Source organism: Pteronotus mesoamericanus, unplaced genomic scaffold (assembly GCF_021234165.1).
Source record: "Pteronotus mesoamericanus isolate MK-2021 breed Mesoamerican mustached bat unplaced genomic scaffold, CSHL_Meso_final contig_221, whole genome shotgun sequence".
Classification (NCBI taxonomy): Eukaryota; Metazoa; Chordata; class Mammalia; order Chiroptera; family Mormoopidae; genus Pteronotus; species Pteronotus mesoamericanus.
This window is the reverse complement of record NW_026555092.1, coordinates 140,832-262,727: the sequence shown is the minus strand read 5'-3', so window position 1 is coordinate 262,727 and position 121,896 is coordinate 140,832. Positions and strand designations below refer to the sequence as shown.

Sequence of the window (121,896 nt, the reverse complement as noted above, 5' to 3'; positions counted from 1 at the left end):
ATGACTCTATCACCTCTCTGGTATCAGTTTTAAATTTTTAGTTCTTTGCCCAGCCAGTTGGGATTAAAAGGGAACTAGTATTTCCCACAGGACTTTCCCACTAGTAAGTCCTTCAGTTAATACATACAAATTACTATCCTTTAGTTTCTGTCTGGTTTTCCGGACCAAAGTACGTGTATTAGAAGTTTGTGCTTCATCCAGAAGTCTTTTAAGTCCCTTATTTATCCTATTCCTTTCTTTTGTTATCCAAATTTAGAATGCTGATGTCATTCCAAATCTTTTTAACAACATTAGAACTTCCAATACTGAAATTAATGTGGTATTTATAAAGAAAGATGTTTACCTAGAGTGCTTTTTCCATATCTATGAGCCAGAAATATTAAAAGTATGTAATAAATATATATTAACATACAGGTGGAAATCTCCTTGTGATGCTTTGCATTTGCCTTTTTATTCTTTTTCTCTCTCCCAGCTGCAGCTGATGGAGGAGGAAGGAAGCAGGAACACTTGATCTTTTATTATTTCCTGAAATCCTTCCAAGTGAATCTTTGCAGATTAATTTTGTCCTTTGGGTAAAAATAAAACTGATATCCCAAGAGCCACTATAAAATGCTTGGTATCCAAACTTCTTAGGGTTTCTGTTTGGTATCTTGAAAAAATGCAATATATATTGTGTTACAGAAAGTTTTTCCCTGAATTTAATTTTTATGTTTAAGAATCTTAAACATAAAAAAACATTAAAGGAAAATCCCTACTGTTATCATTGAAACCATGGTTTCCTCCAAGACTGTCCGGGACTGAGTTTATTTCTAATATGAAGTAGGTCTTTTTGCCCCAGCTGGTGTGACTCAGTTGGTCGGGCGTGGCTGTGGTTCTGCAAACCCAAAAGGCTGCCAGTTCCATTGCAGGTTCGATTCCGGGTCAGGGCACATGCCTGGGTTGCAGATTTGGTCCATCCGATGGATGTTTCTGTCCTTCTGTTTCTCCCTCCCTTCCCCTCTCTCTAAAATAAAAAAAATCAAATTAAAAAAAGAAGTAGGTTTTTTCTTACTGAAAGTGCAGATTGATCATCAGCTACCAATTTATCCATCAGCGTTACACGGGTTACCAAAGCTCTTCCAAAACTTAGGAAATTCCATGGCTTCAGGATTTTCAAACCGTCTCCACGGTTCCTGAGAGATTTCTTTATCTAGGCGGACAGCGGCCCACAGGGCCTCGCGCCTGACGTCGTCCACCCAGCCCTCTGTTCCCGATGCACGCACACCTTTCCTCGAGGTAACCGCTTTCCCCTCTTAGATCTGGTATCCACACCGTTTTTTGTTTTGTTTTTTTAAAATAAAACTTAGACATTATGCCCTGTGAATAAAATCTTCCATTCTTTCTTTGCTAGTAGAAAAACGGGGAAAATGGAACCTAACGTGGCAAACTGGAAAAAACGATGCAAATACGTGCTGGGAACATTACTAACGCGGGTAACCCAAACAGAAAGGGGATGTGCGCGCGAAGAAAGGACCAGGGATCACAATAACGGCGGGAGGCGGCGTGGGTAGGAGAAAGCTTTGGAGACAGAGAAGCGCTCTAGTGTTACTATTACAGGTAGCCTCAGGCAGGGGGGCGGCGGGGAAGGCAGAGGCGGAAGACACAGTTCGGCCTCCTCTTCTCTTTATACGTCTGGGGGCGGGGCCATCACCTTCGCCGCGCAGAGTCTACTCCGCGGCACCGGCTTTGCCCCCTGAAACAAAGTGGCCAACTCACCTTTCCCGAGTATCCCGAAACCACAGGGCGCCCACCTTCCCGAACGACTCCCAGCGCGCAGGCGCGGAGGTGAAGGCGCCCCCGTCCTCCCTCGAAGCGCCGCGCCCCGCGCAGGCGCCGCGCCCCCAGACCCGTCCACGGCCGCGCCGCGCTGCCCGGGTGAGAGCAGGGGACACCTCCCCCCGCCTCGCGTGTTTTGGCCCGCGACTGCGTCGCGCAGTCTGACGCGACAGATTGCGTCACTTCCGCCCCCTCCCGGGAGGCGGCGCTGGGCCGGTGGCAATCCCCGGGAGGGAGCCGCAGGAGTACGACGGAAGATGGCGACGAGCGGCGGCGAAGAGGCGGCGGCAGCAGCGCCGGCGCCCGGGGACCCGGCGACGGGGCTGGACACGACCCCGGGCTGGGAGGTGGCTGTGCGGCCCCTGCTGTCCGCGTCCTATTCCGCTTTCGAGATGAAGGAGTTGCCGCAGCTGGTGGCCTCAGTCATCGAGAGGTACCGGGCGGCGGCCCCGGCGGGGCGGGCGTAGGGAGGGGGAGGGGAGGTTGTGCGGGATTGTCCGGACCCGCATCCGGGGCCGCCCTCCGCCGCTCGGGGACCCCCCGGCCCAGCGACGGCTTGGGGGCTCCCGGGCGCTGGCCGACCAGGGCTTGTCTGGGCGTCTTAATGTCAGCCCGTGTAAATCATCTGTGCCTCAGTTTCCCTCCCGAGCAAAACTTTGGAGGTCTCCCTTTCAGGAGGGCGTGGTCGGACCTGTTTGCGAGCGACTTAGAGATGCACCACGCTCTTAGGGGACTGTCCCCGGGGCTGCCCCCTGTGTTAAGGTCAAAGCGCTGATGAGTTTGCATTTCTCGCCGGCACTCGTGCCCCTAGCCTGGGCCGGCGCGGAGCCCGGGCTTTAAACTGGAGACCGACCGCATAATTTAATAACGGTCTCCCCGGGGTGCTGTGATCACTGGGGGCACGTGCTGTCCCTGTGACTGCCGCCACTAGTGACCATTGAGGACTCTCCTGGGGTTGCACTTATTGTATGTTTCCCCCGTAACGGTCTTTGATTAAAAACATTTACGTGTCTTAGTCTAAAAGGTCATTCCCCTCCACCCCCCAAAAGGCGTTCTCTTTCTCTCTCCATAAAATATCTTCGGAGTCTGTGACAGATGGGACTATTGGTTCGGTGTTACAGGGTTCCTTGCGTTTTTGTACAGGGATTCTCAGGTTGTGAGAGTTATGTTAATGGGAAGGCGGGGCTGGTCTCTTCCTGCCTTACGTTGCTCAGAACAATCTTTCATTAGTTTAATGGTAGGCTTGTCTTTGGAGCTGGTCTCACTTTCATTTTTCTAGCCAACCCTTCAGCAACCCCCTGCAGTTGCTGACTGGGTCATTTTGGCTTCCTGCCAACAGGGGTATGTCTAATTGTTATCCAGAAGGTTAGAAATTGCTGTTTATTGCTAAAGGAAAGCCCATGGTTTGGCATATGGTTTATTATAGTGCTTATTGTTAGGTTTGTGTTGCTTCAAATGCGGTGTTTTGTTTTTTTTTAATTATGGTTAAATGATAGTTGAGTCTGGTAACAGTTTTGGTCATAGCTAACTTTACAGGTGGATTTTTCTATCTAATTGTTAAGCCAAGAATGTTCTGAAGATATAAACAAATATCAAAGGTACTGCTCTTAAATTATGTAGCCACTTTTTAACTGTGTTAAGCATTTGGATTGGTGGTTTTTTTCCTGAATTATATTCATCATGTTATTTATAATGGACAGTGTTCCACTCTTTTTAGAACATTTGCTTTTCTGTTTTTGTGGACATGAGCATGTTGTAAGTCATTTTGGACACCCTCCCATGCATCCGATGTTCTGGGCCCATGCCTTTTAAAATGATAATAGTTGAGCAATTCCCTCCAATCTATAAAAGGAGCCAAAACCAAGTACATTAAACTAGGTTTGAATTTTGCCACATAAGTAATAGTGGTGCCTCTCCTATATCCTCTGTTAGCTTAGATAATCAGAGCTGCCTGTGTTTATGGACACTCAGAAGATCTCTCTTCATAGTGTAGAAAAGAGGTCCAAAGTAACAAACTTTTATTGGAAGGCAAGATCCTTGAAGTCTCTTTTCTGATTTTTGTGACTCAGTTAACTTTGAAAGGCTATTAGGTATCCTTGTCAGGGTCTAAGAGAAGAATGTGACCTTAAGAAAAATTTCCCAAAGAAACATCTTGGCTTACAAGTTCTTTGTAGTTAAAACATCTCAACATTATTAAATGTCCAGTCTGGTGTAGAGCAGAGGTTGGCACACTTTTTTTGTAAGGGGTCAGACAAGTAAATATTTACAAGCTACATAGTCTCTGTAGAGAGACTAGTCAGCTCAGCCATTGTGTGGGGAAAGCAACCCCATGTGATACATAAATGAATGGGCGTGGCTGTGTTCCAAAATCCTACTTGTGGACACTTCAATGTGGGTTTTATAAGAGATTTACATGTTTGAAATATTCTTCTTTTAATTTTTTCAGCCATTAAAAATTTTAAAGCCATTTAAAATTTTTCATTGAATATATTGGAATGATATTAATAAAATTGTATAGGTTTCAACTGTAGCCTTCTGTACTCCATCATCTGTATTGTGTTTTCACCACCCAAAATCAAGCCTCCTCCCATCCCCGTTTATTTTCCCGTTACCCTCTGTGTCTCCCCCCACCCCTTCTTCCCCCCTGGCTATCACCATACTGTTGTCTCTTTGCGTTTTGTTTTGTTTTTGCTTAATCCCTTCACCTTTTCCACCCAGCCTCCCAACCCCCTCCCCCTCTGTCAGCTGTCAGTCTGTTCTCGGTGTCTATGATTCTGTTTCTATTTTGTTTGTTAGTAGATTCCACAAAAAGCATTCTTAAATGCGGACTGTACAAACAGGTGACGGGCTGAATTTGGCCTGCAGGCCATAGTTTGTCAACCCCTGATTTGTAACACAAAAACTAGCACTGTGTTATCAGTATTGTGTTTCTCAAGTTTTATTTGCCTTTCAAGGAAAATGAATTGAGGGTGTCAGAACTGCGGAAGCATTTCTTACAGATCCAGCCGAGTGCAGGGCCAGACCAGAGCTGGCCGTGCAGGTGCCTCAGCTGCCATGTTCCTCCTCAGTGGCCACCTCCGTCTGGGCGGTCCCTGCGTTCCTGTCTGTTGTTAGTCTGCCATGCTTTTCTTCCTCTGCTTCCAGGGACCTTTGCTCCCTCTGCCGCCGCCATCTTCCCTCACTGCTTGCCTTTTGGATGTCCTAGTTCCACCAGGCGAACTCTCACGTTCTGTCTGGCATCCTGTTAACCCGCTGAAGTCCTTCTTTTTTGACTGGGGGGGTTGATGACAGATGTCTGAAGAGACTGCTTAGTGCTCTACCGTTATGTTTTCTATCGCTGTTCTTTGATATTTTCATAGTTGGAATTGACCTTTGGGTTAGAAGAAATGGTCGATTTAAAAAAACCCTTCAAAGCCTGTTAAGTTTGGCTTGGTAATCAACTGTGAAACAAAGGAAGAAGAGGTTGGCATGGATAACTTGGGAAGGTACTCTCAAAAGGGTCACTAGATTTTTAAAAGAAAAAGGAACCTGAGTTTTCTTAAAGGGGAGTTTGTTTCTGCTGCCTGTTGCTGGTATGTTTTTAAGAGTAAAGATTAAAAGTCTCTCAAGCACCATTACTTTTCCAGACCAGAAGTGGAGCCAGAACAAGCTTAATGGAGCACACACTCTGTGTGGAATTCAGTACTATAATTGCCGACCATAGCCTGATGTTTTAAGGGACTATGAAACACAGAGGTCCCCTCTTGACTCTGTGCAAGACACAGTGGTAAACATGGCTGTCACTGAGCAATTTGCCTGACTCTTGGTAGATTACACAGAAAAAATGTCCTCTTTCCCGGAGCCAGTCAGCCCTTCCTAGGCTGCGCCGGCGTCCGTAGTGATCAGCCTCTCTGAGTCCCTGTCTCCCAGTGTTTAGGGAGAATTTAGGCCAGAGAGACCCACCTGGGGAGGCAGAGGCTGTTACAGCAGCCTCATCAGATCATGCGCAGGCATTGCCTGAAAGTCCTGAAGGAGAGAAAGGGATGCACGAACACCATGGTCTTTTGAATTTATATGCTATATAGGACCTAAGTTTGTGATTGGTCTATAGGAGAAAAAAGCCTGCTAGCAAATAATAGAGTATCATTGTGAGATTAGTTCTGGTGCTAGTTGGTGTTTCCCTAACTGTACTAACTAGTTAGTGTTTCCCTAGCCATCCTCTGTCAGTGTCGCATTCACCACGGGTTTGTCAAGAGTGCGAGGGACCTCTCTGAAAGCTTTCAGGTCTTTGCTTGGTGTGTATTAAATGCTCGCGGACACACATCGGACGTTCAGTAAACGTACTCTACACTCATATGTTGGTACTCGTTGGCTTCAGAACTCATGAAACCCTGTGCTCGTCGCATTTTGACAAGCAAAAATATTTCAGCACTCCTTGCTCGCTCGGTACGCGTCGGTTTTGGCACTGGTCATGAGTTCAGGAACAAATTGACGAGTACTGAAGTACCACTGTGTTTTAAAATATAACTTATTAATGCACTCAGTATGCTTGTTTTGTGATGGTAGGTATCATGAATCAAGGCAGCATAATGGGTTTTATACTTGGGAGTTTATGATTCTGATGAGGTGAAAGAGGTCTGTGGAATTTCCACAGTTACCCCCAAAAAGATTTGACTTGTATCTTGTCTAAGAGGGAGAAATGAAGTGAATCCTTCATCTTTTATTTTGCCCTTTCGGATTTCTACCACTTCCTAAAAAAACTATGTATTTCCAGACCCTTCCAGTTCTTTTTCACTTACACGTCAAAGTGGATTTCTCTGATTTGGCTGCTTAGCTGCTGTTGCCCTTTGTCCTCTGCGTCACGTTCACTCCATACGGAGTACAAATGCCCTGTCTTCCCACAGCGTTTCAGACTCAGCGGAGCTGCTGGCGCAAAGTTAGAGAGGACAGATGGTTGAGGAAGACAGCCTGATTGCTCAGAGGAGGGAGAGGTTTCTTAAAGGATTTTTTATTTCTCTTTCTCTGTGTTATATTTGCCTTGGGTTTCTTTTTTCTTCTCCTTCCTACCTACCTTTTTGCCCTTTGTCCCTTCTTTCATGTCTTTGCATCCTCTGGTGTTTTCATCAGATTCTTGGGGAAGGAGGGTGGGGCCAGAAAGTGTGGCAGTGCATCTTTATTAGGTGACTCATAAGCACTTGTTTCTTTAAAACCAAGCGATAGCGTGTCGTCCTTGACCACATGTTTACTCCCTCCTTCACAGGTTTTTAAAACTAATTTCCCCAGGTTCATCCTTAGCTTGCCCTAAGCAAATGGCAAGCGGAGCTCAGGACTGCCCTCCCTCCCCCCCCCCACCCGCCACTGCCATGCTAAGTGTCCATCTTTCCCCAGAGTGCATTATGGTTTCTTTATTGGAAGCAAGGGGGGGTGGGGGGGGGTGTGGTGGTGGTGGTGGTGGTGTGTGTGTGTGTGTGTGTGTTGGAGCAAGGCAGTTTGTATGTGTGTGTGTGTGTGTGTGTGTGTTTCAGGCAGGAAGTAGGATTTGTAAGGTCACAACGGGGTGACATTGAAGCAGGCAGTTAAATGAGTTTATTCCTATATTTTGAATCTAGTTCACTCTCTGGCTGGGAATGAAAGCAACAGAGTAAGTTCCTCGTTTGGGTGGGCAGTTTTTCTCTTAGTCTTGGTAAACCCATTTAGCAGAAAAACATGGCTCTGAAGTTTTGAAATAAAGCTCAGTAAAATACATCAAACTATGGGGTGGAAAAACTTTAGAACAGTGAACAAGAAAGTGTAAGGATGGAAGTGAAGGAACAACTATGCAAATGTACTAGCAAAGGGGTTTAAGTAGGAATTTTTTTGCTGATTATGATATGACACTTATCAATGTGATGGTCATTGGACACTAATGCCATTTGGTTTAAAGGTTTTTGTTTCTTCCTTTTTGTTCATTTGACAAATAGGGAGAAATGATCATTGGTGGGTAGGAAGATCCTTGTACATCATAAGTGTTTCGTAAATATCTTGGTGAAGAAATTGGCCCAAGATGAGGAACTGATCTTTGATAAATCCCCACATAACCAACTGTTTGCAATGCCAGACTCTTAAGCACTGTTTTAGGTGATTCATCATTCATGTTGGCACCTTCTGAATGTTGAACTTGTCTTTTTGGCTCCTGTGTTGATTTGGCAAGTGGACACAGTCCTTAGTGTTTACATTTCCTTTCCTAGGCTGATACTTCTGGTTAGAGAATCAGCTCATTGAGGAAACTATGTAGCCACATTGCTCAGCCCTTTCCATTTAATAAGATACATTTTAGTCTTTTCATTGCCGCCTTGTGTGGTGGATTAGCACCTGATTGAAGACATAAATGTATTCAGCTTTTAGACCCAGTTGGGCTCCAGACTTTCACATGGAAGAGGGAGTTCTTCAGCCAAAGGTTGGAATGTGACTAAAAGTCACTGAATTTGTTGTGATCTAGCTGTATCCTACCAGGGAGAGGCGTAGGGTGGAGAACTCTAGTACCTAGTGACTTCTGGATTTTGGCACCAGTTAAATGATTTCTTCCCTTGAAACACGGATTGTTTTTAAGTTACTGCATTATGGGCTAGCCTTGTTTGGTCTTCAGAAGGGGTCGCAGTCATCTGCATTCCTACCAACAATATTTTAAGTGCTCTTGTCTACCCTTGTTGGCCAGCACATGGATTATTAGGTTTTGGTCTTTGCCAATTATAATACAGGACAAAATGGTATCCTCTTAATGTTTTTCCTTTAGCCTTTGCCATTCACTAAGCCAGATATTTTGGACAAATTACTTAATTTTAATTCTCTAAGCTTCACATTCTCAGTTTTGAATATCGGGATGATAATGGTGCTTTCCAAGTAGAGGTGCTACAAGGATTAAGTGAGATAATGCCTATACATGAATGGATAAGGTGTCTGGCATATAGTGAGCAGTAGGTAAATCTTGGCCAAATTATTTCCTTTGCAGTGAATCAGAAATCCTCCACCATGAGAAGCAGTATGAGCCGTTCTACTCGTCTTTTGTTGCACTTTCTACACACTATATTACAACAGTTTGCAGCCTCAGTAAGTATTCCACTCTTGTCACTCTCTTCTGAGGGCTTCTGAATAGGGGATTGTGTATCTTCCTGTTAGGGTGTCTGAACAAGTTGTTAATGAAGTCTGTATTTTAGCACTTTTGACCCATTCATCCAAGAGTGGGGACAATGGTCAGTGTGATAAGGCTCCAGGAGTTGTTTGTTTTTTTGTTTGTTTGTTTTTTACCTAGGCTAACTGGAAGGGATTTAAAAACTACTTCATTTGGACACCTGCTTCATAACCCATTAAGTTAACCTTCTTTGCCCTCTTAATCAAAAGTATTTTATTGATTTCATAAACGTAATTACAGGTCTCTTAATTTCTGGGGTGGTTGGGGGGATAGGTGGATACCAACCTGGGTTTAGCAGCCACAAACCAAGGCTCTATTTTTTATTTGGTTTTGGCAAGAAAGTGAACCCTCCTTTTGTGCGTCTGGTATGTGAAAATATTTCACTTTCAGTTCCCCACCTTTAATCTTTTTTCTAATCAAAAAGTCACCAAGCCCCTATTTTCCACTATCTGAATATTTGCATTTTCACATTTAAAAAAAATCTTATATAGTTCTGAAAAATTTTAATGATTTGTTTACTGAAATAGCTTCTAAGCAAGTAAAATGAAAGGAAGTTACAGGGTTGCTGAGTAATCTTTGTGTCCAATGCTGTTTATTATAGGCACTGGCTACTGGCGAAAGAATTACTTTTAGCTTGAAGAAACTTCTTGTAGGAAGCTCCTTGCAAAAAGGCATTTAGAATATATGGGGGAAAAGTAGTATATTCTAGTGGTTAAGGACGAGCACTCTAGAGCAGGACTTCCTGATGTTGACTCCAGGTGTGTGTGACTTGGGCAAGCCATGAAGTCTCTCTATGGTTATCTATTTAAAAAAACAAAAAAGAGAGAGCAGGTAACAGCCATACCAACCTCAAAGAATTGGTTTAAGGATTGAGTTAATATATTTGAACTTCTTGGTACTTAGGATGATCTATTTCTTATAATTAACTTAGTTTCTAGCAAATGTAAAGTAAATTGATTGGTAAGCAATTGACGGTTATCAGTGACAAAAAGCGTTTGTTTGCCCCTTTGGGTTGTTGGTTCTGAATAATTATTATCATGAAAATATTGAAAATGTTGGCTATATGGAGCTCAATATATATATTTTGTTTGATATATTGACTGTGAGGGTGAAGTGAGTTATAGACGTTTGAGGTTAAGAAAAGCTTATTACTTTCTCAGTTCCCCGGAACCAACTTCAGTCGGTGGCAGCAGCCTGTAAAGTCTTGATTGAGTTTTCACTCCTCCGTCTGGAGAACCCAGATGAGGCTTGCGCTGTGTCCCAGGTGAGAGTGATGGGTCTGTTTCTGAATCTTATTTTGAGGTGGGATTGTGGGAAGGTGGAGAAGGGGTGGGATAGAGCAGGCGTTGGCAAACTTGGTCTGTAGTGGGCCAGATAGTAAATCATTTGCTGCTGACCATGCAGTTCCTGTTGCAACACGCCGCTGCCTTTGTGGTGTGAAAGCCACAGACAGTACGTGAATGCATGCGCACAGCTGTGGCGCGGTGAACTTTATTTACAAACACAGGCAGGGGGCTGAATTGGCACTGTGGCTTTCCAGCCTCTGGTGAAGAGGGCTGCTAGGGGCTTTTACAGGGATTCTAGTTACATACCTGCAAGGCCAGGCAAGTAACACTAAGTGTGCTGGCTGAGATGGGCGCATGACTCAGCTCTGAAGGGGCCAATCACTGTTCGGCTCCAGCGTACTGTTGCCGCGCAGCCGCGGGGGCTCAAAGGCTCACTACTGTAACTTGTGGATTATTGAGAGATAAGAAATCTGGACTGCCATGTTTTAAAAAGTTAACATTATCTTCAAATTGAAAACCCAACAACATTGTGAGAAGAGTGAGACAAATCTGCAAGCCAGATATGGTCAGAGGACCATCAGCTTGTGATCTCTGCTTTAGTGTGTTTTCCTGAGATTGTAGTTCTTGGTAGGAGCCTGCATTTGGCCCTGTGCCAGTTAGAAGTCTCAAAAGAGTCGAATCTTCTGGAAGATGTACTTGAATCTGTTTTCTTTTCAGAAACACTTGATTCTCCTCATCAAGGGCCTGTGCACTGGCTGTAGCCGACTAGACAGAACAGAAATCATCACGTTTACAGCAATGATGAAATCGGCCAAACTGCCACAGACGGTGAAGACGCTCTCAGATGGTGATTGTTCTTTGCCAGACTTGGTTACTCGGCCGCGTCCCTGGCCCGCTTTTTCCAGTTCTGCTTCCTGGCTGTGCCCTCCTCACCCGTTTGCTTTTGTATTTCACAGTGGAAGATCAGAAAGAGCTCGCCTCACCAGTAAGCCCCGAGCTGAGGCAGAAGGAGGTGCAGATGAATTTTCTGAACCAGCTGACATCAGTTTTCAACCCTAGAACTATAGCGTCACCGTCCATAGGCCCACAGACTCCGGTGAGTTACTTCAGCCAAATGTCCTTGTTAAGGTGGCGATACTAGGAAAAAAATGAGGAACAAATACATTTTATGTTTGTCATGTAAAATGATGTATGTGCCTGTGGTAGGGAAAAATTGAAGAATACAAACCAAAATAAAAGTAAAACTCACTCTGTCTCTTTCTGTTCATAGTTATTACTACTTTGACAGCTATTTTCTAACAATTCTCATTGTAAATAAGCAGATTTAAAGACTATGTTCTCTGTAAAAGGTATCATTCTATAGTAGCTGTAGGAGATATGTATATATATATCTATCTATATATATATATATATTTTTTTTTTAAAGTGATATATTTCCCCCCTCCTTTTGGGAAAATAACTTGTATTTTCCCCAGCACTAGGGAGGAATCTCTCCTCATTAACTGAGGAGTCGGAAGAGTGTTCATGGAGCTGCTACGTAGGTTGGATAGTTGGTTCTGTTCTGAACTCCAGAGCAACAGTCAACAGATGATAGTATCATGATAGGCCTTTGGTGTCCTTTGTTTTTCTGCAGGTGGAAGGAGAAAATGATGAGCAGCCATCCACAGATCAAACCTCTGCTATCAAAACCAAGAATGTGTTCATAGCTCAAAATGTGGCTAGCCTTCAAGAGCTTGGTAAGACTCTTAGTTGTTGTCAGAAAGCTGGTTCCTCTGCTTTCAGAAATTCCTTACGTGGAAAAGAATCAAGCAATCAAAGAATCAGCAGACAGAAGCTCGTTTGTAAGGTTGAGCTTTTTCATTAATTCAGGTGGCTCAGAGAAGCTACTGCGTGTGTGTTTGAACCTGCCATATTTCCTACGCTACATCAATCGGTTTCAAGATGCAGTGCTGGCCAATTCCTTCTTCATAATGCCCGCGACAGTAGCAGATGCCACTGCTGTTCGTAATGGGTAAGGTGTTCCAGGGGACATATATTTTACATTAATGCTGTCCTCAAAGAGAGAGAAACTGGTTAGTTTTTATGGCGCGCCTACTTTCAGATTATAGAAGCAACCGATTCAAGGAGACACTTTTGTCATTTTCTCTGCTGCATTCCAGCTTTCATTCACTGGTGATCGATGTAACCATGGCATTGGATACCCTTTCGCTACCCGTGTTGGAACCTCTCAATCCTTCTCGTCTGCAAGATGTGACAGTCCTCAGCCTAAGTTGCCTATATGCAGGTGAGGAGTTAAAGTGTCTGATCTCATTTTCTCAGTCAAGCACAGATATACTTTCCAGAAACCATGAGATCCTTCTGGATACACTCTCCCCCTTTACCTTTACTTACTCCCTTCCCCCAAGAGTCATCTAATATCCTTTCTAGGTGAGATAAGAGCTCAATAGGAATCTTGTAAATTGTCCTGTTGTTGTTCAAGAACTGGCATTGTGTTATGAGCGTATTTAATTCCATAGTGTGTGCAGATAGTAAGTGTCTACTATATGAAAAGCAACATGCCAAGTGCAACTGGGATATAGAGGTGAATAATATGTAATCCCTGCCTTCAGGGAGCCTACACCTGAGCAGATGGACCGCATAGTAAAATATAAAACAGGAGGTGCCAAAGGCAGCAAGAGAAGCATAGTATATTAGGGGCACACAAAGAAGGGAGAGATTGAGTCTCGCTGTGGGAACAGGTTTGAGGAGGGCTTTATAGAACAGGTGGTATCTGTTTATATTGATAAATATGACAAGTGTTCTTCATGCTTCCACAAACCCCATTTCTAGTGAACATTCTTCCATGGAAGTGGGGCCTGACAGCTGGTGTTGACTCTTTTTAAAGTTATTGTCACTGTGACTTTTTAACCCCTGGTTTTAAATATCACAGTTCTGGGATGTCTTGGAACGTATAACAATTTCTGATGTTTACTTGGTTTTGTAAGTGAGGATTTGAACAGTCTTGGAAACCTGACCTTGGTTTCAGTAATTTCTTGGGTGCACCAAGAAATTACTGAAGTTGATCATGTTCCTGCATTCTTTGAACAGCTTATTTTGAACATCTCTGTTCAAATAGGAATCTGAAGATAAAGGCACTTTCCACTAGGGAAGGCAGTAGTCATGAAGGAACTGCCTTCTGTTGCTGTATCTTGTAGGGCAGGCAGGATTTTAGCTTGGCTAACACTAGGCAGAGGCAAAAGTAGAGCCAAAAGTATTCTAGGGTTTGGGGAATGTACTGGGGTAGGGGGGCGGTGTGTGTATGTGGATTAGTGAGTGTTGCAACTGCAGAGAAAGCAGGCCCCGGGAACAGAAGGCCTAGAAATGTGTTCTAAGTTTTTGGAGCCACATTCTGTAGACAGTAGAGACAATTAAAGATTTTGAAGTGTGGTGTGATCTGAGCTATATTTGAGGAGGAACATTCAAGCAGTAGTATGCAGGGTATTTTGGTGTGGGGAAATACTGGAGGCGTGGACGCGCTAATGGCAGGGCACGCCAATGGCTTGAGCTTAGAGCAGCCGCGATAAGAATAGAAAGCTAAGGGTGCATCACCATGTGCTCTCTCCAAGCCCATTTCCAGGGTTTGTTTCTTAGTCCTCTACCTTTGATCTTTGCATTTCTATTTCTATTTTTTTTTTAAGATTTTATTTATTTATTTTTAGAGAAGGGAAGGGACGGAGAAATAGAGGGAGAGAAACATCAATGTGTGGTTTTATCTCATACACCCGCTACTGGGGACCTGGTCCACAACCCAAGCATGTGCCCTGCACTGGGAATTGAACTGGTGACCCTTTGGTTCGCAGACTGGCACTTAATCCACTGAGCTACACCAACCAGAGCAGATTGTTGCAGTTTTAAATTTGGGGTTTAATAATTTCAATTTTCTGGGGGTTTCTTTTTTTTTAATGTAACATCTTTATTCTTTAAGATTTTATTTATTTTTTAGAGAGAAGGGAAGGGAGGGAGAAAGAGAGGGAGAGAAACATTGATGTGAGAGAGAAACATTGATAGGTTGCCCCCTGTATGTGCCCCAACTGGGGACCGAATCCACAGCCCAGGCATGTCCTGACCAGGAATGGAACCGGTGACCTTTCGCTTTGCAGGACAGTGCCCAGCCAACGGAGCCCCACCGGTCAGGGCATCACTCTTCAGTGAATTTTTTAAATATACATGGATCTCAGTGTATTTAGTCAATAAGGATTAAAGATTCCTTAAAAATTCTTAGTTGGGTTAAATATCGCAGATTTGGTTTGTTGTTGAAATTTGATCATTTGGGATTATATTTAACGAAAGAGATTTGTCCCTGATGTCTCTGAAAAAAACTAAATGTGGGATTTTTCCCATAATCTTAAAAAAGTGAAAAAAAATTAAAAGTATATTTTAAAATTAATAGATTTTATTTTTAAAGCAGTTTTAGGTTTAAAGAAAAATCGAGCAGATTTTTTACATTCCCCTCTCCCCATACACAGTTTCCATTATTAACATAGTGCATTAATATGAGACATTCGTTACAATTGACGAACCAATATTGATATGTTGTTATTAACTAAAGTTTAGATTAGGGTTCCTTCTTTGAGTTGTATAGTTGTGTGTATTTTGACAGATGCATAATGTTATGTATCCATGATCATTGTCTCACACAGAATAGTTTCACTGCCCCCAAAACCCTTCCTACTTCACCTGGTCGTGCCTAGTCCCTCTCCCCATCCCCAGTCTCTAGTAACCACTGATGTTTTTACTGTCTCCATACTTTTGCCTTTTCCAAAAGCTCATGCAGTTAAAATCAATCGCATAACATGTATTCTTTTCAGACTGGCTTTTTTTTTTTTTTTTTGGCACTAAGACTATGTGTTTACGTGTCCTCCCTATCTTTTTGTGGCTTGATAGCTCATCTCTTTTTATTGCTGAATAATATTCTTTGTCTATGAGCCACAGTTTGTTATTCATTCAACTTCTGAAGGATATCTTGATTGCTTCTATTTCTGGGCAGTTATGAATAAAGCTACAATAAATATTTGTGGGCAGGTTTTTGTGTGGACAGAAGTTTTCAGCTCATTTAGGTAAACACCTAAGAGTAAAATTGCTGGATCATATGGTGAGACTATGTTTAGTGTTATCCTCATGGAATTTACTTTCAGCAACAATAAAATCACTGAATTGCTCGTGAGTGGGTTGTGTTTTTGTTTCACAACAAGAGTTTTGGTGGACTCTTGGAATCATACCATGATTGGAATTGGTGCATCTTCTGTTTCAGGTGTGAGTGTGGCAACGTGTATGGCCATCCTTCACGTGGGTAGTGCTCAGCAGGTGCGGACAGGGTCCACGAGCTCCAAAGAAGACGACTATGAGAGTGATGCAGCTACGATTGTCCAGAAATGCGTAAGTCAAGCCTCTGGGGATGCGGGCGCCGTGGGTGTTCACACGAGGGAATCTGGGCAGTCACACTTTCCTCCCTGAGAGACGGCAGGGCTTGGCATGCTCGCCACTCCCCTCCCCCTGGGTAGCAGGCCTAGGAGGTAGCATTCAGTTGGTTTCTCTGGCAGATCGGTTGGCCCTGCAGAAAACACTGCCGTGTTGTGGTAGCTGTGGACCTTGTAAAAAGATGAGTCACTCAGTTAGTGTACATGTCTGAGGGCTTACTTACTATGTGTCAGTATACTTAGGGTAGAGACGTGCAATACACAAGGTAATTTCAGATAGTGATAGGTGTATAGGATGAGTAAGTGTGATAGAAAGCAGTCTGGGTGTGTCGCTTTAGATTGGGTGGAGGGAACTCCTCTGCAGTGCCATGAGGAGGGAGCTGAGCGAGAAGAGGGAGCCAGTGCCACGTGAGGATGAAGGGAAGTGTGATGATTGTGTCGTTGGAGAGTGACGAGGATATTTCAGTCTCGAAGCTAAATTAATTTAGGTAGGATTTAGCATTTATAATGAAATACGTCAGCTTGCTCAGATTTCCATGTGTGTTTGATATTGGACAGCTTGAAATCTATGACATGATTGGACAAGCAATCTGCAACTCTCGCCGGGCTGGTGGTGAGGTAAGAGGCGTGTCCCTGCTGCGTGCCGGTCTTGTAGCCTCTAAGATGTGCTCCTCTCTTGTAACCTGTAAGATATTTATGTTCATCTTTTCCTTGTGTGCCTTTTTCTTCTTCAATTACAGTTGCTATTCAATATTATGTTAATTTCGGGTGTCTCTTGTGCCTTTCTCAACAGCGTTATCAGAACTTCCAGTTGCTGGGTGCCTGGTGCTTGTTAAACAGCCTTTTCCTCATATTGAACCTCAGTCCTACTGCCTTGGCGGATAAGGGGAAAGAGAAGGATCCACTGGCCGCACTCCGAGTCCGAGACATCCTTTCTCGAACAAAAGAGGGCGTGGGCTCTCCTAAACTGGGGCCCGGAAAAGGGTGTGTGTCTCCCAGGTTGCCGCTCCTGCTTTGCTCTCCGTCCTGGCCATCGTCTGCTGATGGGGGCCAGCTTAGCTCTTCTCACCTCCACATCAGCAGAAAACTCACCCTCCGTACCCAGTTGAATTTAACAGCTAGATGATGATCATAGTCTACTAATCGCTATGTCATAGCTGTGTGACTGTGGATGAATCACTCATTTTTTTCAGTCTTGTTTCCTCATGTGTAAGAACGAGAAAATACTTGTGTAATATGTATTTTAGGGTTTTTATGAGGTTTAAATCAGGAAAAAAAATGCTTTTTCATAATGGGATGAGTTGATTTAGAGGTGATTACTCCGCTTGAGTGTTCACCTATAGAGTGAGGATTCTGTCAGGTTCTCCTGGCTTGCTTCCTCAAGCATTTGCTGCTGTTTTGATGAAATCTGGGCGTTAAGCCCTGCTTGCTAGGAAAGAAGTTAGAGATATGACTTCTGTGTAGTTCAAGGTTTTGTTTTCTTACTATGAACAGGCATTTCTAGATTTTATTTGTTCACTCAGTCCCAACCACGTAGTAGGCGCTTACTCAGACGTTGAGAATACAGCACAATCAAAACAACATCCTTGCCTTTATGGAGATTATTTTCTAACTGGAACAACAGTGAGCAAAGATACTAAGTTCATAATAGGTTATATGTGAGTGTTGTAAAGAAAAATAAGCCGAAGCAAAGGGCTAGAGAGTGACAGGGGCTGCTCTTTTAGCTAGAATGGTCAGGGAAGACCTCTGAAGAGGAGATGTGGAGAACATATATGAAGTGACAGTGAGCCGTGCAAATATTCGGTAGAATTGTGCAGGTTTTGAGGTAGAAGTATAATTGGCATTTTAGAGGCTCAACAAGTTCAGTATGGCTAGAGTGGAGAAATTGATGAGGGAGAGAGGTAGAAATTGAGGTCAGAGAGTTAGCCAGGGCCAAATCACCTAGGGCCAAGTGTAATCTGTAGGTGTAAGAGGCCTTCAACGGGGGAGTGGTATGATCTGACTTACTAGTGGTTTGCGAATGCAGCTCCTGTGTGGAGAACGGACCGCGCGGTCAGTAGGGAAGGAGGAGGCGGGGCACTCAGGAAGCTAGTGCGGCGCTCCAGACAAGAGAGGAAGCGGGGCCTGGGAGGCAGGTGGTGGCCGTCGAGGCAGAGAGGAGGTCAGCTTGGGATACGTTTTGAAGGCACAGTGGACGGGTTTGCTGATGGTTTGGATGTTGAGTGTGAAAAATATGACATCAAAATTGTTTTGGCATGAGAAAAACTGGGTTGTGTAATTTACTGAGCTAAGGAACACCAGCTTAGGAGTAGATTGGGGGGCAGGAAGGGGGCGAACCAAAGAATTGGATCTTGGCCGTGCTGAGTTTGAGGTGAATGTCAGACCTCTGTGTGAGGGGTTGAGCAGGGTACGTGAGTATAGAATTCAAGAAGGACATCAGTTCTGGACCTCATTCAACAGATTACTCACTGAGTAGCTTCTCCGTCCCCGGCTCTGTGTTAGTCTAGAATGCATGATGAACAAAAAGAAAAAATAGACATACTCCCAAGAGACGAAGTTGATACTCATCCAGATTTATGTCAAATTGTATGTAGAGTGTACTATAATAGTGCCATTTGACCTTGGTCAGAAAAGTTAAAGCCAGTTTCCCTGAGGAAGTGCTCTGGAACGGGCACTGGGCTGGTTCACAGTACAGGCGTGCACTGCACAACGTTTTGGGCAGCAACAGACTGCATATGAGATGGGGTATACCATGCAGCCTCGGTGTGTTGTAATTCCATCATCTACATTGATGTAAATATACTCTATAATGTTCCTACAGCAGTGAAATTGCATTACTCAGAACGTATCCCTGTTGTTAAGTGGCACATGACAGTAAATATTACACAAAGTGGAGAGAGGTTTGTTCCAGAGAGAACAGTAGTCTGTGATGTTTTGAGTTCATCCACACTCGGCATTGTGAAGAGAAATGGGGGAATGTCAAAAAAGAATCTATATTCTTAGATGTAGCAGTTACATTAAAAAAAATGACTTATTTCTAGAGATTTAAAAAGAGTACATGTACAAATTTATAAGCTATAAACTGTAAGGCTTAAACTGTAAGGAACAAAAGGCACCCAAATTGGTAAAATTCTACCAGATATTTTTTTGTGTATGTGTATAAAATATGTTTACAAAAATAGGATCGCTGTTATAAAATATTGTTGATGTCTTTTCAGTGAACAAACTATGTAAGTTTTTAATGGCTGACAGTATTCCACTATGTAAACACGCCATAGTTAGCTAATTATCTTAAGCTAATTATCTTATTAAACACTTAGGTAGGTTGTTCCAAGTTTCTTATTTTGATAAACTATGTTTTTTAAACCTTCTGAAACACCAATCTTTGTGAACTTGTTTAATTATCCCCTTGGCGTAAATTCCTAGGAGTATAATTGTCAGGACAAAGGGTGCACTTATTTAAAAATTTGAAATGTTTTGCCAGAAAACTCAAACGCCGCTCTGGTTTGTGTTCCCGCCAGCTGGGTGTGCATGCGCCCTGTGTCCCCAGTTCTCCTCGACAGTGGCTATCGCTAGTCTCCATGTTAGCTAGTGTTAGGAGTGAAAGATGTTATTATATTGCTCTTATTTGTGTATCTTTGGTTACTAGTGCGATTGTGGTCTTTTTTACACCTTTATAGCTCATTTTTGTTTCTTTCTTAAGCTGCCTATGTCCTTTGCCCCACTTTTCTATTTGATGTTTGTCCTTTTTTCTTATTGATTTACATTTTGATTATTGATTATGTTGATCAGCTCATTGCATATTAGATATACTATTTGTCATGTGGTCATTTGGACAGAAATAAGTTTTGTAGGAGTGGTAATTTTTAACTTTTACTTCTCAAAAGAATGACTTTTAAGGAATTCAGACACCATTTAAATGTCAGCATCATCACATGATCCAATTGCTTTGAAAGGATAGTTTCAGTTTTAAAATCCATGGATTTTGAAGCTTTTTCAGTCCTGAGGTTCTTAATGTCAAGCCTGTGGATCCTTAGGCAGTCCGTGGATGGGCTTCAGGCAGATTGCACACTTCTGAAATTACATGCAGACTCTGTACTTCCCCCCTCCCCCGGGAAAAGTTCTGTAGATTCTGAAAGGGGCCTAGGAACCCCCAGATGGCAAGATCCACTGTTTTTAAGGTTGCACTTTATTGTGAGTTATCTGAAGGTTTGTTTTTCCTTTTTCTTTGTGTAGGCATCAGGGATTTGGGGTGCTCTCCGTAATACTGGCTAACCACGCGGTCAAGCTGCTAACGTCCCTCTTTCAAGACCTGCAGGTGGAGGCTCTGCACAAGGTGAGGCGCGTGCGTTCGGAGAATCAGCACAGGGGTGGCGGGGCCCCCTTCTGGGTGAACTGCCTGAGTAGTCAGATCAGGTGGTTATGTCCTGGTGACTCACAACATCAGCTCTCCTTTGACGTTTACTTTCAGGGCTGGGAGACAGATGGTCCCCCCGCGGTCCTGAACATTATGGCCCAGAGCACCTCCATACAGCGGATCCAGCGGCTGATCGACTCTGTCCCGCTGACAAACTTGCTGCTGACGTTACTCTCAACCTCCTACAGAAAGGTGGGTGGGGTCATGCCATTGGCACTTGGTGAGATCTTATAGTAACTTCTCAAAATGAGTAAGACTGACTGAAAACTGTGATCTTTCTAATGCCAAATTTGTGGTAATGATTTTAAAGATGAGAGGAATTCTGAAATGATTCCAAACATTTGGAGCAGCCGTTGGCCAATAGCGTTGTGATATGCAGGGCTGCTCGGTGATTCGCGATGACTGCCGCGCTGGAGCAGAAACACGCAGGCCACCGTGGAACTCCTGTTTCAATTCTCGTCCCCATCTCTGGTTTTGGAGTGCTTTTGTAGGAAAAACCAATGAGAGTCCTCAAGGGAGCTATTAGGAGAGCTACTTCTCGGATTTAGGAAGAAAGAATAAGAAAAAACTTTTAAAGCGGTGAATGGGATGAGGTAGGAAGGTTCCCAAGTGGATATCATCAGCTTCCCTCCGCCCCGCCCCGCTGCTCGCCTAGGCATGTGTCCTGCAGCGTCAGAGGAAGGGCTCCATGAGCAGCGACGCCAGCGCCTCCACCGACTCCAACACCTACTACGAGGATGATTTCAGCAGCACAGAGGAGGACAGCAGCCAAGGTAGAGACCCCCCTTTGCTGTCTCCCAGCAGACAGGCTGCGGAATGCGGCCAGAAGTGCCCCAGCGGTGCCCCTGGGTTCTGACCTGCCCTTTTCTTCCCACTGCCTAGCCTGGAGTTTGACTTTATAAAGGGTACTCAAAGGTGACGTATTATTTAAGAGTAAGTCAAGCTGCTGAAGAGTGAATGATAAAAACTACTGTCAGCGAAGCCCAGATTGCTTTTCATTCCGTGTCCTCCAAAGTCAAAACACACCTCAGTTCATACTTCTTTTTGTGTTAACCCATTTTGTGAACTCTGCTCTGAGCTTTCCCACTGAAACTCAAAAGGTATGCGAGGTGTTTGCTTTGGCTCTCGTAGATGCGTGGCTTGGGGAGGCTCGGGGAGAGAAACTGCAGACTCTGTTGTCACGAACAGCAGGGTTAAACCTAGCGCTTCCTCCTGCCCGAGTTTGGTGAGAGACTGAACAATTATAAATACCTCAGATTCTTTATAATTGGGTGTTGTGTAGCAATGTACAGTACTGTAAAAGGTATGATTCTTAACTTGGGATTTACAATTGATAGGCAAGTAAAAAATTTGCTCTTGCAAATATTTGGTTTGCTGCCAGTAAAATAAAGTGACATTGTTTCTTTTCCTTTGTTGGACTCCTTTTAAAAAATGTCAGTTTACAACAAAGAAAAAAAACAGTTCTATCGAGGTCTAATTTATATAAAATAAAATGCTCCCATTTTACGTATACATTTAGATGTTTTAGAAAATGGTTTAAATTTTTCAGTTACAGTTGCTGTACAATATTATGTTAATTTCAGGTGTAAAACCATAGGTGAGTTCTGATAAATTTATGCAGTTGTGTAACTACGACTCAAGATATCCTTGTGTCCCTTTTGACTTTTCAAAAGCAGATGTACTAACATTTAAAGAAATGGGTTATGTCTGTTATTTCCCTCTTTCTCTGTTCAGACGATGACAGCGAGCCTATTTTGGGGCAATGGTTTGAAGAGACCATCTCCCCCAGTAAAGAGAAAGTGGCACCTCCGCCGCCTCCCCCGCCCCCTCCGCTGGAGAGCTCTCCGAGAGTTAAAAGCCCCAGCAAGCAGGCCCCTGGAGAGAAGGGCAACATTTTGGCCAGCCGCAAAGATCCTGAGTTGGTAAGAGTGGATTTCTGAGGCTTAGGGAAGGAGAAATGGGGAGAAAGGGTGTGAAAAGTAGGTCATTTAAACAAAAACATTTTCTAGGATAGATAACTAATATTTAAAGATTTTTTTCTTAGGACTTAAATGTATTGGTTATGCTTGACTAAATAACTTGTACTCTTGGTGTTGATTGCTCTGATTGAGGGTTGTTAGTTAACACAGTCTTTGAAGTTAGAGGTGAGTTTCAATGCTACTTTTCTCATGTACTGGCTTTGTGACTTTGGGCAAGAATCTAAACTTTTCCTAGCCTCAGTTATGTCTTTTATTGTGTGGAGTGATTGTACCTGCCTCTAAGAATGTTGTGAGGAATTAAAGAGCCCTTCTCATAGGTGTGGTACATGGTAAGTTCTTGCTACTGATCTTTGCAACTAGTGTTTATTGATGATGTACTCTGTGTAAGCCCCTGTTCTGAAGCTGTATCAGCAAACAAGTCAGATACAATCCTTGCTTTCACATAGCTTAATCTAGTCAAGAATCTGGATATTAAACATTTACATAGTAACTCAATTTAATTTTAATAGAGACATAAAGAGCTGGGAATTCTATAATAATACAGGCTTCAGAATTGAATTAATAATGCCCAAGAGCTGGACAAATATAGGACCTTAAAGGAGAAAAAAACGAGTCAGTCTATTTGGAAACCCGCTGTCTTCATGCTATACTTCGTGAAGTCTGTCGTCCTAAACTGGCATACCCCCTTGTGTAACCGATGGACTTACCCGGGAGGGGCTATCGTAATTAAACTTAGTCCTGCTGGAGGTGATTTAAAATCTGACTTTTAAAATCACTGTATTTATTGTATGAGGCCTATGGGCATATTTCACTTCCTGTTTGTATTCAGGATTTATAGGGGCCCTGGGCATCTGAACCCGATATCAGCTTTGTTTGTTTGTTTGTTTTTTAGTTCTTAGGTCTGGCTTCCAACATTTTGAACTTCATCACCTCTTCCATGCTGAACTCTCGGAACAATTTTATCCGAAACTACCTGAGTGTATCTCTTTCAGAACACCATATGGCTACCCTGGCCAGTATCATTAAGGAGGTGGACAAAGATGGACTCAAGGGTCAGTCGACAGGATATTTTTTCTCATGCAGTTTGGCTCTAGGCAGGGTGGTGTGATGTATTAAGGAGCTGCTTGAATAATTGGCTTTCCTGTTTGTCTCTAAGGGTCATCAGATGAAGAGTTTGCTGCTGCTCTCTATCATTTCAACCACTCTCTGGTAACCTCCGACCTTCAGTCGCCTACCCTGCAGGTTGGTGTGCAGTGCGGGCGGTCAGCCAAGAGCTCCCGCCGTCCGCTCCGCGCTCGGCAGGCTGCCGGGCGATGCAGCGTGTCATGGAGTCCCCACCCTGGAAAGGGTGCTGAGAGAATGTCCTAGAGTGACCCTCTGCTTTAATTAGGGTGATTTGAAGGGGAAGAAAATGTCATTCAGTGAACTTAAAAAGGAAAAACTACAAAAACAAACAACTCCTGATGAGTATCCTAGTAGAAAAATGGACAAAACAAACAAGTGGGCAATTTATTTAAAATATATATATATAAGTGCCCAACAAACATAAGAAATGTTCATCATGAGTAATCTAAGAAATACAGACCAAAAGATGTGTTTTAAAGGAATCATTAGAGGAGATAGATGCTCTCATATAGATTCCCGCTTGCAAACCCACCGCCAAAGTGAAGTCTAGAATCTTGTTTGTGGACTTCTAAGTCTTACGATTTTCCCTCCCTACTGAAGTAGCTGATGTCCTGAATTCTAAATCTGAAATTTCTCATTTCATTAATTTTTTTATATATATTTGCGTTTATAATTTTTAAATTAAAAAATTAGTGTTTTAGTTTTTATAGCAGATGACATCATGCTCTGTGCAATTGTTTCAGGCTTTTTTCACTTAATATTCAGTGCTACATTGCTAAGGCCCATCTGTATTTTTGCATCTTTTTGTAGCTCTTGTTTGGACTGCTATGTGATATTCTACTAGACGTCTTTGTGACCATACCAGTTTATCCATTTCCCCTCTTCTCCCACTCATGGGCCTTTGGGTTGTGTCAGGTTTAATCACAATTCCAGGTGTTGTTATGATCTTTCTTGTACTTCTCCTCTGTTCTCTTGGGACTCGAACTGGGGGTAGTGTTGACAGGTTTTGGAGTATGTGACCTTAAGCAGATAATGCCAAATTGCTCTTCTGAGTAGCTGTACCAAGTTTTACTCCACCAGCAGTGGGTCAGCAGTGGATTCCCATTCTCTCCCAACGTTTGCCAATGTTGTGTTTTTGTTGTAACTTTCTTATGTTCTAAGTTAGTGGTTCTCAATCTTTAACATACATAAGGATCCCTGGGGAATTAGCTAAAAATGCAGATTCCTAGTTACTGTGACACCCCCCTCCCTCAGTAGAATTTGGTAGATCTCCAATAATTTGCTTTACTGTTTTGAGCACTTTTTGTTACTCTTAAGATTCTTTCAGTGGATTCTCAGAATCAAGACACAATTCCAAGGGTTGTACTTGCCCCCACAGGGACAAAATCCAGGAAACTGTTTCAAGAGGTTAAAATTGATTCTCATAATCCCAACCTATTCAAGAAATTCTTAAACATTTTCTTTTGTTGTTGAAAAAGTAATGAAAGCTATTTCTACTTACCTACTGTTACATGAAAACATTTTAGGGGGCAGGAAAGGGAATATAAGTTGAGTAGAAAAGTTGTTGACGTATGTAAGATGAAGAGAAGGAAATGCTTCAGTTAGTATATGGCTGGCTGTCCTGCCAAAGTTACTGTTTCCTTGCCCAGATATGAGTTTATTTAGGGAAGTTTCAAAGTTCATAGACTTGATCTTTTCCTGCTTAAACTTGTTCAAATAATGGGGAACAAATATTTTTCTCTGGAGAATAGTTAAGATTCCTCTAATGATTTGTCCTATTAGTATCTTAAAAATAATTACAGACCTTGTGTGGACATGCAGCCTGGTTGCCCCTAGGTGCTGACGTCATGCAGAGGAAATCCTCAGACCTCCCTTTTCATTCCCTTTCCAGACATGGGGCTTGAAACCCTTCCCCCGGATTTCAGAGCTGTGATGGAGGAAAGTTCAGGACAGTCAGTGCCATCAAATGATCTGCTATTGGGTGCCCTACCGTGGAGGCTGTTCCTTTGGAGTAATGCCCGCAGCCGCGTTACCAGGCTGCCTGATTTAATGTTGCAGGACACACACAGTGTCCCCTCAGGGAGGCTAGTAAAATGCACCTCAGTCTGCGAAAGCAAACAGATGTAAGCTGCGCCTTAAAAGCTGTCTTCGGCTGTCAGGGAAATAAAGAACTATGGTTCTAGGTGAGATTAGCAGGCCTATTCCCTACTTAGAGAAGACATTGAAATCTACTGACTGAGGACTTTGAACCTCTTGGAAAGAGGACATTTTCCTGAGAGGCCGTGGGAGAAGACGTGCTTGGTTGGCATGGCCCCTCCGTTTTCTCAACTGTGTCTGATGAAGCAGTCTACTGGGGTGATGTGTGTCTCTTGAAGCCCAGTGTGAGAGCAGGCTTTGCCTGGTTTTCCAGTGGTGTTCCTGCTGCATTGGCCTGTGGTGATTAGCTCCATCTCTAGCCTTGTTTTTCATAGAGGAGGTTGGGGATGGGGCTGAAAGTTCCAGTCCTCTAATCACCTGGTTCCTCTGGCTGCCAGCCCCGCCCTGAAGCTGTCTGAGAGGCACCCATCTGGGGCCTTACTTCATTAGCATAAACTCAGGTATTGCTGAAAGGAGTTTATTATGATTAACAAAAGGAGCTTCTCTCACCCAGGAAGTCACTGTCACTGTCACTAAGGAAGTTACTAGAGTTTTAGGACCTCTGTGCCAGGAATGGGACTAAGACCAGATACGTCTTTTTTATTGTATCACTGTGTCACAGGGGGTGAGCACTGAATGGGTGCAAAGTTTCATCTGGGGAAAATGAAGTGCTGGGTGGGGAGGGGTGGTGGCAGTCACGGCTGCTCAGTGCGCGTCAACGGGATGCCACAGAACCGCACACTTTAAGTGAAGTGGTAAATTTTATGTTACGCTATTTTATCACAAAAAGACTTACCTGGCACTTTTAGTACTAGTTTATTGCTGGTACTACTAAATGTTAGCCGCTGTCTATTATTTTGTTACTATTAATATATTTAATGTTACTGATAGAATTCTGATAATATTTAATAGTGTTCTAGGTTCATTCATTCAATAAGTATTCATTGAGCACTTTGTGTGTAGACACTGAAGAAATAAAAGGTGACTTGAATTAGTGCAGGATCAGGAGAAAAAGGGGACGTCATGGTGTGGGTAGAGGACCTGTTGTAGAAATCATGGGAAATTATTTGAATGGGATGAAGGACAGGGGAGGAAGGCGTCTAAGATACTGCCCGGGTTTAAATCTCAAATGGAGACTAGAAGGGTGCTGTTGTCTTTAATAGGGATAGGAAGTCTGGGAGGAGAGTTGGCTTGGGGTAGAAGGAGTGATACTCAGAGCTCAGTGTGCTCTTTCCTAGATGTATGTCAGCTCAGAGGTTGTATTTATTCATGGATTACTTACTTCACAGGTACTCAGAATGGTCCTTTGGGTTTTACATGAGGAACAATTTGCCAGTTTCTCTCCATTTTTAAAACAAATGAGTCAGTATCAGCTTCCCAACACGACTTTCTTTCAGTCACTTATGGGAGGCCAGTCTTAAAGCCTTTGTGTAGCCTGGAAAACTATATAGCTGCGTGTGAGGCTGTCCTCTAATGAAGGAGCCAACTAAAGGCCACTAGCAGAGCCATGTTCTATGTTATTATATTGCTTCCTTTGTCGGTATGTTGAATTTTATAGGTCTTTCAATCCAATGAAAAACAATTTGTATATTTTTGTACATAAAAATTGTACATTGTAGGTTATCAACATTTTTAGTTTAAATAGTCACCATTACTATTATTGAAAAAATAATCTTAAATATGATGACGTTTTGAGGTGCCGGTGGCATGAAAACATCTAGAAAGTCGTTGGAAATGTGAGCCTGAAATTCAGGAGTTAAAAAGTTAAGATTGATAATAGCTCTGAGGCTTATTGAGGCAGTTGTTGAAGGAATGAGAAACAGATGAAATGGATGGAAGCCGAGGATGAAAGCTTGGGAACGCCCACATTGGGGAGGGGCGGAGAGAGGGCACAGGGAAGGTCGGAAGGCATGGCTCAGGCCAGGGCTTTGCTGCTGTGGCTCAGTTCTGCTTCCTAGAAAGTCAGTTCCTCTTACCTAGAGATAAGAGGAGCTGAAGTGGCAAGGAAAAACCAGGTTCCTGAGGAATGTTAGCTCATTGCTTAGAGCTCTGAGGCCTAAAAACTGACAGAAAGACACAAAAAAACTGACACAAAATGAACAGAAACTTCACCTAAAAATATATAAATAGCATTTTAAGGAATATATGTATATTAACTATAATCCTTTTACCAAACCTATGATTTTATTTTACATGTGTTCTTCTAGTCCCTATGCATATAGTTTGCATTGTTTTTACATTATAATCAGAACATTGATACATCTCTTGTTTTCTGGCTTTGCAAGTTTTATACATTTATCTTGGTCTTTATAATTGCCATGATTAGGGCTGCATGTCACTTGAACATTTAGATTTTTGTCTCTGATTTTTTTTCTTACAATAGTGTTGCAGCATTTATTTTTGCTATAGCTCAGGCACATTTATTTTTTTTAATGGGTTCCTTGAGTCGGGTGGAAAGCCATTTACGGCTGTGTTGAGCTTAGTGATTAAGGATGTGGGTTTCAGAGGTAGACCTGGCTTTACTGCTAGGTAAGCTTGTGGCTTTCCTCACGTCCTTAAACCGCGCAGGGCTGTTTCCCCCATCAGTGAAGTGGCGCACCCGCCCCGGCGCCGCAGCTCTGAGGACAGTGTGATCGTGCGCACAGCGCTCAGCTGGCGGCCCCATCCCACGCGTGTAAACTACTCATGGTATCTGTGACGTCTGAGTAATTATTCCCAAGGAATGAGGTCCTCTAGGATATTTTATAAGAATATCGTTTAATTTGGCAGACTTAGACATTCGTCCTGTGTCCTGAGGTACCCGTGATTTGTGTCTTCTGAAGCCCAGTGAGAAAGCGGGCTTTTGTCTGGTTGTCCGTCGGCATCCTGCTCAGGCTGTGTGTTTGAGAAGATAAGCTGCAGCCTAGATAACTGAGCTGAAAGTCACTCTCACTTGAAAGACCTGCCACAGCTGGAGGTCGACAGCCTGGCGAATTCTGTATGCCTTGCCATCTTACGGGCAACATTTCTCTGCTAATGCTGTTAATGTCACTTGTTGGACCTATAAGTTGTTGGATCTCCCTCTTCTGAGAGTTATTTGTAGTATGTAACTGATTATGAAAGAGAAAATGTTAGCTATTACAGTTCAAATTTTCTTTGGAAAGCACAGACTTCTCGTGTTCTATCTATTCGGAATATTACCCCTTTTCTGCTGTCTCAGTACATTTCTCCCTTTTCTCAGGATGCCTTTTCTGACACTGATTAGTGATAGTTGTTAATAGGTTTAGATTAGTAATTTTTTTTATTTTATATTTTTCTCATTTGTTGAATGAAATGATCTGTTTCAAAACCACTGATAAATCTGAATTTTTGCATCCTTTATTTAAATACTCCTCCCAGTATTAAAAAGTAACATGGGAGAGCATCACTCACCTTTGGCCTCATTTGCGGTCTTTTTCCTCATGGCCTCTTGTCTGTCTCTCACACCAGAACGCACTGCTGCAGCAGCTGGGAGTGGCCCCTTTCTCCGAGGGCCCATGGCCCCTGTACATCCATCCCCAAAGCCTCTCTGTGCTTTCGCGCCTCCTGCTCATCTGGCAACATAAAGCCTGTGCTCAAGGTGACCCTGATGTCCCTGAATGCCTTAAAGTTTGGGACAGGTAAGAAACCGCCAAGAGAAGCCCTGTGGAGAAGGTTCCTTACTTTTTTTTTATGTCTGACTTGCCTGTACTTAGTCTGAAGAGGTACCCTGGTGGTAGTGTTTAAAGTGCTGAGGGTGGAGAAGTGTGTTTCTGGTGGGAGGCTTGGGGGGAAGAGGTGCTGTTTAAAGACAGAAGCACATCGTGTGGAAACAGAATCTCCACAGCACAGAAGGGATTTGGTTGCAGTTATGAGATAGAACCTGAATCATGAGCACAACCAATTTTATCCTGACCTGGTTTTTTGAAAGAGAGGGAACAGGGAAGCCAACACTGTCTTTGGTTATAGTGCTTTCAACATGAAACCATTTAGAGTGACTCGCAGTCTTTTTTTGGACAACTTTTAAAGTTGGTTTGTTTTTTTTTTTTTTTACTTGAGGGAAGCTCAGATTAATCATCTAAATCCTCTTTAGATGAAGACCTATATTTGCCATTTTTGTTTACATGGTTAGGAGTCTTCAAAGCAATTTGATTTCCTCTTCTCCATTCTATGATCAAATAGCTCTAATGCTGGATTTGAGAAATTGTAAATCCTCTCATATGCCAAAGACCCTGCATTTTTCCTGATGGAATCTTGCAAAAAGGCCAGGAGGTGGGAGGATGGAGAATGTGGTGAGGGAAACCCTTATTAAAACACAAATCTCTTTTCTAATAGCCAAAGGCAGTGGAAACAGTTGGTTACATTTATCTATTTTTGCATAAAACGTCTTCCAACAAGTTCTCTGAACAGCAGAGAATTGAATTGTAATGTATGTAACTATTATGCACTGATTTAACCTGTACTATAAACTCTCGGAACAAAAATTAAACTCTAGAATCAAAGTATAGGGAAAAGTAATACTTGCTTCTACCTGACCAGGCTTGTTAATTTAAAAAAAGTAAAAAGCACCACCTTTTGGGAGCTTGCAGCTCTTTGCATTGTCAGAAATGGCTGGGTGGGTGTTAGCACCCTTGTGCCCACCCTTGCCATTGCTGAGGGGGGATGAATCTGGCTTTTTGTAGCCAAAACTTCATTTTCATCTTTTGTTTACATGTAGCTTTTTTGTCTCCCTCAATTTGCTATCTTAATACCTGCATTTAACACTTGACATTGTAACACTTTGTGGGGGTGGTTCTGACTTTTTCCATCAGACATACTCTCCTCTCCTGGTAGGTTTTTGCTGACAATGAAGCAGAATGCCCTGCAAGGCGTGGTGCCCAGCGAGACAGAAGACTTGAATGTGGAACACCTGCAGCTGCTGCTCCTCATTTTCCACAACCTCACCGAGAAAGGCCGGCAGGCCATACTGACCCTCGTTGTGCAGATCATCCAGGAGCTGAGTGCCAACATGGACGCCCAGATGCGCTCCGTGCCGCTCATCCTCGCTCGCCTTCTTTTGATCTTTGATTATCTGCTTCACCAGTACTCCAAAGCCCCCATGTATCTGTTTGAGCAGGTATGGGTCGACATGCTCTTTTTGCTTTACTCGCTGTTAGTGAGAGTGTGTTTGGGGTAGGTTTTTGAGGAGCCTCAGGAAGACCGCTGAGACTTGCGTGTGTGCACTCACACTGCGGTTCGCCAGAAGCAATAAATAGAGATTGCTTGATTTGATGAGTTTGTTAAAACACGGGTGTTGTTCTTTGACTTCACCTTGTGTTGTCTAGCACGGCGCCCTGAGCATCGACTCTCAGTGACTGCCTGTTTGTGGTTGAGTGATGGCTGAGCGGTAGAGTTGATGGATTAGTGAATTTCTTTGTAGAGATACAAAATGAGGATGGTAGGGCCAGTTAGGGATTATTATACGCAGCATTTCTTAAAATGTTTCATTGAGTACTATTCCCTTATACTCCAGCAGAAAGGTACTTTCTAAAAGAAATCACAGAAAAGTCTAAGATTTTATTTTAGTTTGTGAATTCCCCAAACTTTGATGTTTTAGTCTACGTTGTGCCTGGAGTGAGAAGCCGCCTGGTGACTGTGTAGCTTTCTTACTCTGAGTTTTGTTTTTGTTCTTGTTTTTTTTACAGGTACAGCATAACCTGCTCAGCCCTCCTTTTGGGTGGGCCAGTGGGGCCCAGGATAGCAACAGCCGCCGGACGACCACCCCGCTCTATCATGGTTTCAGAGAAGTAGAAGAAAACTGGTCCAAGCATTTTTCATCAGGTCAGAAAGAAGACTGGCAGTAAGAAACCGACTCATTGGTCCTCGCTGGCAGGGTTGAGTTTGGAGCTCGGAGACTCCTCGAAGATCTTTGGTCGTTGGTTTAGTTTCCTTCCTAGGGGTGGCAAATTCCTATGAATTCAAGACATTTTCAGAAATAGATATTCACATAGCCAACATTTATTTTAAAACAAAAAAAACACTGAGATACAAGAATTAAGCATCCTTTTTTCTGGCTGTAAGCTGTCGTATATCTGTTCCTGCCACTCTGGATGATTAATCTTAATTTCCCTTAAGGATGTGGTTCTAACTTGCAGGTTAAATTTCCTTTTGGGCGAATATTCAGAAAATAATGGAAGCCATGACTTTCTCTCTAGCATTTCTAATTGTCCATTCTTTTGATGAGGGGCCTCTCGTGTTCATTTTTAGTATGTGTTTGCTGTTACCCTGAGGATTGTTAGATGTGAAGAGCTTTTTGTGGAAACTTTCATCGAGTGTTCATATGAATTTACCATCATTGGGATCTCTTATTAGTCCCTCTGATATTGGGGAAATAGCATTTAAGTTTAAGGCAGTCAGTCTCTTGATACAATTTTGTTGGTTCACTTGAGCATAGAGCACATTAGTTACCTCCCAGAGTAGTGGCTCTCAGCTGAGGGTGACTGTGTCCCCTATCCCCAAAGGGGACATCGGGTACTGTCTGCAGACACATTTAGTTGTCCCAGCTGGGAGGATGCTCCTGGAATTCAGTGGGTAGAAGCCAGGAAGGCGCCAAACACCCTGCAGGCCACAGGGCAGCCTCCTACAGCCAAGAGTTATCTGGCCCAGTGTGTCAAGAGTGCCAAGGCTGAGAAACCGGTTCCACAGTGTTTTCTTGGTTTTTCTGTTTTACAGTTATTAAACAGCGTTGAGAATAAAATAGTTTTTTTTTTTAAGAAGTGCATTATTTTTCAGATGCTGTGCCACAGCCCAGATTCTACTGTGTCCTCTCTCCAGAAGCCTCAGAGGATGATCTGAACCGCCTCGATTCTGTGGTACCAGGAATTTTAAAACCCCATTTTACACGCGGGTCAGATGGTTTCCACTGAAATCAGTCTGTCAGGGGGAAGGGGAATGCCTTTTTGTAATGAGGGAATTTGGTCTGTGTTAAGGTCTGAGCTTATTCTAAAAAGATAATGTTATTTTGAGGTCTGTTTGCTGGGTTCCCCTTTTGCTGTAGGGGATGCCCTTCCTGGTGGTTGACACCTCTGACACATTGTGAAGACGCTTAGCGTTTTCGCATGCAGCGCTTGAATGGACAGACAGCTGCTGTATTCTGAAGCCTGCACTTGTGTGCTGACGGCGGCCCCATAACCAACCGACGACCCCGTGAGGGGGTCTCGCTGCGACAAGAAATTACTCATCAGAATTTAAACGAACTAGATTGTCAATCATGAGGTTAAGTGATAATGTACAGAGAGTAGGGGGAAAAACTTTCCAAAAATAAGAAGAAAATGATTGTCTTTCTTTCTTGGTATTAGGCATGTGATGTTCTCTTCTCCAAGCTTGTCAAGTATGATGACCTCTATACTGCCCTGACGTCCCTGCTCGCGGCTGGGTCCCAGCTTGACACTGTCAGGAGAAGGGAAAACAAGAACGTAACAGCTCTGGTAAGACCGTGGCAGCCTGGGCCAGTTATGAAGTGTGGCATTTGTTTGATAATAGGGTAGCAGTTCAGCCAGAAATGTCCTTCTAGGACCTACTCAGTTTACTGAGTATCTGTTTGCAAAACTGACTGATACTTCAGTATTTCTACATAGTTAAGATGGTTATGTTTGTCTTAGAGATAATCTTATCATTTTTTGTCACCCTGGAAAAAATGTGACTTCGAGAGTTAATGGCCACCTAAGTACTATATCTCCGGTGAGTGCTCGATGCGTGACACTGAAGCCTCATACTTGAGCTTTTTCTGTGGCTGCAGGAATGTCTCTCTCTCCCTAGAAGCCATGACAGCAGTTCGGGCCACGGAAAGGGCCAGCTCATTGCGGGCCTGCCACGAAGAATGTTCTGCTTTCTGTGGGTTATTTGTTACATTATTTGGGGAGTCAAAGTTGTCTTAGAACAGTTTTTTTAGGCCTAAGAAGTGTGCAGGACACAGAGCAAATTATATGTGTGCTTTCACATTTTCTGCTTTATTATGAGCTATATTTTCTAGAAAGACCTGAGAGCAGACTTGAGAGCCAAATCTCAGTTGAAAATCGAGACTCCGCACTATTCTGCTTTGAGGGGTTTGTTTGGAGCGGCTCTTACTGTTAGGGAGACTTTGAGGCAATGCTGCTACCTCTGGGACTGCTCTTTTTGCTTCTTCCAGGAGGCCTGTGCCCTTCAATATTACTTCTTGATACTGTGGAGGATCCTAGGAATTTTGCCACCGTCGAAGACTTACATGAACCAGCTGGCCATGAACTCGCCTGAGATGAGTGAATGTGACATCCTCCACACCCTGCGGTGGTCTTCACGCCTCCGGATCAGCTCCTATGTCAGCTGGATAAAGGTACCACAGTGTGCTACAGAGCTTGCTGCTAAGGGGTGTTCAAAGCCAACACCCCTGTTCACTGTGCCGCTGGGAGTTTTTAAATCTAAGGGTAATGAAAACCTTAGGCTGTCTGTATTGCTCTCCTGAACACTTTCTTCTTGCTGTCCAAATAGGATCACCTGATCAAACAGGGAATGAAGGCTGAACATGCTGGCTCTCTCTTAGAACTGGCTTCCACCAAGTGCAGCTCAGTGAAATATGATGTCGAAATTGTAGAGGAATACTTCGCTCGACAGGTATGTTACTGTTGGATCGATAATGATGGACTTGGCTTCTGCCACAGCCTTTTGCCAGATCTAATTAATCTTTTGGTGTTTTTAAAGATCTCATCATTCTGCAGCATCGACTGTACCACCATCTTGCAGCTCCATGAGATTCCTAGTCTCCAGTCCATCTACACCCTTGATGCTGCTATCTCAAAGGTCCAGGTCTCTTTGGATGAGCATTTTTCTAAGGTGGCTGCTGAGACGGATCCTCACAAGTCATCCGAGATCACCAAGAACCTACTTCCAGCCACACTACAACTCATTGACACCTACGCATCATTCACTAGGTGTGGTGGGCTGCCTGCTGGCAGACGGCAGAAGGGGCTTACTTTCTGTAGGAGCCTGTGGACCCCCAAAATGGAATTTCGTAGTTCCAAGTACTGTTCAAGTCCCCAGTGACTCAGAATTTTCCGCTTTTATTTTTTTTTCTTTTTTCCTTCTCTATAATCAAGGGGTGTCTGATGAGGGAATTTTCAAGTAGTTTATTAAGACTTAGCTTAATTTTTATAAATCTTTAAATATTTTCTGTCATTTTACCTGTAAGATACAAAGAAAGAGAATGTAATTTTTCCAAACACTGTCATTTCTGTTATTCACCAAGATGAAGCTCTTTAAATTTTATGGTATGTAGTTAGAGAAAAAAATTCTTAATGAGTTAGAGTTTATCGAATCTAGCTCTTTCTATAATAAACATGGCAAATTGTATGCCATGTAGAGTTGTTTGTTCTTCATGACGTCTGAATATTTTAGAATTCATTTTTAGTATATAAAATATACTTATTTATACTTATAAATACCTAAAAATGGGGGTTTACTTACCAATCAAAAATTCTGGCTTTTTTCTGTCGGCAGAACTGACAGAGCGGGGCCTGCCCTCCCACACATCAGTCACAGTCCAGAGCTGAGGAACGGCCACCCTTGCGCTGTGCTCACTGGGCCCCTTGAAGCTCATTCACTTAATCTTGCCCTTGTAGGATTTCGCTGTTCAGCTCCTGTTCTGTGGGGCTTTTGTGCTAAAAGGGACTTGGATCATTGTAAAGCCTAACTAATGTCTCTTAATGTGAACGCTTTACACTAGAGAGAGGAACTGCTTGAGGCAGATTTTTTGAACAAATAAATATGAATAATAAACATGAATGATAAGCATGAGCACTTGCTGTGCGCCAAGTGGCTTTCTAGGTGCTGGGCTGTAGCAGTGGCAAAGCTAAGGCCCTGCCCTCGGAGGGCGTACAGCCTCGTCTCTGTCCCGTGGAGCCAGTGCTTTGTAAATGGAGCTGTAACAGACGTTCCTCGGCAAGTAGGCTTGGGAAGTGCTGGGTAAATAAAATGGAGCAGTTTTAAAAACATACATATGTATAAATAATGCTTCTCTGAGCCCTTGCGTACATTGCCAGTCCTCCAAGCCCAGAGGGAGAGGTATTGATACAGTAGTTGCTGTTTCCCAAACTCATTTGTGCTGGAATTGTGCTTTGGGAGCAGTTCAGAACCTGGGATATTCTTTGGGAAACAAGTACCTATTGGAATTCTTTTTTTTTTTTTTTAAGACTGTTTATTTTCAGACAGGGGGGAGGGAAGGAGAAAGAGAGGGAGAAAACGTCATTGTGTGGCTGCGTCTTGCATGCCCTTTACTGGAGACCTGGCCTGCAACCCAGGCATGTACCCTGACTGGGAATCGAACCGGTCACCCTTTGGTTTTCAGACTGGCGCTCAATCCACTGAGCCACACCAGCCAGGGCACCCATTGGAATTCTTATGAGACTAGAAAGGGTCATGAACTATCAACCATATTTAATAGGTTAGGAAACTGAGGTGCAGTTTTTTTCAATTTGTTAGGGTTAGTTTATCTTACCCATCATGGGAGTCCTTCAGCTTTCATGTATTCTCCTATTTTCTTCTTCAGAGCCTATTTGCTACAGAACTTTAATGAAGAGGGATCCACTGAAAAACCTTCGCAGGAGAAATTGCACGGCTTTGCTGCTGTTCTGGCTATTGGCTCTAGTAGGTGTAAAGCAAACACTCTGGGTAAGTGAATGTGCTTTTGCATATTACTGTTACTGCTAGTAGGACCAGTACCATCGCTTCCCTCCCTCTTGACCTATCTACTGGCATTTACCATTTATTGGAACCTTTCTGTGCCTGAAACATTGACAGGTTTATCTGTTTAGATCTACGCAATAACCTTATGGGATAAGCATTGGCATTATCTGTTTTTACTCGTTAGGAAACAAAGGCTTAGAGAAGTTATTTGCCTCTAATTCCATATCTTTTTTTTTTTTTTTAAAGATTTTATGTATTTATTTTGAGAGAGACAGGAAGGGAAGGAGAGAGAGGGAGAAAAACACTGATTGAGAGAGATACACTGATTGATTGCCTCTCACATGCCCCCAACCAGGGTCCTGGCCCACAACCCAGGCATGTGCCCTGACTGGGAATCAAATCAGCGACCTTTTGGTTCTTAGGCCGGTGCTCAACCCACTGAACCACAACAGCCAGGCCCCTAATTCTATATCTTGCATATGGCAGAGCTGGGATCCAAACCAAGATCAGTTGGTTCTAAAGCATTAGGCTCTTTTGTTGTAGGCACAGATCTTTGTTCTTTTTTTTTTTATAGAGAATCAGAAGATCAGCAGGCTGTTGCTTGTTGCTTGGGAAAACCTCCCCTCAGTTAGGAATAACCTGGTAGAAACTGAGGATGAGGAATTAAAATAACTGGAGTTAAGTGCGATAGTTACCCTTTAAAATTCCGAACCATTTGTACTTTCCTGAATTTCAAGCTCTAAATAACCTCTTAATATTCAAATATTTTCACTTTTGGAAATTAAAATTCTCTATTTCCTTGAATGTTCTTTTCAATGATTCCTACCCTTAAGATTTATCTTAAGGAGAGAGAGAATTAAAGCAATACTTACTCATAGAAGGTGTAGCAGGTGTTTAATAGTGATTTTAGCCTGACTTGTGATGACTTGCCCTCACTTTGCATCTTGTTTTCGGTTGCCCGCTTTACTTGCCAGATGAGAAAGTGAATATGGTGGGAAATGAAAACCTTACCATTAGATTGCTGACTGTTAAGCAGTCAGCTAGTTCTTGGACATGGCACTGCTATTGAAACATCCATTTACGCTCTCTTCATAATTATTTTGACACCCTGGGCTGTGGTGCTGCTGTAACTGCATTTGAGCCTGGCTTTTAAAATGTTGTGACCTATTCTTTCTCTCTTGTGATGATTCCTTGTCCTTTTGTTGCCCCTAGGTCCAACCCTGGTTCAGAATCTGCCATCGTCAGTGCAGGGTGTGTGCGAGTCCTGGAACAACATCAACACCAACGAGTTCCCCAACATAGGGTCCTGGGTGAGTGGCAGTCTTCCCAGGGGTAGAGAGGCGGAGCGCTGGCCCTTCTGTGTTCTGTTGTTATGCTTTGGGCTGAAAGTAGCTGCCAAGAGATAACTGCATGCTGCAGTAGTGTTCGCTCTGGCTGAGTCGGTCATCGCAGCGTTGAATTACCCACACGGCACCCACATGACCTTTTTGTAAAGAAGTCTGTGTTACAGGGCAGCCACTCTGTTAACCTCATTTGTACACTGGCATGTGTACACATTAGTAAATTAAGTGCCTAGCACATTGTCTGACACATGAATTCTCAGTAAATGTTAACTCTATTTCCTTTCCTTTTTAGGTTATGTTATTTAGGTTGTTCCTCTTGTCATAATTTTATGGAGTAGCTTTTAGGTTTTCTAGGCTTTTAGAAGACTGTTTAATCTTCTGTCAGTTTATTTGACTTTGTATGTGCTCTATTCCAACTACCTCTATTAATAGATTATTCTGTTATGACAGTTCTTTGAAAAGCTAACTATTATATTCTTGTTATATCTTCTTTGTAATTGTAACCTCAGTTTACATCACCTGGAGCTATAGTACAAGGATAATTAAGATATTTGTAATGGAGACCCAGATGCATTGCAAAATCCAGGTCCTTCTCGATTATTACAGACAATAGTTTTCATGTTGAATATACAGTTGACCCTTTAATAACACAGGTTTGAAATGTGTGGATCTATTTATAGGCGGATCTTTCACTTGACCCCTGCAGATCAATCCAGCATTGTTCAAATGTCAGTTCTGGGGGTGGGGACCTGTGTAAGTGGAGGGCGGACTGTAGTTACAGACACATTTCCGACTGCATGGGCGGTCGGTGCCCCTCACCTTCAGGTTGGTCAAGGGTCAACTACAGTATATTCTAATTCTTTAGAAAGCGATATTGGTTATCTTAACTTTGTACTAACTAAATTTTAACTTTAACTTTTAAAATTTTAAGTTAACTTTGTACTAAAATTTAACTGCTTCCTCCACTCCACTCCGTTCTCCTTCCTGGGATGAACGATGGTGCGTGCTGAGCATAGCCGTTGTCTTTAAACCTCACCAGGGCCTTAGTCTGTCTCAGTGTGGTTTCTTTTTCCCATGTGAGAATTTTATGGGTAGGTAGATGGCCTGTCCATTTGTGTCTCTTTTGCCTCCATTCAGCGAAATGCCTTTGCCAATGACACCATCCCTTCAGAGAGTTACATCAGTGCTGTGCAGGCTGCTCACCTGGGGACCCTCTGTGGCCAGAGTCTGCCCCTGGCTGCTTCCCTGAAGCACACCCTCCTCTCACTGGTCAGGCTGACTGGAGATCTTATTGTGTGAGTACCTACTGCATAGCCTGAAGCGCTTTCTATGCCTGTACTCGGTTATAGCTGAGGAAAGTCATGGGTTTGCTTTTTTCCTTAAATTATTGCATAATAATGCTTTCGTGCATGTTTCTGTAGCAGAGAGCCCATTGCTTTCGATTAGACTGTGAGTGCTTACCTAGAATGATTTTCAACTTGGTTCTGAAGTGCAGCAGAGTATGCCCTCCCCTTTCTGTGTAGCTTCTGTCAGAAAAGGCATGCTGGCTTTGGGTCACACTGTGCCTTGAAGGTGCTTCGGGTTTAAATTTTAAAGTGACAGTGATGTATTTGAAATCGTGTTTCCCCAGAATCATTGTGGGAGTTAGACGTTGCCATTTGGGGATTAGGGCAGGCCACGGAGGGACTTTTTTGTCTTCCTGTACATAGGTCATGGGTAAAGTCCTGTATCACATTGCCTTAAAAGTGATCCAGTTTCCTGGTAGTTCTAGAAAAGTTGTCTGGGATGGATTACTAACTTAGATTTTAGTTAATTTTCTTTTCTGAATATTATAAAATATATTTTGTTTTAATAAATGAATTTTTCATATGGAAATGAGTTGTACTTATGCTATAACAATGGGGAAAAAAAGAATATGAAATTGTATGATTGCACCTATGTATAAAGCAACTACCGAGGGAAAAAAGGCCGGAATATAAGTCCTTCCCTCAATTACGATTGAATTGCCCTATTTTACTCCCACCCCACTCCCCCCAGCCCACCACACAGCCTTTTGGAGGAGCACATTCACTAACTCAGTTCCATTTTCTTTGTTGAAGTTGGTCCGATGAGATGAACCCCCCACAGGTCATTCGGACGCTGCTTCCCCTTCTGCTGGAGTCGAGCACTGAAAGTGTCGCGGAGATCAGCAGCAACTCCCTGGAGCGCATCCTGGGCCCGGCGGAGTCTGATGAGTTCCTGGCTCGGGTGTATGAAAAGCTGATCACTGGCTGTTACAACATTCTGGCCAACCATGCGGATCCCAATAGGTGAGTCTGGTTGAGGAGGGCGGTTGGGTTCCTGTGACCTGCTACTATCAGTGAAATGTACCAACACTGGCTTCTCTATGTCATTAATTAACAGCTCCTCGTTGTGCTTGTGTGCATTTTGTGTTCTTGTGGGCACACCCGAGCAGTTATTTGGAATCCCCTTTTATGATTAATTCTTAGGAATAAACATTAAGAAAATGGAAGGCTTAAATGTTCAGATTTGGAAACTTGAAATATTTCAACAGATGTGTATTAAGCACTGTACTAGATGTGATAAAATGTACAAAGAAACTGATAAAATTTCTTACATTTTTGTGATCATGCTTCTGAGAAGGGTGGTCAGTGGAATTAGGTAGCCTCATAGCGTTGTTTGGCTTTGATAGCTTAGGCCGTGTTGATGTGGGTGAGCCATGAAGAACAGTTGAGTGAGTTGCAGTTTTACCCCATTGAGAACTGTATAAATAAAGTGTGTAAGTATTGGGATTTCTTTACTTTATGTTGTTGAGGAGACCAGGTGTTTTTGGTTTTTTTTTATCATGGGCTTTTTTTTCCCCATCCTTCCTTCCCTCCCTCCTTCCGTAACATCAATGATCCTTTAGACACTTAGCCATTGACTGCATCAGTTATCTCAGATTTTAGAACTTTTTTTTGTTTTGTTAAAGTTCAATTTATCAAATATTTATTGAACATTTATGTGCCAGCCTTTATGCTAACTTTTGGTAAGACAAAATTGAATAGTACCTTCAAGGTTTAAGCATAAACTAACTTCAGGTTTTTAAAAATCAGTATTAGGAGGACATTGAAACAGACATTCTTCTGGGTAGTTAATTGTTCCTTTTGACCTTCAGTGGCCTGGACGAATCCATCTTGGAGGAATGTCTCCAGTATTTGGAAAAGCAACTGGAAAGCAGCCAGGCTCGTAAAGCCATGGAGGAATTTTTCTCTGACAGGTGAGCTGTATTTTGTTTTATTCAAGGAACATTTTTTGAATGCCTTCTTAAAGCAAGGAGCCACCTGTCTATGTTGACTTAGGTATTCTTTCTCAAGGGATACTTAAGGACGGCTTAGGTGAACAAACAGTATTTCAGGAGGACTTGGGTTAATAGATGGCTCCTTGAGGTTATTGATGAGGAGTTGATTTCATGAACACCTTGTGTTGTTGACTCACAAATGACTAGTTCCCTCAGAGGAGATGAGGTTCTGAAGAAATGGAAACAGATGGCTTAATGTGGTTCTTCTCTTTCTTCCCCCTTTCTGCCTCCCAGTGGAGAACTTGTGCAGATCATGATGGCAACAGCCAATGAGAACCTCTCTGCCAAATTCTGTAACCGAGTTTTGAAATTCTTCACCAAACTCTTCCAGCTGAGTGAGTGACAGCTTTTAGTAATCTCCTTATGGGAACTTTTGATGTCCAGCTAATACTGTCATATCTTCTGCCCAAATGTAACTACAGCATGAAAATGCTAACAAGTGGAGAGAATCCCTCAGAGAAAGTTCGGAAGGAAGTTGAAAACTTGCTGGAAGCCTTTCCCCTCTCCTGGCTCACAGTTTGCATCTTCCTTCCTTTCCCCCTACACTCTTCCACTGACCTTGGCCTCTTGGTCTGTCCCCAGCTGAGAAGAGCCCTAACCCGAGCCTTCTGCATCTCTGTGGCTCTCTGGCCCAGCTGGCATGCGTTGAGCCTGTGCGTCTCCAAGCCTGGCTCACCCGCATGACCACCGCACCCCCCAAAGATTCTGATCAGTTGGATATAATTCAGGAGAACCGGCAGCTCTTGCAGTTACTGACTACATACATCGTTCGGGAAAACAGGTAGAGCAACTGCATTTATGTCACGTGGCCCTAATGCCTCCAGAAATATGTTGAGACTTTTGTACCTCTCTTTCCTTCAGGCATCAGTCATTAGTATTTTTAGCAATTTTGTAGCTCTTCACTAGTGTCAAGGAATGTAGTAGAGCTCCTTGACTCTTCCCATGGAAAAACTTTTGCAGTAACTTGACCTGTCGTAGCTTAGGTGCAAGTTTTGTGCTCTAGTAGCACAGGTCCAAGCATAGATAGTCATGTAGTCAATGAATGTTTAGTTTAAAACTTTCTTGAATTACTCCTACAAGTTCAGAGGTACATGATGTCAGATTCCTGTTGATTACTCACCAATTTACTGTTTCTTTTCTACCAGCCAAGTTGGGGAAGGTGTGTGTGCTGTGCTTCTGGGTACTCTAATCCCCATGGCAACAGAAATGCTGGCCAACGGTGATGGAACTGGTTTCCCTGAACTCATGGTTGTGATGGCCACCCTGGCCAGTGCGGGTCAAGGTGCTGGCCATCTTCAGCTTCATAATGCTGCTGTGGACTGGCTAAGTAGATGGTAAGGCGATGAAACTGGAAGAACCCATTGGTAGGTTGCAACATTGCTCTTAGAGAAAAGGGGGATGAGTAATGGCAGGCTATTTTCTTTGTAGCTCAGAGTGAGTTTAAAAGAAATTTGCATCTCTACCTTTTTATCAGGGATTGAGGAGTAGCCAGTAACTGTTCCCTTTGTGCTTACCCTTCCTTGTTCTTTGAGTAGGGTTTCCTGTTCATTATTGCTAGAAGTCTTGGGGAAACTGTACTAATTGTCACTGATAAGACCAGAGCACCACAAACCTCCAAGTACCTACACAGTTTTCTAAGAATGCCTTTGCTCCATAGTGTCCACAAATTGATGTAAGATCCATGGAGATGCTTGCTTTCTTTGATTCATCTGATTTCATGTCCCTCTCCCCTTTTTTTTTCCTTTGGGATAGCAAGAAATACCTGTCACAGAAGAATGTGGTTGAAAAACTGAATGCCAATGTAATGCATGGAAAGGTAAGAAAAGGGAGGAAGTAATGATTCCATGTTTGTGGTCAGGTGAAGTCTCTCCTTTCCCTGGCCAGTCTGCAGAGGACAGATAAGGCTGCAATCTCAGAGACCTAGAGATGTGTACTTGCTAACTGTGTGCCCTTTGGTGACTTCCAGGTGGCAAGAGGTAGGTAGAAGGAAATATTCTGGTAAACAAACATCCACCAGAATCCTTCTTAAAACATAGTGAACTCCAGCTACCTTTAGATACTGATATGCTCTGGCAAACTACCCCTGCTCCTGCATTGGATCGGTGTGCTCTGAGTAGGTGTTAGGTGGGGATATAGACCACCTCTACAGCTGCAGTATAGATACTAGAATTGTTCACTTCGCCTGAGTGTTCAGGTCACTGTGCTGAGAAGAAGGGTTTGAAACTGACAGAAATCTTGCATTCCACCTTCCCCCGGACCCCTCCTCCCTCCCCTCACCCCACCGTCATGAACGTGACATAGGTGGCTAAGAATAGATAGCTGGCCATTGAGACCCACCACACCACCCCTCGTTTCTCCCTCTTTTCTGGCTAATCTTTATCCTTTCAGCTCTGGACGGTCATAGTACAGAGTGAGAAACTGAGAAATCTGAGGCTTTGATGCCAGACTGCAGGGCTTTCTAGGCAAGCATGAACTCCCTGCAGTGGGTTACTGGGAGTGTTTTCACATCATCTCTGAAGCTCTTTCTCGTCTGCTGCATCACTTCAAAACCCAGTAACTTAAATGTCTTTCACTAATGGTTAAAAAATGCTAATGGTAGAAAAAGTGCAAATGCGAGCCTATTCATACTTTTAATCCAGTCTTTTTTGGAATGATTTTTTAATCTTTTTGTCTCCCCTTTTCTAATTTCCACTTTACTTCATTTTACTTCAGTTTTGTAAAGGCCTGTGTATGTGCTTAAGAATAAGTGAATACACAGTCATTCCGTACAATTTATTGACCAGCTACATGGGGTCATAGTGCTCAGAGTTGGGGAAGTGAGCAATTAAAACTCTTTCATACCATTCCTCTGAAATTGAGCTTTTTTGGGCAAAATGTGAGAAAACATAATTTACCTAATAAAGTATGGAGAACCAAGTTTTCATGGGGTGGCGGTGCTCTCTTGTAGCACGCGGTAGTCCTGGAGTGCACGTGCCATATTATGTCTTACTTGGCTGATGTCACCAATGCGCTGAGCCAGAGTAATGGTCAAGGCCCAAGTCACCTCTCAGTCGATGGGGAAGAACGGGCCATTGAGGTGGACTCAGACTGGGTAGAGGAGTTGGCAGTGGAAGAGGAAGACTCCCAGGCGGAGGATTCAGTAAGTACCACGCAACCCAAGGTAACCACAAGGTAATTCCTGAATGGCACTTGCGGAGCCCATGCTGACAAGCCCTTGGGTATTGCCCCGAGGCTTTGTGAACTTCAAAACTCTTCACAGTCCTTGCTACTGTCTCCCACCTTAATATGATTAATGCCAGAATGTTTCTCCAGGCCTACAGAGCGAGCTGAAGGGACCCAGTCTCATGGGGAAGGACTATTGAATAAGCATATGCCTTCTTCCATCTGGAGACAGTTATCCTGCTAGTCCTTAGGTTTTGCATCCAAAATGGAGATTCAGGGATGAGTTATTCATGGAAATGGTGTGAGCTGCTTTGTAGAGAAAGCATAAGATTTCTCTCTTAACCACAACACTCTAAGGTCTCACCTGAAATTGTAGCACATTTATAGCTTGCAAGCCATTTCCAGTGGAGGAGGTTTCTACATGTCATTTACGAGTCAACTATTTCCGTAGGTTGTGTTTCTGTGGGTGTCTGGAGGGGTATATTTCTGGTTAAAAAGGCTTATTATTATCTTTGAAGGATGAAGATTCTCTTTGCAATAAACTTTGCACTTTCACCATCACGCAGAAAGAATTCATGAACCAGCATTGGTAAGAGCAGTTCTTCCTGTAGGTGGGGGTGTGCCGGGCTTTGATTGCTGGGCTCATTTGCTGGTTCTCCTTCCTCCTAGGTACCACTGCCACACCTGCAAAATGGTTGATGGGGTGGGTGTGTGCACGGTGTGTGCCAAGGTGTGCCACAAGGATCACGAGATTTCCTATGCCAAGTACGGATCCTTCTTTTGCGACTGTGGAGCCAAGGAAGATGGCAGCTGTTTGGTGAGAGATGGGCATGTTTGCTGGGCTAAAGGGATGAACTTATTAGTGACAGGAGAGTGCTTCACCGGACTGGGAGATTTTCATGTCGCCTCCATGGTGACCTGGGTCGAAGAGTAAATTCTGATTCTCTCACTGATCATGCCATAAGAATGTTAGAACTTGCAGGGTCATTTGAGATCTTGCAGTTTTTTTTCCAAGACCCTCTATAATTTCGGATGTTGTCACCAAGACCCATTGCTCTGTGTACATTTTAGATGTCAGGTGGTTACCATGAAGATCAGAATTCAGTCTTTTGGCTATTATTTAAATGGCTAGCCAGTTTCTTCTTTGGGTCAGATTTTCCATAAGACCTTAGGCATTGTTTCATCTGTGCTTGTGGCAAGAGCTTAGGGCCTCTGACGTTTCCTGTCCCCAGGCGCTGGTGAAGCGAACCCCCAGCAGCGGCATGAGCTCCACCATGAAGGAGTCAGCATTTCAGAGTGAGCCCAGGGTTTCGGAGAGCCTGGTGCGCCACACCAGCACATCCCCTGCCGACAAGGCCAAAGTCACCATCAGCGACGGCAAGGGTGCCGATGAGGAGAAGCCCAAGAAGAGCAGCCTGTGCCGCACTGTGGAGGGCTGCCGCGAGGAGCTGCAGAACCAGGTGGGCCCTGCTGGCGCCCAGTGCACGGGCAGGGGGCCGAGCCTGCGCGTGGCTCGCGTGCGCACAGTGCACGAGGCCATCCCTGCAGCCCCGCTGGTGGGACTTAGAGCTGCTTCCCCTTTTCTCTAAGTTTACTCATTTTCACAGTGTGACTGTGAACGGGATGTGTTGTCAGTCATACCTGATAGGGAGGGATGTATCACTGAGGAGTATTGATGGGGCTTGGGGCGGGGGTAAGTTTTAGTTCTGTGATACGCTAGAGCACCCTTTCTTAACCAGGGTTTGTCATCTGAAGCATAGAATGAAGAACATGATTTGAGTGATTATTTTCTCAATTTTCCCAAGGATGGTACATAACTAGCACCTTTCACAAGAAAAGCTAATTACGATGGGCATCATTGAGCATTAGAGTATCTGTGTGAGACTTCTAGTTTAGAAAGGTTGCTCTAGAGTTAGTAACACAGTAACATTGATTGGAATCAAATCCAGTATTGAGAGAATGAGATGATTCTGCATAATGGATTCTGAAGGTAGATACTGGCAAGATTATTGCAATGAGTATGACCCGTTATTTTTTGTCTTTTTTTTTTTTTTTCATTTGTATATTTGGATTTTTCTCAGGCCAATTTCTCCTTCGCTCCTCTCGTGTTAGACATGCTCAGTTTCCTCATGGATGCCATTCAGACCAACTTTCAGCAGGCCTCAGCCGTGGGGAGCAGCAGCCGGGCTCAGCAAGCCCTCCGGGAGCTGCATACAGTGGACAAGGTGGTTGAGATGACAGACCAGCTCATGGTGAGTGTGTCAGGGTTAGGAAACTAAGATGCCAAAGTGTGCTGGATACTGTAGGAGACATCCTTAGAACGGTCAATCCCTGACCATTTAGAACTTAGGACCTAAGGTACCATGACATCCAGTGTGAAAATCAGCACATGAGGTGTGTCTTGTACAGAAGTCATTTGGAGTAAGTCCCATTTTCAGTTCATATAAATCCATGAACTGCCAAGATGTGACGATCTTCATTTGGAGGCAATTAGAATGGAAATTTCTTCTGTATATAAAATAGAAATCCTCTGTATTGTATCCTCTCCCCTAAGGGTCATCTGGCTTGCAAAAATGATGTTTGCCCACTTTTGCTTCAGGTAGCTTTCCTTTAGTTCTTCATGTGACGTGGGTTGTAAGCCGTGAGTCCTTACCTGCTTTACAACCTGTGCTCAGCACTGAGAGTAGACTTCCGGCGGGGTCTGCCTGGCCTCTTTAGTGGAAAGTGCAAAAGTAAATGAGGTACATGGGTAGGTCACACAAGGCGACTGCTTTCATGGGAAAAATACTCATTTGGAAATCCACATACATACATATACACATATATTTTGGTATTTTATTAGAAGTCACAGTTTTACATAGTGGTGACACATCAAAGATGTTTCTGAATCCATTTCTTGTTAAGTCCAAGATCCCCGAAGGTAAGGGTATAAGACACCTTTGTGGTCCAGTGTGTTTTCTTCACTCTCAAAACAAAGAAACAAACAAAAAACAGTCACAGTTTTAGAGCGTTGTTTTTTAGACTTGTAGATATTAAAGATGAAGCTAAAAAATATTGGGGTGGTGTTAGTGACCCATAAAAGCTGCTGACTTTTAATTTTCCCAGGTTAGATCAACAAGAAAAAATTCCATTATTATCACTGTCATTTTATTTTTTTAAAAAGGCATGCATTTTTTTAAGAGCCAATACTTACTAAATTTAGCTTTATGAAACATCCAGTAAATTTACCTTTATGAAACATTCATTACATTGTTCTCATTGGACTGACAGTAACTTCACAGATGTACTTGTGTGCATGGATTAGAGACTGAAATCCCTGCTGTTGAACGACCTTACTGCAGCATCGCCGTCACCTGAATAGTGTACGAGCCCACTTGACCGTGTCTGTCTTACTCCTGCCTTCCCTCTCTGCCAGGTCCCCACCTTAGGCTCCCAGGAAGGCGCCTTTGAGAACGTTCGGATGAATTACAGCGGAGACCAGGGCCAAACTATTCGGCAGCTGATCAGCGCCCATGTGCTCCGGCGGGTGGCCATGTGTGTGCTTTCCTCCCCGCATGGGCGCCGCCAGCATTTGGCTGTCAGCCATGAGAAAGGCAAGGTGGGTCCTCCGCTCCCTTCCCACTCATGGTAGGTCCTATTTGTTTTACATGTGAAGGAAACCAGATAGATGACTATGCTCAGATTGGACCTCGGAAAAGGTTTATCAGTTTCTAAGAACGCTTCGGGGACAGTGCTGAATGAGCATTTCTACTTGAACCCTTAGTTACTGATTAGACTTAGAACCAGTATGACCAGAACAAAGATTCTGTTTCTAATCAGTAAATTCCCACTCAACGTACGTCCTTCAAGCCCCCAGGGAAAGGTAATGGACAGCAGTTACCGACGGCAGCGTGGCTCCCAGTCCTGGCCAGTTTGGCCACTCTGGAAGGCATAAGCCAAGAAGCAGACATCTTCATAGAAAGGCTCAGTGTTCCTTCTTTAGTTCTTCCCTGCCCTCCCTGCCCTCTAAGGACGCAGGGATGTCTACATGTTTTGTTGTAGAACCGGTAGAAGCTGAGAGAGTGATGTTTATCTTAACTCTCATTCTTCCGTATTCTGGCTTCTCTATCACCAGTGAAGTTGTTTTAGTATTATCTTAAGTGAAAAACAAACTAGAGATGTGTATGTTCTTAAAACAACTCAAAGATACTTTCAAAAATGTTTCATAGTAGATTAGAAAGGACATAGTACATAGAAATTTTTTATTTTTATGAACTGATTACACAAAGAGAAATTGGCTTTATTACTCATCTGTTTGGTCCTCACTGGAAGGAGGGAATGAAAGACATTCCATGTCTTTCAGCCAGGAGAAACAGAGGCTGATATTTGTTTCGGGTTTTCCAAAGAGGCTTATGTACAATAAACAACTGCAAACTAGCATCCCTGTTGAAGAACTTTGTGTTACTGCCCTGTTCTCTGAGGATACTAGGGTTAAGAACAAACTGCTCACGATTCCTTTGCAGATCACCGTTCTGCAGCTCTCTGCACTCTTGAAGCAAGCGGATTCTAGCAAAAGGAAGTTGACTCTGACCCGCCTGGCATCTGCCCCAGTCCCCTTTACTGTGCTGAGCCTCACTGGGAACCCGTGCAAGGAAGACTACCTTGCTGTATGTGGGCTGAAGGTAACGGTCTTGATCCAGGATCCTAGTCACCTTCTCTCTCCTGTCCTCAGCACCACATTTCCTTGGTGGTTGAGGTTAAACTTAAAAACCATTGGAATTCAAAAGAAATCTTTCTCTGAATTTTTTCTAGGTTGTTTTTATGTTGGAATAATTTGTGTTTGTTCTTGAAAGCTCAGTGTGTCCTAGCCAGTCTGAATACTGTCTGAAGGCAGGGAATATTAGGGAAGAAAAGGAACCATTAGAAGTCTGAAACAGATTAGCTTATTTCCAAATCATCTTTCAACCATTCTGCTCCTTCACCTGCGTCCAGGACTGCCACGTGCTGACCTTCAGTAGCTCAGGCTCCGTTTCGGATCACTTGGTGTTGCACCCCCAGCTGGCAACGGGGAACTTCATCATCAAAGCCGTGTGGTTACCGGGTTCACAGACTGAGTTAGCGATTGTTACTGCAGACTTCGTCAAGGTACAGTAACAGTGCTTTGATGATGTGATCCTAGGATAGTTTTGCTTTTAAATCCAGAATGCCTGATCTCCATGTGTGCTAGATTTTCTCAGAAGTTAAAACTAAAATATCCTAACATTTTGTTGCCTTTTGTTCTACTGGCAAGCAGCAGCTTTCTGTTTATAGGCAATATGAAATTGATTCTGGTTCTGTCCCCACTGGACCAAGTGCACAGCTGTTACTCTACTTGATCCAGAATTTGTTGATGTGTATCTTTCCCCTACTCATTCCTTGAGGGAGAGCAAAATATACCTTATTCATCTTTATTCATCCGTGCCTAGTACTTACCAATGGTAGCTCTTTGGATTTACTGGGATAATTTGGGGGTGGAGCTGCAATACATCTCCCTTATTTCATCTTTCTTCCATTCTGCAGATTTATGACCTGTCTGTTGATGCCTTGAGTCCAACTTTCTACTTTCTCCTGCCGAGCTCAAAGATACGAGATGTCACCTTCCTCTTCAACGAGGAGGGAAAGAATATCATTGTTATAATGTCTTCAGCTGGGTACATCTACACTCAGCTCATGGAAGAGGCCAGCAGTGCGCAGCAGGGACCCTTCTACGTCACTAATGTTCTGGAAATCAACCATGAGGACCTGAAGGTTAGAACAAATGTTGTGGTTCATTTCTATTCCAGATTTAATTAGCTTAGCAACTCCTCTGTTGTTTTTTTTTTTCCTTTCTGCTTCTAACTTTTTACCTAATAGCAAAAACTCTTATCCTTTAGGACTAAACCAATTCAACTTGATGTTTCTTTATCTTCATGTATTTTTAAGATTTAGCCACAGAGATCTCACACTTAGACTATGAGGGCCCATAATCTTGATTTAAAACTAATAACGAGCAAAACGGGAAGCTGGTACCGCAGGTGACGTGAGGAGTTAATGCAGATGTTGCGTCTTCGCCCTGACAGGACACAAACAGCCAGGTGGCAGGTGGTGGTGTGTCTGTCTACTACTCCCACGTGTTGCAGATGCTGTTCTTCAGCTATTGTCAAGGCAAATCGTTTGCAGCCACCATCAGCAGGACGACTCTGGAGGTGTTGCAGCTCTTCTCCATCAACATCAAAAGGTGGGCAGGAGCCCTCAGTGTTCTCTCCCTAATGCCCACGTTCAGCAGGAGAGCTCCACCTTCCTCCCAAGCACTGGTGTCTGCTGTGAATGTGGTGAAATGTCCTTTTGTCCAGCAAACCTCTCCCTTCCCTGCTGGGTACCTCTAAAATCGCGCGGCATCCAGTGTTGGCCGCTGTGGCTCTCTGCCTCTCATTGTGGCTCTCATTGTTTGCCCCCACCATGGAGATCCCACGCTGTAAGAGGGAGGTAGTTTGGGGTGGGCCACTGTCACTCAGAAGGAAAAGCTAGAGTCAAGGCAGCAAACAGGACTTTTTTTAATCCTCTCCCAAGGACACGCGTATTGATTTTAAGAGAGGGCAAGGGAGGCGGGGAGAGGGTGAGAAACGTCAGCGTGAAGGAGAGACATTGACTGGCCGCCTTCCGCCTCTGCCCTGACTGGGGGTCCGACCGGCAGCCTGTGCCCGTGCCCTGACCAGAAATCGAACCTGTGACCTTTCGGTTTACCAGGGGGTACTCCAGCCAGCTGAACCACACTGGTCAGGGCATCAAACCTGACTTTAATCTGGTTGCTGAGCTTTGAGAAGGGAAAATAAGTTTCTCCTAGACATGCGTGCTGTCCTATGCCCTTTAAGTTGCCCTCCTGGGGACTTACCAGTCATAGAACGTGGTGTCAGTAGTAAGGGCATAGCTGGGGTTGGGAAAGTTAAGGCTTCCATCAGGTTTCCAGGTAATAGAGGCGTGTGTGAAATAGTGAGTGTTTTGTTTAGAGAGGAGGAAGAAGAGGATGAGGATTTTTTCCTGTCTTATCTGCGATCGGCGAGCCATTCTAGCACTTTGTCTCTGGCCTCTGTTTTGTGAATTACCTGGTTTGGGAAGAAATAAAATAGATGCCATTCACACAAAACTTAAAGTACTTGGAGATACTTAGTAGGACAATGGGTCGCCCGCTTTAGGCAGTCTCTCAGCCTTGTGTAGCTGGCAGTCTCTGGGCACATAGGGTCTCCTGTTCCCTCAGACAGCGGGATCTAGCGTTGGAGATCCTAACCAGGATTCCCGCTGCGGGCACACATGTGAAAGTGTGTATATGGCTCTGTAAAAGACCAAGACTTATGGATGATTGAGTTCCTGCATGAAAATCTTGCTCTGGGAGTTAAGTACGTAGGGAAGATGGCCTTTAGGTCAAGGAAAGCACTAGTGGATAGTGATTGATACCTAACTGTGGCCACCTTTGTTGTCCGCAGTTCCAATGGTGGCAGTAAGACGTCTCCTGCCCTTTGCCAGTGGTCTGAGGTGATGAACCACCCTGGTTTGGTGTGTTGTGTCCAGCAAACTACAGGTGTGCCACTGGTAGTTATGGTGAAACCAGACACTTTTCTTATTCAAGAGATAAAGACTCTTCCTGCTAAAGCAAAGGTCAGTGCACATTCCCCCATCACTTGAACAGACTGAGCCTGGTCTGGTTTCATATTTGTGTGTCACGCTGCTCTCGCAGCTCTTTCAGTGGACCTCTATAAAAGCATTCGAATTCATTGTTTCCTAAACACCTGTGTCACCCTTCTGTGGCCCCGCAGCTGACTGTGAAGCTAGTTGCTTCTCTGCCTCCTTCTTTCTGTAGGTTCTGGTCTACAGGCGCAGGAACTAACACCCTCCTTTGGCCCCCTCTCCTAGATCCAAGATATGGTCGCCATTAGGCACACAGCCTGCAACGAGCAGCAGCGGACGACGATGATCTTGCTGTGCGAGGATGGCAGCCTGCGCATTTACATGGCCAATGTGGAGAACACCTCCTACTGGCTGCAGCCATCCCTGCAGCCCAGCAGCGTCATCAGCATAATGAAGCCTGTTCGAAAGCGCAAAACAGCCACCATCAGTAAGGCCCCCCGTCAAGACTGGTGGGGGATGGGATGGCAGTCTTCTAGATGATGACTCAGAGTAGACCGTTGTAAACGTCCGTGAGGAATCAGTGCCTATCCCGCTTGCACATTTTGTAAAGGTAGGGATATGTGCTAGCTAATTTCCAAAGTGGAGTCAAGTTTCCTGAGGTCTCCGATGCTCTGTGTGGCTTTCAGAGACACATTGTTCAAGTGGGAAGTGCCCACTGGCCCTCCACGTTGGGCCAGCTGTTCTGAGGCGCCCAGGAAAGAATGATCTCTTGGACCAAGTCTGAGATGTTTTTCTCTGGGTTTAGGGAAATTATCTTGCCTGGTGTGAAGTGCAAGATAGAACTGATGGAGGGTAGGTTCTTCCGCTGGTGAATTTCCCACTGAGTAGTGAGGAGCCACTTCCAGGTCTCTGAGCTGGGAGTCTTGCTTCTGACTAACAGAGGATTCTTCAGGGAGAGACCTGAAGGCTTTATTTCAGGAGTGAGTGAATCTGGCTAAGAAAGAGCATTTCGGGGGTCCTCCCATTACCTGTGTTTGGGATGGCAATGTGGCTCATCCTCCTGTAAAGAAATACTTTCGGTTTATTTTACATAAACCAGTTATGAGAGGACCTGTTGTGTTATAAACTGCATCCCCAACCAGCACTGGATGTCTTTGTCCTGCTAGGCGATACTGTGTTACAGGGATAACGACTGCTGGGCAGCTCACCACGTGTAGGCATCATACTGATGCAAATGTTACAATCCAGAGTTTTTCTAGAAAGCTCAGAGCGTGTGGGTGTGGGCTCAGCTGGGAGGGGCCTTGACCTGTGGAGCGGGCAGGAGGTGGTAGAGACTACACTTAGCAATGCTCTCTGGCAATCTGATGCTGCTCTCCACAGCAACCCGCACGTCTAGCCAGGTGACCTTCCCCATTGACTTCTTTGAGCACAACCAGCAGCTGACAGACGTGGAGTTTGGTGGCAATGACCTCCTGCAGGTCTACAATGCACAACAGATAAAGCACCGGCTGAACTCCACTGGCATGTATGTGGCCAACACCAAGGTGAGGACTGCGTCAGGCTTTGCTCAGAATCAGCCTTGCTCGAGAACATGTCTCTTTTTAGAATGCAAGTAGAAGGTACTTTCCTTTGACCCTAGTTACACGGTCCCTGGAGTAAATGAATGTTTTCACTCCCATGCGGAAGGGCTCCTGGAGTACAATGTTATCAGCAGGGTGACAGTGCAGAGGGTGGCGGGTGGTTAATGCTGGGGAGATGGAAGCCTGAAATTGAAGAGGCCTACTCCCTGCCTCAGTGTGCCCATCTTGGGAAGCAGGGAAGTCCTTACTGGAGAGTTAAAAGGCTAAAGGTCTTGCCTGGGATCCCACATTGTGCTCCTGTCAGAGGAGGGTGTTTGTAGGCTTGCCCTGAAGAACCTGCATCTGTTTTCTGATGTGTGCCTGTCCTCCCTGCAGCCCGGCGGCTTCACCATCGAGATTAGCAACAACAGCAGCACGATGGTGATGACGGGCATGCGGATCCAGATCGGGACCCAGGCCATCGAACGGGCTCCGTCGTATATCGAGATCTTCGGCAGAACTATGCAGCTTAACCTGAGCCGCTCACGCTGGTTCGACTTCCCCTTCACCAGAGAAGAAGCCTTGCAGGCCGATAAGAAACTGAACCTGTTCAGTGAGTCCCCAGCCCCTGGCACAGACTGTGTGCTTCTCATTGTGACTGCTGCCCTAGGGCCACTTCTCTGTGGTTGTCCAGTACTGTGGGGAGCCTGTGCTCTCCTGGTATCTCTGTGGTCTCTGCTGGCGTGAACCTCTGAGCTTCATTTGAGATACAAAGGAGGCAAGGTGACAGGAAAAGGATATACTTGAGAATGGGAGGGGTGGAGATGGGATCCCACGCTGCTTCGGTGCCCGATTCTGTAGGCCCCGGTCAGCCTTGCTGAGGGGGCTGCCTGCGAGTGCCTGTAGAGTCGGGGCACGATCAGCATGTGAAATCGCAAGCCTTTCTGCAAGCACGGGTGAGAGCCAGAGGCCCCACGTCCCTGCGAGGCATTCCCAGTGCTTTTTCTTGCCATGCTATTGCAAATTTTGAATGCTCAGAGCACAAATCCCTGAGCCTTTCGTACGGCTGGCACTTCTCTCTAGTATTTACTGGCCACCCCTCTGATGCTGTGAGTGTGAGTGATGATGAGCTGTACTTTGGACAAAGGGTGTGCTCAGAGCGCCCTTGCAGTGGGGGGCGGGCAGTGAAGTACCCTGATAGCACCAGAGGGTCTGGTCCCTGCCAACTGTTCTTCCAAGTAGTAGGCCTCATAGGCTGTGGCCAGCGGAACTGTATTTTCATGTATTTGGCATCTATATAAGACTAAAGTGCTGCTGAGCTCTCAGGAGATGAGGTTCTTCTTTGACTGTAAAATGCATGTGATTTGCTCCTTTGCCCAAACTTAGTCTGGTCTTTGCTTTGGAGGCAGTGGTGTTAACCCTTTAGAGAATGTGCTTCTTAATGGCTTCTCTTGCTCATTATAGTTGGGGCCTCAGTGGATCCAGCAGGTGTCACTATGATCGATGCTGTAAAAATTTATGGCAAGACTAAGGAGCAGTTTGGCTGGCCAGATGAGCCCCCGGAAGAATTCCCTTCTGCCTCCGTCAGCAACATCTGTCCTGCAAACCTGAACCAGAGCAATGGCACTGGAGAGAGCGACTCAGCGGCCCCCACTACGACCAGTGGGACGGTCCTGGAGAGGTACCAGCACTGGCAGGCGTTGGCTTCAATCCTGCTTTTCACTCTCCCTACAGAACTTGTGTCTTGAGAGAGCCAGTCTCTATAACTGCCCCATCTAGCCTTTGATTTTCAAGTTCTCACACACTCACCGACACTCGCTGTCTCCTTAGTGTGCGGACAAAGCCTGCAAGTGTGCTGAGAGCCCCCTGACTCCAGCCTCTGCCCGGGGCTTCTGTGCCTTCTCCTAATGCTCAGGTCTCCTTTGGAGTAGCCAGAGGATGCTGACATGCTTAAGCCAGTATTATAGACTAGGATTCAGTCTTGCTGAAATTATAGGGGGGATATCTTCCCTTTCATTCTGATTTCATCATTTTCTCATCTTTCTCGGCGGCAGCAACTTACGTGGTAATAATACTGCTGCCAGAGGTTGGCTACTGCGTCTGTAGCAGAGTTGAGAGCCTCCCGGGCTCCCTCCAGTGGCCTTCTTAAGCACTGCGCTTGGCTTCTTTGCACTAGGTAGCTACTGGTTTGCCGTGGCAGATGAAGTAACTCATGATGTAAGATGTTGAGTTTCTTACATTGTAAGTCATAAGAATAGCCTGGCTTGGAATCACTGCCTCCCACCAGCAGCCTCCCCCTCTCCCCTTTCTCTCTCTCTCTCTTTTCCTCTTTCTTTCTTTGTCCCCTGACCGTATTCTTATGTTGTTTGCTTAGGACGTGTTTCCAGGTTACTCTGAGCTTCACATTTTTTTCCTTTTTTTTCTTTGCTTCTCCCCAAAGTTCTGAAACTGAGTCCCTAACCAAGCTGGACCGGTTAGTATGCCTTCTTTCTTTTCTCTGCACGAGTGAGTGTGTGTCAGAGAGCCGTGCGACCCAATGTGGCTTTGCGTTGATTCCGCTTCTGTGGAAGAGTCCTCCTGCTTCTTCCTGTCCGGTCATTGCATGGCTGCCGAGCTGTCCGCCTAGACGTGGAGAATGCGGAGGGTGGTGCGTGCGCACTTGGTGTTGGCCGCTTCAGACTTTGTTGGCTTTTTCTTCCTACCTCGTTCCTCTCTGTGCCCTCTCTATAGTGGGCGAGAAGGGCGGCCGGGGTGGTGGGACAACGGAGACGTCCTACCGTCTGAAAAGCCACTGAAGAATTTCTTCTGTCCCAGTTCGTTTTACGCCTCTGGTCCCTCTTCCCTATCTCTTCACTGCCTTCCTCTACCCCTTGACCTTTCTCTCCAGCTGCCTTCTCGGTCCTTTCCCTTTCTGTCCAGAGCGTCAGCTGTCAGAGTGTTGGTCTTTTTACTACGCACATTAAACCCACAGGCGTCGGCCCTGGGGAGCATGCTACGTGGTGCCCTGTTGCAGCTGGGTTTCCCGTTCCTTGCCTGAGAGAAAACTGCTCAGGTTTCCAAAGGTGCTTTGTAGTATCCTTTAAATGCTGGCAATTGGCATGCTCCTGAAAATACAGTTTGCTCTCTTCCCATACTTAGGGACTCATAGTCAGTACCTTTGTGCAGCTCCTGGAGGTGTAAGTAAAGTATAAGCTAACTTTACCAGTATAAGAAGATGGCTTTAACCTCTCCCCTTGTGTATGTATCCCTTTGCCTATGATCTGTGGGCACCTGAGCTTCGGGTCTAATGGCACCAAACTGTTAAGCCCACTTCAGTGATCCCTGCCACAGGCAGCCGAAGGGAGCACGTGTGTCCTCCCTGAGGAAGAAAAGCCTTGTCTCTGAGTTATGGATTGTGAGCACAGCCCCGGGTTGGTCTCCAGGCAGGAGCCAGGTTTCTTCGGGCCATACCACAAGGAAACAACACGCATGGTGCCTGCGGCAGGTCCTGTGCTCTGATTTTGTGTTTGGCGCTCATCAGCTGCCCCCGGGGTCCTCACGACTGTTGTTTGCACGGGCTAAAGCGCAAAGCGGAGAGAAGAGTGGTTGTACTCAAGCCAGCTTTTCTGTCTCCCTAGGCTGGTTGTGAGCTCTTTAGAAGCCCTGGAGAGCTGCTTTGCTGTTGGCCCAATCATCGAAAAGGCAAGTTACTTTTTCAAAGTGCATGGGAGCTTGCTGGAGAAGCGGGAAGTCAGTGGAGTGGCCAGAGGCCCCGAGGCCTCTCAGCTGAAGGACATCTGTAGCTTGATCTTGATTTGCAGAGAAGCTCCAGAGAAGCCTTCCACTTAAGGCCTCTGTCCTGCTTTGGGGGGACCTGTAGTGAGAGTGTTTCATAGAACAGGATGAGTGCTGGTGAAAGAACACTGTTCTGGGAGTCATGAACTTGGACTCAATTCCTGCACCTATGTTGTGAGAGGCTTATAGTTTTTGAAATTCTTTGTCTGGCTTTTTGCAGTCCATGGAGCATGACCTTGCCCTGCTGGCCTAGACGGGAAGAAGGGGGAGGGCCGGGCTTGGTGCATTGGGCATGGACTTGGCAGGGTTAGTGGTGACCCTGCTGTCTTCCCATCAGGAGAGAAACAAGAACGCAGCTCAGGAGCTGGCCACTCTGCTGCTCTCCCTGCCAGCACCTCCCAGTGTCCAGCAGCAGTCCAAGAGCCTCCTGGCCAGCCTGCACACCAGCCGCTCGGCCTATCACAGCCACAAGGTAACCGTCCCCACTCAGGGATCCCTTCTGCAGGAGTGGCAGTCGGGGGCGCTGACAGGGAATCCAGTAAGTTGGCTTTTCATGTGTGAGGCAGCGGCACAGTGAAGTAAGGTGGCAAAGAAGAGCATTGAGGTTAGACCCCCACGGTCCAACGCGTCTCCTGAGACATTAATAGGTATCCCTGCACGCGGATGACAACAGTGGGATGCGTGTTTGCATTTATTTTTCCTGTCCCTCGATGGGATCAGCTAGATTTAAGGAAGAGAAGGGTGGGACACTTGAGTGTGAGTATCTCCTCGCTGGAAAAGAGCAGGAGAGGGACTCGCTTGGGAGGCAAGGACAGCTGGTGGTCTCCCTCCACCAGCCCTGGTGCCGCCCTAAGTAGGTGTGCCTGTGAGCGAGGGGGCTGCTGGTGCTTGGTGGAGAGAGGCGGAGGGGCGTGTCTGGGGAATGAGGGTCTCACCGACAAAAGCAAGTGGGACTGAAGGTGGTAAGTTAGGCCAGTTTCCACAGATGGAAGAGACAGCCGTTCACATCCGTGCGGAAGCAGCCAGCAGCCCAGATGCCTCGGTTAGCTTTTATGCCTCCAACCCTGAGAAAGGACAGATGCGAGTTTAACCTGCTAAACCTCCCAAGGAAAGACAATTTTGGAAACAATCTTGGCGTGGTCCGAACTTGCAAAAGAATGACTCTTTTAACTGTAGGAAAGTGACCTGGGATGTTGCAGTTCTGGAGACTTGAGTGGTTTCTAATTTTCCTATCATACTTTGATACTCATTTCATGACTTTTGATTTTTTCATAGTGCCTGTAATATTTTATGTGTTAAGAAGTGTAACTTTGAAGATTTGTTCCAGTGGGCTGGTGGTGATTACCCTGTTCCCTTGAGGGGAGGCGGCCGTTTGGACAGTCTGCCAGCTGTCCTCTCCTCTTTGCTTTAGTACCCAGCCCTTGCTTGTGGCTTACCCTCTGTGATCCTTCTGTTATAGGATCAGGCCTTGCTGAGCAAAGCTGTGCAGTGTCTCAACACATCCAGCAAAGAAGGGAAGGATTTGGACCCTGAGGTCTTCCAGAGACTGGTGATCACAGCTCGCTCCATTGCCATCATGCGCCCTAACAATCTTGTCCACTTTACGGAGTCAAAGCTGCCCCAGATGGAAACAGGTGAACTTGGCCTATGTGGCCGTGGTCCTGAAATCTGCTTAATATACATGCTACACTCTTTCATTCTCCTGCTGTTCTCACTGGCCTCTGACTGACTGCGTGCCCTGAGCCGGGCATTTTACTCTCTTGTCTTTATACCTTGTAGAGGGTTCATAACATTAAGATCGTACCATTTTAAATAAATGCTCTTTCTAGTGCTTACTCCTTGGGTTATTTTGGGGTTTATTTAGTGCTCTGGACATCAATATAATCCGTCACTGCCTCTTACGATCTTCAGGGTAAAGTTAAGCTTGGGGCCCAGTTGCTTTAAACTGAAAGGGTCATATCTTTTGCTTTCATGCTGTTTTTTTGCCAGTATTTTATTAATATGTGTGGTGCCCTTTCTTAGTGCTCGATTCTGTTTCCTCATACCTCCTCATTTTGTCCAGGTCCCGCACTTGTTTTGCCTTTATCAGATATAGTTTATTGATGCCTTTACAGTTCTCTGTTATTTACATGCACCCATATACTGTCATCATCTTGTTCCTCCTTCTAACACTGTAACCCAGGAGTCATTAGACAATCTCAGATGTTCTCCCAGTTTTCAGAAGTTGAACAGTTGGACCTGAGGTCTCTGAATCTGCTGTAAAGACCCTGAATGCTCCCCCTTCTACTTAAGTCTAACGTACAATGTTTTCTGTGCTATTCCTTTCCCAGACTGTTTTTTTCCTAGATGTGCCTGCTGGAATCTAGGGATAGTTGGCATATTGATTGGGGCCCCACATGAAACTCCCTCCCCAGGCAAGCTTCCTTGACCTGAGTTAACCTTAACACAAATTAAGTTCCATCTCCGATTTGCTGTCGTTAATAATTTTCTTTCTGTTTAGAAGGAGCGGAGGAGGGAAAAGAGCCTCAGAAGCAGGTGGAAGGCGATTGCTGCAGTTTCATCACCCAGCTGGTGAACCACTTCTGGAAACTCCATGCCTCCAAACCCAAGAACGCCTTCTTGGCACCTGCCTGCCTGCCAGGTACCACGCTGAGAGGGACGCTTGACTCTGCATAGACAGTGAAGCCTGGTAGAAGTTCTGTCTTTGAACAGATTGAACCTCTAGCCTTTAGCCTTCATCCTCCATTTCTTCCAGAATGAATAGTTAGGAAATAGAAGTCTGTGAGATCAGTCATTGTTCCTAACAGCAATGTTGGGTATGTGCTTGTTACTTTTTTGTGAGTTTGGCATTCATATGAAGATAAGAATTTGTACTTTGGTCTTAGACTCTCAAGTAGGTAGAATTTTTTCTATTACACTTTTCTCTCCTTTAGGCCTAACTCATATTGAAGCTACTGTCAACGCTCTGGTCGACATTATCCATGGCTACTGTACGTGTGAGCTGGACTGTATTAATACAGCATCCAAGATCTACATGCAGATGCTACTGTGTCCTGTACGTATCATTACAACTCCACGTAGCTGGGGAATGTCTGGAAAAAAAAATTTTTAAATAAATTTGCTAACTAATTAAATAAAACACTCTTAAAGGAGATAATGGGAAGTAAGAGTTTTGAATATCAATAAAAGTTTTAAGATTTTATTCATTCCAGTGGGGAGGGGGAAGGTTTGAAGAGGTGATGGACTTTGTCTTGTTTAGAGCTGAATATCCAGGAAATATCCTGGTTATTGCTACTTAGTGCTAAATATTAATTACAATAAGCACATGAATTGGCCACGACTAAGATCTATTTTTAGTGACTCTGTCACAGAAAGTAAATGTTTGAAGGACAGGTTTTAGCACAGAGCTAAGATGAGCCTGACAATCTGATGAGAAGCCAAAACCCATTTGTAGAGCCACAGGCACTTCAGGAGCGAATGACCTGCTGGTCTGTTACCAGGAACTGAGATCCAAGAGTGGAGATGAATGGGTCTTCCATATGCCGGGTCAGGAGGTGGGGTTAACTGCTGAACTTGGTCGGCAGGGTTGCAGGCGGGAATAGGTAGGTCTTCCACATGCATGAAAACAATTGACGAAGAGAGCAAAGTGTCTTATGGACAGTTTCATGAGTAATATAAAACCTAAACATGACAGTTTCCTTTCAACCTCAGGACCCTGCTGTAAGCTTCTCCTGTAAACAAGCTCTAATTCGAGTCCTGAGGCCCAGGAACAAGCGGAGACATGTGACATTGCCCTCCTCCCCTCGAAGCAACACTCCAATGGGTAATGTGAGGTCTCGATACAGGCCTGTGTGGGGGTGGTGGGAAGCGGGGTAGGGTGGGTGTGCTGTCCATATTGACCAAGGGCCTGGAGACTTTGGTCTATATATCTCTTGTATTTACCCTACCTTAGTCCATGAAGAATTTAAGGTGGCATAGAAAAATGCATAAAGTAGAATAAAAATTAAAAAATCAAAGCCATGGGAAAACAAAGGTACAATAGTAAAATCAAGCCAAAGATACCAAAAGAAAAAAAAGAAATCTGCAGCATGAGGTCCTGCATAGTTGTTAAGTGAAGAGCTTATATCTGGCTGAAAGCTTCGTAAGAACCATAGCAAAAATAACATAAGAACAGTTCTAAAAATCACAGTGACTAGAGAAAAATATAGCCTTTTTTTTTTCAGGAAAAATAGACTTCCTAGCATAAAAGCTCTACATCAAGGGTCCATTTTGTTGCCTAAGGTGGTAGTGTCCTCAGTGGTCTTACCTACAGTGTTTGATAGCAAATTTCACAATGAAACACATGTCCTTCATGAAACACTTGGACACAAGTCAAGGGTATATAACATTTAACATTTTAGTAAAAGCAATTCTCAAAGTATCTAAATATTAACATTGTATTGTGCGGCTCTCTGGTTACTTGGTTTGCCTCCGAAGTAATTTCCAAAGAAAGTCACATACATAATTTTAAGTTTTCTTTTACTCACATTTTAAAGAGTAAAAAGAAGTATGTTGAAATTAACTTATTTAGTACATACAAATACTTCAACATGTAGTCAGTATCATTAGTGAAATATTTTGCATCTTTAAAAATATTTTTTGTGCAGCCTTAATCTAGTATGTATTGTATGCTAATGTCACATCTCCATTTGGACTAGTCACGTTGCAAATGCTGAGTATCCACATGTGCAGTGCAGGTCCAGAGGAATGAATGTGACTTTGTGACCTTCAATTTTCCTTGAATATAATTTATCTTATCTGAGCTTTTAATGAGTTAGGCAACAGTTGGTGCATCTTTGGTGAGAAGCTAGAGTGCAGATAGTTTGTCTCCAATTAAGGCCACACGCCCAGGCTTCCACTGCCCGTCTAGCGGGAGACGAGGTCTCCATCTTCGTCTCACGTGGCGGGCCTGGCCCCTCGCATGTCAGATGGCCCTGCCCCGCACGCGGGGGCTGGCCGGGCAGGAGCGGTGCTGCTGTCCTCGGCGGGCATCTGATGGTCCTACGTGTCAGTCTTGGTTCTTCTCCTAGTGCCTCTGTAGTGTGGGAATCTCACTGACCCAGTTGTTTTGGAAAAAAATAGTAACACGTCAAGCTGCCATGACAGATAACAGATATTATTTTAGTATTTATTTTTCCTGTCTTGTGCAAGGTCTCCTGAGAGATGGTGGGAGCTCGTGGGCCTATTGGGCTTCGATTTCACTGCAGTATGGAAATCCCTTTGTAATCTAAGCCTCCCCCCGCCCCCTGCCACTTCATCAGCTGGGAAAAGTCTTTTCCTAGGGTGGGGGCAAAATGCCCCTGCCAACCCCATCTTCCTAGGCCCTGCCAGGCTGCGCGGAGCACTCTGGAGTTTCCCTCTAAGGCACAGATGCCAGCTGGTGGCTCGTCTGGGTGTTTGTTTGCTCTGTGATTCCTCACACCACATGCTGAGAGAGGAAAGATTTTCAAATATCTTTAGGTGACTGGGGTTTCTTTGACTCAGGAGACAAGGACGATGATGATGATGATGATGCAGATGAGAAAATGCAGTCATCGGGGATCCCGAATGGTGGCCACATCCGTCAGGAAAGCCAGGAACAGAGTGAAGTGGACCATGGCGATTTTGAGATGGTGGTGAGTCTGGAGTTGGAGAGGGGCCTCTTAACTCTCCGCTCACTCTTGCTCGGTGGACTTCCCAAAGCCACCCCTTACCATGGGACACCGACAGAACTTTCTCTCCGCAGTCTGAGTCGATGGTCCTGGAGACAGCTGAAAATGCCAACAACGGCAACCCCTCTCCCCTGGAGGCCCTGCTGGCCGGCGCGGAGGGCTTCCCCCCGATGCTGGACATCCCGCCTGATGCCGACGACGAGACCATGGTCGAGCTAGCCATTGCCCTGAGCCTGCAGCAGGACCAGCAAGGTAGAAGGCAGCTGCCGGGGCACAGCGGCCTGTTGGCCCTGCCCAGGAAAGAGGGCTGGCAGTCACTGACGTGCAGCTCACTTAGCTTGTCCCCAGGTGTGGGGAGAGGTTGATCTGGGTGAGAGCTGTTCAGAGACACAGGTGGAGAGTGAGAGGGGCTGTGGTGGCATTTGCAGCCTGGGAGCCAGGCTCGTAGCTTCTGTTCGTTCGGTCATTTGGACCGCTCCCTCCCAAACCCGTTAGATCCCTCCAGCCTGGGTCCAACCTGAGCTGAGGGAAGGCTTCCACCAATTTTGTAACCAAACGTGGTTGGACAGCGGTGGCTGTTAACTTCCTCTAGGCCAGAGCGGGTCACACGCTGGTGAGCTTAGGTTCCGAGGGCAGCAGGAGGCCGAAGCAGCGCTATGGACGGGGTTTGGAGGGGATGTCGTGCTCACTCTCCACTTGTTTCCCAGGCAGCAGCAGCAGTGCCCTGGGCCTGCAGAGCCTGGGGCTGTCCGGCCAGGCACCCAGCTCTTCCTCTCTGGACGCAGGAACCCTCTCTGACACCACAGCATCAGGTAACTGTCCACAGCGAGGAGTGCGGCCCAGGGCCCCAGGGCCTCTGGCCTCGTTCCCGCGCTGTGAGTGTAACGGGCAGCTGCTTTGACAGGCCATTCTGGACTCCCCGCTTCCGCCTTTGCTTTGGACACACGGGTGTGGAAGGCATACCGGTGCAGCTTGGCAAGGGCGCTCATGGCTTTGCTTCCTGCACTTTGCATGCTGCCTGGCTCCAGCTCATTCCCCGAGGAAAGGCCAAGAGAGCAGCTTGCAGGTTGATCGGCCTTAGGTTTAAATGACAGCTTTCAGGTTCTTCATCAGCGTGCTACCATTTTAGACAACATGAAAAGAAAGACAAGAAATAGAGATATCTTTGAACTTTTTTCTCCTCATTTGCAAGTAAAAGTGAAGCTGCAAGAAGCTGAGTTATTAGTTGCAGGTCAGTGTGGCTAACTGTCAGGGATCTGTGAGCTTGGGAGGTAGATATTTTGTGTCCAATTCATATGCATAGGAAATTCTCCAACCTCACTTTGTCTTCACTTTCAATCTCTTTCCTAACTTGATAAGAAAAAAAATTTCCTGAATAGAGAGTTGGACCAGGATAGAAGAGGATGGAACATCTGAACAAGCTGCTGGGAAATCTACCCAAGTAATTTAAGGGTTGACTTGGAGTTTTTCAGACTGATGCTTCCCAGTATTTGTCTCTTTCTTTTTTATTTTCCTTTTGGGAGTTTTACCCTGGGTAGGTAAGAAGGGAGAAATTGGCTGTCCCCTCTCACCTGCTGCCGTGGCTTGTTGCTTCCCTCGGTGCCTTTAGTCGCTGCCATTTCAGGCTGGGAGGCTGCTGTCACCAGCTGTGCGCCTGCTGTGCTCCGTGGCTGTCTTGGCTTTTCTCCCCCATGCACTTCATCCTGTCTCAGCTCAGCCCTGATCCTGGATGCTGTGGCTGTCTCTGGGGAGTTTCCTTGCTTCATTATTAGCATCTGATGAGGATGATTAGGAGGTGTGAAATTTCCCAATGAGCTCCCCTCTGGACCACCTGATTAAAAAGAAAACAAACAGGGTTGATGAAAGAGCTCACATTAGTGATTTCCTCACATAAGCACCAACTGACTGATTAGGAAACAATTCTCATTAAAATTGAGTTCTGTGCTTCGAATGGTAATGGCTCCTTTCCAATCTCAGCAGGTGTCAATAACACCTACACAGTGGTAACTATGAAGCATTTAAGTTAGAAAACTGAGCGTCCATGTCACAGAATCTTACTAAGTCGCCGCACTGGTCTACTTGCACTGTAACGTAACAGCGAAGGAAATGCCCAGCGAGCTGGGTTTTCACTTCTATGTACTCTTCGCAATGCACCGTGTATAGAGTTTGTTCCTGCTAGTTATTAACCAGCAAAGCACATCTTTCCCTTCTTCCTCTGACAGCAGGACAGATAAACTGCATTGTGTCCTCTGCAGTGTGTGGTTTGATGCTTTCGCCCCAAGGAGGGGTTTTTACCTGTAACAGCTCTCGTTACTCTCTCAGCTCCAGCCTCAGACGACGAGGGCAGCACAGCAGCGACTGACGGATCCACCCTTCGGACCTCTCCTGCCGACCATGGCGGTAGTGTGGGCTCAGAGAGCGGGGGCAGTGCAGTGGACTCGGTGGCTGGCGAGCACAGCGGTAACGTGGCCTGGGGTCCGGGTCTCCTTGGGCAGAGGGTGGGGACAAAATAGGAATCTCTCTCTGGGTCCTGGGATTGGTTTCAGCAGAGGGGAGGTTTGGTGACTCATTGAAAGTCTCGTGGGATTCGTTTGACCTCACCCCTGGAATTTCATCTGTTCAGTGATAGTAGCTTCAGCTCAGTGAGTTTAATGTTGAAATACTGTATAGACAGCTTTTAATGATCTGTTAGTGGAAGAAAGCATGGACATACCTAATCCCAGGTCATGGTTAATCTAAAGCAATTATGGTATGACTTTGAAATCCAGCATACTGGTTTTTGTTCCTTTTGTTGGGGGAAGATATTTTGAGCAATTATTTTTAATGCTCTGATGTGTCAGTATGGTAGGTCATCTTCACAGTATACTAGCTGATAGGATGGGGTTCTAGAATGAGGAAGCATGACAAAGCCATTTGGGTTGGACCTTATCAATCATTCTGTGGATATGACAGTTTTTTTTAATGGAATAGATTAAAAGATAATGCCTAGATTTCCAAATTAGCATATGTCCTCTGGAATGTGAAATAGAAATATATCAGTAGCTGAGACCAAAATCATTCTTGTAGGTAGAGATTATGTTCTGCAGAAGGACGTGTGACCGCCCCGAGAGTTCATTTAGCGAGGTGCTGTGGGGCCAGAATTGTGAATGTCATCCTAAAGAGTTTCACACAGAAGGAAAATGTCTAGAGTTACCAGTCATCATTTAACTGTTGCTGACTTCAGAATGCATTGGATTCCAGCATGCTCTGGGAGTTGATTTGTACTTTTTACACCATTTCCCTCCAGTATCTGGCCGGAGCAGCGCTTACGGTGATGCCACAGCGGAGGGGCATCCGGCTGGACCAGGAAGTGTCAGCTCAAGCACTGGTGCCATCAGCACCACCACCGGACACCAGGAAGGAGATGGCTCCGAGGGAGAAGGGGAAGGAGAAGGAGAAGGAGACGTCCACACCAGCAACAGGTCAGGACCCGGTCATTCCCAGGCAAGGGGCTCTCCTGTCGGGGAGTGTTTTAGGAACAGGATCCATTGCAGGAGGTGGAGGGCCCAAGGGATATTCAGAACATTTCCAAATTTCCAAACATTTGAGTGATTTTCTAACTATTTTTCTGTTATTGATTTATAGTGTAATATACTGTGGTTGGGGAACATATTATGTGATTTTACTTCTTTGAAATGTTTTGAGATTCCTCATTGCTTCTAAAATGATTTTATGTCTTTTTAGGATCTTTAGTTGTTTTGAGCAGGAGGGTCAAGTTAGGTAGCCTAGCCATACTGGTAATGGAAGTCTTTAAAGTGGTTTTAGCTTTTTTCCAGAAATAAGTTAATTAAACAATCAAGTGACTTGTTTTAAATACTATCATAACTGAATTGTTGTCATTTGAGCCACAAGAAAAGGGAGTTGTGATTTTTGTTAGTGTTTAATTTTTGGTAGTGTTTCAAGGGCGTTGCCTCAGAGGGTGAAAGCTGCTGGCCTGGTGTGCCCTTGGTCCAGGTGCAGACCCTGCTCATTCTGTTGACCTTTTCCGTGTGTATGTCTGTTCATTCACATGCATGGTCTCCAAACATTAAGATTTTAATCCATCTCAAAGCTTAGGTCTTACCCTAAAAGTGCTGAACTGCTGCTGTTGTCTCACCTCGTACCTCATCCAGTCCTGGTCAGTTCTTATGCATGTGTGGGCTTTTATGTGTTATGGAATTCTAAAGGGAATTTAGCTCATTCATTTGAGTTCTTTTTAGAATGATAATCATTATTCAGATAAGACACTGTACTTTCAAACTTTTATTATTTTGAAAATATTCTGGAAAACTGCCTGCTAGGGTTGTAACATACAAAAATCACATTTAAAAATATATAGGCATATGGTTTCTTAAATTAAATAGTCCATAAAGGAAACTGAAGAATGACTTACTATGATGTGAATCCATTAATTCATTCAGCAGATGCACTCTTAAATCTGCGTAAGACCGTGTGTTAGGCGAGAGCGCCGACCAACTTGTCAGCAAGACCCTAATTTATTTTCACATTGGTCCTTTTGAATCAGCATATTCACTGGAGACTCAGGGGCTCACACTTAGCATGGAAGCCTGGCTGCGTATCTGCAGATGAAGAAGGCTTAGGTGGTGGCCAGCTGAGGGTAGGAGAGAATTCCTGGGTCCAGCATGGGAGGGGTGGTGATGAAATTGAATTTTACACTAGGGAAAGTGATGGGCAAGGCGTGGGAGGAGAGGGAAAGGCAGTGCCTGGCTTTCCTAAGAACTTGGGAAACATGAGGGCGAAAAAGCTGGGTCACTATGCAACTGGAGGACATAGACCTTGTAGGTAGGAGAATGCCAGAAAATAATGCCGGGAGGCAGGTAGGGCCATGTGCTGGGAAAAAAACATAGTGCTTACTCTGGAAGGTTTGATTTCGATACTGAGAATGACTGGGACCTGATTGCTTGAGTAATATTTCACTTTCCTGTAGTAGGTTTTCAGTACCATTAATTGTGTTTTGCAGTAGTGTTGCTTCCTTTTAACAGAGAAATTTCTCCTGTGTTGCTGGTGTAACAAATAGGCATTTATTAACGTTTTCTCAATGCTAAGATTGTTCCTAGGCAATCGGAGCCTTCTTTACCTTGGTGGCAGGAGGAAAGACCTCTATTGAGCTGCTAAGTGGCTGTGTACTAGTTCACATTTCATTTATTTTCCTTGGCCTTTCAGGCTGCACATGGTCCGTCTGATGCTGTTGGAGAGACTGCTGCAAACCTTGCCCCAGCTGCGAAATGTTGGAGGTGTCCGGGCCATCCCGTACATGCAGGTACCCTTCAGTTCACAGGGCTGATCACGTTGTAGTGGGACCACCCCTGAGCACACCGACATCTCTCTTCCAAGGCTTTGGAATTAGGACATAAAACAATGGGTTGCAATTTTGAACTGTAAGGCACGGCCCTTCTTTTTATAGATGAGAAGCCGGAGGGTCAGAGGATTTTTTTTTTAAATGTCTACTTATCAAGCTAGTCACTGACAGAGCCAGGAGCAAAAGCCTGCTCCAGAGATTCTTCATCTACAGTGGCTCTTCATTAATGTTAGTATCAGAGTAGGGTCTGTGAGAGCTGTCCTCCCACTTAGCTGCCTCCGTCTTGGGCAAAATTGTTCTTTAATTTTTGGCAAGCACCGTAGCCTATCTCAGCCCACTTTGGTTGGATGTAATGTAGGTGAGTCATGTAGGTTTACAAACTTTTTGCAAAACATTTTCTATGATGCCAAGTGTGCTATATATCTTCTTACTCTGGAGACATAAACTTCGGATACCTTAGGATTTAGAACTTTTTCACAGGTAACTGTTATAATTGACAGGGAAGTCAGGAAGATTGGGATTGCTTTTGAAACACCTGGTGTTTTGAGTTGTTTTCTAGGGACTTGGCCTCCGCATTTCCTCTCTCTGTTGGCTTCTAGGTCATTCTGATGCTCACTGCAGATCTGGATGGAGAAGATGAGAAAGACAAGGGAGCCCTGGACAACCTACTCTCCCAGCTTATTGCTGAACTGGGCATGGATAAAAAGGTAAAAGTTGAGTCATACTATGTGTAAAATAGGTACCAGCTAAGATCAGTTCTCAGGTGTTTTTTTTTACTCTCTTAGAGAACTTCCCCTAGTTTCAAGAGGTGACCATCCACTGAGGGCTCTAGTTCTGTCGTTCAGTGAAAATGTTTTCAGGGCCTGCTTCAGCCCAGGCATACTTTTGGATCTAGGCGTAGATGAGGAACAAGACAAAGTCCCTGTCTTCATGGATCTCTTTAGTTCTACAAGATGAAAACAGTGAATTAGTTGTTTCTATCTTAATATGGTCTACTGAGTGTATCAGGCTTTCAGTAATCCAGGTGTAATCCACGTATAATCCACGGATACATGAGCTTGTTTTGTGTCTCATTCCACCTGAGGAACATTTAGCACTGAGAGGCTTGAGGGAATCTTGTCCAGAGGATGCCTCAAGCTTAAAATTTAGTGTGAGCCTCTGGGCTCTGCTTCTGCCTGCAGGACGTCTCCAAGAAGAATGAGCGCAGTGCCCTGAATGAAGTCCATCTGGTAGTGATGAGACTGCTGAGCGTCTTCATGTCGCGGACCAAATCCGGGTCTAAGTCTTCCATATGCGAGGTATTCTTGCTTCGAGCCTGGGGGTGTGGGGAAAGGTGAGAGGATTGTCTGGCTGGGACGAGGGCTGAGGGCAGAGGGGATAGTCCAGGTTAGAATAAGGCCACTGTTGCTGGAGGGACATTAGAGTCTGAGCGGTTACCTCTTCGAGAGCAGAGCCTCCACCTTTTTTCAGAATCCCTTACAAATCCTGACCTTTGCTGACAGCCCCCCCCCCCCCCCACTGGAGGATTAAAGGGTTTGGAAGTTCCATTATTGAAAAGCAGGGGACTGATCTGCAGGCATGGAATAGCTAAGAGGATTCCCCAGTGTATGTTGCTATAAGGCACGGTAATGAAGCAGAGAGAAAGCAGGGTGTGCTGGTGGCGAGGAGATTAACACAAAGCAGAGAAGGTAGGAGTGGAGGCTGAGCTGCATCCAGTCTTAATGAGCTTATGAGCTGTGGGGTTGGCTGGGATTTGCAAGGCTCTCCTAATGGTTTTATTTACAGTAGGTTTTTTCCTACTTTTTTATTCCTATGATTGCTCACCCCCATCTCCTTTGGAAGCTGGTTCTATGAGAAGAGCCCCTACTGGGAGGGTGGGGCTGCTGAAAAATGCCTGTACTGGGAAGTTTTCTCTCCTGGAAATGATATTCCTTTCCAGTTGCCGAAGGAAAAAGAGGAAACCCATCCCTTCCAGTGGAAAGATCTAATCCATGCCTCTTGGCCTCTGGCACCTGTGCAGGGAGATTAGCGTTAAGAACTGTTGTTGTTGTTGTTTCTTTTCTTTTACCATGCCTTATTCAGAGAGTTGGGGCAGCGGTGGAGTTAGCTGGGGAACTTTTAGCTCAAGAGACTGACTAACCCACTTCCATGACAACTAATTCTATTGTGAGTGGGTCCCCCCAGGCCAACACACTGCTGCATTTACAAGGCATTCCTACCTTCTCCCTCCCAGTCGTCTTCCCTCATCTCCAGCGCCACGGCAGCGGCCCTGCTGAGCTCAGGGGCTGTGGACTACTGCCTGCACGTGCTCAAGTCCCTGCTGGAGTATTGGAAGAGCCAACAGAGCGAGGAGGAGCCCGTGGCTACCAGCCAGTTGTTGAAACCACATACTACTTCCTCCCCACCCGACATGAGCCCCTTCTTCCTCCGCCAGTATGTGAAGGTGAGGGCTGTCCCGGACAAGAGCTGCCCCTGTCCCTCATCCAGAGCATGCTCAGTAGAGCTGAAGGAGCAGAGGGCAAGGAGCTGCAGGAGGGAGCCTGCATTCCTTGGTGGGGTTACTCTCGGCGTGATTTAGTAAATAACCTGCCGCTGGGGCCCTGCGTCCTGCCACTTGGTAAGCCTGGGGAATTGAGTGAATCGGACACTCATGGTCCTTTCACATTAAGCCCCTTAGGAAAAGATGAGACGATACAAGGTCATGTTATCAGTAGTGAGGAGTCACGTCCTCATGTGTATGTCTGACACTCCCCCAGCGGTCATTAGAGGCCTTTTAGTACTCGAGTTTAGAAGATGGGTTCTCTGATCAGGTGCATTTGGGAACAAGTCTCTAGGAACAGTTGTTCTCACTGATGAGCCAGGAGGTTTGGAGAAGCTCTGTTGAACTTTAGTAAGCCTCAGTGTGCACACCTGGTAAAAGAGCACACAGAATGTCTGCTTCATAGGGTTGTCGCGAGCATTGAATGAGCTATGCTTGTGAAGCACAGTGCCCAGCACATACCAAAACTCAGTAAGCGTTCAGTCCATGTGGTGGAGCTAAATGGGTTGGACCAGTTCTGCTTCCTTTGGCGTAGTCAGAACTCCTTTAAATAGTATAGGAGTGTAACAGGCATGCAATAGGAATCTGAGCGTGTCCTTCTCTTTTTAATAACCCTTTGGTGGGTTTTTTTGTAATTACTTTTTGACCAAAAAGTCCTTTGAGGATCCATCTAGCTACCTCACTCTCCAGCTCACTCCCCCTCAAGCCCCTGCACGCAGCTCCGCTCACCTGTGCGCGTCCCTGCGCGCAGGTGTTGCCTTTGTCCATGCCGTACCTTCTGAGGTTCTTCCCTCTCCCTCTGCATCCCTTCCTCTGTAAAGCTGATTCCTACTTCCTTAAGACCCAGCTCAAACATTGGTTCCTAGAAAAACCTTTCCCAACACACACTTCCCTGCTGTCAAATGTGATTGAGGTGACATTTCCCTAGGTCCCCAGAGCTCCCCATGCACACAGGTGGAGCCTTCCCTTCAGACTATCAGCAAAGACCGTATTCTGTTCCTCTTTATACTCCCAGTGCTTGGCATACAACTGATAAATAGCTGGTGACTGAGTATCCAAGACACGCTGTGCACTCTTCCTAGGGAACCACACAGCTTGCAGGATAGCTGTTGTCTCCCCCGGCCTCCACTTTCTCTGTACACCTGCCCCTCTGTGTGATGTGAACCCAGATCTCAACTGAGTTTAGTGATCCTGGCCTCCTGGGCTTATTTAAATATTTCTTGTTATCATGGAAGTTTTAGTTCTAGGGAATGGAATATATCTCTCACAGAAAGTTAGAAATCTTTCCCTCCTACTGGTTTTTCAGTATTTTCCCATTCTAATTCCATTCTAGTAATTTCCCATTTAACCAATACAGTGTCAGAAAACTACAAAGTGAACTGTCAGAACTTTCAAGAGCAGTGCGATCATCTCCACTGTAATCTTTGCATGCAATTAAATTGCCCAGGAGCCCAGGGTCTTGCTTGTTTGTGAACTAAACTGTCAGCCAGTGATGGCTCCAGTTTCAGAAGGTGCCAGTAGCCAGCACTGGCATAGGGTGTGCCAAGCGAGCGGGACATCAGCCTTTTCCTTAAGCGTGGCCATGGACATTGTCGGTCGCGGGTTCTTACACAGGTGTTCTCCCCCAGGGTCATGCTGCTGATGTTTTTGAGGCCTATACTCAGCTTCTAACAGAGATGGTGCTCAGGCTTCCCTACCAAATCAAAAAGATCGCCGATACCAGTTCTCGGATTCCGCCTCCCGTGTTTGACCATTCGTGGTTTTACTTTCTCTCAGAGGTGAGTGAAGGGAGCAGGGCCAGCGGAGGAGCGGACACCTCGCCGTGACTACCTCTGAGGCCCGCTCTCATCCCCACCCCCCTACCGTATTATTCCCCCTAGGCCTCACCCCTGCACAGTGCACTACCGGGCGGGGCAGAAGCGGGCTTACAGCTGTATGTGAAATGCAGGGTTTTTCTTGTACTATTATTTATTAATCATTGCATTATTTTCCATACCAAACTGTAAACCTCCTTTGGCCCACCCTGTATATGGTGAAGCTGTGGAAGATGTACATGTACATCAAAGCAAGCCGTCCACTGATTTCTGATTCTGTCCATAACTTCCCCCACACATAATGACATGGACAAGTTTAATACTTTGTACTCCCTCTGGAAAACACAGTAGACTAGTTAAATTAACAGAGATTCTAATATGGGGAATTGGTTACACAGCCATTGAAGCAGCAAAAGGATGAGAAGGGAGTGCTGAGGTACACAGAGATAGTAACTGCAAGCAGCCACCAGCAGCCTTGTGTGTAAAGAGGGAGACCCAGTGGATCTGAGAATGGGTACGCCTGCTGGTACCTCTGGGGCTCCGAGGAGAGGGGATAGGATGTGGATGATTCTGGAAATACGGAAAGAAACTGATGATTAGACCCCGCTGTAGCTGGTTTGTCCTTGACTACTGAAGAACGATGGAGCCCGCCAGGGTGGAGGGCTCTTGCTGGGGTAGTAGGCAGACAGGAAGAAGCAACTCCCTTCTTTTCCTCCTGCCTTCCGTCCCTCTAGTGCTCCCGAATGCAGGACCTAAGAGGGAGCCAGTTGCAAAGAAGCAATGCAGTTAGCATAATTCTGGACTGGACGCCACAGAGCAGGGTATGGTGGGGTGGGTTTGGAGCCAGCCAAGAAACACTCGCTTAGCAACCACAGAAAGCATGAGATTAATTCTGGGAAGAATCATCTGCTGGCAAACTCCAAATGACCTCTTCAAGGTGTATGGCAGTAACAACCTCACCTCTTCCCACACCTCTTCTACCTGAAAGAGAGATTCTGAATATTTTTTACAATCTATTTTAACTCAGGGTGGGCCAGAGTGGAGGTCAACTTTCCTAAAGATTCATAAGCATTTTAGGAAGGGGAGCGGGAATATTGCTATTTTTTCCTCTTTGACTTCTTTCTCCTTGCCTTTTTCCTGGCCCCTGTAAGGGAAACTTAAGTCCACCAGAGACTAGACTGACCAAAAGAAATTAGTGTGATTTGTGTTTCTCAGAGTTTTGTGGGTTTTTTTTTTTTTTTAGAGTTTTTTAGTTTATTGAGCCAAACTGATGACATGATTGGAAAGAAGAGCTCAGATGCTTTGCAGAATAAGTTTTGCTCTCAGCAGTTTTTAATAACAGTTCACAAAAAACCCAGGGATCCTAGGCTGGTACAGATACAGTTCCAGAGTCCTTGACTATGTTGTTTCTCCCCCAAGTACCTGATGATCCAGCAGACGCCATTCGTGCGCCGGCAAGTCCGCAAACTTCTGCTCTTCATCTGTGGGTCCAAGGACAAGTACCGCCAGCTCCGGGATTTGCACACCTTAGACTCCCATGTGCGTGGGATTAAGAAGCTGCTGGAGGAACAAGGGATATTCCTCCGGGCAAGTGTGGTGACAGCCAGCTCAGGCTCCGCCTTGCAGTATGACACACTCATCAGCCTGGTACGAGGGGGTGGAAATGGTAGGGTGGGGAGGGGGTATGTGATGAGACTCAGCTCAGGAAGTAACCTGGGTGCAGCTGCACAGGGCTTGTAGACATGCAGAGGACATCCTGGCCAGGGTTAAGATCCGGGTGAATCCGAAATACCTGACCGGGTGCTACACCAAGTGTAGTTGGCTTCAGGGTCTGTTTCCCCCTCTCATCTGCACCCCCACCTGGCTTGGTTCCTCCATTATGAGGAGGGTGGACTTGGGTTTTTTACCAGTGTCATTTGTTCATGTGGACAGGATCAATGCGATATGTGTGCATCACTGAGATTTGTCCTTGAATGCTAAAGAAATGATGTCCATACCTGAAGATAAATTGTTTGGCCTTGGGGAATAAATTGAATATATTGCATAGGAGCATCCCGGCAGAACATCTTCAGTATTAAAGACTCCTAATCTAATGTTCTTACTATTGTGCTTGTAGTAAGATAAACGTAAACTGGATTGTGGTTTTCCAGTTCATGGCCTATCTCTCTCGCTGCAGTATCGAGTGGTCTGAAGGAAGCCTGGAAACAAAGGGCCTTTGTGTGGTAGGGAGTTGAGTGTATGAGGCTCAGTGAGAGCTTTGTGTGTGGGCCTGGTCCCAGGTTTACCAGGGCATTGGATCAACCTTCCAGAGAGGACTGTGTTCAGTTTGCATCCAAAGCCAGGGTGATGACCCCTCCAGAGAGCAGGTGTGGTACCGGATGGGCTGCTGAGCACGGTTGCTCACTTTTGGTGATTGGCTTTCATTTCAGATGGAGCACCTGAAAGCCTGTGCAGAGATCGCTGCCCAGCGAACCATCAACTGGCAGAAATTCTGCATCAAAGATGACTGTAAGCAGTGCTGCTCTGTTTGGTTGCTGTTATTATTCATTCCTTTAAGAACTATTATTGAGGCTACTGTATACCAAGCACTAAACTGGATGCTAGCGATAAAGCCTTGAGCAAGATACACAGTCATGTGCCACTTAACCATTGGGATATGTTCTGAGAAATGTGTCATTGCCTATTTCATTGTTGTGTGAACATCATAGAATGTACTTATACAAATCTAGATGGTGTAGCGTATGTACGCCTAAGCTTTATGGTGCACCACCATTGTGTATGTATGTCATTGTTGACCAAATTGTCATTGTGCGACACATGGCTGCATAGACAACTCTGCCTAGCAAAGAAGTCATGTAAAAACTTAAAAGAGTAATGAGAGTCAATAGACAAATTCGGGGTGCCACAGGGGCACAAAGTAGTAGTATCTGACCTTTGTACTGTGATAGTGAAGCTAAAAAGGAGTATATAGAGTTTAGAGAATCATCTTATTCAAAGAAGCAGGGGCAGGGAGCCAGTCCCTTTGTAGTTGTTACGACACTTGCCAGGTATCTCCACAGAGGGTATAAGGTCTCAGCAACGTTCAGCAGCGAGAACTTAGAGAAGGAGCTGGTGCGAATAGGGCAGTCCTGGCCATGTGGCAAAGGTACCCCTATCCTTGCATGTAAGTTGTCATTGTCTTTGACTTGAGCCACTGTATCCTCTGCCTGCAGCCGTCCTCTACTTCCTCCTTCAAGTCAGCTTCCTGGTGGACGAGGGCGTGTCTCCAGTGCTGCTGCAGCTGCTCTCCTGCGCTCTGTGCGGCAGCAAAGTGCTCGCTGCTCTGGCTGCCTCAACGGGCTCCTCTGGTGCGTCCTCCTCCTCGGCCCCTGTGGCCGCTAGCTCTGGACAAGCCACGACGCAGTCAAAGTCGTCCACTAAGAAGAGCAAGAAGGAAGAAAAGGAAAAGGAGAAAGAGGGTAAGAGTCACTCTCTTGTCTTGGTCACAGGGGTGATACGTTCTAATCTCTCTTAAAGCACAAGGTTTATTCTCTTCTGAAGTGGCTGTTATCCTGACTGACAGGAGACCTAAAACACAAACGCCCTCTGTGTCTAACTTGGTCTCATTTTCAGTTATGTTGAAGATGACACCTTAAACAGTGTTAACTCCTCATTTCAGGGGATAATGATAGGAAAGGTCAAAGTACGCTGAATATTTTTACTAGGCCAAGTTTCTTTTTCTGTGAAATAATAACACTTGCTCTGTGGCAAGTTTGTTAGTATTAAATGAAAGGGTGCTTTTAAATGTGCTTTGTAAGCTGTTTTACCCAACTTCTTACTATGAGAAAGGCGAATGCCTTCGTGCTTAACTGCTTTTCACGGTCCTTGGAGGTGTGAGGCATGTGATCAGGGGTCGAAAGCAAGGAAGGTGGTTCTTCCAACTAATTATTCAGATCTCTCTGTGCAGGTGTATAGTAATGTTGACTGTTTTAGGTAGCAAACTTTTAAAAGAAATTTCTCCTCCAGTGTCACTGTGTTTGTTTAGTGACAGGCTAATGTAGGTACTTTATTCCATGCTTTTTGGGGGGCATTATTGTATGTCTCATTTGGGGTTGACCTTTTCTCCCCCAGGAAGCCACTGAAAGTTGTTTTCAAATTATAACCATTTAGTTCAAACTTCTAAACAGGGACAGCCTTCCCTCCCTCTCTGCATGGTAGCACTGGCTGTGTGACTCTAGACCACTTCTTCCTATTCTTCTTGCCCTGATCTTGCAGGTGAGACCTCAGGCAGCCAGGAGGACCAGCTGTGCACAGCTCTGGTGAACCAACTGAACAAATTTGCCGATAAGGAAACCTTGGTCCAGTTTCTGCGTTGCTTCCTGTTAGAGTCCAATTCTTCCTCCGTGCGCTGGCAGGCCCACTGCCTGACACTGCATATCTACAGGTAGGGTCCAGGGCTGTTTTGACAGTCTCCTGGGTCTGGGACCAGAGTGGGCGGTACAGTTCTGCCTTGGTTTGATGTTACATGGTCACAGTCACGGTGTCAATATTTATAGCAGCCTGAGAATCCTCATAGCTATTACATGTTTCTTCATCGAGTTGTCTGCTTTTTAGCTATTAAACTAATGTCATAAGCAAAAGATCTGTTTTCCACTAAGAAGGCTATGTTTAGAAGTTTGTAAAATGACAGGCTTGACTCTTTATGCTAACAAAGCTTGGTTACTGCCATTGAGTAATGTTGGATGATAGGAATAGGCTATTTCTTGAAGATAGGAAAGGACTGTGCTACATCTGTTAGGATTGATTGTCAGAAGAGCCTCAAAACCATTAGTTGCGGGGAAATAGGTATATCTACAAAAACAATACCTGGGCCTTGTTGATAAATACCCTCAGGGTTTTCTGTTGCTTGGTAATAGGAACTGTTATTTATCTACAGAAACTCTAGCAAATCCCAACAGGAGCTCCTGCTAGATCTAATGTGGTCCATATGGCCAGAACTCCCAGCCTATGGCCGGAAGGCCGCCCAGTTTGTGGACCTACTCGGCTATTTCTCCTTGAAAACTCCACAGACGGAGAAGAAGGTAAGCTGCTTCTTTATGGTCAAAGAAGCTACCCTGCCATTTTTTCTGTTGAGTTAAGAACATTATTACCAACCCCAAAAGTAGTGCATATATGAACCCTCTTGTAAAAAAAAAACCCCGTCTGTATACAAATACATATATATACACATGTGTGTGTATGTATATTTGCACTCCCAGTGTGTATACTGCATAGATAATAACAACTAGCATGCTAAGTACAGTCTGAAATTGGCTTAGCCAATAGAAGTAGATCAAGTGGGGAGAAAATGTAACTCAGTAAAGTTGCTTGAGAACAACAGTGCTCCTCTGGTTTTCCGAACAGCCCTGGTTACATCCCCCAGAGTTTCTGCAATTAGATAACCTCTTCTTGGTTTCTCTATAAGAATCAAATTGGTCTTCCTCCACAAGGTCTAAAAAGATGGACTCTCATAAGATTGTGGAAACTTCTAAAGAAGATAGAATCCTTTAAACAATTAGGTATTAGGCCTGGCTTTGTATGATTCTGATGGGGGCCGAGAAGGCTGGTGCTTCTGGGGGCAGTGTCATCTAGAAAGCAGGAGACAAAAGTTTTTTCCAGTAAGACTTCCCCTTGGGCTTTAACTATGGTCCTTTATTGACTTCTGTTTCAGTTGAAGGAGTATTCACAGAAGGCTGTGGAGATTCTGCGGACTCAAAACCATATTCTTACCAACCATCCCAACTCCAACATTTACAAGTGAGCTTTGTTCTGCCTCCTCCCTATTTGAAGCTCAGTCAACAGTCCAAGTTGCTCTCTCTGCATTGATTGGCTCTTACGTATGAGCTGATATGCCCCTGTCTAGTTGGTCTTTGAATCCCTCCCTCATAGCTGGGCCTTGCACATAGAAGTTACTCAAAACGTACTTGCTGAATCTGCGTTTGGTAAGCAGTAATTGAAGAAGGTCTCTAGTTTCATGGATCTAAGTCTAAATCAAATAAGACAAGTTCACAGAAAATGCCTGCATTTTTAAAAACTTTTCAAAGAGAACATTGGCTAAATTGACAATTTATGATTTCCATGGTTAAAGAGTAACTGTTCTTTTTTTTTTCCTCCAAACTTTGTGGAAGTGCAGTTTGCATACCACAGAATTCACTTAAGTATACAGTTCAAAGGTTTTTAATATATTTAATTGTGACTCTGAGTCAAACTTGAATGTGACTGTCTGGGATCCCCCTGACCTCAGGACAGCTCAGAAACAGGGAACATCTAAGGTCAATTAGTTGAAATTCTCTTCCTGTGACTTCTAAACCCTGTTGGCATTTCTCACATGTCCTTGTGTTCTCACTAGGGTGGGGATCGCCTTGGGGAATATTGAGCCATGGCCTTTTCATGGCTTCCTTATGAAGCTCAGTGCTTTCTAAGATGAAAATTTCTTTATGCTGAGACTGGTTTCTTCTTTAGCACCTTGTCTGGCTTAGTGGAGTTTGATGGCTATTACCTGGAGAGTGATCCCTGCCTGGTGTGTAATAATCCAGAAGTGCCGTTTTGTGTAAGTGACATCTTCAGCGCGGACAGTCCTGAGGCTTACAGGGCCAGTGGGTTTCTCATTTCCAGAGATTGATTGTTACCGCATAGGTGTTCTTCTCCTAATGCTTGGTCAGCAGTGGTTTGAATCCTTACCTGCCTTGCTTGTTACCGTAAATAGAAATTTCATCCATGGATGAAGAGTGGGTTACATTGATGAATTTTGAAGAAGACAGGATGAGCTGTTCGCTTTGAACTAATACAGCGTTTTGTGTGTACTCTTGTATTTAGTATATCAAGCTGTCTTCCATTAAAGTGGACACACGGTACACCACCACCCAGCAGGTTGTGAAGCTCATTGGCAGCCACACCATCAGCAAAGTGACAGTGAAAATTGGAGACCTGAAGCGGACCAAGATGGTGCGCACTATCAACCTCTATTACAACAACCGAACTGTGCAAGCCATTGTGGAGCTGAAAAACAAGTACGGGCTCTTCAGGCTTGGGGAGGGGCAGGAGGCCTGTAAGTCTTCCTGACTGGTGATGGCGTGGGTGACTGGCACCTGGTAGAGCAGCACATCCCTAGAGGCCCAGCGTGTCCTCTTACCCACTTCAGGCAAGACTGGGGGACCAAAGTCAAGGGCCAGTTCCTAAGGATGTCAACAAAGATTATTTTAAAATCATGTCCAGTGGAGCCGTTGGGGTCTCCGGAAGCCCTTCTACAGCTTGTCTAGGGAGGGGAAGCTGAGCGAGGGAGACCCCAGGCTTCTCATGTCCACGTTAACGAGAGACGTTCCACTTTTACATAAAGCCACCTAAAAATATTGGAAAGTAGTTCTCATTTCTTGCCATTCTCTTGTTCACAAAGCAGACAATATTTCTCCTGAAGTTTCTCTAGTGTATAGTCCTCCCATTTCTGCATAATGCCTTCCCTGGATATCTGCTGATATTGGATCTTTCTAGTTCATGGATCCCCATGATTGAATCGGGGCATGTTGTATATGAGCTAAAGAGGGTACTAGCAGGTTATATCTCTGAATTGCAGAGACAGATCTTTTGTTGTTGAAGTCTCAGGCATTGCTGTTGGGCAGAGAACATGGGTAGTTAGTACTCGAATATTAAGACTTACCATACTATTCCGCACATAGAATGGAAGTATTGGTATTATTCCAAGAGGCAGAATAAAGCTGGAGTGTAACATGTCAACAAACGGCCACCAGGAGTCTGTCTGAAGGAAGTTTTCTCATCTTCCTTTGAAAAGCAGAGTTAACACGGGTGACCTGCAAGTAGAAGCTACTCACCGGGATAACCCAGTCTCCTTCCGGGGGAAGGGGTTTGACTTTCTTTGTGTAGAGTCAGCGTAGCTGCTGGTAAAGTGCTTAGGCTCTGGAGTGAGACTGTGGATTCGCATCTCAGTTCTATTGCCCGTTTCTCTGACCTTGGAGGAGTTATGTAGCCTCAGTTTCCTTGATTTAAAATAAACAAGATGTAAGCTCACTTTCAGGGTGTTATTTTAAGGATTGAATGAGTTAGTGTATATATATGTAATGTGCTGAGAACAGAGCCTCCCTAGCACATGGTAAGTACTCAGTAAATACTGCTTCTAATTGTATTAGTATAATTACCCCTAAATTATTACATGCCTTTTCTCTTTCTGACTCTCCTTGGCTCTTGGTCTAGATTCTGGTACGTCCCTCTGCCTCCCTAAAGCACACTGAGCTTTATCCTTCCTAGGTAGTTGTCATGATGGGAGCTCCAGCAGCCATCCCCTTGGTAGTTTTGAGATTACAGGCTTCAGTGTACCATATTTTTAGAGTAAGGTCTTCCCTTGATAAGGACTTCTGTTTTTCTGGAATCTCAAAAATTACCATATGGAACATCTTAAAGCCCTGTTATGTCCTATCTTTTTTAATAGAGAAAGAGTAGTAGAAAAATATTTTTATAATTAGGGTGCTATTATTTGCCAGATTGCCTGCTTAGATTAACCACTTCATTGCCTTAGAAAAATATACATGGACTGTCCTCGTCTCATCAGAATGTCATCCCTGAAGGTTGAGTGAGAGGCCCTCAGGCCCACGGCCCCTCTACCTGACTCTGTCTCTCTTAGGCCGGCTCGCTGGCATAAAGCCAAAAAGGTTCAACTGACCCCTGGGCAGACAGAAGTGAAGATTGACCTACCCTTGCCCATCGTGGCCTCCAACCTGATGATTGAGTTTGCAGACTTCTATGAAAACTACCAGGCCTCCACAGAGACCCTGCAATGCCCACGCTGCAGTGCCTCAGTCCCTGCCAACCCAGGGGTCTGCGGCAACTGTGGAGAGAATGTCTACCAGTGTCACAAATGCAGGTAAGCAAGTAGTTGTCACCTGGGCCAGGGCCATGTACATTCCGTGTGTTTTTCTGTACGAGTCTCAGGGTGGGCAATTTCAGCGTCTCATGCCCTCATAATAGTTAGGGGATTATGGGTATGTAGAGCGTGGAGTCTAAGGGTAGAGAGAGAAAGGGGAGGGAGGGGGAAGAGTGGTGTGGTGTGTATGTTTTTCCCATCCTGTGGTGGGCAAGGGGTCTCTAAGTTTATTTCTGGGTCTTCTTTTCTTGTTACCTGGTTGCTTAAGTCATCCTCACCTATTTGTTAACTGTCCCTCCAGTAGTCCCTGCAGTAGTTGCCAGAGTATACATGAGACAGTCCATTTCCTCCCAGGTCATCCTTACCCCACCAAACTCCTGCTACACCCCTGACCCAGATGCTTTGATTCTTCAGATCCATCAATTATGATGAAAAGGATCCCTTCCTCTGCAATGCTTGTGGCTTCTGTAAATATGCCCGTTTCGACTTCATGCTCTATGCCAAGCCTTGCTGTGCGGTGGATCCTATTGAGAATGAAGAAGACCGGAAGAAGGTGAGGCCACAGCCACCCTAGACTCAGGACTGTGGCTTTGATCTGAGCTTTGACCACGGCTGGTGTAGGGCAGTGTGCTTGTCCTTCTAGCCCTCGCCTTCTTCAATTTGGCACTATTTTCAGGTCCGAGCTTGTGGGTGGGAGCAGATAACGGAGTAAGATGTATTGGAACTCATTGTTTGCTTGCATTGGATTTTGGAGAAGTGTTGGTAACGAACTAGAACATCTCAAGGGGCAAATCACTTTACATTTGGAAAGGTGGAAAGAAGTTGGGTGGCTTCCCCTGCATTTTTTCCAGGGACTGCTTCATACTGCAGTTGTTGGTCTTCTCTCAGTATTAGCTTATTCAGAGACCACTTCTCAGGCAGTATGAGGTGATGGGACTGGTTACAAGGGGTGAAAAAGGGGAGACTATTGGGATAACTACTAGAAGCATCATGGGAAAGCAAAAGATCTTTCACCTTTGGAGCCAGAAGGACCAAAGGTTCAGTTTTGGCTGTGTATTTTGATACTGTGGGACCTGCCATAAATTACTTCTCAAAGTTGCACATTTATATGTATGCCTTCCCCACAGACTTATTGTGAAGACGAGAAGTAATATATGAAACCCAGTACCTGATCTATAGGGAATGTTTCAGTAAAGGGTTAGTCATTCAGATTACTCAGGGAAAGCCATCGTGCTCATTGGGCTTGACACGCACGTCCCTGTCCTTTCCTATCTAGGCTGTTTCCAACATCAATACACTTCTGGACAAAGCTGATCGAGTGTATCATCAGCTGATGGGACATCGGCCACAGCTGGAGAACCTGCTCTGCAAAGTGAATGAGGCAGCTCCTGAAAAGCCACAGGTAATCCCCAAATTGGAAGGGACATTTGAAGAGTGTTCCGCGTCATGATTGGAAGACTGCCCCAGGTGAGGCCATCTCACGGTGGCAGGCTGACCGCCCCCCTCTCGGGTTGCAGGATGACTCGGGCTCAGCCGGGGGCATCAGCTCTGCTTCGGCCAGTGTGAACCGTTACATCCTGCAGCTGGCGCAGGAGTACTGTGGAGACTGCAAGAACTCTTTTGATGAACTCTCCAAAATCATCCAGGTAGAAAAATGGGAGTGACTTTAGAGTGTGGTCAGAGTGTGTTCTCAATAGTTGTTTTCAAAGCAACCCTGGCGCTTCCATCCACAGTGCAACGCCTGGGGTGGCCCCTTGCCCAGCCTGGCTGAGAAAGCAGAGTCTGAGTGGCAGCCCCCGACAGCTTCCCTCCCGTTGTGGCTTCTGGTGCTTGGCAGGGAGCCGAGTTCTTTCCAGAAGAATGAAAATAATGGAGATTATGATCGATTTGTTTTTCTTGACCAATCACAACCCATCTTTTAGTAGAGGGGTTACTGGTTTTAAAAAACTGGGTGCCAAGATTCTGTTCCCTTTTCCTGATACATGATGGCAGGCTAGATGGGTCGGACATACCAAATCCCTTCAACCCGGGTGGGCCATATAGCGGATAGAATTTTGACCTCCATGGGATGGGAGGCTGCCTGTAGACAAAGAAAGCAGCCAGGATCCTCGCCTCCCAAAATCACTGGTGTGTCATCTCTGTTCCATGTACCTACAGTTCTGATCTTTGTTTTGTTCTTTATGAGAGAGTGGCGCATGGGCCTGTGGTTAGAAGCTGTTCTGACTCTGCCGCTTACCTTGGTCAAGCCAACCCTTCTAAGCCTGTTTCCCTCTCTGTAAAATGGGGCTAGAGTATCTCACTGGTAGGGCTATCAAGAAGCTAAAATTAGAAATACATATAAAGTGTTTTTTCAAACCAAAGCTGATGTCAAATTAGCTTCTTCTTCCCCCTTATTTTAATTGCTAATTTCTTTCTTTGGCTTTTTTCTTAGAAAGTCTTTGCTTCACGCAAAGAGTTGTTGGAATATGACCTGCAACAGAGGGAAGCGGCCACCAAATCATCTCGGACCTCCGTGCAGCCCACCTTCACCGCCAGCCAGTACCGCGCCTTATCCGTCCTGGGTTGTGGCCACACGTCCTCTACCAAGTGCTATGGCTGCGCCTCGGCTGTCACTGAACATTGTATCACACTGCTCCGTGCCCTGGCCTCCAACCCCGCCCTGAGGCACATCCTCGTCTCCCAGGGCCTTATCCGGGAGCTCTTTGATTACAATCTTCGCAGAGGCTCGGCAGCCATGCGGGAGGAGGTCCGCCAGCTCATGTGCCTCCTAACTCGGTCAGAGTCTGCATCCCCGCGGGGCTAGTCATTCCTGCAACACGGGGGTTGGTGGCGGCAGCGATGCCAGGAGCACTAGAGGGTGCAAAGCATTATGCTTCTCGTCGCCAGGCGGGCTGGCTAGCTTATCACAGAGGAGGAAATGGGATGCTGTCCTGGGTGTAGAGAAGTGAACTTAGAGAGCGTCTGAAGCCCTCTGGAAATAGTATATTTGGATTGTACTGTGCTCTGTTGGTTCCAGTGAGATTTCCCGAGGAAGTGGTCTCTGAGTTTTCGGGAGGGAGGAAAAGGGAGTGACCCGGCACTTGGACTCAAGACTCACCCACAAGAAGACAGTGCAGCAGTGGAGCCTAATAATTAAGAGCTTGGGCTCTGGATCCGAAAGACCCAGCCTTAGTATCTGGTACTTTGTACTGTGGGCCTCAGATTCCTTAACTCCTTGAGCCCAAGTTTTCCTCATTTGAAAAATACTGATAACAGTAAATACCTTAAAGGCTCGTGATGGGGATAAAATGAAATAATTCCTATAAGTAATAACCCATATTTGTTGAGTACTTAGTGTATGCCAGTACAGTACCCAGAGCTGTGTGTGGCTGTTTACTGAGTATGTGGCTTAAGCTCTGGAACCTGTTGGGTGGTTGGTAAATATTACTTGTTGTGTTATTGATTCACTCATTCAGCAAGTATTTATTGAGCATCTGCTGAATGCCAGGCACTGTGCTAGACTCTGAGGATACAGTGGAAAAATGGAACAAAGTCCTTGCCCTCCTGTAGCCGACAGTCTAGATGGCGGAACTGCTGTGCCCAGAGCACTCCACAGTGCAGCGTCAGGACGTTAGGTGGTGAAGAGGAGGAAGCTGCGTGGTGACCCTGTGTGCAGGAGGGATTGCCGTACAGGATAGGGTGGTCCAGGAGGCCTCGGAGGGTGTGGGACTTGAGCCAAGGGCTGTGTGAAGTGGGAGCAAGCCGTGCAGGTGTGTAACGCATGAGCTGCACGCACAGGAAACACACGTGGGAGGCTGAGAGGCAGGGCTGTGCCGGGAATGGTGGGGGTGCAACATGGAGGCCTGTGTAGCTGGCGTGAAGGACGCCTTGGGGAAACGGGCACAGGAATTCAGGAGCGGTCGCTGGGGGCCACATCCTGATCGGCCTTGTAGGCCCTTGTAAGGACTTTGGGTTTTATTCAAAAAGTGCTGGAAAGCAAGAAAGTGATATGATACAATTTGTGGTTTTTTGTTGTTAGTCTGGACGTCATTACAAAGGGGCAGGGGTGGAAAACATAGATGTCCTGTGGGAAATAGAGTGGAGGCAGTTGGAGGAGATGAGGAAAGAGTCGTGGCCAGTGCTGAGCGGGAACGCCCACACCTGGGGACTGGGACACACCACACAGCGCCCGAGGGCTCTGCAGCCGGGGGGACGTGGACCAGGAGAAAGCCTCCCCGTGTTGGTGCCGCCCACCCCCAGTTGGGGCGTCCCCTAGGAAGGGCGGCTGTGACGGCGCGTCTCACTGCGCACCAGGGCGTGGTGGGCCAGCGCGGAAGCCCTGGACATTGACGTCCTTGGCTCGGGGCCCGTTCGAGTGGCAAGGAGGGAAACAACCATTGGTGAGTGACAGGACCCTGTTTTTTGCTTCTGCAGAGACAATCCAGAAGCCACCCAGCAAATGAACGACCTGATTATTGGCAAAGTCTCCACAGCTCTGAAGGGCCACTGGGCCAATCCCGACCTGGTGAGCAGGACAGGCGTCCCCTCTGACCCCTCCCTCACTTTCCTTCTTCATTCCCATGCTTCCCCCTGCCAGTCCCGCCATGATGACCGGGCAGCACCTTTGCTTGCAGAGCTCACCTCCCAGAGTGGTTTTCCCTGGCCAGACCCCGCTCCACAGGGAGACTGGGGTGGGCGGTTGGCCGTATGGAGTGCACGGGCCTCTGTCTCCTCTGTCTCTCTGACGATGTCATTTGTGGCCAAAAATTTCGATTCTTAGTCCCTGAGTCAGAGCTTGGACACAGCCAGTCCTGGGATTGACCCCCCCAGGCCCTTCTCTACTCACGCCTCTCCCGGTTGGCCTTCTAGGCAAGCAGCCTTCAGTATGAAATGCTGCTGCTGACAGATTCCATCTCGAAGGAGGACAGCTGCTGGGAGCTCCGGCTGCGCTGTGGTGAGTTTGGGGGACATCTCCTTAGGAGCTTTTCAGAGGAAGGCAAGGAGGCCTCAAGGTGCAGCCCTAGCCCCAGAGGGGGGAGGCGGGGAAACCGCACTCGTCCAGCCTCACGGAGGCCGTGCGGGGGCGCTGTGGCCGTGACTCTGCCTTCCTTCCCGTCCCCAGCTCTCAGCCTCTTCCTCATGGCAGTGAACATCAAGACCCCCGTGGTTGTGGAGAACATCACCCTCATGTGCCTGCGGATCTTACAGAAGCTGATTAAACCGCCGGCTCCAACCAGCAAGAAGAACAAGGTACTGGGCAGGGGGGCTCAGACGGAAGGTCAGGGTGCAGCCCGCCCCCCCCCCCCCCCAGCCAGCACTGTGCCCTGCCCGGCCCCGAACTCCCCCCACGGCGGGGGCACTGTCACTTCCATTGCCCCAGTTCAGCAAAGATGGGTTGGGATTTTTGAGATCTCAGAGGAAAGTCGGGAGTAAAATGAACATGAAAATACGGCGGAGGACTACCTTTTTCTGCCACCACATCAGGGGACTTGTAGCTCCTGGACAGCATGGTGCTCCTTCCTGCCCCGTGGCTGCCCATGCACCATCGTGCAGCGATGTCTTCATTTGCTAGCATTGTAACCTGGGGCTGGTTATTTAACAGGTTCCTCACTTTTTCCATCTGTAAAATGGGAATGGAAGCTCCACCTTGAAATGTTGTGAAGAGTAAATAACTTAAAGAGGTCAAATGCTCAGAGCAGAGCCTGGCCCGGGGTAGCCCCCGCTAGACGCCAGCTGTGGCCACGTGCTGCCTTCTCCGCCCGGGTGCTGTCCTTCATGTTGTTAGCGCCTCCTCGGGAGAGCCGCCCCTCTGCTGGCTGCCTGCCAGCTCGTTGAATTGAGGGACTGTCTAACTTTTTTTTTTATGTCCAGTACATAATGTAGTATCTGGTGTGTAATAGCCACTCAGTAAATCATTGTTAAGTGAATGAATAAAGCCGAATTCTTATCCTGAAATAGCCAGCCAAGCCGCAGATTGACTTGCTTGTATGGGCTGGTAGAACACGCAGGCCATAATTCTCTCCCTCGGCCCAGCCCTCGGCCAGCTGCCCCCCGCGCCCCACCCCCACCCCTCTGCTTCCTGGGCCGCTCCTTTCCGGCTCCATCTTGAAGGGAAGCAAAGCCTTCATTGCACGCACGCCGCTTTCTGACTGGTAGGTGCTAGGGAGGAAGCCGATGTTGAACATTGACTACATTTCCCTTGTCCTGAGATGTAGAAAAGTCAAGTTCTCAGAAAAGATGGGACTGAGGTACCTTCCTTCCCTTTGACGAAGCTTTATTTCCCCTCAGCCGATATGCAGAAAATAAAGTTGGCCCTTGATTGAAAAGAACCACCTCAGCCCCACTTCATGGTCGTTCTTTCCACAGAATGAGGTGAAGGGAGGTTCCCACAGGGTTTTTACCCTCTAAGCCCCCACGTCCATGGTCTCTGTTCACATTTTGCTTAGTTTTAGCCAAGGGAGAGCCGCCCGCGGGTCCCCACGGTGCACGCAGTGCTGGTAGGACAGCCTGGGCCTTAGCAGGAGTGGCAGCGGGCGGGGGGCCGCCGCCCGGGTGCGCGCTCCTCTGCCGGGCGCTTCAGTCAGGGCTCCCTGGGGAAGCCGCGCTGAGTAGCTTCTGGAGCTTTCCTGTTTGCGGGACACTTTGGGGAGCGCACACACAGCACTCCCGCTTTACACCTGAGGACAGTGTTGTCTTGCAGAGAAGGGCACTTGGGTGATTGCCCGAGGTGCCAGCAGAACCAACTGCCTTTTCTGGAACCCATCTGCCTGCATGGGCGACTGACAGGCAAATTGTGGGTCCTCAGAATTGGTTACTGGGCAGACATTTTCTTGACAAATGAAGTGAGCATGTCATTTATAGAGGAACTGTCATAACTCAGTAAACTAATATTTTCTAAATGACTTGTGCTTGTTACAGAATCATGCATAGATAAAGGATGAATTTTAGTGTAATGCGATATGAAGTTTATCGATTGGTTTCAGAGTCTACATTACAACTGATCTTTAAGAACATAAAGTTTGTTGAATTTGGTGTAATATCAAAGGAAAAAGAAATCCCAAAAGTAATTGGAAGTGGTATAAAAATATTCTTCTCTTTTCCAGTTATGTATCTGTGTGGGGCTAGAGGTTTTTCATATACTTAACCAAAACAACGTATCACTACTGTTCCAAAGCAGAAGCAGATATGAGGACCCAGCTGTCCTATTAAGGCAGTCATTAAATTCTTTTCAAAAATATAGAACTGTACCACTCCTTTCTCTAGGTTACTTTTGGAAAATATTAAGAAAGTCATTGAGGTTGATAGGTAATGAATTTGCTCTTATTTTTAAATGAATTAATAACTATTTTAAGAATTTCTCAGTTTGGGTTTTGAATATGGCAAATATCCATAAATAGAATCACACATATAAAAGCTCTTTAGAGCTCTCAGTAATTTTTTAAGAGTATGATGGGGTCCTGAGGCCAAAACGTTTGAGAATCGTTGGCTTAGAGTTCTGATTAGTAATGGCTCTAAATTCTGGAGGCTGCTCAGTGGCCCCGTGAAGATTTCTGTTTGGGAAACTGCACATCAACCTGGGGATAGGAATTAGTGTATGTGGCTATGGGCGTGTCTGTAGGAAGCCAGCTCCATCTTATCCTGCACAGTCAGAATCAGTGACCTTAAGCTCAGTGTGTGGAGATGCTGCTGCTAAACGGGATCAGGATGCTTTAACAGGAACATGTATTTGGGCATAAAAGATATGATAATTGATCCTTGGCATACGTTCCCTTGGGGCGTCCGTGCCACTGGGTAGAGCGGTGGCTCAGGCGTGCCCTCACGCATGCGCCCCTTCTTCTGCCGCCCTCCTGCAGGATGTTCCGGTGGAGGCCCTCACGACCGTGAAGCCATACTGCAATGAGATCCACGCGCAGGCTCAGCTGTGGCTCAAGAGAGACCCCAAAGCATCCTATGAAGCCTGGAAGAAGTGTCTTCCTATCAGAGGTGTGTTTGTCTCTTGAAGACGAGGGAGATTGGTCCTTCCTACCCCTGTCCTGAGAGCTCTAAAATCCACCCTTCTCTCTCATCTTCTTTTCCTTACTTCTCCCTGCACCCCTTTGCCTGCCAGGGATAGATGGCAATGGGAAGTCCCCGAGCAAATCAGAGCTCCGCCATCTCTATTTGACGGAGAAGTATGTGTGGAGGTGGAAGCAGTTCCTGAGCCGTCGGGGCAAGAGGACCCCACCCTTGGATCTCAAATTGGGCCATAACAACTGGCTGCGGCAAGTGAGTGACCACCCCCCGTGGGCCCCCTGCGCTGCTGCCCTGGCTCCAGGTAGCGCGCATCTTCCCACATCTGCTGTGCTTCCCCTTCTTTCTCTTTGCTTTCTTGCTTCCTTTCAAGTGAACAGTAAGTGGACGTTCTTGGGTGCGGCCGCCGGCCTGGAGGGCTGGCCATGGCAGAGCGTCCTGCCCCTGTCAGGCTTGTCTTGCCCCTCGCCCCCAGCCACCTGTGGAGCCGAGCTGCGGCACCTGCAGCCCCCTTTCCTCCCTCCCCTCTCCCTCATCTTTCTAGCTAAGGACCAAAGCGACTATACTTTCAGAGCCCCTTTGTCCATTGGTATGTAAAATGAGAGATACTTGGTATATAGGCGTTCCCGGAATAGAATTATAGAAGCCTTTGCTAAGGAAAAGACCCGCTTGTCCGGTTCCCAGTTCAGTCATCGTAGGTATGTTCTCCAAAGTACTTGACGGAGAAAACCTCCATGAAGAAGAATACTCCCTGGAAGCTTCCTCTTCTCAGTCTGTGGCAGTCAGGTCTTGGGTTAGCGTGTGGTTTTTGCCTTTAACCTTTTCCTGGAGGGCTGCCCAGAGGACCTCTGGGTGGGTGGTGGTTGACTGCCCTGCCGGGGGCCTGGTGAGAGGCTGTCACCGGAGCCAGGGGCTTCCCTCCTGTGCCCGGCAGGTGCTCTTTACTCCAGCGACGCAGGCTGCCCGGCAGGCAGCCTGTACCATTGTGGAAGCTCTGGCCACCATTCCCAGCCGCAAGCAGCAGGTCCTTGACCTCCTCACCAGGTACCATGTGAGGGAGGGACGGGAAGAGCGGTGACACCTCACCTAGAGCCTTTTCTGCCTTCCCAGGGGGATCCGTAGCTCAGGGTGATTGCGGGGGTGGGGGGGGGTGGGGGCGGGGGTTGTACCTGTGCTCTGAACTATTTCATTCCATCTGGGGGACCACAGAAACAAAAAAGGGTTGAGAAGCTGAGTTTTAGTGGTGGTAGTGGAAGTAGGAATACGGTGCCCACACCAGCTTATGAGCATGTAAATGCTCGGCGTGTGTTCCCTAATTTAATCCTCGAAGCAACCTGAGCTTAAAGGGGCTAATTAACTTCCGCACCGGAAGGCAGCGTTTGAGTTCAGGCAGTCTAATCCCGAAGCCTACATTGCTGGCCCCTGTATGGTACCCTCGTCTTCTCAGTGATTCAGTCAAAAATAGTGTCGCTGCCCAGATAATCACTATTCATATTTTGGTGCTTATCCTAAATGAGTATAGTTTATTATATCCCACTCCCTGTTGTGCGCTCTGGGTTCTTCCCAAGTGTGGGGAGTTCCCAAGTGGGAAGTTTGGGTTTTCTTAAGGAAGAGGAGCGGAGGACAGCGGAAGACATGAAAGATGGAAGGAGCATAAGGAACTAGTAGACTATAGGAGCCCCTCAAGTTCTCTCACAGTGCCCTGTCGGTCTCGATGGCAGTTACCTGGATGAACTGAGCATAGCTGGCGAGTGTGCCGCCGAGTACTTGGCGCTCTATCAGAAGCTCATCACATCAGCTCACTGGAAAGTCTACCTGGCAGCTCGGGGCGTCCTGCCCTATGTGGGCAACCTCATCACCAAGGTACTCGCCCTGCAGCCCAGGCGGCCCTTTCCCTAGTTCTTCCAGGGAACTCTCTTCTCCGACTCACACTTTGCAGTATCCTGGTGTGCTGAGAAGAAAGCTTTGTTGAGAGTGTTATTTTCATGACTTTGTTGTGTTTGTCATAAGGACGTAGCAATCTTCTGGGGGAATGTAGGCTCTTCCACTTTTTAAGCAACCCCTGAACATCAGTGCGACTGTCCGTGGCTTCTTGGAAAGGGGATTTGCAAAGATTCAGCTTGAGGGATTGTTAAAAGAAAATGATGGGGACTACACAGCATCTTTGGTCGGTGCTACAAGATCCTGCACAGGTGGTGGAGGTGACCGGTGTCCTTGGCAGTGCTGTCACACTGACTGTGCCTATCGTCCTCTTTAGGAAATAGCCCGCTTGCTAGCTCTGGAGGAGGCCACCCTGAGCACTGATCTGCAGCAGGGCTATGCCCTCAAGAGTCTCACAGGTAGAGAGAGCCACCTGGCCCTTTCTTCAGGGTACCCTGGGTGTAATTTGGGGACTGACCCTTAGTTCCTTGGGTGCTGACGTTGACTCTCTTCCCTCACGTGTTGACCGTAGTGCACCTTTAAGCTCGGCATTTTCTCTCCACTTACGGGTTTACTTGTTTGAGCTCCTGCTCTCTGTTGACTAGTACACTTCATTGAGCGCCTGCTCTGAGCCAAGCACAGAGGTAGCTTTTTCCTGCCTTTGAGTTGCTCATCTTTTGAAGACACGGACCTTCCTTGCTTATATTCTCATTTAGAGATCCTGCAGCAACTTTTCCTGTTCCCACAGGCCTTCTTTCCTCCTTTGTCGAGGTGGAATCCATCAAAAGGCACTTTAAAAGCCGCTTGGTGGGTACTGTGCTGAATGGATACCTGTGTCTGAGAAAGCTGGTGGTGCAGAGGACCAAGCTGATCGATGAGACCCAGGATATGCTGCTGGAGATGCTGGAGGACATGACCACAGGTAGCACTGCCCAGTGGCCTGGAGCCCAGGGCCCCCATGACCCTTCTGGGTCTGCCTAGGTACACTAGTCTGATTTCCCTGAGCTCTGCAGAGTCGACAGAAGGGTGGCAAACATGTCCACGCATTCAAGTAAGGAAGGAGGAGGAGCTTCTCTCGAGAGAAGACTGGCTCTTGGAGCTGTCAAACTCCAGAGCAGGGCTCAGTCAATGTGGACTTTTTATATTGCGCTTAGAGCAGGAAGAGGTCAGGAGTTCTCATACTGGTGTCTCTCATTGGTTCTGAAGAATCCTAAGCCACTCACTCTGTCGTCCTTGTCTCTTCACCTCTCTTTCATAGAGTTCATCTCATTGTGCCTCTTTATACTGATTTTGGATGCTTTCCTCTATTCTATCATTCAGTTCATTAATTTTTTCTATACTCTTGGCTACCTGTTTAATCTACCCACTGTGTTCTTTTTATTGACATTTCCCATCCCTTTTATAATCTTTCAACATATCAAGTGTATTTCTGTGCCTAATAATTTAAAAATTTGAAATACTTATCGATCTGATTCTGCTGTTTGTTATTTTGGCTCTTGTTTATTGTGCCTTAAATTTGTATGTATTTTGGGATTTTGACTGTGTTTTGGGGATTTATCTGTGGAATTCTTCAGGGCCTGAGTCAGAGGTGGGGTTTTCCAGAGAGGATTTGTGACTACTTCCGTGAGGCATCTTGCGACATTGGCATCCCAGGACTCTTTTCAACAAAGTTCTAAACTGCAGGCTATCAGACCTCTTAGGTATTGTGAGTCACAAAGCTCTGTGAGAGGCTGAGTTCTCAGAGAATTTTTCCCCCTCATCGCCACATCTTATGGGAAGACAATATCCTGTTATTTGCTTGAGGGAAGTGAGAGTCATTTTTACTTGACCTGTATACCAAGGTATAGCTCTTGTAGGATACCAGATTTATGTGTGTGTTTAGCGTGTTCCTGCTAGACTTTCTACCTTGGTAGACTTGGGGCTTTGTATCTGGCTCTCAAATATTGGCAGGTTGTATAAACCAAAGCTCAAGGCAAAAGTAGCCTTAATGTTTTTCTAACTTCCCTGGTTTCTCTTTAATTTTAGCTTTGATCCTTTGCTAGTGTGGAAGTTCACTGATGCCTTTTTATTCAGTATTTTAAGTTCCCTTTTAAGTGGTGAGAAGTGGGGAATAGGTCAGGGAAGCTAGTCTGCTACATTGCCAGACATGGGGGTCCTCCTGTCGGCCATTTTCATCCTGCCACACCCAGCTGGTTTGTGACCTCGTCAGCTGGACCGTTTTCAAGAGGATATTTCTTCTTCCTCATGTGACTTGAAGTTATGTCTTTGGCTTACAGAAGGCAATCTATGTAATCTTTTAGAATGAAGCTTATAACTTCCCTAGATTTGACTGGAACACAGGATCACATCAAAATGTCAAATATTTGACATTTCGGAATACCAGTATTGGTCAAGAGAATGAGAGGTTATGATTCCGAGAGGAAGACATGTACACAGCTAACCGTGATGCATGGTGTTGACTTGCACATTAAAGCTTTCAAATGGAATGTGGTCTGAGTATCAAAACCAATCAGCTTCGGGCTTCCAATTGAACCATTGATACTACCATGTAGGGCATTTAAAGACCAACCAGGCAGAAAGAGTCTGGTAATGCTGGTGCCTCATAGAGCACCGTCTTGGTCTCTGAGTGTGGATTGCTTTCCTGATTTGGCCTCTTTGACCTCTGGCAGGCACAGAATCGGAAACCAAGGCCTTCATGGCCGTATGCATTGAGACAGCCAAGCGCTACAACCTGGACGACTACCGGACCCCTGTCTTCATCTTTGAGAGACTCTGCAGCATCATTTATCCTGTAAGCGGTGGTGCTTCCCATGGCTCCCAGGGTGCCAGCATGAGCCTTTCTGCCGTGAAACCTCTAGGCGATCCATTACAGTCATGGGTAGTCTTACCAGCTGTGGGCCATGTAGTTAACATCTTATTTTATTTTTTAAAGATTTGATTTATTTATTTTTAGAGAGAGGGGAAAGGAGGGAGAAAGAAAAAAGTGAAACATCGATGTGAGCGAGAGACATTGATCAGTTGCCTCTCACAGGCCCCCAACCAGGACCCAGCCTGCCACCCAGGCATGTGCCTTGACTGGGAATCAAACCAGCAACCTTTAGGTCCACAGGCTGGTGCTCAATCCACTGAGCCATACCAGCCAAGGATAGTTAACATGTTAGAAAACACCACTTGCAGACATAAAACCAGAAGCAACCTCATAATTTTCCTGTTCCTGATGATGGAAAATCGAAGACCTTCCTTGGTCTTATTTCCTACTATAAAGTCAAGATCAGCCTTTATTTTTTATTTTTTTAAAAACTATGTCTAACCTTCCATTTGCAAAATCCCATTGCTTATCAATCCAATATGCTATGAAAGAACAATATTGAGCCTTAGTATGAAGAAATTTTCACTATCCCCTTTTCCCCATTTTTTACGCACATGCATACATATTTTCCCTAGCCTGAACTATAGAGAAGCATAATGTGACCCAAAGACCCTTCCCTGTTACTGAGAAAGGATGAAAAACACCAGCGTCCTCAGTTACTGATGACCGTTGGGGTCGGCCATGCCTGATGTCATATAATATAGAGAAGACCCTTTCCTTGTTGAGGGCCACCAGTAACAAAGTCACCTGGCCCCAGCTTGGGCAGCATCCCATGGGACGAGCAGGCGGAGGAAAGCCCCCTCTCCCCTCGTTTCAGTAATACAGCTTTCGTGTGCCGCTCCCCATCTGCTTATTTTGTTAGGCCTTCTCTCCTAACCCACCCTTGAGTTTCAGAGGAGATGCTTGATGATTAAGGCTGTTTAAATTGTATTTGGATTTTTTGAATCGCCCTCAGCTTCCTAGTCTTTACATCTTTAAACGTGTAAGGGGCTGGATAAGTCTGGCATGTTTCCCTCAGAGCATCCGTGGAACATGGTATGAATCTGAGAGGCCTTTGCCTGCCATCCCTCTATGTATATCTTTATGCCATCCCTTCTGATGCATCCTTCTCTCTGTCCTCTAGGAGGAGAATGAAGTCACTGAGTTCTTTGTGACCCTGGAGAAGGACCCCCAACAAGAAGACTTTTTACAGGGCAGGATGCCTGGCAACCCGTACAGTAGCAATGAGCCAGGCATTGGGCCGCTTATGAGGGACATAAAGAATAAGATTTGCCAGGACTGTGACTTGGTGGCTCTCCTGGAGGATGACAGTGGGATGGAGGTAACAAGCGTGGGACAGTGCCGCCATGGTTAAGAGTGTGGGCTGGGACCAAGTCCAGGCCCCTCCACTTAGTAGCTGATTAACCTTGGGCAGCTGGCTGGCTTCAGCTTTCTCGTCTATAAATGGGGCTGATGATTCCCACCGACTGGTATAAAGGATACAACCTGTAAAGGGCTCTGCCCCATGCCTGCCACGTGGAGAGCAAAGGGTCAGTGGCTCCTGTTTTCATGGTGTAGACTTTTATTATTCTTGCTGCTCTCATGCGAATTTTTGGCTCTGTGTCTGGTGCCTCGAGGTAGACTACCTCTAGGGTCTGGCGTATTATATACATAGTGAAAAGCATGTTGGGTGAAACAGAAAATCGCTTTTTCTGGTGCTGAGCCTGAAATGGACTTGGGCGAAGAGAAGGTCCTCAGGTGGGATTTTTAGCCTGGAGTCCATGGTATGGGTTAAAGGGTGTTTGTAACCCATGAAATTGTGCGCAAAACTCTATGTGTTGTGCACACATGTACATTTTTTAGAGCGGGAGAGTCGATTGATCCTTGACGCATAAAAGTTATGAATCACGAGCCGCTGCCATAAGGTGCCCTTTGATCTTGAAGTGTACTTGCCTTATAATTACCTGCAATAACAGCCTCATCTGCTTTTCTGTTCAGCTTCTAGTGAACAATAAAATCATTAGTTTGGATCTTCCTGTGGCCGAGGTTTACAAGAAGGTCTGGTGTACCACGAATGAGGTATGTGCTTGTTTTTTTCTTGCTTGGAGGTGTGGTTTTACTTCTCTGATGTGTGTGGACTTGATCCAGGGGGAGCCGCTGTCAGCCATCACTTACCCAGCTTGTAGCAGCTCTTCTGGAGTGTCTCTCCTTCCCCTGATGGTGGCTGTGTGGAAGCCAGTCATTGTGCCCCCCTCTGAGGCGTCGGGCCGGTGCAGAGCTTCAGGAGAGGATGCGAGTGCACCGGCTGTGCGCAGTGGCGGGGCAAAGCCTCAGGAACGCTGCGACCGGGGTGCCTGCTGTCTCGTCCCTTTTATAGACAGGCACCTCGTGACTGCGGCGGATCCCCAGCTTCTCGGGGCCTGCTCACTCATCAGAACATGTTCCCAGTGGCCGTGCCAGTGAAGCCTAATTTCTGTCCTACTGGCTGGGGAGTTGAGACTCAAACAGGCAGTTATTCTTGAGGGAAAAGGGAGGTGAAAGAAGCATAGTGCTCTGGTTCTCTGAGCCCACGGCACCATCTGTCTGCGTAAGAAAGACAGTCTGTCTTAGTTCACTTCCCCTCCCTTTTCTTTTCTCAGTCTCTCCGTTCCTTCCTTTCCTTTGCCTTCATTTCTTTCTTGCTTTCCCATTTCTTCTCATCTCTTGTCCCTGGTAAGGGGAGTTTTAGTAAATGAAGCAAATAAATAATTCCAGCAAACTAGGGTACCAGTGACGCACCATAAACTTTTCTAGACTTACTCTCAAATACTTCTGTAGAGTTTAAGAAACCAGATTGGTAGTGTGCTATTGGTGCATGTTGACCTTTAATTTGTACGTACTTTTGCTCCTCCCTCCTTTCCATTGTGCCGGGAACCCTGGGCAGTGTTTGCTGTGGGACGGCTGCCAGCTGGGTACTGGTAGTGCTGTGGGCAGAGGGGCACACTGAGGACTGCCCCATCCAGGGCGTCTTGTCACTGCCTTTTTAGCATCAAAACAGAATAATACAGACTTAATCCCTGATGCACATAAAAAATTAAAATCAAGCCTTTGTGGGTGCCCTTGTAAATGGTGGTATGGAACCCAAAGAATACCCACGGGCATCTCCCCTCTTGAACCACTGAGGCAAGGTAGAAGTTGTTCATTCGACCCTCACATTAGTGTGCTTAATCCACTGAGGGCTTATTGTGACAAAGTCCAGAACTTGTGGCCCCTTTTTATCTAGGGCTTCATCGGCTTCTTACCTCCTGATGAACAGCCCATCTCTTTAGCTACTGACTGGAGCCTGTTCTCTTTTCTAAGTCTATCCATGGTCTATGGCTCTTCCCTCTCTTAGTTCCCCCTGGGCTCCCATAGCTGAGAAGTGGTTTTCCTGGCAGCACTCTCTCCTCCATGATTTTTTTAAAAAGGATTTTTATTTATTTTTAGAGGGGAAGGGAGGGAGAAAGAGGGAGAGAAACATCGATGTGTGGTTGCCTCTCACATGCGCTCTACTGGGGACCTGGCTCGCAACCCAGGCACGTGCCCTGACTGGGAATCGAACTGGAGACCCTTTGGTTCACAGGCCCACTCAGTCCACTGAGCCATACCAGCCAGGGGTCCTCCGGGATTTTTTTTTCTTCTGATGCTGAACATGGGCTCAGAAGCAGGTGTGATTTCATATAGTATGGCCTCAAGCACCCATTTCTCATCTCCAAAGTGAGAATAATGGAAATGCCAGAGTGCCCAACTCATTACCTGGCATGTAGTGACGACCCACGATCCTCCCATTTACAGAATGCTGTAACTTCTCATTACCAAAGACTTATTCCTCGTTAGTTGATCAGCTTAGAGGTTTTAGACTGAGGACATTCAGGCTAATTCTCTCCTTGCCGTATGGTTATATGAAGACCTTAGGCTCTCCATAGGCCAAGATCGATGTATTATCTTTTCTTGCTTTTGGTTCCTGAGACTTGAATCAAAGCTCCTTGATCCTATTGGCCTCCCTTGTCTTGATTCTTAGAGTAGTGGCCCTTATTGGTTAGAGTTTTGGCTCCTGAAGGAGGCGCAGGCCTGGCATTAGACCTGGGCTTATAGCTGAGTAACTTTGAACAAGCTGCTTTTAACCTCATACAAAAGGGCATTGTAAAGTCCTTAATTAGCATAGGGCTTAACAAAGAGTAAAACAATAAATAAAAGTTGTTAGAGTTTTTACATACAGTTGTAATGAAACTAAATGAGATAGTGTCTATAAAATGCTTCCTATAATTCCTGGCTTAAATCGACACGAAATAAGCTAGCTTTCTGTCCCCTAAGTGAAGTGCAGTGCATGTGGATTCTAGGTGCTGCGGTTCTGATCTCGTAGAGAAATTGAAGGTGTCCATGTGGCTGAGGCATTGAGCAAGACGAGGTGTTTAGTTCTTTGCATGTTCTGGATCTGTTTACAAGCATCTTTCTCCACTTCCTCTGCTCAGGGAGAGCCCATGAGGATTGTTTATCGGATGCGGGGGCTGCTTGGCGACGCCACTGAGGAGTTCATCGAGTCCCTGGACTCCACCACGGGTATGGCCCTTTCTCATGCAACTGCTGCCTGTTCAGCTCGTGGTTTGGTACCAATCAACGGTTCCCGTCCTGGGACTTAGGGGTGTTCTGGGCAAATGCTCTCTTGTACCTCTAATCAGAGTTGAGGGGAGGTTACTGCTCCAACTGAGGAAGAATACAGGTATCTGTGGCCCGATTCAGATACCTCTGGGATTGGGGAAGGAAAAAACCAACCTTGGGGAAAATAATGCAAATTAGCAACAGATTTGAGGTGAAGTTTATTTTTAGCTTAGTTTTTTTTTTTCTCCCCCAGTGGTAGCTGTGGTACTTGCTTTTGTACATATTTGAGTAAATAATTTTAATTGACTTGAATATTTTAAAAAGCTACTGAGAGTGAGATAGTGTAGTTTAATATCTAACATCAACCCCTTTTATTGGGTCTGTCTTTCTTGGAGATATGAAAAAAGGAAATAGCTACAGCCTGGAAGAGGGCTGTCAGTTTTATTCCTGTCTTCACCTTTTCCTCTGTTTCTGCTCGGCTTCCCTTCTCCCCCAGATGAAGAAGAAGACGAAGAAGAAGTGTATAAGATGGCTGGTGTGATGGCCCAGTGCGGGGGTCTGGAGTGCATGCTTAACAGATTGGCAGGGATCAAAGATTTCAAGCAGGGACGCCACCTTCTAACAGTGAGTTGGAGGCAGTCCGGTGGGACCAACCTTCTGCTGTGGGAGAGGCCCCTGTGGAAAGAAGTTTGTGGTCATCGTGCCATTTAACCCTAGAGGGCAGCATGGTGCCATGGACCAGTACAAGGCAGTGAAGGACCTGGCAGCCCCCCTGAGCCCTCGGCATCCAGGCTCCCTTTCCCCACTACCCTCTTCCTGGCCCTCGCCCCCCACACACCAGGGTGATGGCAGCCTTCTGCCATGTCCCTTTAGGTACCCGTAGAACCGATGTCTAATTGTCTTTTCCTGAAACTGTACTGGGTCTATTATTATTTCTTTTTAAATGGATTTTATAAATAACTCTTTCGTTTCTTGTATGATTTAGTTTGGTTATTCCTCTGTCTCATTAGTAAAGAGGAGAAGTTTCCAGTGGTGGCACAAATACACACTATAATTTTTACCTCCAGTGGATGTGAGAACATACATTACTGTGCCCGCATTTTAAATGACCTACATGGTCCTGAGCTCCCACAGGCCATGAGCTTTGGACTCTTCCTGTTGACCGTTAGGTCAGAGTTAGTACTTGAATTCCCCCCCAAGGCAGCAGAGCATCACCTGTTCTGGTAGGAGTCGGTGTCTCTGCCGTAGGTTTAGAAATGGTAGCGCTCTACACAGCCCACGAGGGCTACTGCTGGAGAACATTGCTGTTTAAAACACCTACCTGGTATGACATCTCAGCCACCTTACCATGTCCTCTCACGGAGTGCGTCTCTCTGCTGTCTTCTGGGTTTTAGGAGGAGTACCTGCCGATGATACATAACCTCTCTTAAATGTTTCTTTCCTGCTTGTCCCCACATCTGCACTCTCAGATTGTCTCATGGATTTTAACTGGCTTTTCTTGTCAGGTGCTGCTGAAATTGTTCAGTTACTGTGTGAAGGTGAAAGTCAACCGGCAGCAGCTGGTTAAGCTGGAAATGAACACTTTGAATGTCATGCTGGGGACTCTAAACTTGGTAAAGAGTTTGGGCTGCAAAAGATAAAGATTGGGTCATGGGAGTCCTGGGTGGGAGAAAGACAGCTCAATTCTGAACTCAGATGAGACGGATTTGTGGCTTCTTCGAGCCCTTCGTTTGTCTGTCTGACTGGTACGGAGGCCCATTCAGGCTCATTCGGGCTGTCCCTTCTCCTCCTGCTGGCTCACCCCCATGCTGCTGCCATGGCGCCCACGAGCTTCCTCGTCCCCTTCCTGAGTTCAGATCAGAGACAGAGGAGTTCTTAAAACACTCCAGACCACACACCAGTGGAACAGTAGTGCCACTCGCCTCAGGGCAACCAGAAAGAACTCTGGGACATCACATTTTCACTCTCCTCAAAGGCCCACGTGCTCGTCTCAGTCTGAGAACATGAACGCACCCACACACGCACACAGTCTCTGGGGAAGAAAGCCGTGAAGGTCGCCTTTAAGGAGCAGACACCCTCAGCAGTGGGTGGCTGTGTTGTTATCCCGGAGTGACTGCATCTCCTCCTGCAGGCCCTGGTAGCGGAGCAGGAAAGCAAGGACAGCGGTGGGGCGGCCGTGGCCGAGCAGGTGCTCAGCATCATGGAGATCATCCTGGATGAGTCCAATGCTGAGCCCCTGAGCGAGGACAAGGTGAGTGAGCCCAGCCTGTTTGTCTGCAGACACGGAGAGTCTGCCCTGTCTCAGTGCCAGCAGCGGGCTTGCTTGTGTCTGGGTCGACCAAGAAGGATTGAGCCTGCTCAGCTCATAGGAATGGCAAGGCTTAGCTAATTAATGGTGACATCATTGCATTGAAGCCCGAAAGCTGTGGATTCAGAGGAAACAAAGCTGCTAAGGGTGTTCTTTCACTCAGAAGGTGTCATTAATGGAATTCTGACATGTTCCAGCTGATAGACACGGCCCTAGTCTGGCCCCTCGTTCACAGTTGAGAGGAAACTCAGCCCAGAGAAATGAAGTGAGCTATTCAGTGTTGCATAGTCAGAGGCCTAGGACCCAGGTCTCCAACTCCCAGTTCACGTCCCCTACTTACTGCACCATTGCCTTCTTCCATTCCTGTTGGTATTAATGTTTTGGCTAGAGATGTGACCAGGTGAGTTTCAGGTAGCTTACATCTTGGGGGAGAGAGAGACCGTATCAGTATGTTTTGAGCACTTGAGACTATGAACAGAGTCATCAAAGAGATTTAGAAGTTAATTTATCAGGTGGAGCTCACACTGTTTATTCTCCAGAAAGTGCTGAGACACTGTTCTGTTAGAGCTGCCTTTGATGACTGATGGAGATGCTGCAGCCAAAGTCCTGGATGATTAAGGGCCCCTCCATCCTCTTTCTTATTGCAGGGCAACCTCCTCCTGACAGGGGACAAAGATCAGCTCGTGATGCTCTTGGACCAGATCAACAGCACCTTCGTCCGCTCCAACCCGAGCGTGCTGCAGGGGCTGCTGCGCATCATCCCGTACCTGTCCTTCGGAGAGGTGGAGAAAATGCAGATCTTGGTGGAGCGGTTCAAACCCTACTGCAGCTTTGATAAGTATGCTGCTTGGGTTTCACACAGCAAAGGGAGGGTCCCCGCGAAAGCGCCGAACTAGTTCTGGGAGACTGAGGAAGCCTCCTCGGGATTTCTGTTAGGTTTTTGTGTGCCAGTCTGGCTGGCCTTTAAGGGGCTCAATTTAGTTGGAGGGTCTATAATTAAAATAGAAGGTCCTGCAAAAGTAACGCCTGCTTGAGTGTGGTTGATAGGGTAATAATAGGGGCGTAATTTATAGTTTTAATTTGAACATTTCACCTAAAATGTCATATGGTGTGTTTGAGTGTGATGTTGTTATGTTACAGAATTACATACTTATGATTCTGTAATAAAAAGAGGGGTGTTATTTGTGCCAGACCCTGTATATTGTGTTAAATTGGCTTGGCAGAGAAGGCGAAGTAGATGGCAGGTGGGAAGGGGGTATGACAAGCTGGGGAGGCATCATGTGTGCAAAAGCATGAGAACATGAGAGAATGTTAGGAGTTTAGGGGACGGAGCAGGTAAGAGGGAGAGTGGCAGGAACCAGATCAACAGGTTCTTGGTGTCATGCTAAGGAGTTTAGACTTGATCCTGCAGACTGTTGAAGATTGTTCAGCTGTGTTACTCCTCTCCCACCTTCAGACCCTTCACTCTTTCTGCCTAGGTATGATGAAGATCACAGCGGCGATGATAAAGTCTTCCTGGACTGCTTCTGTAAGATAGCAGCAGGCATCAAGAACAACAGCAATGGGCACCAGCTGAAGGATCTCATTCTCCAGAAGGGAATCACCCAGAGTGCACTTGACTACATGAAAAAGCACATTCCCAGTGCCAAGAAGTAAGAAACGGCTCCAGCAAAGTGACTGCTTTCCTTCCCCTCTTCTCAGTTCCTTAGCTCCTCCATCATCTTGGCATAATTGTTCCCCTTTGCCTTCGTTAGAGGACTCCCTCCTCTTCTGGAAACTACCCAGGTGACCCCTTAGCTGCTGCAGAGTCCTTGGGGCTCTGGGGAAAGGACAGCAGCCTCTGGTTTCCGTTTAGAGTGCTCGTGTCTCTTGCTTCCCAGCGGAGCTGCATGGTCCTTGGGGATTCTCAGTGGCACTCTTGGAGGGTCATGTTTAAACAAGTCAGAATCTACAGCTGGTTCCAGGTAGCCTGTGCTTCTCTGGCCTGCTCAGGAGTCTTCCTTTGCTTTGCAGTCTGGATGCTGACATCTGGAAAAAGTTTTTGTCTCGCCCAGCCCTGCCATTTATCTTACGGCTTCTTCGGGGATTGGCCATCCAGCACCCTGCCACCCAGGTGAGTAGCCAGCCTGCATGTAGGGCTTATTCTGGAGACAGGACATGTCGAGTGAGGAAACCACGTGCTGCCTTCTCTTCTCCCAGGACTGAGTGACAGTAACTGCCATGATTAGCCTTGAGGCATGACCTCCCCTAACACATGCTACTCTTGGAGTGGCTGCCTAGCCCAGCTCTCTGTGGTGAGGACGAAGTTCTATTTGTGATGTCCTCGTTCAGCTCATTCTTTCAGGGGGTCTGTTATCTCATGAGTCAGCTGGGCCCCAGGGGAACTGTGATGTATGGCTGGCCTGAGTGTGACAGTTTCTCTGCAACATGAGTAATCGCATCACCGCTGTTTCCTGCTTTCCATCAGGCCGCTGAAAGCCTGCTGGGAGAGGCGCCTTGCTGCTCTTACTTTTAGCTCCCCACTGGGCTGAGGTATCTGTTAGCCGTTTTAAGTCCTAACTGGCCTGCGAAGGTGCCAGGTTGGGTTTTTTTTTTTAATTAAACTTTTTATGTTGAGATCATTGTAGATTCACATGTAGTTATTAAGGAATAATACAGAGAAATCATACATACATATACCTGTTGCCCAGCTTGTCTCATTGAGAACATCTTGGAAAACTAGCCAGTGTCCCAACCAGGATGCTGATGGTGGTGCAGGGAAGATCCAGGACAGTTGCAGCGCCACGAGCATCCCTCCTGCTGCTCTGTCACAGCCACATCCGCATTCTGCCCCCAGGCCACTGGCCCTGGCAGTCACTGATCTGTTCTGCATTTCCATACTTTTATCATTTCAAGAATGTTACAAAAATGGAGTCATGCAGCATGTAACCTTTTGGGGGCTGGCTTTTTTCACTCAGGATAGTTTTCTGGAGATTCATCCAGGAGGTTGTGTGCAGTGTTCGTTCGTTCCCACTGCTGAGTCGTGTCCACGGTGTGGACGTGCCATAGCCGGTTCGACCTCTCACCCAGTAAGGGACTTCTGGGTTGTTTCCAGTGTGGGACAATTACAAATAGAGCTGCTGTGAATGTTGGTATGGAGGATTTTATGTGAATCTAAGCTTTCGTTTCTCTGGGATAAAAGCCCAAGAGTACAACTGTCAGTTGCAGGCTTAGTTTTACAAAAAACTGCCAAACTGTTGTCTAGAGTGGCGGCGGCAGCGTGCTGCGCGCCCCTTGGCGGTGCTGAGCCGTCCGCGCCGTCTCTGTCCTGGCCAGCGCCGGGGCGTCACTGCTTTCCCTTTTAGCCGCCCTGGGGATGGACAGTCTATCTGACTGCGGTTTGAATTTGTGTTCCCCTGATGGCTAATGATGCTGCCTAGCTATCTCTTCATGTGCTTCATCTGTGTATCTTCAGTCACATATTTGCTTATTTCTTTTCTGTTTCTTTTTTTTTTAGTGTTCAGTTTTTAGAGTCCTCAGGGGTGGGCTTTTTCTTTTTTCTGTTTATAGTGTTCTACCTTAAATATAGTTCTGCATTCTTACTTGGTATCTATTCTAATAACTCACTTCAGAAATGTGGTTTTAATAATTTGGTTACGGACAAGATTCTTTCCGTATCTGTCTTACCCAAAGCTCTCTTGTGAACTTTTGTTTAGTTCAGTGGAGATGGTCATAATTAGTACATCTTTGTGGAGATAACTTTTCCTACATAAGAGTCTCACATTATTTTTCCTGTCCTTGCAACATCTCTATTGTGAATGTGGATAAATCAAGAGTCTGAGTTGGTGACACAGTAAACTTAGATTAGGTCTGCCGATAGCCACGCTTATTATTACTAAATTGAATCACTTTCCTTAGAATAAGGCTTATCCAGTTAGCTACTTGGTGTTCACACTTCTGGCCATTCACTTTTATTTCAACACATATTTACTGAGCCCCCATCGTACCTGTGCTGCGCGAGGCCGAGGGGACCAGTCGGTGGGGTGGGGAGTGAATGGACTCAGCAGAGAGCTGGGAGGCGAGTAAGTGGGCTTGGAGGGTTATTGCACATGGGGAGTGAAGCAGCTGGACAGATCAAGGACTCTGCTCAGTTTCTGGATTGGGTGACGAGGTGAATGGCAGCGCCACGAAGGTGGTGGAGAACCTGGGAGGTTTGAAGTAAGGTCGCGGAGAGTCCCTTAGATTAGTCTCTTAGCGCACAGTCCTTCCTTCTAACTGAAATGTAAGCTTCAGGATGGTTTTTATTTCCCCAGCACCTAAAACACTGCCTCACACACAGTAAACACCCAGAGTGTTGAGTGTAGGCTACCCGTGAACTCAGGCCGTTGAACTCTATGGGTTTGGTGTTTAGGAGCTTGAGACATGAGATAATACCCTGTAATTTTGCTGAGGTACAAATTTGAAGCTATAAGGATAGATTTATGAGCTATAGTGAGTGATCTGAGTGCTGAGCTTTCACATTGCAAGTTGACTTTGTTGTTTTCAATTTATTGTCAAATATGTAGAGATTGTCATTAACTCACTTGTGATGTGGGTGGTACAGATCTCAGTGAGCTGGTGCCATTTTCCGTGAGCTTCCCTGGAGAGCTTTTTCAGACTATACCTGCCCTCTGTTCTGATGCTGTCCGATGCCGGTTCAGAGCTTGGTGCTACAGCACGTTGACTGCCAACCTTTTGAAGCACAGTGGTTTCTTGTTAATATATTTTTTAAAGTGTGTCTTATCCCCAGTCCTACTTGTAGTTTTACCTCTAGTGTCCTGAGGTCGAGAAAATGCCTATGCTCCTTAGTTTGGTGGACCCAGAGGGCCCTAGATGAAGACCTTAGCAGAGTCCCAGTGAATGTTAAGGGCCTGCTCTGCTCAGTAAGTCGCTGAGTTCACCACTCAGGCCTCTCGGTAGGTGCTGCTTCTCCAGGGAGTCTTACCTGAGTCCCTTTCACGGTGCCTGGATGCTTTACATGTTATCTAACTTTAATCATCACAGGAACCCTGGCATTACCCCCTATGTAATAGATAGAGATGCTGAAGCTAAAGAGTGTAGTGATGGGCCAAAGGTCAGTGGCAGAGCCAAACTCCCCTCTGTCCAAACCTTTCAAAGCGTAGAATCAAAGGATCTGATTGAAATTTGAGCAGATGACACGCTCAAATTTGAGCAGATAATAAATCTGCTGATAGCCAGGCTTATTATTACTAAATTGAATTACTTTCTTTAGAATAAGGCTTATCTAGTTAGCTACTTGGCATTCACACTTCTGGCCATTCACTTTTATTTCAACACATATTTATTGAAATTGGATTGAAATTTGAGAGAGACACAATCTCATGATTGTGTACATTCTGTTGATTTTTCTGAACCTTTATGCTCCTGGAAAGAATGTTGGTGCACGTAACTGGAGGCCTGCATCTCTCTGGTCCTTCCTTGGCAGGTTCTGATTGGAACTGACTCCATCACAAACCTGCATAAACTGGAGCAGGTGTCCAGCGACGAGGGCATTGGGACCCTGGCAGAGAACCTGCTGGAGGCACTGCGAGAGCACCCAGATGTGAACAAGAAGATTGACGCCGCGCGCAGGGAGACCCGGGCTGAGAAGAAGCGCATGGCCATGGCGATGAGGCAGAAGGCTCTGGGCACCCTTGGCATGACGGTAACGCCACTCCCCCAGCCCCCGCGCCCTTGCTCCGCTGCGGAGGAGATGGCCATGGCCCAGCTGCTGTGCGTCAGGACGGAGCCGGGGTTGGGGATGGTGAAGGTGAAGGCTGGACAGGGAAAGAGGAGGGACCTGGGTGTGCGTCACCTTCTGTTCCCTTCCCGACAGCCCTCGGAGCTGTGACTGTTACTGTTGTGCTCGACAGATGAGACTCAGAGGTTAAGGGACTTCACAGAAAAAGTAAAAATGGTGATGAGAACCCTCGAGGGCTCACTATATGCCAAGCACTGTGCTTAGGCACCTTACTTGTAAGACTTTATTTAAGCCTTCATGTTGTTCTGTAAGCTATTGAACATACCCATTTTCCGGGTGAACTGACTGCTGAGAGGCGATGTGAATCGGCCAAGGCACGTAACTAGTAGGCGGTGACAGGACTTCGAAGGCGGGCCTGCACACGAGGGCTTTGTGCTGTGTTCACTGTCCCGAGGCCGTGGAGGAAGCGGGAGCCCTAGGAGCGCCTCCTCCAAGCCAGCAAACTCGAGTGTCAGCAGTATTAAACTCCCGTGGGAACAGTAAATGAATCATAATGCAACAGCCTTGGCAGCCGCGAGTTGGTATTGCTGGCACAAAAATGGGGCCTTTTTGGTGGCGAGTGGCGACCTGCCAGGGTTCCAGCCCCCCTGCTTCCGTGGCTCCTGTAGGAAGAGACTAGCAGGAGGATCTGGGTCTCTACCCTCATTAGAAGCTGAAGAGATTTCCTTTTGATGCAGCAGCCCTTTTAGTGATGTGGAGGGTCAGCCCTGTCACCGAGTGTCCCCAAGCTAGGATGGGAGGGTGTGGAAATCCTTTTCTGACATGTCATCTGGGGTTCCCCCAACAGACAAATGAAAAGGGCCAGGTTGTGACCAAGACGGCGCTCCTGAAGCAGATGGAAGAGTTGATTGAGGAGCCAGGCCTTACGTGCTGCATCTGCAGGGAGGGGTACAAGTTCCAGGTACAGCGCTGGGCTGGGGCCTGGGCCTGGTGGCACAGGCTGCTCCCTTGCTGTGGCGGCGGCCCTTGCCTGCAGGCCTTCTTGTTCTGAGATTGGCCAAGACTTGCCTCTTGGCCACTGTTCTCTAAAGGCAGGAGCATTAGTCTTCCCCATCACCGCGACTGCAGACAACAGCTACTCATCGGATTCCATCCCTGCTAGGCCCCGTGCCCAGAATTTTGTCAACTGCGTAATTTTGTCTTTAAACTTGTAAAAAGTCCCGGTTTATGGGCAGAAGAACAAAGGTCAAGGGACAGAGCGAGAACTCTGGGCTTTTAAAAATACACCATGCTGCTCCCATTCCGGATTACTGGGGAGATCGGGCTCCCCCAAACTAGAGTTCTATCTAAAAGGAGTAGAGCAAGTGACCTGTTTTTTCCCCTAAAGGCCTAAAAGGGGTCCCCCTTTCTCTCCAGCTTTAATTCACTACTCAGCACACAAGCTATTGAAAGGCAAGCGCCCTGGGCCACAAGCCTTATGAGTCCTGCTGTATGGAACACAGGTTCTTTGCAGCTCCCTGATAGTTTTGAAAAGCAAGTGACTTAGCAAGAAGGCACTTCCCTCTCCACTTTTATATAAATGAAGCAAAAAGAAAAGGAGGACAGTATAAACTTAACATTTCTGCCTTTGCATTTGCATAGCGTCTGCTTTAGTTGGGTTGCTTCCCACACACCTCCTATCACTGCCAGGAGCTTAACCCAGAGGCTGGGGTGCTGGCCGTCACCCCTCTCCTGGGTTATCCCCTCCTAGGAGGGTAGACACTTGGGTCCCTTCTGCTCTGCTCTGCGAGCCTGCCTTGGGTTTCCCCTCACCTCTCCTCCTTCCTCTGTTGTCCTTGTAGCCCACGAAGGTCCTGGGCATTTATACCTTCACCAAGCGGGTAGCCTTGGAGGAGATGGAGAACAAGCCCCGGAAACAGCAGGGCTACAGCACTGTGTCCCACTTTAACATCGTGCACTACGACTGCCACCTGGCCGCCGTCAGGTAGGCCCCAGCTCGTGTCGACCAGCTCCTTCAGTAGGCCTCCCCCGACACGTGCTTCGGCTCCAGACGTCTGTTAATGTCACCAACGTGGGCAGCTTGTCCAGGGCCCTGAACTTGGAGGGGTGGGACTGCCAGCCCTGAAGTTTTAATGCTGTTCCTTAGTCTCCGGGGGAAGGGTGCTCCACCTCACACCATTTGGGCCCCAGAGCCATTCTTGCCACGTGACCAGGAAAATATATGTGGCTTTTGGCCCGAGGCTGGAGAGAGCAATGTTGCTTACCTGAAGCAGTGAACCTGCTTGTGCTCTATCGGTTGCATATGGCTAATTGTCTGTGTAGAGCCGGGGGCATAGGCTAACTCCCCTAGCAGCAGCAAACCCTTCTCCACCCCACTTGCCAGGTGCCTGGTTGCCAAATGAACTCTGACAGTCATTCGTCCCCGCTCTCCTCCCCATCCAGGTTGGCTCGAGGCCGGGAAGAGTGGGAAAGTGCAGCCCTCCAGAACGCCAACACTAAGTGCAATGGGCTCCTTCCGGTCTGGGGACCTCACGTCCCTGAATCCGCTTTTGCCACTTGCTTGGCAAGGTGAGTGCTGAGCATTTTGCGTGGTAGGAAAGGGGATTCCCAGGAGATGGGAGAATAGCTGTCAGCCAGCCCGTGATGAGACCATTTCCAATTGTCTTCATTGGGAATCCGTGTCTCTCTGCTTGCTGGCAAGGGGGGCTGTTTGGAATAGAAAGGAACCCTGCTGAGAGAGACCAGCACCCTCAGCATCTGGTGCACCATGTAGAATTTCTAGTTATCCACTACTTCTCCTCCTTTGTTGACCTAAGGACATAAGACATGGCATGCCTGACTTGATCCTCGAGGCCAAAATTTCCCAGGGTTCACTTCTGCAGTCTGTGCCTCTGAGATTTAAATAATAAAAAGTAATAGCTTAGTTACATGGGGAAGATCAAGCCCTTCCGAGGCCTGCCTTGTCCTAAAATCCAGAGTAGAGGAGCTGAAGCTTCCGTGAGGCCCCGACCGCTCACTGATGCCCTGTGGGGTGGTGCCACGCCCCAGGTCCTCACCAAAAACAGCAACCTGGCAGTAATGACAATGAAAGTAATAATAGGCAACACTGAAGTCCTTATCATGTCTTATTGTTAGACATACTCCACAGATGAAGAAATCGAGGCACAGAGAGATTGAGGAACTTACTTAGGGGCACGTAGTTAACAAGAAGCCTAATAGATTGCAGTGTAAATTGATATAGAAAAAACTTTTATTTGGAGGTTGAGGAGACGATTCTTATGAATAGATTTCCTTGTTAGAAGGAATAAGTTGTACCTTTTTTCTTCCAAAATGTACTTCTAGATATGGTTACAATGTCTTGTGACATTGATCCACCAAGAAATGAGTCCCTCAAAACCAGTGGTTTCTTATTAAAGCTTGGAGAACATCACTTTCAGTCAGAGCAGAAATGCAATGACCTCTGCTTTCTCTTCCTAGTAGCCCCGGTCCTTGTCCTCAACTCCCCCTTTTTACTCCGCCGTTTGTATGTGTAGCCTGTGCTGGTGTTGGGGAAGGGGTTGCCAAGGGGGGCTCTGCCTTCCCCAGGGGGTTTTCCAGCAGGAAGGTTGCTTCCCTTTCAGCATTTGTTCTGCTTCCCCCCGCCCCCCCACCCCAACCAGGCACAACACTTACCTCCAAGAATGCACAGGCCAGCGGGAGCCCACATACCAGCTGAACATCCACGACATTAAACTGCTCTTCCTGCGCTTCGCCATGGAGCAGTCATTCAGCGCGGACACTGGCGGCGGCGGCCGGGAGAGCAACATCCACCTGATCCCGTACATCATTCACACTGTGCTTTACGTCTTGAACACGTCAGTACCTTGCATCCTGCTGGGCAGCATCCGGCTGGCCCAGCAAGGTCTCCCACTTTTCCATATTTGCCCCCGTTAGTTTCAGAGAAAATGTCTGACCAAAGGCAGCCTTTGCTAAAGTAGGAGTGCTCACCTGTGGCTTTTAGGTGACCCCTTTCCCCAACTGTCCCGTCTCCCACCCTGGGCAGCCAAGGGCTGCATCTCTTAACTGACCTCAGCACAGAGGGGACAAACTGGGAGAAACCAGCCCATCAAAGCTTCGACTTCGACGTAGCCTCTGCTTCCCTGTGCAGGACTCTCTTCCCTTGGATGGGGGTAGGCTGTGGGTGGGAGCTACACACGGCCCCTGCAAGGGGCTGCAAGGCACTGTGGGTGAGGGCTTCTCATCTAGGGGATGCAGGTAAGGGTTTCACATCTGGGAAACGTCCCAGAACCCGTTTCATAAATGGAAACTGGACTTGCTTCCCCTGTTTTCTCTTCACTGAGTAATCCTTCTGGCAAGTGTGAGCGGAAAGGAGGGAGTGTTAAAGATTATCTGGGACAGTCAACTGAGAAGGAAGGCAGCCAGGAAAAGTTAGAGTTTTATTTTTATCCACATGTACAGTGTGGACTAGGTTCATATGTAAAAGTGTAATTTTAAAGAAGCACTTAGGGGTAGAGAATATTTTTTCATTCCACCCCCAAATTTCCAAAGCAAATTAAGAGATTTAATATACTTTAGCTCTTAGATTTGGTTTATTAAATGGTTTCATATTTTAGGCCCCACACTTCTAGCAAGAGTCCTACATATCTGTTGGGCAGAGAATTCACAGGCCGTATACAGTCCACCCAAGGCAGCTGCGGTTCAGTTTAGGAAACAGGACAATCTGTCTCTTGTCCTTTCTGGTCTTCTCTCCGCAACACTGTTATCTTCGGCTTCCCTCCTATTTCCTTGTGAGTTAAAAGGCTGACCTCCAGACCACAGGCTTCATTGTTAAACAGATGCACGGGCGGGTCTCCATCAGCGCATTACATCATCTGCTAAACTGTTTAGACTGTCAGAAGAAACACCTGCATCGCTGACAGCGCAAACGTTCCCACTGTCCAAACCCTGCTTCGGGCCTCAGCAGCGCTAATTACGTGTTTGCAGCCTCTGACCGAGCCCTTGGCTGTTGCAGAGACATGTCTCTCCTTGGCAGCCAGGAGGAAGAGTGGACTGCCCCGCTCTCCTGGGGGGAGAGTGGACCCACAGGGACAGCATGATTTGCCCAGCAGAACAGAGCCAGTGATTTCAGGTGTCCGTCTCTCACATGCTGGACGTTGAAACTCCTGCTCACGTTTCCTAGTTGGCGAGGGAGTTGTCTGTGTCATGGTTATCTTGGTCAGTTTAGGCTGACCTGGAAGCTTTGCAGAGAGGCACTATTTCTCGTCCACAGACTGCCTCCTGAGCTGGTGATGTCATTTCACATCGGTGTAAGCTTGGTCCCCGGGGCTGGGTGAGGGCCGTGGCTGCCTTTGTCTATTAGGGCAAGTATGTGACACTGTGGTCCAGAGCGGAGCTGAGCAGGGCCTGCGATGGCAGGAAGCCTCTGATTCCCAGTCATGGAAAATCAAGTTGAGCACATTCATCTGTCCGTTGGTGCCATTCTTCGGGAGCAGGTGTCCCGGCACCGCCCCTCCCGCTTCCCCTTAGTCCTGTGTCTGCAGTGCCCTCTGCACACCTGGAAACGGATTCTTGCGGCTCCTAGTGCTGTGTTTTGTTTATCCGCCCTGTCCCCCATGGAATTAGGACAGGGTATCAAGCACTCTTGTCCTGAGAGCACCATTCAGGGTCTCGGGAGAGTGTAGGCAGAAATGCCCAACCAGCGCCGGTCAGGGAGCCCTTGCCACGGCTTCATTGTGGAGGGGAGACGGGGAGTTAACGTAGCCGGACAGGCCCTGGAGCCAGATGGCCTGGGTTGAAAGCCCAGTTCCTTCATGTCCTAGTGTGTGACTTTGGGCAAACCATTGACTTTCTATGCACTGTAGTTCCCCCATCTGTGAGGTTGGGATAGTGCTGGCACCTGTTTCATGGTCGTCGTGAGGATTAAATGAGACAGTACACATGGGGCTCTTAGAATGGGGCCTGGCGTTAAAGTTCGTGATCGTCATTCTCATTGCAATTTAGACAAGGGTGAGAACAAGCAGCAGTGTTTGCCTGGATGAAGTTCTTCTGATGAAGGAGATAAGGGCAAAGGCACATAAGAAAACACACAAAATAGCAAGCCATGGAAAGCAACCGGATGTAAATGGAATATGAACCACTTAGCTCTAATAAGACCACGCAGAGAGAGGGACAGTGCGGGCGGTGGGCTTCGAGTCACAGAATCTGGAATCATATTGACTCCCATCACTTACTGGCTTGGTGACATCAGGAAATCACCTCATTTCTCTGGGCTTTGGGTACCATGGTAAAAAAGTACTAGCTGTCACCTTCCAGAGTTGTGAGGACACTGACGGTGGCGTGTTTATGAATGTGCCCGACCTGCAGGACCCTCAGGAGCCGCGAATTTGGAATTGTGTGGGAGCTGAGCCGGAGGTGGGAAGGGGCCAAGGAAGCTGCCACCAAGACGGACTGGGATGGGCAGCAGTAGCACTTGGAGAGGGGTCAGAAGGGTAGTCTAGGACAGGTGGCAGCGTTCTAGCATCTGAGCGTTCGAGACTCTGAAGACGAGAAGTTGAGACAGCCGCCTCCACTCCTGCTGCTGGCCCCTGGTGTCTACCCTGGTTTCAGCACGCCCTTCTTTTTCATTCAGAACCCGCGCAACTTCCCGAGAGGAGAAGAACCTGCAGGGCTTTCTGGAGCAGCCCAAGGAGAAGTGGGTGGAGAGTGCCTTTGAAGTGGACGGGCCCCACTATTTCACGGTCCTGGCCCTCCACATCCTGCCCCCCGAGAAGTGGAGAGCCACGCGAGTGGAAATCCTGCGCAGGCTGCTGGTGACCTCTCAGGCCCGGGCAGTGGCTCCGGGAGGAGCCACCAGGTTAGTACCCGCTTCAGGAAGCTGCCTCCTGCCCCCTGTTGCCTGAACTGTGTATTCCCAGTATGCGAAAGCTGCCTGGCAACGCGCGTGTGCCAAGGGAAGGCGTGCTTGTTTGGCTCTGTCATTGGTCCTGACCCATCTCAGTTTGCGCCACCAAGAGTCTAGGCCCAATGGCTGGCAGGTCCCTGGCCACCTCTGGTTCTGGTGTTTAGCCCCTAGAAAGACAGAGCCAGGTTCACCTCTGGAAAAGTCCAAGAAGAAACTAGTCAGGCACAGGTGAGCCTACTGACAGGGAAGAGATTCGGGCCTCGGACTAGGCAGGCGACGGGTCTCCCTGTCTGCGGGTCTGGGTGCAGATGAGGAGAGCCTCTGCGTGGCTGCAGTTGGGGATTTTCTTTTCTGATCTCTAGAAGCTTGTTTTATCCCTCCTTGGTCACATTCCTGTTGGCGTGTCCTTGTCACATTCCATAAACTATTCTCCTTCCTCTTCTGTTGATGTGTTCGCCTCCCAAAAAAGGAAGTGGTCTTTGTTTTCATGACCTTGTGCTGTGATTTGGGTCAGACGGGAGGTGCCTGGAGAGAAACATCTGCAAACAACAACAGGAAGCCCTTGAGATGCCCACGTGAATTGCCACACACTCGGTGGACTTCGTGGGCACCACTCTTGGCTCACGGTGGCCTTGGGCAGTCTCTTCCTGCCCTGGGCTACAGAGCAGGGGACGGGTCTGTCAGTTTGCTTCTGCCACTCAAGGGAAACCTTCCCTTCTGGAAGATCTGACCTTGGAAGTCTGCTCTCTAGGATCTGAGGGAACGTTTCCACGTCTGTAGGCCAGCGGGGAGCTCAGGAGTGCCAGGCCCCCGATAGTGACAGACCAGGCAGGAACACCCGAGTGCCTGAATTGGTGCACCTGGTCTCTTCACTTCCGTGGGCTCCGATTTATCTGATGTTGCTAGTCCAGGCACCTCACGCCTGCAGGGAGCCGAGGTTGGCGCTCTGCTGTTGAATCAGGCCAGTACCCGTGTCTTTGAGTAGAGCAGGAGGGGGCGAGTCTTGTTAGATTCCTATCTAACCCCTGCCCCCACTCCAAACATTAAGTTAACCAACTGCTGGAATCGCAAGTTAGATCTGGTGGGTGCTAAGTCGCTGATAAGCCAGGCTGGCCTGCTTCCATGGCACATAAAGTGGCTCTGTACTGGGCGCAGTCTCTTGGTGGCAGGTGTGAAATCTGAGCCCACAGGAGCTGTTTTGCTTCAATTAGGAGACTGGAATTCATTACTGTCCCGGGTAGTTAAGGAAAAGCCGATTTGGTCACAGCTTAATTAGGAAATCCAGTGTGAGCTACACTCATGAGTTGCCATTTTCTCCATAGCAGTTTAGTCACCTTTACTAATTAGCCTTAAATAATTAAGTTGGGCAGGGTCATTCAAGATTGCTGCTTACCAAGACAAAACAGCCGCAGCGGAGGGACCGCCCTTGGTGTGGTGCGGGGCAGGAGCAGGCTGGCGGGGGGCCGGGCGTTAGCAGGGCGCTGAGACGCGCTCCACGGAGCAGCCGGGCTGGAAGGACACTTGGAGGGCGTCATCCCGCTCACGGGGCAGTGTGCGTGCGTTACACGGCGGGGAGGTGGTGGCAGACACGGAAGCACAGCCCTTGGACTCTGCACCAGAGAGGTCGGCCTCCACCGCGTGTTCCGTGCTCGCGGAGGATGGGTCCTCCGCCAGGAGCTCGAGTGCTGAAGCCTGGGACGTCCTTGTCACCCTGACTGCAGAGAAACGGATCGTCGTCCCGACTCCGGGGCCCACTTCACAATCACTCTTGCTTTCAGCAGCGGCGCCCTCACGTGCGGCAGGACGGGGAGAGAGAGGGCGCTTGGAGGGCTTCGCAGGGAGAGGTTACAGGAAGCGAACTTCAGCAGTTGGAATTCTCTCATCTCATTATTCACTTTTGTTGAAGAATTTACATATACTGACTGTGAGTGCAGGTGGCCTGTCCTGTGCAGTGCTGGCCCGTCATGTGAGGCCCACACAGTGTGGTTGTGGCTTCTGTGACAAAGAACACCCAGGCTTGTCTTTTATGATTTGTACGCACACAGCACGTGCACACGCACACGCTGATACTAAATTCTAGTCCCCGCAGTTATGGCCTCTGTTCCAGTGTGTTCCAAGGCGAGAACCTCCATGACGAGTTCATCCAGCCTTCCTTACTAGAGAGGTGAAGCCAGTTTGCAGACAATGGCCCGTGTAGTCTTGGCTGGTAGAAACTGAATTCTAGCCCCGATATGTCACTCCCTGGGCAGAGAGGAGTCTGGTCTTTTCTGTGTTTCACAGTGTCTCTGCCTGGGTTAACCATCCCTCATAGCAGGAGCGTCTGCTGGGGGGACAGTGGACCTTGTCGCCGGCAGTCCCAGGGTTCAGGGGCGCTGGCTGGCCTTAATTCTCAGCCGCATCATGGATTAAGCAGAGGCGATCGATACTGGGTAGGAACCAGCGGGTGTGGTGAGCAGCCCGGGATTACCCGGCGCTGGGAGGCGGCAGGCGGGGGCGTGCTCCAGCCTGGTCAGCGCCACCGCCTTCCTGCCGGCTCCCTGTTCTCTGCACAGAACGTGGCTGACCAGGTGCTCTATCCCGTGGCTTCAGGTCTGCTGACTAAAAATTCTCACAGTGGGAATGTGACGACTGAGGGAACCATGTTTCCTATTTCACTTATCAGATCCCAACAAGCTCCCGTGGGGGCTGAGCACAGGAACACGTGAACCCGTGGCCTTGCTTTGAGGAACTGCAGTTTTTGTGGCCATATCGCAACTTATGTCTCCCTTTCTTCTGATTTACCTTGATTTGGAAGAGGGTCCATGCTACAGGGGAGTATTTCATGGACCCTTTTTGTAGTAAATAAACCACTACGTCCTGCGGCTTCAGAAGTTCCTGCCCACAGCCCCTTTTTTCAGAGAAGACAGATGAGTGGCTGGAATGGAGTGACACAGATGATTGTGACTCTTTCCTTGCTCTGCCTGTGCCCTGCTCTGTCCTGGGAGGACCCTGCCGGGGTCTGCATGACATGCAGTCGGATCTTCTTTTCTAGGCTGACGGATAAGGCAGTGAAGGACTACTCTGTTTATCGCTCTTCCCTTCTCTTCTGGGCCCTTGTCGATCTCACTTACAACATGTTTAAGGTAAGGACGCCATCAGAGGCTCGGTGGGTGGCTACAAGGGTGTCCTGTGACCTGTGCTGCTGGCTCTGACCCTGCCTCAGTGGCAGGTGGCTGCTCCCCACTGGCCTCCGCCCGGAAGCCTACACCCCACTGTGGGAGGGGTTCACACCAGCCCAGACCCTCCGTGTCCCTGCTCACTCCTGTGTCCCGCTGCAGACCCGCTGCTGCAGGAAAGTCTTCCCTCCTGAGTCACCCTTTGTTTGCTGCTGTCCCCTCAGTTTCGATAAACTCCATTGCCCTGTTAAGTATGATTTATGCCAGCCCAGCTTACAGTAGGACACGCCTCTCCGCCTGGAAGGAGTCAGAGGGTTTGGGGTGGTTCCTTTTTTATAATCTGAATGAAACAGCTCAATTAAGGCATCTTGACAATTCCCTTTTCTTTGGGAAATGCAGGGGTGACGTGTGTAGGGAGGAAAGAATGCAGTCACCTGTTGTAGCTTGTAGGTCCAATGACATAGTGTGTAATAAAGGGGCTGTAAGAGGAGTGAAGTGAAATTTTGTTGTTCCTGGAAGAACTTCTCATGCAAGGGAGAACTTGCATGAAGAGGGGAGGGCTTTCCTTTCTGCGGACTAGAATGCCCGCCTGGGGGCGTTGTTATCCACCCCCGGCCTGTCCCTGCTGGCTCTTGCAGAAGGTGCCTACCAGCAACACCGAGGGAGGCTGGTCCTGCTCCCTAGCGGAATACATCCGCCACAACGACATGCCTATCTGCGAAGCTGCTGACAAAGCCCTGAAGACCTTCCAGGAGGAGTTCATGCCGGTGGAGACCTTCTCAGAGTTCCTCGACGTGGCTGGTCAGTGGCAAGGTTTTGTCTTTCAAAGGTCTGCCGCAAAACCCCTGTTTGTCTCTGTGGGGTTGGCCATAGCTTTTATCTTCACATATCAGAAGAAAAGCAGGTGAGAACTAGCCAGTCAGCCACCAAACTGCATGGGAGAGATAGGTACATGCCGAGCCACTCATCACAAGAGCGGTGCTATGACACTCATCGGGGACTTGCTGTGTTCCAGGCACTGTGCCGCTGATTGTCCTCAAGGCAGCCCTGTGTGAGGTGGGAACTGTGGTCATCCCCACTCTGTGGATGGGTAACCGAGGCTCTGAAGTTTCCAGTGGGACACAGCTGCAAAATTGTAGATCCCCCTTCTGAATCCTGGCTTTTTTTTTTTTTTTTTTTTTTTTAAGATTTCATTTATTTTTAGACAGCGGGGAAGAGAGGGAGAAAGAGAGGAGAGAAACATCAATGTGAGAGACACATTGACTGGCTGCCCCTTACACGTCCCCAGCAGGGGGCCTGGCCCATAACCCAGGCCCGTGCCCTGACTGGGAATCGAACCAGTGACCTGTTGGTCTGCAGGCCGGCACTCAGTCCACTGAGCCGCACTAGCCAGGGCCTGATTCTTGGCTTTTGATGACAGTTCAGGGAAGGAACATGGAGCTCACCTGTATTCCTCCTGCCTCTTTTTTTTAAAGATTTTATTTATTTTTAGAGGAGAAAAGGGGTGGGGCAGAAACATTGATCAGTTGCCTCTTGTACACACCCCGACCTGGGACCGAACCCACAGCCCAGGAACGTGCCCTGACCAGGAATCAAACCAGTGACGTTGTGCTTTTGCAGGATGACACCCAGCAAACTGAGCCGCACCGGTCAGGGCCCTCCTGCTGCTTCTGTCACAGCTGCCGCTGGGGAGATGGGGAAGATTTCAGTGCTGATTCTTGCAATAAATGATAAATATCAGAACACCAGAGCAGAGAGCATCCCTGATCGTGAGACTGGGGCCACCTCTGAGCTCTTGTCACGCGAGCCATCCTCAGACAGCCCTTCATCCCGCAGCCAGTAAAAGTGTAGCTCACCGTCCTCTCCTGCGTACAGGTTCCTCTCACAACGCATGTGTCCTCTTAGCTGCAAACACACTAGAGATTGTTTGGCTTTCGTAACCAACATCAGATGAGCACAGAGGGAGGTGACTTGGGTGGCCGCCTGGGAGAGCCTGCCTCGGGTGACAGGTGCGGCACCCTCTTGGGCCCCGGCACTGTTGTCCATCCACGGCCGGGCTCCCAGACCCGAGGCAGAGGGACCACACCTGCCTGCCTGACTCTTCGTGAGCTTGTTTTATTGTCCCACGTGCACCTTCCCAGCCTGACTTTTTACCTAAGCCGCTTCCCTTGCTTTCTTCCCAGGAAGTGACCGCTGACCGAGAGCAGGTAGCTTGTGTGCTTGTGTCCTCAGGGCCGAGCACTGTGCCTGTCACCCAGGGATCTGGTGAATGTCTGAACAAAGGCTGTCAGAGTGAATGTGAGATGAGTAAAGAAAGGAGGCAGGCAGGGTAAGGGAGGTGTCTGCCTCGGTTCAGGGCTCGGCGTCTGCCCTGGCAGCAGCACCCTGGCCGGAAGCAGGGGAGGGTGAGGGCCCAGTGGCAGGGAGGCTCTGTGGCCTTCACTCCGAGGTCAGGTTTTCACAGTGTGACTTTATTACTTTGTTTAAACTGGTAGAAAATTCCAGAACATCAGACACACCCTATTTGAATGCAAGGACAAAAACACTCTCCAAAACCAACAGGCGATGATTGGTACCACTCTTCCTGCGTCGCGCTGATGCTGGGAAGAGGACTGCAGTTTGTGTGGTGCCCGGCCCTGGGGTTAACAGCTCCACGTTTGTTAAACGTGAGCGCCCTGTCCTGGCCAGTGTGGCTCGGTTGCTTGGACCATTATCCGTAGACCAAAGGGTCATGGGTTCAATTCCTGGTCAGGACACATACCTAGGTTGCAGGTTTAATCCCTGGTTGGGGCATGTACGAGAAGGCAATGATCAATGTTTCTCTTTCACACTGATGTGTTTCTCTCTCTCTCTCTCTTTCTCTCCCTCCCCCTCTCTGAAAACAATGAAAGATGTCCTTGGATGAGGATTAGAAAAAATAAAATGTGGGCAACCTGCTTGGTGACGGGGGTGGGGCAACAGGGGACCTGATGCTAATGGCGCACCTTCTGTACATGGGGCCCTTTCACGCACATGGCCTAATTTATCCCCCGCAGTGGTGAAACCAGGGCTCGTCGCTGTCCCCATGTGATGGCTAAAGAAACGGAGCTCCTGAGTGTCAGCAGCTTGCTCAAGGTCCCAGGACTAGTGGCCAAAGCTCAGGAACCCAGGGTCCTACTACCCTTCTCTGCACCTCCAGCCCTCCAGGTCCCTTTGAGAGTGTGCTGGGGTCTGTGGACACTTCTCTTCCAGGAGACCCCTCACCCCCCATTTACACTCAGTCGCATTGGCCCTGCAGGCCCCTGCTCTGGTCCCTGGACCCGGGTTAAGAACTGCTCTGGGCAGACCATGAGCAGCCCCTGCCACTGTCGCGCCCGACGGAGAGCAGTGCCAGAGAGCAAACGGGGAGCAAACACCCCTCCTACAGAGCAGGGCTGTTTGCTCCGTGACTGTTTGCCCAGTCACTGCCGACCTTCCCGTGAGCAGCTGTCAGAACTTGCTGGAGTACAGTGTGTTCTCCTCGTGGATGCAGCAGCCGTGACTCAGTGGGGCTGGGGGCTATGCATTCCTGCCCCTGACCGGCCTCTGTCTCTGCTCCAGGTCTGCTCTCAGAAATCACCGATCCAGAGAGCTTCCTGAAGGACCTGTTGAACTCAGTCCCCTGACGTCCCGCGGAGCCACTGCTGACCGACTGAAGCTGGCTGGCCTTCCACCCCTCTGTGCTCTCCCTCCTGTGCATCGCCTCCCCACAGGATGCTGCATCATGACTCCTCCCTCCTCCCCCCCTCACCTTTTCTTGGAGTGGCTTGGGGTTTTTAGGCTTCCTGTTTTATCTTGTGTGTGTGGTGCACTAGCTATGAAGTTGTCTGTAACCCAAGCCATCGAAGGACCTGTACATACCTAGGAGCCATGAGTTGTCCTGGCCAACTTAATACTTGAGTGTGCACATCTTGAGAAATAAATGAATGACTTAATACACATTGAAAAAGAAGGTGTTGACTGCTGCTTAAAATCATCCTTAGTGATACTGGCCAAATACTTTTCCTTGGCTGCCCAGCCCTTTCCAGTGCCCGCACAGGAAGACTGACATGTCAGAATCGCTGTCTCGGTGCCTCTTGTTGGCACCAAGTGGAGCCAGTCTGTTTTCGGCCAGCAAGTCGGGGCACCGCATTTGATGAATATGATCTTTCCTAAACAAACCGCTTGGCCTCTCTTAATGTTTTGGCCTTAAGAGCTGGAACCCAAAGACACATGGAGCCCGATGCTTTTCTAGTCCTCGGCTGAAGGCAGGCTCAGTGCAGTAGGGCAAGTCTTTCTACAACCAAGGCATCGGACGCTCGCCTGCCAGCTGCGGATTGGGAATCCTTTGGTGACTTCTCTTCGGGGTTGCGCGTTAGGAGAGGGCCTGGGGTAGACCTACCATCAACTCAATTGGCAGCTGCTCTTTGCCGCACACCTTCTCACTGCCAGGCCCAGCGTGTGTGTGTGTGTGTGATTTCTAGTCTTTCTGACAGCCCTGCGGCAAAGGGTTACTGAACCAGCATCGCTGGCCAGTGGCTGCCGGCCAGCAGCTACCAGGGTCACAGGTTTGTGCCTCTGAAGCCGTGTCCTCAACCACTGTGGCTCCTGTCCCTGGGGGCTGTAAGACCTGCTTCCCAGGTCTGTGGGAAGCGGCCCTCTCACTAGTGAAGCAGCAAGACTCCCGAGCGCCTCTCCCCAGGTTTTAGGGCACGGCTGACCCAGAAAACCTCTTGGGGAGGTGGTGCTCACCGACGCCTGTCTCCCGATCTCTGTGGCTGCTCTGCCTGCTGCTTCGCCGAGTGACAGCCGGGGATCCCCTATCTTGATGTCCAGTCTCAGTGGCTCAATCCTCAGGCCAGACCATTTGGAACAGCAGGTGCCTTGGGGCGCCTTTTGAAGACTTCCGCAGCCAGGACTGGGTGTTCCTCCCCAGAGCTCCCGGCGGGGCAGCCACGAGCAGGCGCGAGTGTCGTGCTGGGGCTCGGCCGAGAGGAAAGGGCTTGTTGCAAGAGCCAGCTGGCGGCCCTGGCGGGCGGGCGAGTGTGGGCTCGCATGTGCAAGTGCACGTTGGCATTGGGCAGGAGGCCCTCTGAGGGACCGGCTCGGCTGAGGAAAGGGCGCAGCATCGCCAGAGCTGTGTCAGGTGCTGACTCCGTTCAATCCCAGCTCCACCACCCCCTGTACCGCCAGCCTCCCCGCCCTCAAGTGGGAACATCGTGTCTACGGGGCAGGGTGGTTGCCAGGCTTACTTGAGATTATTTGCCTGCCATGTAGTAAGGAAGTAGCTTCTCCTAACTATTAATGAATTTACTTTCAG

The 121,896-nt window shown here is 46.9% G+C and overlaps 1 protein-coding gene across 3 annotated transcripts; it reads left to right on the top strand.

Annotated features, from left to right (window-relative positions):
- The first annotated feature begins 2,008 nt into the window (after window positions 1–2,008).
- On the top strand, window positions 2,009–120,549 carry UBR4 (ubiquitin protein ligase E3 component n-recognin 4). 3 transcript variants are annotated; one of them, XM_054571645.1, is made up of 107 exons: window positions 2,009–2,248; window positions 8,783–8,880; window positions 10,123–10,226; window positions 10,966–11,095; window positions 11,205–11,344; window positions 11,882–11,984; window positions 12,118–12,259; window positions 12,408–12,532; window positions 15,539–15,663; window positions 16,263–16,322; window positions 16,498–16,688; window positions 19,941–20,040; window positions 20,176–20,313; window positions 20,777–20,894; window positions 21,856–22,043; window positions 22,993–23,152; window positions 23,257–23,342; window positions 28,830–28,999; window positions 30,192–30,474; window positions 31,043–31,178; window positions 32,130–32,209; window positions 32,696–32,824; window positions 33,526–33,708; window positions 33,864–33,986; window positions 34,074–34,303; window positions 35,917–36,038; window positions 37,266–37,363; window positions 38,534–38,691; window positions 39,496–39,705; window positions 40,554–40,655; window positions 40,971–41,071; window positions 41,319–41,517; window positions 41,882–42,070; window positions 42,489–42,552; window positions 43,684–43,875; window positions 44,417–44,487; window positions 44,568–44,715; window positions 45,131–45,358; window positions 45,980–46,150; window positions 47,314–47,496; window positions 48,401–48,559; window positions 48,870–49,022; window positions 49,437–49,664; window positions 49,976–50,133; window positions 51,377–51,548; window positions 51,804–52,005; window positions 52,899–53,062; window positions 53,474–53,690; window positions 54,542–54,758; window positions 55,518–55,550; window positions 56,695–56,758; window positions 57,189–57,323; window positions 58,311–58,485; window positions 59,355–59,492; window positions 59,785–59,906; window positions 60,563–60,674; window positions 62,375–62,505; window positions 62,616–62,793; window positions 63,249–63,353; window positions 64,864–65,001; window positions 65,828–66,002; window positions 67,744–67,840; window positions 68,479–68,586; window positions 69,061–69,177; window positions 70,113–70,322; window positions 72,047–72,196; window positions 73,652–73,879; window positions 74,662–74,740; window positions 75,445–75,690; window positions 76,487–76,655; window positions 77,148–77,292; window positions 77,922–78,007; window positions 78,713–78,800; window positions 79,067–79,260; window positions 80,883–81,122; window positions 81,537–81,675; window positions 82,399–82,524; window positions 82,640–82,768; window positions 83,554–83,897; window positions 85,536–85,626; window positions 85,971–86,055; window positions 86,224–86,351; window positions 88,955–89,084; window positions 89,209–89,366; window positions 90,046–90,155; window positions 90,833–90,974; window positions 91,369–91,450; window positions 91,780–91,953; window positions 93,701–93,822; window positions 95,024–95,221; window positions 95,878–95,958; window positions 98,370–98,457; window positions 98,993–99,120; window positions 100,002–100,109; window positions 100,628–100,747; window positions 101,452–101,642; window positions 102,283–102,456; window positions 102,818–102,917; window positions 106,269–106,487; window positions 107,371–107,484; window positions 108,365–108,507; window positions 108,966–109,091; window positions 110,183–110,377; window positions 113,152–113,376; window positions 116,456–116,546; window positions 117,218–117,380; window positions 120,159–120,549. In XM_054571645.1, the coding sequence occupies exons 1-107, from the start codon at window positions 2,073–2,075 to the stop codon at window positions 120,221–120,223; spliced, it is 15,576 nt and encodes a 5,191-aa protein (XP_054427620.1). In that variant the 5' UTR covers window positions 2,009–2,072; the 3' UTR covers window positions 120,224–120,549. The 3 variants fall into 3 exon arrangements, with proteins under 3 accessions (XP_054427620.1, XP_054427619.1, XP_054427621.1); XM_054571644.1 differs by having other exon boundaries at window positions 59,352–59,492; XM_054571646.1 differs by lacking the exon at window positions 55,518–55,550 and having other exon boundaries at window positions 59,352–59,492.
- The last annotated feature ends 1,347 nt before the right edge of the window (window positions 120,550–121,896 follow it).

Bases quoted from the DNA above. Each gene is read 5' to 3' on its own strand.
- UBR4 (XM_054571644.1), top strand. From the start codon at position 2,073: ATGGCGACGAGCGGCGGCGAAGAGGCGGCGGCAGCAGCGCCGGCGCCC. The intron at 70,323-72,046 runs GTGAGGGCTGTC...GTTCTCCCCCAG, and splicing joins TCCTCCGCCAGTATGTGAAG to GGTCATGCTGCTGATGTTTT. The intron at 82,525-82,639 runs GTAATCCCCAAA...CTCGGGTTGCAG, and splicing joins CAGCTCCTGAAAAGCCACAG to GATGACTCGGGCTCAGCCGG.